This window comes from Lycorma delicatula, chromosome 3, assembly GCF_047948215.1.
Source record: "Lycorma delicatula isolate Av1 chromosome 3, ASM4794821v1, whole genome shotgun sequence".
NCBI lineage: Eukaryota > Metazoa > Arthropoda > Insecta > Hemiptera > Fulgoridae > Lycorma > Lycorma delicatula.
In genome coordinates, this window is record NC_134457.1 from 215070077 (window position 1) to 215214255 (window position 144179).

Genomic DNA, 144179 nt, shown 5'->3' on the forward strand with positions numbered 1-144179 from the left:
TTAGAAAACTAGAAATGCACAGAAAGTTTCCTAAAAATATTTTCTGGAATATAATTTAAGTCACCTCTTCAGGGTATTGGAGATGTGGCACCGCTAATAATAATAGCACTCTTCTTAAAAGTGGTAAGGAAACCAATCTGTACTTTGTCAAAAAGTTGTGTCTGTTAAAAATTAGAATGTTGTTTTATAACATATTATAAATTGTGAACAAAGGTAAGGATCATTATAAGATTTTATGTTACAGTGTTACATCGCTATATATTATAATGGATTCTGTTCCTGTTTCCTGTAATTTAAATAAAAAGGATTCATTTGCATGTCTTTTATGTGAAGATAATTTAAACTTAAATATTCCTACCACAATAACAACAGCAAGAAATAGAGCCAGTTGTATAACAGAAGCAGCTGCTCTAAATCCACTTCAAAAAGGCAAAGTAAAATATTTCTTCAGATCAAAAGGTCATGGTTTTATAACTCCAGAAATTGGTCAAGAGGAAATATTTGTACATGTTTCAGACATCGAAGGTGAATATATCCCAATACCGGGTGATGAAGTTGAGTATAGGTTGTGCCCAATTCCGCCAAAACTAGAAAAAAATCAAGCAGTACAAGTTCAAATTCTTAATTGTACACCAGAAAATCATTTAACATGGGATTCACCACTTGAAGACTTTTCTAATTTGGCCAGTGAACATCGGCAAAGCCGTGGACATAGTAGAGAAATGTGTTTCCCACGATGATAAGTTATATTTTGTATGTAAAAGTTTATATGTATGTTGTATAAAAAAAAATAAATAATAAACAAATAATTTTTTTAAAATTAAATCTCCAGACAGCTGGAAGTTGCTAGTGTTTTATTTGATACGATATTCCTAATTTTTAGGGATTTGTGCCTCATCCTTCATAAAAGCAGGCTGATCTTTTTTCTTTATAAAACATTCTGAATATTTGTACAAAAAAAAACAAAAGTTGTAGTAAAAAATAAAAATAAAGTTTGAATAGAATTTTTATTGTTGTCCTTGTTTTTCTACCTTCTTAGATTATGCAATAATCTAAATCTTATGTTCCAGCACTAATTTCTTCTTTGGTCTTCCAATATCTCTTTTCCCCTGGGTTTTTTTTTCTGGCTAGAATTGGTAAACGTTATGCTATTCCATTAAGATGTTCACTTGCCACAATTCTTTAATTCTTTTGGCGAGAGGAAATATCTATCTGCAACTCTAACCCAAATGTTCTCATTTCTTAATCGATCTTTACCGATCGAAGGAATTTCATTTCTGCTCTCTTTGTTACTCATTCATCTTTCTTTCTATTCATCCAAGCCTCACTGCCAAACACAGAAATAGAAAAAGCCTGTTTTATAAAATCTCAATCTAGTGTCTTCTCTAGTCCTGAATCTCAGCATCCTATAAATCATTCTGCAAATTAAATTAAATTTTCCGATTTTATTTTCAAAATCAATATAATCTTCTAGGAAGCATCACAACCCAAGTAATTAAAATGACTAATTTTTCAAGTAACATTTTTTATTTTCAAAATCAATATAATCTTCTAGGAAACATCACAACCCAAGTAATTAAAATGACTAATTTTTCAAGTAACTTATTTTTTATTATAATTTCAGTCCTTATTGAGTATTTCCCTTTAAAAGCCATGACTTTACTTTTAGCAACAGTCGTTCTTATTCTTGTAAAGACAAATTACAGAAACAATCTTTATTAGTGATTCTTACTCTATGGATTCTGGTGGGAGGTAAGTACTTTATGTTAATAAATCTTTATTAGGGAATGAACTGGCCAGATATCATGTTTGTCCATTTAGTCAAATTTGCGGCATTTACTTGAATGGCAAACTTGAGTTCTATGTGGCAAAAATTGACAGGCTTGTGTTTAAAACAATATACACCCATTAAATCATAAGTACAGCTTTCTAACAATTGTTAGTGTTACCAACAGTTGTTGATAAGTGAAACTTTATTTATACAACTGTATTAATATCAACGGTGCCAAATGCTTAGAAAATTATACCTGAGATAATGTACCTGCAATGGAGATATCTTCTCAAACATTACTCAGGTAATGATTTACATTTACTTCATCAGTAAGAGCTGTCCACTTTGCTTAAAAATTACACTCTGTAGTAACCGATTCTGTAGCTTCCATTAAAACCACTCTATTGCTGTATTTCTTATAATACAGTAAGTGAAGAACAGCTATGACATTATGGCATTTTCTACAACATTATGTGGAATCAGAATATACTTATTAGGTAATTTTTTTTTAAATAGTGGTATAATATGCAACTAAAGCTATATTCTCGGTCCCAGTAGAACCTGCAATTTTTATTATTCTCATTTTGTAGATAATCCGTGCAAGGACTGTAATAATATATTTTATCTTAACTATAATGAATTATGTTCTATAATAAAACATCTTGGAAATTTTACACGTATAAATAATACTCACATGTATGCCAAATATGTTACATACATGAGTACATAGCTGTGCTACACACCCATCATTATAGACACTGCACAAAACAAAGAACAAAATAAAATAAAAAGTAGTGACAGAAAATGCAGAATGATTACAGAAATCAAGCAAGAATTACACAAAAAATTATATAGTAGTATGTCGCTTTTAGTATCAGAAACAAGATAAAGATCATAATGACAAAGAAAACTCACTGAAAGTCACAGCAACCCACAAATTTACAAATTAAATTATGGTCAACTATTCAACTAGATAGACCATGAAAAACACACATTAGCAAATTACAAATTGTTTTGATTTTTTTTGATAATTATTATTTCCAAATATGTTTTAATTATTGGAATTGTTTGAGATCTGCAATTTTAATATTTTATTAAAAATCATTTGATTCACAGATCACATTTATTACTATAGGGAAATATAAAGATGATTGTACATATTTATTACAATACAATAGTAGTAAATATAAAAAGGAGTTTCAAGTTTTTAATTTTTGACAAGACTTTATAATATAAAGTACACGGATATTTTTTCTGATGTTTTACTTTTAATGGATTTAATCAAAATGTAGCACACAGGTAAATGTGATGTTTGGACACTTCAATGCAATTTTGTCAATTATTAGTAGATACGACTCGATAAATAAATTGATATTTCCTAAAATAACTATTTACTTAAAAAAAATATTTATTGTTATTTAATGAAATTGGAGGATGGGTAGGGAATTAGAAAATATTTAAATTTCAAGTATAAAATCTTTGTATGGTGTTTAAAACTCAAATATAAACTAATTGCAATCAAAATATTTTTACCTACAATAATTTGATATAAATAAATATTTCTCTGACTACAAGAAAATACAAATTTATTCTCTTGCATGTGACTGTAATAAAATTGTTATAGAAAAAAAATCAGAATTTCAATTTTTAACCAAACTGGGTGAAGTATTATATATTTTTCAAATTTTACTACATCTTTTTTTTATGGTATTTTAATGGATTTAACAATTTTTGACAAGACTTTATAAACATACACAGATATTTTTTCTGATGTTTTACTTTTAATGGATTTAACCAAAATGTAGCAGATAGGTAAAGATGATGATGGACATTTCAAAAAATCCTCAATTATTAGTATTCAATGGAGCTGAAAGGACTGAAATTATAGCTGAATATTCTGAGGTAATATTCCACATAATTTCATTTCCTTTTATTAAATCAATATATATTTGTTTCCTATTCTGGAGATAAAAATAATCTCTCTGCCAAATATCCAGGTAGAAAATATTTAAGAAGAAATCTCAGAAAATATAAGAACCATGAAATTTTTGAGCTGGAGCAAGTATTGTTAGAAGTCTAAAAAAAGTTAGGTTAGAAATAATTTAAAACAAGAAGCAGGTAAATTAGACTGGTACAGCAGGAAGGTTTGATGATGCAATTGGGACCCTCAAAGTATAGGGGGTGGGCATACTGGTTGGGGGATATGTGTGGGGTGCATACCTGGACCCAAGTAGGGTTAGGAACAAGAAAGGTAGCCCTCCTGGGGAGGGGTTTCTCGCAACCTGGAAGAGGAGGTTGGGATACTCCTATAATCCAGAGGAGACCCTGATGGGGGGGTCTAGATATGGACCTTTGACAGGTTGGGTTGTTAGTCACCGCCATGTCACTTAGGGCCAACTGAGGCAATGTCTTTTCAGGCAGTTACCAGTTGCTCCTACAGTGATTAAAAAAGGTTAAAAAAAAGCAAAGGTACAGCAGGAGGTAAAGTGGAAAAATTAACAATATTTTTGATAAGCAAGTATGTTCAGCAAGTATTTTTGTTTAGTAAGTAACAAAATAAAAGAATGGTAAAGCACGTAAAAATGATAATGAATATGAATTTAAAAAAAGAGTATATTATTGCTAGCAATGAATTGAATGAATTATTTTAGGAACAATAGATTAAAAGTAGTTTTAGTCGCAGGAGTTATAGTCTTACTCCTATAACAGCACAGTTTTATAACCCAATCCTATCAGCAAAGAATAAAGAAATGAAATTAATGATATCAAACATTTAGGAAAAGGAGACAAGAATTTCACAGTAATGAAAGATCAAAATCTCATTTCAGGGTGACAGGAAGGGAAAGTAATGAATATGCTAATATTTATAAATTACTAAATTCAAAAAAGAATTTACATCAAGCGGTTATTGAAATAAATTTGAAAACAATGTAACACTAAAAAAAACAGTAATAAAAATTTATAATTTTTGTGTTCTTTTATTTTGGATTGAATAAAGAAACTACTGACAACATATGAAATTAATGAACAAGAACTATAATGAAACAAACCTACTTCAGAATAATAAAGGAAAAGAAAAATAATGTGAAAAAGTAAAGAAAGTATAGATAAAATTGCATATTTTACAGCATATTTTACTTTATATACAGCATCAAGGTAAAAAAAAAATCACGTTACAGTGGTTAAATCTAATAATGACCCCTGTTCTTGTAAACTGCAAAGGTAAAACTAATACTGCTGAAATAGTGGGCATTTATAAATTTATTTGTAAAAACTATTCAAATTTTTGCATATATAGGACAAACCAAAAGAATGATTAATACATTAATAAATATAAAACAGCTGTAGTAGAACAATACCTCTAAATTCTGAACTACTTCTGATTTTGGTTGCAAAATTAGCTCATTAGAATAAGAGTTTTAAAAAATGTATTAATAAATGAGAATTAAATAGCAGGGGAACTTACTTCATCATTAATGACGTAGGTATTAGTATCTAAGCCTTTTAGAATTTTAAATTTATTAAAAATCTTTTAGTAAAAGTTTTTTATAATTTAATAACAGACCCTTCAATTATTCACCGTCTTATATCCATGGAAAGGGGAATATTTGGGAAGGAATATTTTAAAGTTACTGGTAACTTTAAGAGAGGGTAAGACTGTAAGAGAGGGTATATCTACCCTCTCTGAGATAAATTTTTATTTTGTCCACTCTATAGGGGTATGAATTACGTTGTGATGGAGAATCTATGTGGGTTTTATAGTGGTCGAGAAGTTTTTAGCTAAATTTACACTTTGTATTGTATTCCCTAAAATAATAATAGCCATTTGTATGTTGTTGTTTTGTATTAAAAGCACTTTCAGTATAGCAAATTTTACAAAATTTCACAAATAGTGCTTATTAGTCAATATTTATTATTATTTCTTAATTATCTTTATACATCTTTAACTTAATACCTCCTGATGATGAACTGTTTTAACAATTAAAATGCCATGTAGTATTAGATTTGACAGATTACTTTTGTAAACAGTTTTTGAGTTATCCTCTTGTTTTTCAAATTATTTAAAAATTAATAGAATAAATACCCTCAATTTAAAAAAAAAAGAAGTAATTGTTATAATGCAATAAAACAAAGGGGAAGATAAATAAGAGAACTAACTATTGCACCTATCATTTTAATGTAATATGTGTAGAAAATACTCACTATTATGGTTAGATACTAAACATATTCATCAAGAAAATGGGGACAAGGAAGGCCATACTAGTCCCAGACTAATTCTAGAAGGCAGGCTTATAATAAAAATAAAGCCACCATCATATTTGTAAATTTGGAATATCTAAAATTGCAGAATGAAACAAAATGTTAACATTTTTTTTACAAAAATTTAACTTTAAGAGAAAGAAGTTTTCAAAACCAATGCAAGAATCAGGTGGCAGTGATACAAACAGATAACAAAAACTATGACATGATCTGATTCAAATTTTAATTTTTTAATTTTAAGTTTTTAAGATTTATAAAATTAAATCTAAAGAAAGGGGAAATACTAAATTACATGGATTCAGAGAAAAGATGGATTTATTTTACACGGAAATTAAAAGGTTTAAGGTTAATCCATTTTTTGATGTTAGGTTTTAAAATCATCTCTGTAAAACAGAATCTCACACCACCACACACTAGACTTTCATTAAATAAAAATCACATAAAACTTAAAAATTTAGTTACACAACAATACACAATTTCACAAACTTGCTGAATTGAAAATTAGCAATAATCTCAAAAAAGGGTGTCACACATTATCTAGTAAATATAAAAATTTAGAAATAAAATGCTACAATAACAACACATAATCACCCACTATGTTATGAAATCACATAATGTTAGAAGAATAACATAAATGAACTAAAATTAAATCCTTTATCGTATTTAAAAAAAAAAGTAAAACTTAACTAACATAACCTATAATAAACAGAAAATTTTTCTCAACAAATAAGTACATCCCCTAACACCTATATTAAAATTACAACTAAAATTTATAAACTAGAACTCACACTGCAGACCTCACTCTCAAACTGCTTAGACACTTGACAAGCAAACTATTGTCGCGCATAACATGTAAGAACATCTGATATATAAAGAACACAACAAACGACTTATAATAACAAAACATTTGGTAGAAAATTTGACCCTAGAAGAAAAAGGGTTGAAAGATTAAGTGGAAAACTTTGATCATAAGTGGCTTTTGAAAAAAAGAGAGTGAATAGTGGAATTGAATATTAAAGAAGGGAAAACATTTGGTATTCAATTACTTTTCCATCCCAAGATCCTGTGTACTGGATTTCACCTAAATTAAGGTTACTGACTAAAACACCAGTAAAAATTACCAGTCTACATCAAAATAAAACTACATTTATACAATTTTGCCAAAAGTGAAAAATTTAACTAATATATATATATAATATTTATTAATATAGTTTAAATGTTAAGAAATATGCACAATTATCCTAACTTTTTATTCAGTAATAAATGTAATATGTATGTAAAAATGATTTTTTGTAAAAAAATTAAAACAGCAGTTTGCAGTTACATAAATCCAATACTGAGAAAATATTTTGCATATAACTATTATTGAAAAAGTCAATTTGTGATTTGCAAATATTGATTCTTTTTCTCTGTATAGCTAGAATTTATAGATCAATGTTGATCTCATTTGCCTAGTGTAACAGTTGTTAGAATTTAATTTGTATGCTCTTGCATTGTATTTTTAGTAACTTTCCTCAGTTAGTCATTAAGATCTTTAATATTTTGTCTGTGATTCTAAAAGCAATACTACAAAAATAAAATACTCTACAGTAATCATGCCAACTAATATTTCTTGTTCACATGTTATATTATTATATTTACATGGTGCTGTTTCCCTTCTTTTTAATAGACATCAAAAAATGATAAAACTTAATAAGTTATCATATACTTATTAAAGTTTATGTTTGTTTATTTAGCTAAATATACACCGATCAGTACCAATTTCATATATACTACAAAATTTCATTCTACACTCCTTCAAAACAAAAATGATTTAATAAAGCAAGAAGTTTTAAATGAAACATTTAAGAAAATGTAAACATGGTAAACTACATCAATGTAATAAATACAATGTAGTGATTCATATCTAAGTTACAATATATAAGATAATGAGTTTATTGATAAGTGTGTGAAAGAAAGTGAATATAATATCTAATTAAATACCCACTATTTATATATAATGAATCTATAATGAAAATAGTGAAAAAAAATTTACTACTGAAATTACAAAAATTAATACTGTCAATAATTCACCGACAAGGTCATAACTAGTGATCAAATATATTGTAGCTATAAAGGAGTTACTGGAATCAAAAAAATGGCAAATCCATTTTAAGTTTGTATAATGTTCCATTTTCATTTTAGAAAATCAACTTTGGAATAAAACAGCTGCAAAAACAAATGATAATCATTCACTTAAAATAGTTAGTAAAACAATGTTTTATTTTACTCCCTCATTGGCTTATTCGACTTTAGTGTAGCTACTAATTTCCCCAATATTTTTTTTTGCTTTATTTAACTATAGTTTTTAGAAACAAGAATAACTCAACTAATCTTTGACATGTTCTACTGTCATGTGAAAGCTTATGAAATACGGCACTGACTGAATGCTTGCTCAGCAGTTTGTTTACATTTTTACTTGTATAGAATAATTTTTCTTTTCATTTTTAACATAAAGAAACTGTGTGTTCTTGTTTTAAATGTGATAAATAAAATTAATTCTATGTATTTAAAAGCAGGAAATAGACTTCTTGTTTTTGTTTGCATGCTAAATGGTTTTCCCAAGAATTTTTTTGTCTCCTTTTTAATAAAGAGCTGTTTATGTTGAAATGTTTGCACTGTACAAGAAAGTTTAAAAAAAACTGAAAATACAGTTGTAGGACTTTCCTGTCATGTGGCTTTTTTCTGATGTGCGGGTTGCATACACAACTTAATTAAAAATATTTATAATTTTATTTAAATATATTTTTTGCACAGCTTTATGTCAGTGATACACTCACTAATGCTCATTGTGGTGACAGGGGGTAATATTGACACAGTATACCCACTAAGCCACTAGTTTATAGCATTTTTTGGGGTGGGGGTACAATTTTGAAACTTTTTTTTGCAAATATTATTTTTTAATTAACAAATGTGTTTAAGAAAACTAAGACCTTAATACAGAAAAATCTTGAGATACTGAGGATGATCTTGCTTTACAGCCTCACCCTCTTGACCTTTTAAGTTGAAAATTTAATGGCACCATGCCCCATATACAGAAGTAATCCGACCAAGTTTGGTCAAAATTGGTCTAGTAGTTCTAGAAATATAAGGTGTAAGACTCCCGAACACGCGTGTGCACGCATATATGACTGCTGAGCATTCAGTCAGTGTCATATTTTATAAGCTTTCATATGGCTCAAAATAAGCTTTTCTGAGTCTCATGAAATATGGCCCAAAGAAGCCATATTTCATAAGCTTTAATATACAAAATTATGAAAGCTTATATATGGCAGTACATGTCAAATATTCTTCTTTCTAAAAACTATAGTTAAAGCAAAAAAACAATGGGGAAATTAGTAGCTAAGACAAAGTCGAATAAACCATTGAGAGAGTTAAAAATAAAATGTTTTATTAACTATTTTAAGTGAATGATTATCATTCGTTTTTGCAGCTGTTTTATTCCAAAGTTGATTTTCTAAAATGAAAACATGCGAATCGAATAGAAAATTTCCATCTGGATTTTTTGGTTCCTTAGGTATCAAAACGTCAAAATCCGGCGAAAACCACACACACCCAAACTGGACTGATTGCAATACTTTCCGTTCTTCAGCTATAACACTAAAAGTAAAAAGATAAATAAAAAACAATTAACATTTCATAAAGGTTCAATGAAATTGCATGTTTGTTGATCAATGTAAAGAAAATTTTAGAGGAAATCTCTCATTAAAGATTGTTGTTAAATTTCATTAATTCACTATGTGGGAAAATAAACAATCTGAACAAAAATAATAAAATAGTATACAAAAATAAATTATTTTTTCCAATAATGCAATCAGTATTGGCAGAACCAAAAATTAACAATGAAAGGATTTAAAAACATTTTCATTCATTTTTTAAATTTTGATTTTATTTTTTTGTTTAACCTCCAGGTTCACCATTAGGCACACTTCAGAGGATGAGATGAATGATTTGTAACGTGTGTGAAAATGCCATGCCTGACCTGGATTCGAACCCGGCACCTCTGGATGAGATGCTACCACTCGCACGACAGAGGCCGGCTTAAATTTTTTGACTTGTCGTTTACTAAAAGTGTCAAAATTTTAGAAGTTTTTTAGTACAAGCTACCTAAAATGTCTACATTTCCTGCACTTTAATAAAATACAGCAACTTATAAAAACATCATATACTTTTTAAAAAATCCATTTAAATACTTTACTACATTCATCTGAAGTAACAATTTTTCTGTATGGCTGATATCTGGAGTATAATCGGCAATAATTGTAAAATACTTAGCTTTCTGAATACGTAAAATAATTTCAGAGTCAACCTCTTAAGCCATCAATTCAATAAATTTGATGGCTACATTTTTTCCACAGCAATAAACTTCAATTTCCTCTCTTAAGATACATTCAGATGTTCCATCATAACCAGATAAAATTTTGTAAATTATTCAATAAGTCCTATATACTTTCCATTGTTCAGTGTGAAAAGTTTATCTGAAGATCCACAAAACACCATGTTATTTTTTGTCATATATAAAATTACACTGATAGACAAAAAAACGTTTTTTTTTTTGTTTCTCTAAGTGTGATACCATTTCTTGAATTGCTTTTTTGCACACATTACAGATCTGTAAATACAATTTTTCTATCACCCTTAGTTTTAAATAAATTATGCTTAAAAAAAAATTATGGGAAAATATAGTTAAAATCTGTAAAATGTATAATTTTGCATGGCCATACCCCTGTATTAGAATGATTTCGCTGATGCTTTTCTTTTATAATTAGCCTCAGGCACATCCCGAATTAATGTCCAACATTAATCGGCTAGCATGTTAGTATTCCATTTCCCTTTATAGCGGCTTTCCATCATCGAAATGTCTTGGTGGAAACATTCACAGTGTTCATCACTTATGTCTCCGAGGTTGTCTGGGATAAAATCCAAATGTGAGTGGAGGAAATGTATTTTCCTCACATATATTACATCCCATAGCTCTGTATGAGTAAGAAGTTGATTAACAATAATGTGGTAATTGCTGGATTTTTGTTTGCCGAGAAAATTTTTGTGAATGTCCTAAATAAAACCCAAGCTGCACTTTCTACATTATTTATCACTGAGTTAAATACATCATCTTTGACCAAACTCTCTTATTTGAGAACCAAATATTCCTTCTTTAATTTTTCCTTCATTTACATTCGGAAATTTCTGCCTGATGTACAAAAATTTAGGACTGTCCTTCTACATTGCTATTAAAAATTTTTCATTGGCCCTAGCTTTATATATAGGGGGCAAAATATTTTTTTGGGTTCAACTAAGGGCTCATGAATAATATTTTTTCCATTTGGAGTTAAGTTGTTTCGTTTCTTCCATTCCTTTGGTAACATAATGTTTAACCCTAGCTCGGCTATCCCATTCGCAAAGAAAATGCATGTACTTAGTATAAACTGCGTGTCTAACAAAATAGCTATAACTTTCAGATCACCACATATGTTCCAGCTATGTTTTTTATAATTTATTTTTTCAAGAATGTCTTTAATCATATCGTATGTCTCTTTCAAATTAATACCATAAGCAATTGGTATCAAAGGATATTTGTTACCGTTGTGTAGTAGAACTACACTTCGACAAATCTATGAAAAGGCACCTGTCCTCAAGTTTATGAACTTGTCCTAAGAGCAACATAAGCTCATCAATAAATGTGCAATAAACCAAATTATTTTCGTCAATAAAGTTCTGAGAAAGTTCTTTTTGTCGGCTTCGAAAGCTCAAAATTTTTGTATTTTTTTTAAGTAAATCCCAACCTTGCAGTCTTGATCCTAACAGTTCAGCTTGATTTTTTTGATAAATTTAAATTCCTAACCAAGTCATTTAATTCACCTTGTGATATAAGATGTGGCTTATTGGAACATAATTCAAAATCAAAATCATTGTTGTCTTCTTCAGTACTGCCTGATTCTTCATCACTGCTTTCAAAACATACATTCACAGGTGGCTCATGAACTGGAATCATTTCACTGTGAGGAACAGGCCTGATTGCAGATGCAGTGAAGGATGATATTTTATGCATTTAGATTTTTTAGAAATTCCAGACACCCTTGTTAAACAAAAGTAACAATCAGTTAAATGATCCTTTGGTTCACACCAAACCATAGGTACATCAAATGGCAAAGCCTCCATGTACCTTTCAGCCATCCTCTTAAATATACAAAACAATTAGTGCATACTATATGAGGAGCTCACGTCTTGTCCATATCACCAATTTTATACTGAAAATACAAATGATATGCTTTTTTAATTAAAGATGTAATGTTTTTTCTATTTGATTTTACGGTAAACTCACCACATACATAACAAAAGGCATCCACATCATTCACACAATTTCAAGGCATTATGACACTGTACTGTTAACAAACTTAAGACAGCAATAAGAGTAAACAAAATTAATTCATTCCTAAATCCATTGCTTAATACAAACAACACATCTGTTTTCAGCTACATGTTCTGACCTGCATGTCCATGAAGGCTAACTCTTCATTATTAGATATGATGTCATAACATCTGACTATGATATGATTTAATTCTTTGTCTAGTATTGTTTATTTATAGTTTACAAATTATATTAACAAAGTTAAACAATAAAAAATGCTAACAAAATACAATATAGGAGCTTAAAATGCTAACTAAACCTTGAAAAATGAAAAAATCATTTAATTAAAATTAAAAAATTGTTTGTTACAATCATAAACATTAAATTGCATTGTCTCAAAGAAGTTATCTCAACTTAAAATAACCTTCTTGAGATTAAAATTTTTAACCTTTTAACTAACTGGAAAAATTGCTTGCAAACGTAGTGAAAATACTTTAGATTTTATTCTAAAGAAAAGAGTTTTTAAGGCCATGAAGGTAAATAATTTTTAATTATAAACATCAAAAAAATAAAAGGTAACATTTATGAATAACTGTAAATATAAACATAACTTTTGCACAAAAAAGAAAAAAACACAATATTAATTAACTTTGCAATTACTTGCCTCAGACTTAATGCTGTAATTTATTCAATATTTAATAAAATAGTAGTTTACTTATTAATAACAATACCATTAAAATAAGACAAAATAATACTTTTAAGTTGCAAAAGCATTAAACTCATCCAGGTCTGCTAATAAACTGACAAATGCAATAAGTGGTTGTTGCGTTCACACTTGATTACAAGTCCAAACACACAACTCCAGTGGCCTGGAAAAACTAAGTAAATAGCCCATCTACGGTTTAAGAAATCAGTACTTTGTGGGTTTAATGTCCCATTTCTAGCGAAAAGAGCTTAGAGTATGAGGGTTTAGATGCTCATTTGCTGTATAAAGAACCCAGGTAATGTAAATTTAGAATCCTGTGTATGGTGAGTAAAAATAAAAAAAAACGATTTTGGGGACCCTAAAAGCGACCCCCAAGACATTGCATCCCTGGGTGACTGACCTATCGCCCTACCCTAAAGCCAGCATGGCACAAAGAACAAAACCTAACTGAAAATCCCAGTAAGAAATTCTCTGATAAAATTATACAAAAAGTGCTAAGGCTGAAATTTTTGTAAGTTACTAATTTATCACTACTAAACAAATAAAAATGTAACTCAAAATCAAGTGAAAAGTCAACTAACTACAAATAACACCAGCAAACTTACAGTGTTTTGTGTAACTGTTATTCATGCATACATTCCATCCATCATCATACAAGCTAAGATAACTCCCAATATAATAGTAAAAATGGAAAAGGTTAAAAATTATAAAAAAAAGTATGGCTGATTATTTATATTTTATTTATTATTACAATAGTTTTTTATGAAAAAAATCACAGAAATATTTATTTAGAAAACAGACTACAGTACTTTGTTCTTAAAATTAGAAAGTTTTATCCATATGGTTTAAATAAAAATTAATTAATTATTAAACCATAATAATAAAATAAAACTGCCAGAACTGAATAGAAAATTTTTATTTCTAACAAATCATTTCTTTCCCATAAAAGTTTTCAAGAAAGATGAGTGATAAATTACATATACAGAATATTAAAGATAACAAACTGAATATTGCAATAAATATACTACAGTATCTATGTAAAATAATACTTCACAACAAAACTTTTATTTATTTTTATTAATGAGATATGGAATTAAATTGGTGTGTTTTCTGTTTAATGCGTAAAAATAAAAATAAGGCTTATTCACAGACACATTTAGAGAATAAAAAATTATAATGATAAAAGAAAAATTAAAAAAATAATGATATAGATGTTTTTTAATCTACTCAATATACTTCTCTCTCGGTCTGTGTGTGTGTGTATGTGTCAAATAGCTTTCAAATTGTACAGATTTTTAAATTCTAGAATAGAATGAGTTGTAGAAGAAAAAATATATAAATAAAAATATCGTAACACAGAATTTGATATAAAAAATATAATATTATATAAATAAAATACAATAAGATTTTCTATAAAAAAGTAGTTTTTTAAAGTTTTAAGGGCTTGTGCACTTATGAATTAAAAACTGTGAAAAAATATGAAAATTATAATAGTACCAAAAATTAATGTACATATTCAAAAATTCCCACATATTGCTGCCCCATTAAGTGCTGATCCACCACAGACAGTGCTTTTACATTAAGTTTATGATTACCATTTTATGTAACTACTGAATTTAATTATGAAAAAGATGTATATGATGCTACAATTTAGTCACTTCTCTTTCAGTTTTCTGTAACATCAAGAAAGAAGGGTTAGAAAAATTGGAATCAATCATTCAAAAAATAGTTGCATTCACATGGCAAGGAAAAGTAATTCAAGCTCAAGAAATTGTGAAGCAATGTCTTTTTGTAAGAATCTACTGATTTTTAAGTAGAAGATGAAGGCCTCTGAAGAAAGAGTTGATAACTGAATTAATAACAGAATTAAAATTACTTTTCAGATTATAGATCAGTTTGTAGACAGTAATTTCAATTATATACATTATTAAAAAGTAAAACAGACAGTCCTGGAAATGTTATCTTGTTAGGAATTGCTGACAGAAAAAATAAAAGAAAAGACTGACTGGTTTAAAAAGATTATATTTTTTAAAAATTAAACGTAATACAAGAAACACAGCTCCACCATCCATCATTGTGATATAAATGTTTGTATTTCAACATACATTGTACAACAAAACATAAATAATAACTTATCAATTTTTATTTATGTTTTATGCTTACCAGAATATAAAATACTAACACACATTGTTTTCTAGAATTATACATATCTCAAGATACATGTTTTTTGTCCTTTAACTCAGTTAAATTTATTTCTATCTCATTCTATCTCAGTGCTTCCAATAAGACATGCATAATATTGTACTCAGAAAAAAACAATCACAAACCAATCCCACAGGGATATACCATTTTTGGATGGTGAAACTTATCCTGAGTGTTAAGCGGGGTGTTATTATTTCATGTTCACAATCAAAGAAAGATGAAATACTGAAAGAAACTGTGTTACTATAAAAAAAATGTACAAAAAATAAATAAAAATTTCCTATTAAAAAAAACAACAAAAAAAAACAGAATATCACACAATTCAGTTTCTTTCTTTAACATACAATATAAAATCACCCAGCTTCCAAAATTACAGTAATATTACAATATAAGTAATTATTCTCAGTAAAACTGCAGGTCATACTATAGAGGTAAAAAAAAGGTCCATTAATAATTAAATTAATTAATTATAACAGAATAATACTGAGATCCATTCTAATAATCTATTATTACTAAAAATACAGTATCTTATGGTAAATAATAATATTATTTATTATTTTATTAAAATAACACTTCGTAACTTTGGTAGGAACAATTATTAATTATAATGACAATTTTATTAAAATGCTTTTAAAAAAATATTATCACCTGCTTTATTTATTGTATTTATTTATTTTTGCTATTTAATTTTAAAACTGTATAAAAGATTTAATTAAAAATAACTTTTTTTTAAACTAATTAATTATTTTGTAAAATTTATTATTTTAATATAATTGATTTATACTGATATTTTTTAACAAAATATATAAATATATACATATGTAATAACAAAACAATATTCGAAAACAAATAATACAAAATTTAATTAAAAATTACTAAATAATATTATATAACGATGATAAAAAAAGCTAATTAAATTAACTGCAGAATGCATGAATGTAAGGGCATCCTTATAAGATTAATTTAAGTGCTGTAAACAATTTGTCAAACAATAATTTTATATTTTCTAAAAAAAAAAAGAGTAAAAATTTAATTTTTTGGATAAAAAAGAAAGCAATTTGGGATAATTTCAATTGCTTTAGAAAAATAATTTTCTTTACAAAAAGTATATATCAAACAAGATTTACTATTTTGAAGATCAATAGAATTGTAAATAAAAATAACTTCACAACAGGAAGAACAGCGGCAAATGTTTGAAAACTATGCCAGTTTATGGCTTATTAAGTTTATAAAATAAAACTTACAGTATATTTAAAAAAATTTAATATAATTGAGCTTTCTTGAATTAATGAAGCCAAATTTTCTCAGACAAGTCACAAGAAGTACAATAAAAATCAGTAAAATTACTAAATTACATATAAAATCACTGTAGCAGTGAACAAAGCCCTTTCAAGGTTTTTCTACCAGCATAAAAGATAATCTATCAACAAAATATACGTAAGTAAAATGGTTTCAATACTTCTTTAAAGCCACAGATTGAAATTTTTGAATTTCAATTCAAAAAAGGAAAGAAGGAATTTATAAACCTAAAGATATAATTTTTTAAATATTTCAATTAATTATACTTTAATTTTTAATTTTGAGTTTAATATGTAACACTAAATATTTTACAAAAAAGAAAAAATCTACAACTGAAGATGCAAGTTGCCTCGAAAGCGCTTTTGTAGAGATTGTATAAAAAAATAAGGCGAGTTTCATTTTATTTTATTCAATTCTGTACTTGGGTGTATTAATTTGAATCTATTTTATATATACAATATAAATGAATTATAATAATAGATCACAAAAAAATTGTTTTTTCAGCATTCCACAGCTAGTTAATTCACTAAATTGATTTCATATCAACAAAATCACTAAAAAAAATTATAAATCTGTAAGCTATTATTTAACAATTAAAAAAAACTGGCACTATTTGAAACAAAAAACGTATTTAAATAAAACTGACTATACACAAATAATAGAAAATGATTTATTAAAAAAACGACTAACATAAACTTGTAAAAAAAATTAACAAAGAAAATTAAAGGATGAAACAGTGTAATACAAACAATTACAACAAAAAAATCTCATCACAAATTGAATAATTATGTATGGAAAATATTTTTTATAATTCTAAAGCATGGCGACAAAAATTACAATGAGAAACGTATTGATTCAATTACAGTAACAATAAAAAACAAAAAAAAACAGAAATTACTGACCATAAAAAGGGGGAATAGTTACATAGAGAGAAAGAGAGAGATAATTATAAAGAAACAATAAAAGGGTTTCATTTTTATTATACATATTATGATATAAATTTTTATCAACACAGATAATTAAAAGCAAACAAAATTTTGTAATTTTATACATTATATAATATATTTTAAAAGATCACATTAAATCACCTCACTTAAAATATATAAATATATATTTTATTTTATTTATTTAAATAAAAAGACATGATTAATTCATACATTAATGTTAATATATATGAATTTTTCTTTTAATACAAGTGATAACTTTCGGTTAACATATTTTACTTCTCACAAAAATCTAATACATAAGATCATATTTTTATCTGTATGTATATATATATATATATATATGTATTTATTGTAATATATGATATTATTCAATGTTGATTACCATAATGTTAATAATAATTATGACAATAATTAATAATAATGATACGCAAGAATATTAAATAATAAAAGTCTTTCGATATTTATTATCACTTTGGTCTGTCTGCTATGTCATATAACGCATAATAGCACGGAGAGCATAAAGGAGTTCAGCTTGAGTTCGAGCTTCTAATATCATTAGATTCACATGTACCTACAATAAAAACAAAAAGATACGCATTAAAATTTTGTAAAATAAAGGCAAGTTTTTAAATAGCATAATATCAATTAAATAAATAGAATATTTTTGCATTATACTGATTATTGATGAAATATGACACAATTTTTACTCCAGAATCAGCTACAACTTCCAGCCAATCTCAGTGACAATGTTAGAAATTTAACTTTATTCAAGTTTTACTGTGACTTAAAATCACACTTATCTCACAGACTGTTTTACTATCGTATAGTACCTAACTTCCTTAATATTCTACCAAATTCTAAATCTTATGTTAGCTTCCAATAAAATTTTTACTTACAAAAAAAAAACTTGCGGATAGAGTGAAGTCCAGCTTGATAGTAACACAGTAACCGATGTCAGTCACTAATGTCCTATGTGTTGGAAATAGTGCGCACAGAATGTTACTAATACAGTGAGTGAACGTATTTTTGGCACTGGCTAATCCTCCACAATCAATTATGATCAGTAATTTAATTTTGTACATTAATTTTTACTTTCTTTAGAGAACCTAATTTGTTAAAATCGGTGAAGTTTACTGTTTATAGAACTACCAGTAAATTATCTTCAGCTTTATTAAATTATCTTCAATTTTAGTTTTAATTTATTTTGTTTCTATTTTCACAATTATTTTGACAAAATTACTTTATTGAAGTAAATTTTTGTTACTCCTTCTTATGAAAAATATTGCATTATAATAAGCACTGTATAAATTTAGTATGGGAAGTGTACATTTAAATCTACTTATACTGAATTTACTTATGAAGAAATACATGAATTAAAATGAAGGAACACTATGAAGATATACATGAGTTGAAGAACAATAATTATATCCAAGGAAAGGAAATAAAGTTGTACTGATAATACGAGTATTAATAATCCTTATGGTAAAAACCAAAACTATATCAGATGAGATTATAAATATTACAGATTTATTGTTAAGAGAGAAATTCAGTTTGAAAATAAACTCTCTCTTTTTCCTGTTTAGCCTCCGGTAACTACCGTTTAGATAATTCTTCAGAGGATGAATGAGGATGATATGTATGAGTGTAAATGAAATGTAGTCTTGTACATTCTCAGTTCGACCATTCCTGAGATGTGTGGTTAATTGAAACCCAACCACCAAAGATCCACGATCTAGTATTTAAATCCGTGTAAAAATAACTGGCTTTACTAGGACTTGAACGCTGTAACATGAAAATAAACTAAAATAAAGGTAACGAAAAGTGAAAAAAGGTTTTTAAGAAATTTAATAATTTAGAAGAAAACACAACAAATACCAGAAGTTACAGAATTGTAATTAGGTAATAAAATTATAGAACTTGTAAGAAATAGGAGAAATATCAAAAAAAAAGATTAAAAATTCTTGAAAATGTCTGTGTGAAGGGTAGAACTTTATAGTATCTGAATTATAGACAGGAAAAACAATAGAGGTGTTCGAAATAAGAGAATGTTTGAAAGTATTTAGAGTTGATAAAATTCAAAGCAAAGAGATCTTTATATCATTACAAGAGGATAGAAATTTGAAGCTAATCTTATAAGGAAAATCAAGGTTGCTGGGCATGCATTAAGTCCACCAGTTTTACCTAAAATGATATTAAGAGGAACGTTTAGAAGGTAAAAACTGCAGAAAAGAAAAATACTGCAGTATATAAAATTTGTTTGAATAATTTTTTAGCATTATGAAATGTTTGTTCTGTTTAAAACGGTAATGGTATTTTAATACCATTTTAATTAACGTCAAAATATCTGAAACTTATATTTGTTTTCTATTGACCTTACTAACATTAACTTTCTCAGAATTAAATTCTGTATAAATTTTCATGAAATTATTATTTTTATAGAAATTTTTATTTGTATTTGCAATATAACAGAGATAATTTACAGTAAATATTTTTAAAAAATTCTTTAACTCTAATGTCTTGGGCTTTGTAACATTTTTCAGGACAAAAAACACATACACCAATAAATTTACCTCGTAATCTGTGTCCCAACAATTTCAGTAAGTGTTCATCTTATTTTATTTTGGAGTTTTAAGCTCATAAACTAACTGTTTCTAAACAAATATTTATAGGAACTTTTTTGCTTACATTTAACATCCCAAATCAGGCTTTTAATTTTATAAAACAACTGTACATGTTTGACATATTTTATTTCATATTGCCCAAGATGAGTCCAAAACAATTTTGGTTTATCGGTTTTGAAAAAGTATATCCGTTGATTTTATCAACTCGCATGAAAACTCGCAAACTCATTTTATCAACTCGCAAATGAAAAAACTTATGTTGTGTTTTAAAGTACAACTTGGCAATTTTATTTACATACAAAGATATGATCATACTTACACAAATTTTTTATCAGTATGAAATATACAAAACCACATAGGTTGGACAAATGCAGTTAAAGCCTATGAGATAAAAAAACCATACTTGAGAAAAGTGTCTTATACATTTTATACAATAATTTTATGCTAATATGCAATGTATACTAATAATTTTTGCTAGAATTATATTCAACAACAACAGCGCTGCCAGTTGCTGATAAAAAAAAAGACTTCCATCAAGCTGAAAATGTTTTGTCAAAAATAAAAAAAAGCCTCATTAGGTTTTGTTAAGTAAAAAATTTTCAAAATATAATTCATTTACCTTTTCACTATGTTTAAATTCCCTGAGAACTCGGTCATAGTCACTCTTAGTTACTCGCTCAGGGAAGCAACAAGCTGCTTTAATAAATGCTTTAAGAGATCTTTCTAGTAATTGATTTACTTCACCATAATCATAATCATCATGCCTGAAAATAATTTATAGAAACTGTACAAATAGACAACAACTTTTTTTTTCAACATAAATAACTTAAGATACAATAAAAACTCCAGAAATAAACATCACAAAAAATGACACTCATAAAGAAATTACTCAAAAAAAGTAATTACAAAAAATTACTCATAAAGTTCATGTAGTTATGACTTACTGAATATAGTTCAAGTGAATAATTTTTATGAAAAAATAAAGCAGTTCATATTGTAATAAATTTGTAATATGACTACTCATACGTGTACCTTATATAATATCATCCATTGTTCAAATAAAATTTTAAAAACTTACACATCTAATACAAACATTAATGCGTTAAGTGTAAATTTTAAAGAGTATATTCATAATTTAATTATTAAAAAAAACAAACATTTTGTAAAAAAAATACATAAAAAAGCAAGGCATTATGGAGTTAAAATTTGTAGTGGTCAAATTCAAAGATGAAATATTTTTCATCATGAATTAAAATTTACAAAATATATATCATCTTACTTTTACCTAAGTTTTCATTTAAAATTTGCACATTGGATTACAATCCAATGAACAGGTGTTATCTGCACATTGCTTGTAATAAGCAAGTAAGAGGCTATATACCATATTAACTCTTTAATGCACAGAAGACAATAAATTGGTCAAACAATACATATATAGGACATGATGACTCAGAATATTAATTTTAAATAATCATAACAAAAGCTCATAAAATTATTTTATGAGAACACAGAAGGTATTTTTGCTGTAAAAATAAGCAACAATTCATTTTAAAAAATTCAATTCATCATAAACATTATAATTTTGTAAACATGATTAAAAATAAAATTAATAATTGTGTTTCTTTTATATCAATGATCTCATTTTGTATTAATCGTATTGAAATAGTTATGAAAATTAATCTAATATATTAACTTCTATATCAGCTATATAAAACTACAGATTATAATTTACTGAGCACATGAATATATAAAAGCACAAAATCTAAATGGATTCATCACTTCAAAAAAGTTGAATGAAAGTTCTTGAAATGTATTCATACTTAAGATTTTCTAAGTGATAAGATTTTGATCACAAAATCTTTTAACACAAATTTTTCTAAGTAGTGTCTCAATTTATATTTATATTAGCAGAACCTCCTACATTTAATAAATATAGTTCTGATTTACGTTATACTAGTGGCTCCTTGCTGCTCTGCAGCTATTACAAAGTAGTATTATATTTTCTTAAAAATCAGCTAAAAATCTAGTGGACCCATGCAGCTCCACGGCATTATTATTACAAAATAATGCTATATATTTTTAGAAAATCAGCTAATAATCTGTTCCATTTTCTTAATGTCTCACCCCAACACCCTAGTCTTTCTCTTTCCTTTTCTACAACAGGAAAAATGCACCCTCAAAACCTATTTCCAGTTCGTCCTGACATTCTACTAAATGGAAAGGGGCTTTTTCTTTATTTTAATTGGAATGGCCCACAGATATGTAATCAAGCATGAACAGACCTTAAAAGTGATTTTTCTGGGAATAATATCTCAAAAATTCCTTAATTAAGTAATAGATGAGGGTTTTTTGAGGAATCCTCAGAAAAAAATCAAGTTTGGGACCCAATGACACTTTATGTCATATTAGTGGGTTATTCCAAGCAGAATAAAAAAAAAATCAGCCAAATTCATAAAGTAGAATGCCCACACGAAATGGAAATAAGATTTTTAGACCCATTTTTTAACATATGAGTTGTATATATATTTTTTATATCAAGGAGAAATCTTGCAGCCATTCAGCATTTGGGCTGGTGTAAGGCAAGGAGATGATGGCCTATCCCCGCTTCTTTTCAATGTGGTTTTGGAAAAATTCATTAGGGAATAGAAGAAAATCTGTTAAGAAAAAAAAAATTAGAAAAGTTAGATTAGGATATGCTAAAGAAAATCTACACAGAATGTATTGTTTTTGTAAATGGCTTTGCAATCCTAACAGAAGACCTAAAAACTATAGAGGAAGTATTGAACAACTTGATGGAAATGGCTGAAAAGCAGGTCTGAGAATATCAATCGACAAAACTGAGCATATGACCCAAATTTGGCATTCACCAATTATTTAGTAACAAACCTTGTTAGAATTAAGAAGATGGGGAAATATCAAATATCTTGGTGAAGTAATGCAACCAAATTAATTAGTTAGAGAGGCAAAAAGTAACTCTAGAATAAATGAACTGCAGAAGCCTATGTCTTAACAAAAATTTTTATAATAAAAAGAGGATATAAAGGATGGGAAAGATTTGATATTACGCTACAGTGGTTAAGTCTGTAGCGCTGTATGCTACACAGTGTCTAACTCTAAACTGAGGAGAGATCGATAAATTGGAGTTTGCTGAAAGGAAAATACCAAGAAGGATACTTTGCTCACGGAAAACTGGTGAGGGTTGGAGGCTACAGAAGAACAAACAACTGTACCTCCTGCAGAGAGCCATAGATACTATTTGAAAAAGAAAATTGGCCTTTTTTACATACGCTCAGCTAGAATGAATGAGAAGAAATTGATGAAAACTATTTTCAAGAAGAGCAATACAGGAAAAACAAACTTTAAGTGGTTCACACAATTAGAAGATCTCATGATGGCAGGGATAAATTCAGCAGATATAAGAAAGAGAGAGCGAGAGAGAGAGATATTCAAGAAGAAGATCTGAGTTTTGAAAGTTTTTAGAAAGGAGCCAGAGTGTAGCAGTCACAAAACAGTCGCAAGAAAACAAAAAACAACTAATTTGATAATGAAGGTAAGTTGGGAAAAATAGGAAGTCAACCAGGAATTAACTTTTGGTTCAGATTCATAATTATTATACTAAAATTAATTTTTTTAAATTCATATTATTTCTCTGTACTGTTAAAATTATATTTAAATTCTATTAAGTTAACCTCCTAGTACAGAATTCTGTACTATGCAGTTTATTTAATAGAATTTAAACACACGCACATATATATATATATATATATATATATATATATATATATATGTATATATATATGTTTAAATAAATATATATTTTTATGAAGATACTCTCTCTAAAACTTATGTAAAAATATATATTTGTATAAAACAGTTTACTTGAGTAAAACGCAGATTACTTTGTAGCAGTGGATATCAAAAGTCTGAGTTATTATAAGCACTTCTGCAATCTTGATGCATGTATAGGGCCTCAATTTACATTAAAAAACAATTAAGAACTGGAAAGTTTTTATTTCTCATTAAGTTTATGAGTACTTCAAAGCAAAATTTCCAACAGTTTAATAAAGAAATTTTCAAAATTTACTTCAAAATTACTCTTGTATCCACTTAGTATATACGTTTTACTTCCTTGTACGAAGTAAAGGAAGTGAAGAAAATGTACTTCCTCTATGAAGTAATGGAAATAAATTTCCTATATTATTATCACGAAAAATTTCAGTTTACAGATTTCAATGGAAATATCCATTTTGATTAGTTTTGGGGTGACATCTGTTTGTATGTATCTTGCATAACACAAAAAAGGTTAGCCGCAGAATGTTGAAATTTTGAATTTAGGACTACTGTAACATCTAGTTGTGCACCCCCCTCCTTTTGATTGCAATCGACTGAGCCAAGTCTACAAAAAACCCAAAATCCAAAAAAGTAGGATTTTCTACTTTTTCTTAACTGCAGTAATAAGCCCTCATTGAAAGCGTTTCAATGATTTAAGTGGTACTTATTTTCATTGGTTCCAGAGTTACAGCCAAATAATATTTTAATTAATGAAATATTTGCATCTTAGGGGAAGGCACATCAGTTTGAATCAAGACTTCATCTCCTTTCTTTATTTTTTAATTTAAATATATTGATTTATTAATAATTAATTATTAACCTCTGATTGTAAAAAAAAGTTTTACGATGAATAATAATTAAATAACAAAAAAAATTATCAGAAGTTTTTAATGAAATAAAATTTTATGTACTTTTCAAAAAATGTGTAAATGTCAATAGGCATACAAGAAAGTCCCGTGTTGTCCAGATCAGACCTTTTTTCATCAATGCAGTAAATAAGAAAAATCCAAATCTACATTTTACACATTACTTTCCCAAAAACTTATTCATTACTCATAGGATTACAAAAAAATTGTAATATCATTAACTTGGTTAAGTTCATATCTTTTTTTAGATCAAATAAAAATAGTTAATCTTATTTCTTAATTGTTTTCTTTAATAACAATGAAAATTCTGTTGAAAGAAATAAGCATTATTTAAAAATCAGTCCTTTAGATCCCATAATCAAAAGGTTCCAGACAAGGCTGACAAGAAACATTCCTGAAAATGGCAGAGTCAAACTCATTAATAGAGTATCTCCTAACAACCTTTTGGAAAAAATTGAGTAAAATGACTTTGTGTACTGTCCTTTACTAACTAGACCAAATATACAATCGCAAATAAATATGACACGTATGTATATAAATTAAAGTGTATAAGATGTAAATGTAACATTTCTTACATGGTTTTCATTTCAAAATAGCATACAAATAACAAATCTTTTTTATGAAAAAAATATTGTTAACATTTATAACAATGAATTGGATAAAAGTACCTGATTCCAAACATGCACTGAATATAATTCCATATAGCTCTTCGAAACCGTGATGTATCAACACCCATACGTCCTCCCATGGTATAATACGTCAAATTGTATGCAGTCTTAAATTTCTCATCTAACAGATTTCCTACATCATTATACAACCTATTTACCAGCGAATAGCCATGATCATCCCATGAGTAATCCTGTAACAGAATTAGGAAATAATTGTTAAAAAATAACATAAATAATAGAATAGCTATCACTACATTCTAACCAAAGAAAATTTCACTTTCAGAAACCTTAAGTAATAATGTATAAATCAGAATGTTAATATACTATACATAAATTTCAATGCTCAATCTTGGGAGCAGTATAGAAATTATAAAAATGCAATATCATAATACATACACGATACTATAACACAAACTTGTTGAAGAATTCATGTTCTTGTTTTTTATTAAACATATTCTGAAACTTCAATTGAAGAAAAAATAAAACAGAATCACCTGTTACAGGTACCTGTAAGGCACCTGAAACCATTTGGTCTCATTATAGTCTATGAAAAGAAGATATCTAAAAATTTGTGTCTTCTAAAATTATAATACCTCAAACTGTTTTAATTTTGTAACAAGCCGATAGGAAATAAAATAAAATAATGTATACCAAATTAAAGTCAAATTTTACATTATTTTTATTAAGAATTTATTTGAAAAGAAAGAAAATTACAATTACATTTGCAGAAAATATACTACAGTTTCAATACAATTCCCTAAAATATGAACTTGATTTTACCTTCAATGATAATGATATATTAGTTTTAATATATTTAGTAAAATAATATTGATGATTTTACCTTCATCAAATTTCAGACTGTTGAAGTATTTATTTCAATGATAAGCATTTTAAAAAAATGTTCCAGCAATTGCAAAGAAATGATTTTATCATAAACATTTTGACATCAATAGTTATAATGAAATTAAAAATTGTGGTCATTTATAAAATTAGGTCAATATTTATTATATTTTAAAAAAATTTTCATTGAAATCAAACTATTACTACTATAACACTATTATTCTGTCTGGCAAAAGAATAATGACACTTGACACATACTTCTACATAAATTAATTTACCCTTCAATAACATACAACACTGGGCAATTTCTCATAAATTAAAATGCCACTATTACTTTTCTGGGTCTACTCTGTATATACTTTTCTGAAAATATCCATTCTCAATCATCATTTCATAATTAGTCGGTAGAATTTCTTTAATGACAATTAAAATAATCAGAACATCGCTGCTGGTCTTTCAAGTATACATTTATAAAAAGGTTTGGATATATTAGGAAAAATTAGTAAGTATCAGATAAGCACCTCAACCACAGTCTGAAGTTTTATACAGTTACCAGATTGGAAATAGGAGTCACAGATAAGTCTGCAAGATGAAATATCCCCACTGAACCAAACCAAGAACTACAATGGACACACGTCTACGGAGAGTTTGGCTAAAACCCATGGAAAACCTCTTGAAGTAAGGGATCTAAGATAAGAGAAAGGAATGGTCTACATCACAAAAAAAAAACTTATTCAAGGGTAAAGCTTTGCATTAAGATGAGGCCTTACCAAAAAGAGGTGAGACCTATAAAGAAGCAGGGAACAATTGGCAAAATTACCCTGTAGATTAGAATAATTTTATTCATGATCGCAGCACTACATCACCATTAATGAATTTGCCTGAACCGCAAAAATATAGCCTACAACAAAGTGCTTTTCCAAGTATGCAACAGAGCCGCTTACCTAACATAAACCAAGTAACACAGCGTAATAAAAGTAAACAAATATTCCATTCTAAGTTAGAGTCGTACAGTATACAGAAAAATTCAGTGGAAGTACACAGTAGATAGAATCTACATGTTCAGTATTTAAAATCATTAATAAATTTTTATATCACAAGTAAAATAAATTTTCAGAAATGCAGTAAAACATCAACAATTAAGAATTAAGAAAGACCTGACAGTGCAATTAATTAAGAAGACTTGAAAACTTTTTTAACAAGTGACAGAGATTTATGCATCTCCTTCCCTAATCAAGTTAAAATTAAAACATGAAACATTATACTTAAAAAATAATAAAATATTACATGTACTCTAAATGTTGGAATATCCGAGCTCTCTCCTCGCCTTGCAAAATCTTCATAAACGAAGTCTGGATCCTCAATAAAATGGCCGATACTAGGTTGAACTCTTATACTAGAACTAGTTAATAGTTCAGCGCTTTGGGATTCTACATGCTCAAATCGCTTTGCTTTTTCTTCAGCAGAAAATTCTTCTGTTCTTTCTGATAAGGATTTCATACGTTGCATAAGCGTTTCTACTCCAACGTTGCTATCACCTTCGCTCCATGCATCTTGAATTTTATCTGTGGATTTCGGTGGTGAGCCGGGTTTAGATGATAAACCAGGATCTCTTTCATTCCTTTGGTCTAACTCTTCATTAACACCACACCCAAAAACAAAACTTGATAATGAGTGAAAATGTGTTAAGAGAACTATTGCATGTACCACTTCAGCTAAGGACCAGCTATCAGCTCCTTTTGTTAATTTCTGAAACAGAGAATAAAAAAATTACTACTAAAACTCAATGTTTACAGAATATATAAAAAGATGTTTGTAAAGATCAATTAACAATGATAAAACTCTAGGATTTAAAAAGAGTATTCTAACTAAATTAATAATAATAATAGATTTTATTCAATGTATTTATTTTAATTCTGCTTTCACAATATATGTAATTTATCTTTCATTATGAAATCTAGTTGGATTAACTCTGTGATACGCTGCATATTACAAGTTGTAATACAGACACTAAAAGTAAAATCACACAAATCAGAACTGGTTGGTAGTTCTGTAAACCACAGGCAGACAAGTCATTATGTACTGAATTTATCAAAATGAATTAAAAAAGCAAAAATAAAAATAAATTACAAAACTGAATTGTTGATTTTTGAAGATTTAGCCACTTCCAGAAATAACTTTATTGTATTACCAATACAGTATACACAATTTCCAAGGACACCTCATACCATGGCTACTGGGTAGTACACCAACCAACATCTATATGTCTTTTGTGTTTCTTTTTTTAATTTTTTAAACTTAAGAATATATAATAAATATACCATAAAGTTAATATTTATAAACAAGCATGTGAAATATTAAAAGGGAGAGTTAAAAAAACAGGGCCTTGTTACATTCATTCAATATAAATGGTTGCAGATGCAGTAGATACTTGTGTACCTTTTTTAATCTTTTCATATATTTTCATCACTACATGATTTCAAACATAAATACAGTTAAATTATAGAACTGTGAGAGTATTGAAGGTGAAATTAACGATATGAAATCAAATATCCCAGATATCTTTAATAACTTTCCAATTACGTTTAATTACTATCTCTGTTACTATTACACAAATTACACTAATTTGGAAGATTGGTGTACATGGCTAACTCACAAGTTACACTAACACAGTTCTCCACCTATGACAAGTTATACTAACCAACAGAACTGAACGATCAGAAACATACAACAAACAGAGTTTTTCAAGTCAAATTATAATTATGAATTTTAATTTTTAGAAAGAATAAAACCCATAAAATATCGGTAAAGAATTTATTTTGTAAACATTATCATATCTATTAATAATGTGCAAATAGACTATTAGAAAATAAACGAGTTTAAAAAAATTAAAACTAATCCATACAAATTTTATAACAAAACAAAAAAATTATACAATTTTCAATTCTTCCTTAATTTCTATTTATAAGTCAACACAAAATATGATGTTTGCCAGTTGTTTTTATTTTGTTGTCAAATGATAAACATTAATAAAATTTACAGAACTAAAGAATTATCACTTTTTTTACATTTTTAGGATTTTTTTAAAAATCTGGCTTAATGATTTTTTTTAATTTTATTTTATTTGATTTAAGTTTTATTTTGTTTTATAAAGGAATATTGTAATTTGTATTAACTTTATACAAAGGTTTCAGTAAACACATTTGCATTAAACGGTAGTAATTTTCAACAAATTTAATACTGTAGGTTTTATAAAATATATTATATTTCAACAAACAACGAACAGGAAATACTGAAAGCTTAATTTTAAAGTTATACTTAAATCTTCAACAAAATTTATAAAGCAGAACAATGAGATCATAAACAATGGTGAGTAGCATTTGACTAAATTGTAAAATAAATATTAAACGGAGGATAAAATGTATAGCATGCCTTATGAATTCACTGGTTGCAATGCTGCCTTTTCCCAGGCCGAGATGATTTTTTTTTTAAACATCAACCAACTATTTAAACATTTCCAGACCCTAATCCAATTAATGTAAATTTGCTTCCACTGATATTAAAACAGATACATTGATTTTATGACATTATAATAGCTTGGAAACTATTGCAAAGAAATGCTTTTAAGTGTAGAACTGAATTACTTACTACGGCTGAAAGAGCACAAAATACACTACAGTCTGTGCTTAATGCAAGTCCTATGGCCTTAAAAATATTGTATTATGATTAAAATATTTGTTAATGGACTCACAACTTAATATATTAATATTTATTCTACAGTCCTAATATGTTTGGTTTTGATCTATGTAAAAATCATCTGTGTGAGCAGTTTTTTTTTAAGTATGTTTTATTCACAATTCTGCTTCAATACAGAACTACAAGCCTTTTTAGAATCAGCCTATACACATCTATAAAAAATTTTATAAAGAAGCTTTTAAAAAATACATTTAAAATGTTTATATTCAATAACAAATAAGTTAATATTCAAAAGCAAGATTGCAAAAATTTGTTTTTGTTTTTTTTAATAACAAAATAAGCATAGTAACATAAATTGATTCGAAAAATTTTATGACCTCTAAAAATGCATTTAAAATATGCAGTATCATTAAACAAAAACTGTTAGTTCAATTACATATGATCATTATATTTTGGATATTGTGAATTATTTAGCAATGAATTGAACAACTGACCCACACTAATTAATAATAAAACTTATCTATCTCATTAAAATATATTTTTGTGTGTGGGTATTTGTGAAGATTTATATATCTCAACATATGTATTTACATATACATAAATGAATTACATAATGAATTAAATAAATTCTAGAAAGAATAAACAATACAATTTTTATTCATGACAATTTTAATACAATAGCTTATTGATTTTTTAAAAAAATTATTTGTTTGTTAGTTTAGATAGGAAAGAAGTATTTAATCTTTCAGTAACCTTTATCAAAATAACGAAACATCTATTAATATGCATAATTAAGTTAATGGATTTTAAATTAAAAAAGAAAAATAAGAGTAAAGGAATCGTCCTTCAAGTAAGATTTTACTTTAAAATGTGCAACTTAACAAACAAAAATATTTTTTTTAATTTTAACAAACCCAAGTCCAAATTCAACTAAATATATTTATACATATATATATTAACATCAATATGTTTAACCTTATTTATCTACAGGAACTGTTTTAGTACATCTGGCCTCAGTTGATACAAATATTCTTACTTTACATCCTTTTTATTTTTAGAATTCTGATCGAAGATGTTTAAGGTGGGCTAAAACTATTGGTTGTAAGGAAAGCCATTTATTTGGTATGTAGGGCCCAAAATTATTTAAATATCTCAATAAAGCATACACATAATAAGACTAAATAAAAAACTGTAAATTATGTTGAGGAAAATTTTTACTTAAAATTAAATATTCAACATAATAATTTTTCAATTTGGGTAAAAAAACTAAAATTTTATCAAAAGTTTTTTTTTTTTCTATTGACTTTACGAACTACAGTAATTGCCATTCAGCAGTTGTTTTTCAATTTTCTAAAGGACCCGAAGCAGTCCTGTCAACTGATTAAAAAAAAAGAATAGACAGACAAATACATTAAAAGTAACTACTGGATCTGAACTAAATACTCAGTTTCATGTGACACCTTATCAATTTTTTATTTGGACCAGATGCATTTTGTTTACAATAAAGATGAAAACATAGGAACCTTGCAAAAAATTTAAAAAATCATAAATATTAATAACATGTTACTATTGTTTTTTATACTGTTTATTATTAACCACTAATAAACAACATGTAATAAAACTGGGCGAAGCATTTTATAAACTTTCAATTATACCTGTTTTCAAAACATAACATCAGCCATTAGCACTTAACATCACACACTTCAATTTCCATAAAGCTATTCCTGTGATGTTCTGGCTATTGTGAAACTATTATGTAACAAGAGGTATAGTTTATTATTAAACACCGCACTCTGAATTCTGTTATCAGCCTTTATTGGTTATCACTTGTAACCGAGGTTGACTTGAGTATTGTGACAAAAATAATATATGAACTTATAACGGAAATAAATGTTCAAATTATAATATATATTAACATACCTCTATATGAGATTTGTTCAATAACCAAGGACGGTGTGCCAGAATTTTATTAATTTCATAAAGATTACGTAATTTTTGTGGTATCTTAGATAGACCTTTTAACCATGTTTGGTCACCTCCATTTAAAATAAATTCTTGTTTTTGAAGTTGAATTAGATAACTACATTGGTGTCTACCAGCAGCCTATAACAAAGAGAAATAAATAAAATATAACATTAAAAGCTTTTTTATTAAATAATACAGTAAAACTAATCATCCAGATTGAAGTCATTAGGATAAAAAGAAAAGGTATTGAATAACTGAATTTTCCTTTCTTTTGAATAAATATTACAGTTTGATAGGATCTCAAAGAAATAAAAGAGAGGAAATTTATATCTTCAATACTAAGAAAACTCTTGTGATATATGCTACGATTCTAAAAGATTTTAATATAAATAAATAAAAATGCATTCACTGAAAATAAAAAATAAATTAATTTACTCTATTACATTATAAGTCTCTCTTATGCATGAACAATATTTGAGATATTGAGTCACATTAATAAGAATTACTTTCTCTGAAAGTAATGATGTACAACCAGGAACTTGTTGTATACGTGAAGGTTTTATGTCAAGGGCTGAATATCAACTGGATTTCGATGAGCTTGAATTGGAACATTATATTAGGCTCAGAAAAGAAAGAAATGGGAAACTCACTTTATTTCTTAACTTTCCTTAGTGTGCCTGGGATGAAATATTTTATATTTTTGTGACTAACTATGTCATTTTTATAATGTAATTACGTTTCATCTCATGTTACCTACAATTGTAAAAGTTAATCTAATATAGATTTAAAAAAGAAATACATTAAAAATAAATTATCAAAAAATACCAACCACATCAATGAATTCTTTATTTAGAATATATATATCTTCTTCTTAAGATTGAAAGTCTTGAATTATTTAAATGAAAAAGAAGAAAAAATAAAGGGAGGGTCAACTTGATCAACTTACGATTTGTTATATAAATCTCAGCTATTAATATTATGTGAGTAAAAACCTAACATTCAAATAAAAAAAGTCAACATACAATAAACTAGGGAAAAACAGAATAGTCCAGAAACATCAAAATAAATATTTTTATTTTAATACAAAAATTTAATTGTTTAAATTTTAATCTAATTAAAAAGAATATTTTGAAGTATACACTTTATTCTTTTATTTGTACTTTATACTTTTTATTGTTATTCGTTTAATAACAATAAATTATAGTTTGGAAAACTATTTACTAGTTACTGTCATTTATTTCTTAATAAAAAAATTCAAAGAAATAAACCTTGAACTCCTTACTATACAACATAAAATTGGTATTACTGGATATAACAGGAAGGCACATGTGAAGGAAACAGCACAGAAGAGGGGAACAGCTATTGAAAAAGAAGGAGCAGCAGCAGAAGCAATAGAGGACAGGCATCAGGCAGTCTGTTAAAACTCTTATAATGATGAAATTTTGGGTTATTGCCATTAACTTCCTCACCCGTTCTTACTATTGCTATCATCCCATACCACTACGTAACACCAACCAGGCAGCATCCACATTATCATTGTGCTCACCCACTCTACTACCAAATGATCGCTGCTAAAACTGTACCGGGCTATTATTAAAAAAAATAGCTGGTATCAGGCCAAAAAATTGTTTTCTACATCAACACATTATCTCCTTTAAGACTTCACATTAGTTTAAAACAGAAGTCTAATTATAGATATCATTTTATATATACATAATAAAATAAAAAATACTAAACAAAATTACTGCAGGATAAAAAATTCATATACAAACATTAAAAAATTAATCACAAAAATAATCAACCGATTAATATATGGTTTTACCATTAACAAAATTCCATAAAAACAATAAATTAAAACCATAATTATCAAGTAAAAGAATTACAACACAGTTTGTTAAACAAAATCTACTTGTAAGTAAACCTAAATTGTTTTGATAACATAAAACATAACTTACAGAAAATAAATGCTATATTAATTTTGTAAAACAGAAAAAAAAATATTTTTAGGAAGTAGTGTTACAGATTCAGGTTTTTCATCAGATCATGATCCAAAAAACAGTGCTTTTTTTCTAAAAGATGAATTTAAATTGTAAAAATCACAATAGGTGCATCATCATTAATGGTTTGATTCTCCAATATTAACCTTCAGCTGCCATAAAAATGGGCCTAGAAATTACATTTGGTCAAAGACTGATGGGGTATTCAAAACGGATTCTTTCCTAGCACAAATATTATCCAAGTAGTGCTTACATAGAAAAAAGCAGGAGGTACCTACTCCCAAAGTGATGATTTATGTATAAAAATAACTAAAAAAAAAAAAAAAACATCCACAATAACTAATAAAAGTTAAAGCAATTATAACAAATATTACCATATTACCACCTTTAGATTATAACAGATAGCTAATTCCTGAGATATCCATTGTGTACGCACTCATTCATTCATAGTATTCTGCTTAGGGCAGGTCCTGTTGCAGCTGCTGTTCTCCATCTTGTTCTATCCTTTACTAACCTCTGTTTTCGCATATTTCCCCTTTTCCATAATCCCATCCATCATTTGAAATCTCTTCCTTCCTATTCCTTTCCTTACATTTACCAAGCCTCTTATTACATCCACTAACAAACATCTTCTCATACAATGTCCTAGCCAGTTTCTTTTCCTATATTAATCACATTTAGCATTTTCCTGTTCTCTCCGATTCTCCTTAATACTACGCATTTGTTACATGTTATTGTCATCTGACATTATCATTCTGCACCACAACCACATCTCAAAAGGCTCAATTCATTTTCGGTCTGCCTTTCTCATAAAGTTTACTCAGTGGCCCAGAAAAAAAAAAAAATTAATAAAAGGGCCAATTCCCTAGGCTTTACGGACGATTTAGCCCTACTATCTCAAAATATAGAAGAGGCCAGATACCATCTGTCAACACTGGAAGAGATTGCAGGAAAAATTGGTCTAAAAATTTCATACGAAAAAACCAAAATTATGGCGAGACCCACTATGCATAAGCACAGTAAAAATAAACGAAAATGACATAGAACTAGTAGAAAACTTTAAATATTTGGGGGAAAACATTCACACACAATCTCCAAGAAAATCCAAACTGGAATGAAAGAATAAATAAACTCATCAAAGCCACAATAAAAACACAAAACATCTATAACAAAAAATGCATGTCCATAAAGACAAAAATAAGACATTATAACTCAGTTATCTAGAAATACTTTACGGATGCGAAACAATATTTGGACCGTACCAGACAAGGTTTTTACCGACAAACTGGAAAAGATTGAAAGACAGATTCTACGACGATGCATCGGGAAAAACATTAAAAAAGACAGGATTTGGAGAATTATTCCAAACGAAGAGATTTACAAAACGATCATTCCGATAACTAATAAATTTAGAAAGAAGAGAATTTTCTTTCTAGGACATATTTTCAGAATGGAAGAGACCGGACTTATCAGACGTATAATCAAACTTTTCTGGAACCAGAAAAGCAGACCGAACTGGTTATACAAAGTACAGAAAGACGTGGAGGAATTAGACATAACCCGTGAAAACCTACAAACGAAAACCGGAAACTATGAGAAATTAAAAAATAAAGAAACAAGATTCCTATCAAAACCCAAGAAAACGATAAGCCGTGTGTACTCTGAACAAGAAAGAGCAAGAAGATCTGAAATCCTTAGAAATTACTGGAAAAAAAGAAAAGCTGAAAAACAACAAATCAGCAAAGAAAAGAAAGAATTGCCAAAAAAAAAAAAAATGAACTAAAGTGATCCATTATGGTCTTAAAAGTAAAAAATAAAGGGCCAATTCAAAATTGACTTTTGGCTGGCTGGTAAAAACAAAGCAAATTGGGCAAGAACTTTTTATTGTATTCTAAATACTACAACACCCACACTACTTCATACAATAGTCACCACTCTCATCTGGCACAATTGTACTGCAGAACCCTTGTCAAAGAAAACTTCCATGTTATACACCCAGACTTTTATATATATTCATTTGGTACTAAGACAAACCAGCATAGGTAATAATGGAGAACTTTCCCATTTAAAATATTCAAATAAAAACTTTGTATGATCTATGAAGAAGACTATGCATTGTCATGCAAAGCAACAGCCTTTATGAGAATCCTGCACTGTTTATTTCGGCGTTTAACAATAAACTATAAAATTTATCAAGATCCAATATTTCTTTGCAGTTCCGTTAAGTCAGTAACTGTTACTTAATATTTAAACTGTTTATATGGAATTTTTAACAGCCGATTGTGAATTAAATCAAATAACCCAGCGACTTACATCTTATTACAGTATGGAGATTGTCCTAAATATCAAGACCACTTATTGTCAACAACATTAAAAATACTTGACAGATTTGCATTACATAATCCATAATAAACTAAAATTAAAAATAGCACAAAACTTAATAATTGATATAATTGTCAAATAATCAACTCTTCAGTTAACTAATATTTATTTATTACGTAAAACACGCTACATTTCACAAGACAATGGTGAAATCAATTCTCACAAGTGCGCAAATATATTGAGCAAACTGGGTTATTACACCTCTTTTCAATTTAACTACAATAAGAACGGTTTAATTTATGATTTCTTACCATTTTATAGAAAAGTGAAACCCAATATCTCTGTGCGATACTCATAACGCGAAATGGTTAAATCAATTTTAATAAAATTAGAAGATAGCTTAGCTTAACTGTAACCGAATTATTAAATTAAAAATATTTACACCATTTTTCTTTAATGAAATTTTTTATAGGCTCATGCAGGAAACATTTAACACCACTCCCTAGAAAAAGTAAACAAATTTAATAAAAATCAATAAGAAAAGGGATATTTACTATACATTTTGAAAAGAAAAATGTAATTCTCTTACATGGAATAAATTTTTTAGATTTACTTGCCGAGAATACATTTTAGAAAAATTTTGGAAAGAGATGGAAGTTAAACAGAATAAAATTTAAAATAATTTTCCTCCAAAGGTGGTTGAAATATCTCAAATTGGAGGTTATGATAACGTCTGATACTTGGTAGAAGCTATTAAAATGCAATGAAATAATGTTAAATATTGTTATTATAACGCTTTTAAACTCTCAACATCTTTCCTGGAAACTGAAATAATTCAGGTGGGAATTAGAATACATCTCTAGAAGGGTCTAAGAATAGAATTCACACATTAAGCAAACTGTCTTAAGCCAATATTTAAATGAAAATACTCTTTACTCATAAATAAAAATAATATTAACTTGTTCATCTTCTCAATCATAAACAGACTTACTCTATTACATAGATTATTACTATAGAAATAAATTTTTTTTAATATAATTCATTAGCTTACCATTATAGCGATAAAATGTCTATAATCGTAAGGGAGCGGTCCATCCCCACGAAGAATGAAATTTTGCGTTCGCAAAAATATGTCAAGATACATCGGATGATATCCCATTACCTGAGTAACATGATCTAACCTACTGTTCTGAAGGAAAGCATCAATGTACAGCATGTGCGACTGAAAAATAAAACAAATAAAAAATTAATTATCAGAAAAAAAAAATAAATAAATTTTATTGAAAAGTAAATATATGTCATATTAATGAGAAAATATTTTGTTTTTCAATTTAAATGAGTAATTATAATTTTCTAATAAATTAAGTATATTTAAATAGTACTCATAAATCTACCTTTATAGTGTCAATTAATAATTCACTTGTCAATAAAACCAGTTGCTTCAATCAAAATAAAAATAAAAATGTGAATGATAATCAGTCAAATTCCTAACCAAACAAAACAATTTCAAAAGAGATAAAAACAAATAAATAATATATATTTTTTAATTTCATAGAGCTGAACATATTCTAATTAAAAGCACAATTAAAAATTAACTACCTTAATAATTTAAAATGAAAACAACTTAGAAGAATCAATTTTCTTTTACTTCACAAAATAATAAGTTACTTCCTTTCAAACAAGAATAAATAGTTTATTTTTAACAATGATCTATTAATAAACAACTAACAATTATATTTTTGTTTTTAAGTCGGTTTGTTTGTTAGGACAAAAAACATCAGCTGTTTAATAGAAAAATTCTTAAGCCAGCTCTGGTAATCATAGGCCAATTGATGTACTGCCAAAATTCCCATCTGTTGCTGAATTTTTATCTTTTTTTAGGTACAACAAAAATTTCTTTTAATATCTGCCAAAATTTTTACTTTTTTCTAACTATTTAAATTTTTAAACATTTTTTATTTTTCTCATTTATTTTATTTTAAAACCGCTATCCTAACTTCCTGAAATTATAATTAAAGTTTTATTTGAGACCATTTTTTTCTTTTTGAATAATAAAATTGTCGTTAAAGTTTGAAATTATTATTATTTAACTACTGAATCAGATTTATTGTAAATAAACATTAAAAATCAATAATTCTTTTTAGATAATTATGTAAACAACAATCAATCTCTTTGTAAAATATAATGATTTAGAAAATATAATTTTTGTAATTTATAGTATTTCTTATGACAGGACAATATAAATTTTAATAACGTTCAACTGATTCCTGAAGATAATTGGATGAATTGTGACGTAAATAATTCACTGTCATAGTATAAATATATATATATATATATATATATATATATATATATATATGTCTGTCTATCTTTCCTTTCTTTTTCCTGTTTAGCCTTCGGTAATTACCGTTCAGGTATTACATCAGAGTATGATACATATGAGTGTAAGTGAAATGTTGTAGTCTTGTACAGTCTCGGTTCGACCATTCCTGATATGTGTGGTTAATTGAAACCCAACCACCAAGGTATACCAGTATCCACGATCTAGTATTCAAATCCGTGTAAAAGTAACTGCCTTTACTAGGACTTGAACGCTGGAACTCTCAACTTCCAAATCAGCTGATTTGGGAAGACCACTAAACCAACCCGGTGGGTTTGTCTGTTTATCTATCTACCATTAAAGTAACATTACAAAGTAATGCTTTGCGTAAAAATAAAACTAAGTTAAACTTGTAATTTTTACTTACAATTTTAATGATTTGTAATCTAACAACAAAAAAAAAGAATGTATATAGAAATATTCATCAGAAGAAAAAACTAACTTTGGTCAAGAAAAATAAATAAATATTTTATTTAGGTCTGAACAACTTTCAATGCATTTTCAATACAGACCACACCATGAACACGGTAGGTTTATTATCCCATGGATAACAAAAAAACAAAATTCCTAGCAGCATTTGTCTAGAAAGATCAACAAAGAACAGGATAAAACAATTTTGAAAGTAAAACTGATAAAACAAATTTGATTCGATAATTCAGTTAGTACATGTTCACTGAAGTACGCAAAAATTCAATTAATTTAATATTATTTAAAAACTTATCAACAGATAATAATGAAAAATAATTAAAATTCATTGATGGATTAATCATCCATTAATTAATATATTAATTTGCTATTTGTTAAGTAATTTATTAAAAATAATAACATCTTTTCTTGCAGGCTGATAATTTACGCTTTGCGACTATAAAGAATATTTAAGTGGTTTCAATTTGAAACAAGTGATATTTGATGATGGGTGGTGAATTTTCTCAACATTTAATTGATAAAATACAACAATAAAAATATCAAAATTTTGTAATACATAAGATTAATGATTATCATTTAATACCATTAAATAGTTGTTTTATGATTGTTACAGTAGTTTTTTTTTTAGTAACTAATCCAGAAATTATTTTAAATAAGATCTTTTTTGTTATAATTTTTAATAAAACAAACTTTTTTTGGGGCTTTCACATGTGCGAAATAATATGTATATATATACATTAGTAAAATATATATATATATATATATATACATAAAAAGTTACCAGAAAGTGATTAGGGAATAAAATACGACCATCGTCGAATTTTTATCTTATATTATGAAGCAAGTTATTAAACTTTCACTCATTAGCAAAGATACAGCAAAAGCCAGATATATTAATTACATTAAATAATTCATTTTTTTTTTAACAATGCATGTTGATCTATGTAGACAAAAAAATGACTATACAAAATTACAATTACAAAGATAAATTTCGTTATACAAAAGCCCAGTAGCCTTCACTGTACATACCGCTTATAAAACATATTATAAGAAATAATTCATAATAAAATTAATAACTTAAAATAAAAAAAAAGAAAGAGAAAAGAGTATATAACCTTCAAATATTTTAAACTAATTTTAAATAACTATAAAACAGGCTGAAGCGCAGACGTTTATAATACTCGTACTTCAACTGCAATGTTGACGATCAACAAAACAACATAGACTTCCGTTCTATTTTCCGTTTACAACCAGCCTTAACACTTCAACAAAGAAATCGGATCTTAAATCTAGTCAAGTGTTATGTTATTTTGACACTGACACACTTAAAAGTAATTGATAATCGAACAAATTGATACTAACGTATAAACAGTATACGCAACAAGCTCAAATGCAAAAAGAAAGAAAAAAAGACCCTGATAATTTTATTACATCGGCGTATTGCAGTAAATAACAGTAATTAAAATAGTTACAGTACTACGGTAATTTCTAGTCGTATAACCCGACGGTTGTTAAGTTAACATTATCATCGATCGGTCCTTGTATAACAGATGTTCTGTGACTTTGCAGGTCTCCTGTTCAAAACAAATTCAAGGTTTTAATTTGACACCTTCCCGCGTTTTAATTCCAAGTGATACTTAAATTTCATACTTTAAACCGATAACCGATCCCGACGATGAAATAGATGTAATTTGACGGTCGAACCCGTTCGATACAATAACATCGATAAATCATTTTATAAAAAAAAAATGTAAAATTCAGTTTTTATATTACACGAAAATTATAGCGATAAATTCTCATTACACATTTTATCGTAACAGTTTCGGGGAAAATTGTTTTATACTGCGGTAGCGTCAGAAGTAGGCAAGATAAACAGAACCTGATAACGTATGTACTGGTGTAAGAATAATTGGTTACAAATCTGCCTAAAACCATAATCTGAAAACTTTGAGCCGTATCGGCGTGTCTACTAAAGAAACAGTTGCCGTAAATCAACATGTTTAAAAATATCGGGACCGCAAACTTCTATTCTTGTTTTTTCGTGATATTAAAAAAATGGATATATTCGATGTTCTACATATTTCAGAATTTTTTTTTCTTACTGCTATATTCAGAAAAAAGTGAAAATCATAAAAAAAATCTATTTTCTACAATAATAACTATAATGGGAAAAAACTTAATCCAGAAATTTGAAACTGAATCCCTGCACTAATATAACCGCATCTAGGATACACCGTCTTTCCATTCATCCATTAAAATTTTCTGGATTAAAATTAAATAATAATTTAAGTATCGTTAACCTTTATTCACAATCAAATTCACATAGAGTACGATGATTATTTTATTTAGGAAATTTCTGAAATGATACCGTAAAAGTTGTTTCCAAGTAACAAAGCAGAATTTTTTTTTAATCTGTTTGTAATCATCATTGCTAAATATATGATTGTTAGAGAGTACCAAAGTCATTTTTATATTCACGCGAGAGTTAACAAAAAATTAGTTAAAAAACACGAGGTTAAAAAAAAAAGAAATAAAACGGAGGACATATTCCGCCCGCTTTCTAGACAGCCTTACTTTACGTTCGGCATTGATTTTTTTTAAGCGTTAATCTCTATATTCCTATTCTTATTTTTTATTAAGACGACGATTTCCATTTCCGTTTTTTCATTCGAGCGTTGGAAATTTTTTTACACTTCCTACATTTTAAATACAAGAACCACTACTATTCAAAATTCAACCCCTCTTTCGATTTTTAAAAATCGAAACCAAATTATTAAATGATTATTAGGTTTTTTGATTCGTTTTTTATGTTAAGAACATAGTAAATTAAATAACCTTTTTTACTTTCTAGTGAATTTTTAAAAGTTGAATGATTTTTTCAAGACATTTTTATAAATAAAACAAACAGAAGGTCGATTAATAATCAAAATGAAAGCAATACGCATTAAAACAATTAGAATAATTTTTACGTTAAATATTATAATATATTCTTAAATTATGTTAAAAATTGTAAACAACAGAAAAATCAACACAAACAAATGTAAAAAAGACCATTACATAATGATGTAATAGTTTTGAATATTACTAAATAACAAGTTATTTAGTAATAGTACATATTTAAATAGTTTTAAATATTAAAAAAACAACCGATTCGATCGATATTTTAAACGCAATGTTTTAATTAATGAGTATATTAATCGTCATTTCAAGTTTGTTATCAGTATAACGCATAAAATCTATACAGGCTATCTTACAACGCAATGAAATAACTTTTATAACTAGAATGTGTCGGTATACTACATACACGGTCAAACTCAAGGTACGAATGCGATCCGAAAATATTTCCTGTTTTTAAAACTTCCTACATTAACTTATAAACTTTGCTATTTTAAAAGAAAAATATAACTGAACAGTAATTATATTCTCCACTCTTTTCAATTTCCTTCCCCCACTATTTCGATCTTAGTATAAGCCTACGTGAGTGAAAATACGTATTCACATCGTTATTATTTACATATCTTTATTTTTAAGGCACTAAAAATACATAAATATTGATCGCATAAAGATTTACAACGTGTAAATTAACAAATTACATAAAAAGAAAGAGCTATGATGCAATAAGAATATTAAAATAAATTAAAATTAATAAAAAAATATCTGATTTGGACACCACATGACTTCCTTGATGCCTATTGTTTTATTGTTTATTAATAATTATTAATAAATCAATATATTTAAATTTAAAAAAAGGAACAGGAAGTCGGATTCGAACCGATCTGCCTTCCCCCTCGTACGATCCAAATATTTCATTAATTAAAATTTTATTTGACTACAACTCTAGAATTAATGAAAATAAGAACCACTTACGATATATCGTTGAAAAGCTCTCAATGAGGACTTATTACTGCAGTGAGGAAAAAGTCCAAAATCCATTTTTTTAATTTTTATTTTGGACTTTTTTGGATACTTTTGGTCTAGTCAATTGCAATCAAAAGGGGAGGTGCACAACTAGATGTTACAACAGTCCTAAATCCAAAATTTCAATATTCTACGGCTAAACGTTTTTGAGTTATGCGAGATAGAGACGTCATGCCGAAACTAGTCAAAATGGATTCACGGGTGTCAATATGCATATTTCCGTTGAAATCTGAAAACCGATATTTTCGCGATCACAATACTTTCTTTACTTCGTACAAGGAAGTAAAATTACAAAATTCTTACGAAACATTACGAAAAAGGAATTCTAAGTGAATTTATTAAATCAGAAGAAAAAACTCACAAAAATAATTTTTTAGTTAAAAATTACTGTTTTTACACGTACATAAACATAAAGAGTTAGTTTTTCTTGTAGTAGTCTCTATATATTAACCCACCGGGTTGGTCTAGTGATGAACGCGTCTTCCCAAATCAGCTGATTTGGAAGTCGAGAGTTCCAGCGTTCAAGTTCTAGTAAAGGCAGTTACTTTTATACGGATTTGAATACTAGATCGTGGATACCGGTGTTTTTTGGTGGTTGGGTTCCAATTAAACACATATCTCAGGAATGGTCGAACTGAGACTTACAAGACTACAATTCACTTATACTCATACATATCATCCTCATCCATCCTCTGAAGTAATACCTGAACGGTAATTCCCGGAAGCTAAACAGGAAAAAGAAAGAAAGTCTGTATATATTGCTTACTTATACTTTAGTCGAGCTTTCTTTTATTTTAACCTAACGTTTTTATCAATATTAACTACTTATGCATATACTGTCGATAAATGCTTAACAATCGAAATGCGCACTTAATTTTGGATTCTGATTTTTATTTATAACCAATATTTTTTTTTTTTTAAAGAGTTTTGAAAGTTTCTATTTACAATTTTGAAGAAAATTATTACGATAAACACTTTTACTTGTGAACAGCCTATTGTAGAATCTGCCGGCATCATTTATGAAATATACAGTTTAATACTTAAACCACGTTAAATATTTTTTTATTATCAAAAAAAAATTATTTAATGCAACCTAGTTATTGTATTAAATGATATAATACAACATTTAGTCCTATCAGTATATTTTAAAACCATTTAAAACTGATAATTAATAAAGAATATCATCTCTCGATACGATAAAGCTTAAGATTACGTACAAAAACAAAGAAAACAAAATATGTATTTATTTATTGAATGTTCTAGTAATAACAGGGCACATTAAATTACAATCACTTCTTTACACACATATATATATATATATATATATATATATATATATATATACACAATGATGATGATAAAATTAATTTTTTCGCGAGAAGATCCTAAGCTTTTCCGGGATTTGAATATGGAACCTTCCAGATGAGAGATCACGTGTCTGTGCAAGACACTTTTCTTGGCAAAGTAGTAAATATATATAAAAATGATGGTAATATATAGGTAAAATAATAATACTGACCGATCCTGTTCAGTTTGAGCCTATACTTAAAAATAAAAATATACATATACCTAATTTAGATCTTTTATACTTGAAATGGATATACACGTACACTGAAAATTACAAAAGCAACTGAACAGTAACGTGGTAAAATAATAAAACGTAATTTTTAGAAAACTTCATGTAAATTTATAAATACTCAAGAGGGTTTTGAATATTTTGATACAGTAATAAAATAAAAAGAACGTTCCGTATTTAGACACGTAGAAAAAGTATGTTGCCTGTATGTATTCTGGGGATATTTAAAATTGAAATTTAACTACGAATTAATATAATTAAGAATAAAAAAACTAATTTGTAATAATACCAATCTGCAAAGTAAGTAGCATACATTTACGTACCGTACATATATATATATATATCGAACGAGTTCAGCCCAATAATGCAGAGACACGTCGCATCGGTATGTCTTTGGATAAAAGCCAGGACAAAACGCATCGGACATTTGCAATTTTTAGTGCCTACTTCACTACTGCAATAGTAGTACACGATACGATAATATCGAGTTAATAATTACACAGATTACGCCACGTAGTATTTAGTAGGACTATAATGATAATTAACTGCAGGTACAAATATAATAGTAAACTTGTGATAATTTTTCATTACCGCTGTTTGATATATTATACTACAACGTAATTAAAGGTATTTCGTCTATTATTACACGTAAACAAAACGCTACTTCATTACAAACACTGGTGTGTCGTTACAAACAATTTGTATTTAACCGACATAAAAATCGATCACTGCATATAACATACAAAAATATAAACAGTTCCTCTCTTTTCCTGTTTAGCCTCCGGAAATACCGTAAGATATTAGTTCAGAGAATGATATGTATGAGTGTAGTCTTGTACAACCTTAGTTCAATCATTTCTAAGATGTGTCGTTAATTGAAACCCAACCACTAAAGAACAACTGTAATCACGATCTAGTATTCAAATCCGCATAAAAGTAACTAACTGCCTTTACTAGGTTTTAAACGCTGGGACTCTCGACTTCCAAATCAGCTGATTTGGGAAGACGCGTTCATCACTACACCAACCCGGTGGGTGTGCCGTACATCCTTTTTTCTTTTCTTTTTCCTGTCTAGCCTCCGGTAACTACCGTTTAGATAATTCTTTAGAGGATGAATGAGGATGATATGTATGAGTATAAATGAAGTGTAGTCTTGTACATTCTCAGTTCGACCATTACTGAGATATGTGGTTAATTGAAACCCAAACACCAAAGAACACCGGTATCCGTGATCTAGTATTCAACTCCGTATAAAAGTAACTGCCTTTACTAGGACTTGAACGCTAAAACTATCGACTTGCAAATCAGCTGATTTGGGAAGACGCGTTCACCACTAGACCAACCCGGTGGGTTGTGCCATACATCCTTTTCTTTCTTTTTCCTGTTTAGCCTCCGGTAATTACCGTTTAGATAATTCTTCATAGGATGAAAGAGGATGATATGTATGGGTGTAAATGAAGTGTAGTCTTGTACATTCTCAGTTCGACCATTCCTGAGATGTGTGGTTAATTGAAACCCAACCACCAAAGAACACCGGTATCCACGATCTAGTATTCAAATCCGTGTAAAAATAACTGGCTTTACTAGGACTTGAACGCTGGAACTCTCGACTTCCAAATCAGTTGATTTGGGAAGACGCGTTCACCACTAGACCAACCCGGTGGGTTGTGTGCCATACATCCTGATTATACAAAACCCAAAACCCAACTCCCAATACCTGCCTTTCGGTGGGCTTGTCGTATTGATATGTAGCCGTACATTTGGTTAAATGTACGGCTAAAAGAAGGCAACGGTAAACAACTTCATTCGTTACAATCTTTAATAAATCTCACATCCTGGCATTTGATAAAATTGCCGTTTTCGAAAATTACTTAAAAATAACTATTGCACGGTTATAACACCAAGCGCACAGTTATATACATAAATCGCACAGTAAATTTAAAATTATGTAATTAAAAAGTTTTTAAAATATTTTTAAAAAATACATCCTAAAAAGAAACAGTTGTTATGAAACAATCCCGGGGTTTAGAGAAGTGGGGTTATTAAACTCGCTCATCTAAACGTTTTTAAACTTTTTATAATGGTTTGAACAGTGTTGATGATCATTTGATAAAAGAAATAGAATAAAACATGTTCTGTCTCTTCATAAAAACTCATAAACACTGATTGATCATCGTGGAAAAAAATATAAAAATTTAAAAAATGATTCCCTTATAAAGACGTATCGGAGGAGTATTTATGTCTCCTACACCTTCTTTACATAATTTCTATAAATAATGTCAACAAATTTTAAACTCGAACATTTAGACTGCTTAGTTTAACTGAAAGAGCAGAGAGTACGGGATGTTTGTTAAAACATTATTTTTTCTACTTGTAATAATCTTTTAAACAAAAACTATGTGAATTTTCCAGCAAAGTCCATTCGAGTCAAGATAATATCCATAGTTCCCAATCTGCTCTTACGTCCAATTTAAAAAAAAAACCAAACACCAACCACTGCAATAATCTTTTATTTAATTACTCCCTCCTTCCTGTGGAAAGGAGGGTATATTATACCCTTCAGTTTTCTATAATAGTCTTCACATTACTTTTAATTTAAAATGTTAAATTTAAATTCCATATGTAAATAAATTTGGAATTTAGATAAAACTAAATTTTTCTGGATATTTCCTTCTTTACGTATTTGTGGTATGAAATGTGTGCGTGTAGTGGTCTGGTATGGATGATGTTTGCTTGTGGAGACCGAATGTGTGTGTGGTCGCTTACCCCCCTTATGAATTAATGCTTTATTAGTGGTTTCCTAGGAGGTGGGGTCACCAGGGGTAGAGGTTTAGTCGGTAGTGCGCAGGAATACATACGCATTTTGTGTAACAAGCTTGCGGAACCTGTTAGGGAGTCCGACACTACTTCGGCGCCCGTAAATGGGGTTCCTCAAACTCAAAAAAAAATAAAAAAATTATTGGAGGAGGGACGGTCATTTTTTTAAATTTATAATACTATTACTACTATTTTGTCCGAGTAAAATTTTCAACAATTGCACTTTCTTACCTACAGATACAAATATACAAGTATATTTAATGTTATTCCTGTGAAATTTTCACAAATCCTCCATCTCTAGAAAATACTTAAGTGTAAGAAAGGGGGAAAATTAGCTCACCTTCTGATCCATTTTCATAAATATTTAACGCCCCATTTACACGATTCAGGGTATAAGATTTCATGATTTTACGGTCATCCGTTCCGCATACGTTAAATAAAATAAGACACGAACAAAACACCGAACTGAGCAAAATTTTTTTAAGACAGAAAATAAACATTGAGAAATGATTAAAAAAGAAAGAAACCCAAAAATTTATTCATTAAAATTCTTTTCAACCGAAAAAGTAAAGAGTGAGAAGTAGAATTTATACTGAAATGTCATTATGACAAATACTAGAAATTTAATATTATAATAATTAATTAATTAATAGAGATTAGAAATGTTAAACTAGTGTAATTATAACGCTTATCTGAAAGATAAATTCTGAAGGTTTTTTCAGCCGTAAAAGTGTTATTGTTAGAACAATACGATGCATAATTTCACGTAAAAAGAATCTTAAATAGAAAAAATCTTATTTTACAGAATTTTTTTTTTAAGACTAACAAACATTAATGGACACCAAAATTTTAAAAATAAAAACATTTACGAACAATAATAATAACTAATCGATTTAAAAAGTTAAAACTTTGTTATGTAGTACAATATTTAAAACTGAAGTTACAGAAATATCATTAATCTATAATGAAACTAATAAGCCTACAACCTTGGCATAAGATCCAATCAACTGCAATGACAAAACTATTTTTATAATATTTTTTTGAGGGGTAGGGTGGGGGAATATCGTACAAATAGCCCAAATGATAGTACACGAACTGTAAAATATATTGATTTTATATAATTTTTTTTCATATTAATTTTTTCATAATTTAATAAATAAAAATAAATCAATTATTTACGATAGCTCTATCAATGAAAATAGCAGGACTAAGTACAAGGTTAAGTTATGAAACCATAATAATTTTTATAATGAATACTGAATTAGAATCACAGATACAACCGCAACCTTTCTTATCCAAAAATCTAAAATAATCTTAAATATGAACCTAACATAAATGGAAAAACGAGATATAAGTTACTAAGATATTATCTTACATTTATTTTATTCACGAGAGAATTAAAAATAATTTTCATTACATCTAACCTACTATACAGGCTTTAAAATGCATTTCAATTTATCACATCTACCTCACCGTAGTGGCCTGCCTAAAACGCTACAAACGTGTGTGAATTTTTCGATAAGCAAGAAATTAAAGAATAACAATTCTTTATTTTCATGAAAAATAAAAATGTTAAATATTCTGACCAAAATAGAAACATAGTAAAAAAAAGAAATGTAACAAAACTAGTACAACAATAATAAATTACATCCATCTAATCGGATAATAAATAATTATTGTAATGGTTTGCATAACGGCTTCTAGACCATTTGGTCTAGAGAGGAGGATGGTAAGCTAAGTTAATGATAAATAGGCTTTATGGAAACCGCTGTCCAACGTTAGTGCTTAGATGTGAAAAGTTTGATTAATTTCTATCAAGAAAAAAATTTGTATCAGAATTTATCATTGACGTACGAGATATTTAAGTATCAATTACTTGTCTTAATAGGTTCGATTAAAAGGTCAATTTTCGAACAACAGATGCTTTTGAAGAATAATAAATTTAGCTACACCGTATACCAGAATTGTTGTTAAGAGAGATTTATAAATTTTGAGTATCTAGTATTCAAACAGTAGAGCCGTTTACGAGTAAAGTTTTACTTACCGTAGGAACATATCGATTCAAATTCAGTTGTTTATAGAGACCATTTTTTAACAACTCTGAAAATATCTGTCCAATTTTCTTTTCTTACAATCGGAATTTAGGTTCTCCCTTTCTGAGAAAGAGAGAATGACGAGAGAAAACAAAGAAAGAGTGGGTTACAACAGACTGAAAGAGTTTAGCGTGTAACTTATTAAAACAGAGGGGTCGATTTATTAAAATTTAATATATTTTATATTTATTAAAAGGTCAAATTACCTAACCCTAAAACTGTAATCTTTGTCCAGTTATTATTAATTCCCTTCCCTCAAAATCATAAATTACAGGGTGATTTTTTAGTCCTGTTACCCAATTGTTAATTAATTTAAGAAAGGGAAATTTAGGTGGAATAGAAAATGTATTTGTTACTTAAAAAAGATATTTAATAAAAATCTATTACTTATAATTGTTAAATACGCTCAAAATGCCCACCCCTTGCGGTTATACATGCACGGACTCTTTTCAGCATATTAGCAGAAACCTTTTTAAGAGTTGCATTGGAAATATTCATGATTAAGTCTGTAATAGTGTGAGGATTGTTTGTTCTATGGTAAAAGACTATGGTTCGTAACACGACCGGAAACGGCACAAAAGTTTACACAACTCAAGGAGAATCAACTCACACTGCCGTATCTATACCGGTTGAGTAGCGCTACTAACTTCGTGTCACAAAACAAAATTTCCCTTTCTTAGAAAAAAATTATCAGACATTAACAATTGGATAACAGGACTAAAAAATCACCCTGTATAAAAATATTCAGTAACTACATATCTACGCAAACTTTATCATAGATATATAAGACACGAATTCAAAATCCACAAAAAATTACTGATGAAGGATTAAGGAAAACCCCCAATAAAAACAATAATTAAAGAAACAATTTTTTGTGAGGAAGAGATAATCTACTTCAGAAAAATAGTTAAACGATTTATAAAACGGAACCATTAATTGAAGAAGTTCTTCGAGGACTCTTCCACACAGTAGGAATCCATTCTGATTACAATACCTCGTAATATGGCTACTTCTAATAAAGACAGTTACTCATCGTCAACTTTGCTCGGAGCGGCTCAAATGTACGGTGGAACAAAAATCTCTTATTCTTCCATGTACAAACTAGTGAAGTGTATCGTCTAGTAAAAAGGTTAAAATTCTTTCAGATAAGTCCTTAACCAACAACAGAACTGTTACGGTTCCAAAAAAAACGGTTGCGGTTTTTTTAATAATTGAACAACAGGGGTACAAGACCACTACACTACGAGGTTTAGTAGAAACCACGTATAATAAAGAAAAATTAATCGCATATGTGCGTGTATGTAAATTAAATAAAATTATTTTTTAAAAATCTATTACAATTAAAATTATCATATAATGAAATGTTATGACAAAAAACGAATAAAAAAAGAAAAACTAGATTAAAAAATGTAATATTAAATTTAAAAAAAAAAACAAACATCAACCCTAATTCGTGATATAGTTAAACACAATATTCATATTTGAATAAGATACAATGACGTTAGACATTAGACTCATTAAAAAGGTTATCAATTCATTAAAAATAGGGAAATAAAACCATGTCTGGTGAAAGATTGATAAAAGAATCAATAAAGCACCAGATACTTCTGAATAATATTTAAAAACATATCTGCAATAACCCAAATTTAGTAATGATATAAAACCGTTTTATTATTGTTTTTTACAATAACTGATAAAATCTTCAGATACAAATAATAAACAAGTAGAAATAAAATATTTAACAAACAAAATACAATTTTAATAAAAATAAATATTAATAAATAATTAATAAAAATAATTGGAAGAAAATTTTGTGAAAAAAGGGAAGTAAAATAAATTTATTTCTCAAAAGTAAACATACATAATAAAGGCAAACTTTAAGGAAATAAAGGGCTGAATAAAATTGAACTGAAATATAGGGGAAAATACTTAGGTGAAATTTATAAAAGAATCGATATCGATTAGAATAAAAGGTGATAAAAGGAAAGATGTAATCGAGAAAAAGTGACGCAAGGATAACAACTGTCACCTTTTTTTTTCAATTTGTATACAGAAAAGGCAAAACGAGGAATTGGAAGAGTAAATTTTGGACGATTTTTTTTTAATGTTGGTAAAAACAAAAAATGAGTTCGAAGAAATACAGAATGGCGTGAATTTACGGCTAGAAGAAAGGTTAAATTGAAAAGTAAATAAAATCTGAAATAAGGGTAAATGAAACTTGACAGAAAGGAGGATAAGAGCGATTAAATATTAACAGGAAATATTAAATACATTAAGGGGAGCAATTAAATATTATTTTACAGGATCGTGATACACCAGAGGATACAGAATTTTCTTATTCAGGGAGTAAATTCATAAAGGATAGATAAGTAAATAAAATACCACATCGGCACAAACAAAAACGTTCAAGTAAAAAATATGTATAAGAATTAGAAAGGGATTATCGATTGCAATATAGGGATTTAGGATAATGAAACATGCACAATGAGAAAAAAAATGCAAAGGATAAAAAAATAGGACTTTGAAATTGTTTTAATACGGTTATACTGAAATTAGGTGGGTTGATAAAATTTTAAATAAAGATGATTAAAGACAAACAAAAGAGGACAAAAAATGTGGCAAAATCTGGTAATTAGAAAAATCATGATTAGAAAATAATTAGAAAGATCATATTACGACGATCAAATTTTTAGCTAATCTTTAGTTAATTTGGAAATAGAGGATGGTGAAGAAAATAAATTTTAGAATGTACAAAACAAATGATCGAGTATTTTATGTTACAGTAATTACAATTAGGGTAAAAGATAAGCACAAAACATAAAGGAACGAAGAACAACATATACCGGTCAAATGGTTCTATATAAATTACGTATAATACAACATAGTAAATAAGCAGGCTATTTATTATAAAGAGAGAGACTGAGATTTGAAAGTAGCAAATTTTTTACGCGTTACATCAAACAAAAAAAATTTCGATTTAATAAATTAGTCAAACGAGGAGGCAATACCGAAAAGTTAATAAATGAATATCCTCTTGAAATTACCTTGAAAATGAATGAACAAAATATATAATTTACAAGAAATTTTTTACAATATTTTAGTTTTTTGTCAAACTGAAAAGAGAAGAGTTAAGAATCAATTTTATTATGTTCAAACTCGTATTAAATAAAATACCTTCCAACACTGCAACCCCTGTTATTCGTTTTTTATTTCCTTGTACGTGATAACGAAAAATTACGGTTTTCAGATTTCAACGGAAATATCCATCTTGACTTGTTTAGGCGTGACGTCTCTACGTCCGTTTGTATTTCGCATAACTCAAAAACTATTAGTCGTAGGATGTTGAAATTTTGGATTTAGGACTGTTATAACATCTAGTTGTGCACCTCCCCTTTTGATTGCAATTGACTGGACCAAAGATATCCAAAAATAAAAAAAAAATAGGATTTTGGACTTTTTCTTAACTGCAGTAATAATAAGTCCTCATCGAATGATTTTCAACGATAGTTTGATCGTACAAGGGGAAGGAATATCGGTTCGAATTCGATTTCATTTCTTTTTTTTAACTTTTTTTTTCTGTCTTCAGTCATTTGACTGGTTTGATGCAGCTCTCCAAGATTTCCTATCTAGTGTTAGTCGTTTCATTTCAGTATACCCTCTACATCCTACATCCCTAACAATTTGTTTTACATATTCCAAACGTGGCCTGCCTACACAATGTTTTCCTTCTACCTGTCCTTCCAATATTAAAGCGACTATTCCAGGATGCCTTAGTATGTGGCCTATAAGTCTGTCTCTTCTTTTAACTATATTTTTCCAAATACTTCTTTCATCATCTATTTGCCGCAATACCTCTTCATTTGTCACTTTATCCACTCATCTGATTTTTAACATTCTCCTATAGCACCGCATTTCAAAAGCTTCTAATCTTTTCTTCTCAGATGCTCCGATCGTCCAAGTTTCACTTCCATATAAATCGACACTCCAAACATACACTTTCAAAAAATTTTTTTTCTTAATTTAAATAAATTGATTTATTAATAATTATTAACCTGTGATTATAAAAAAAATTATAATAAATAATTCAATAACAATAAAAAAATGAAAAATTATCAAAGTTATTAATGAAATAGGATTTTATGGAGTTCTCATTTTAAAAAAAAAATGTGTATATGTAATTTAATAGGCGTACAAAAAAGTAATGTGTCCAAATCAGATTTTTTCCCTGAAATTTTAATAATATCAATTAAACTTAATGTCAGTATAGCCGTTTCAAATGTAAATAAATTTAAGTTAACGTTGGTATATTTAAAGGTGCAAATTTTATATCAAGATTTCAGTATATTTTTGAATCGGAATGTTAAAACGTAAAGAAATACGAAAACCAGAAGAGGAGCTTATTTTTCATACAAATAATATACACCTTTAATTTCTTAAACGGTATTCTTAATTTAATCAAAAAACAAAATAAAAAGGTAGAATAAATAAAATTAATAAACAAAATTAATTAGATGGAAAGAATCTTGTTTCATTTTGAATAACAAAAACCTGGTCCCTACACACACACACACACACACACACACACACACACACACACACACACACACACATATATATATATATAGACATACAACACAACAGCAAAAAAAAATCATCTACAATATGTAGTAACCTACATGAAAAATAAATTATTTAACATATACTGAATAAAAAATGTAATTGGTAAACACGGTTAACCCATATGAAGAAAGAAAACTACTACTGTAAAATGCATCTAACTTGTTGGGAACAGCAGAAATTATTTGTCTAACAAGAAAAGATGGGAAAAATACCAAGAGAACAATGAACAACAAGCCACAACAGAATATAAATGAGTTTAATTGAGGGAGTTTTAGGCCTAAATTACATTATTCTGTTACCATATCCATTTAACAAATGATGAACCGTGTAAAAAGACAAAAAAAAATATATATATATATATACAGATATATATAGAACATAACACCATTAAAACAAAGAAGTAAACAAAATAAGGAAGTCACGGCATTACGACCTCATTTGCTATTCAGCAGCACACAAAAAAAATAGAAGCCTGTGTATGTATGCGTGTATATAATATATACATATTATACATTATATATATATATAATTTCAATCCAGCTGTACATAATTTTAATAAAAATTAAATTATATTATGAATAAGAATAATATAATCATCAGATTTTATAAACCGTGAAATATATAATAAATTATGAACAAGGTTATTAATATTATTATTACTGCTATTTCTATTATATAGGAAAACTACAGTTTTAGAGATCGTTCAATGCGATGGACGAAACAACTATTTAGAATATTATTACTTTAAAAAAAAAATAAACAATACTATTATTATTTTTGAATTATTAATGCATTATATTTAATATATTTTTAATAAATATAATTAGTTCAGTTATCGTACAGGTACAAAAAAATAAATAAGATAAATTGTATATTATACATAAATAAATATTACGTAACATGTAAACTGTTTTATAACTGTAAATTTCATTGATTTAAATAACAACGTTCGAGCGAACTGAGAAAAAGGGTAATTTATAATTAAAAAATAAAAACAATTTTTTCTTAAATAGTTTTACGCTCACCAAATAAAAAAAATGAGAAAATTCAGAAATAGCAGTTAGAATATTTTGAAAACTAATAAAATAACAATATAAAACAAATTAGAATATTAACATAAAAAATATAACTCTTTCTTTGGCAAAAAGATATTTTTTCCCTGTTTCTCCTGGAATTACCGTTCAGGTATTACTTCAGAGGATGATTGTAAATGAAGTGTAGTCTTGTACAGTCTCAGTTCGACCATTCCTGAGATGTGTGGTTAATTGAAACCCAACCATCAAAGAACACCGGCAATAGAATTCTTTATTCTACCTTAACATCAAGGACACCAAAGAATACTCTGCTTCATAAACTTGAACCCTTTTATAAAGAAAAAATTACAATTTATTTTTTATACTGAAAAATTTTATAAATAATATAAAGTAATATTTATGTATTTTAGGTGTTATAACCAAATTTTACGAGAAAGAAAAATATAATAAAAAGGGAATTTAAGCATAACATACCAGGCTTATAAACTAATGATTAGTGAAGTATTTTCGGTTGTTGTTTTTTCTTCAATACTACCGTACTGTTAAACCTTTTTTTTCTTTTTCCTGTTTAGCCTCCGGGAATTACCGTTCAGATATTACTTATGAGGATAAATCAGGATGATATGTATGAGTGTAAACGAAGTGTAGTTTTGAACAATTTCAGTTCGTCCATTCCTGAGATGTGTGGTTAATTGAAACCCAACCACCAACGAACACCGATATACACGACTTAGTATTCAAATCCGTATAAAAGTAGTAACTGCCCTTACTAGGACTTGAACTCTGGAACTCTCGACTTCCAAATCAACTGATTTGTGAAGACGCGTTCACAACTAGACCAACCCGGTGGGTCTGTACTGTTAAACCTAGACCAGTGAAATCTATCGTAATATGGTAATACGAATCCTAACACATGACATATTCACTCTATTAACTACATGAACTGGCTGTATTGTACGGAGAGAGGAACATTTAGTCATACTGAAACAACTACAAATATTGCCGCTTGCAATATGTTACATACAACATATTGTTTTTATATCAATAGTATGAAAAATTAAGACTACACTGTAAAACGACAAATTAATGGGTATTTTTCTGTCAAGAAACAATGCGTTACACTTTTTGTCATCGTATACGATAGGGGAACAATTAAATAAAAGATTAACTAAAACTTTCATAATACAAATTTATTAAAGTAACAAATATTTGATTAAACAAAGCGCACACCTGAATAATTTATTCCACAACTTTTATTTACTTATAAAATAAGCCGATCTCCGTGGCGGAGAAGTGGTAGCGTCTGGGTCTTTTATAGGGAAGTCCCGGTTTCGAATCCCGGTCAGTCGTGGCATTTTTCATAACCTACAAAATTTCATTTTCATATTCCACGTACAACCTTCTTTCTAAGTTTCTGTGTAATTTTATCAACAAAAAAATTAATAATAAAAAGTTAAATCATAGAGGTAAACATTTTATTTACGTCCTTAAAAATTCAGTTAATTTAATAAATTAATTCAATTAATTTAAAATTAAAATAAAACCGGATTTAAACTGGTTTACAGGAATAAAAATATATATATACTAAACAACGATACTCGATAAAAAGTCTACAAAAAAATAAATATTTTAAGAAAATATGTATCTATATTTAAAAAATCTTTGATCAAAGATTAATCCAAGGTTGAAATAATCATAAATATTGTATATTATGCTTTCGCCCAATCCTGCAAGCACACATCACAGACAGGCATAAAAAACCAACTTGAACCTACTACTATATAGGAATATTATTTTAATACGTAAGAATGGTTTTTTAAAAAAATTTAAAAAAAAATTTAATTCAAAAAAATTTAATAATGCCAATATATTTTGTTAATGAAAATTTAAGTTTCCTAATAAAAAAAAGTGAATAAATAAAGGGCTATTCTGATCTTCACCATATTCTTAAAAAATATGTGGTATAATTACATAATTCATAGAAATAATTGATGCGCTAATTATAACTAGGCAACAAAGATATTCTAACTGAAGATACTGTTTTTTTTTCATTGCATATTGGAAGATGATGCCTTATCCCCTAGGGTCGCCGCATAAATAATATAACGAAAAGATTGACTTCATTTGCGTTACCTTTACATATCCTGAATCTACGTGAAATGAAAATAATTTAATGGATATTTACAGAGTTTATATGGAGAGTCTAATTCGATGTGGCATTGCATAATGTAGAGTAGTTAAAATCTGTTACGAACGATATTTTTTTAGAACGCAAAAAAGTTATCTAACAAATAATCATGGATAGCCCGTTCAAATCTTCATGGATTTATTAACACAACTAGCTATTACTATACAACCAGATTTAGAAATGATTTAATTTCCAATTCACAGAATGGTTTTTGCACTTACAGAAAAAAAAGGTTTAGGTTTTTGATGAAAGAATTTATTTAAAAGGCCATATTTTTCAATCCAGGAATAACTGGAACTGCAGAATGAGAATGGTTTTTACGTTGAAATAAATTAATTAAATCTAATATTAGCACAGGCTAATATTACTAATTTTCAAATTATTTATGTATATTGTGACAAAAAAATCATATTGTTTTGAGGGGGGGGGGGAGAAACACGAACGCATTTATTTACAGCGATTGTAATAGATGATGTTGGTTATTATAGATTAGTAGTAAAATTATATTTAAAAAAATGTACACTATTTTTCAGACGGAAAGTGTTTTTTAACTACTGAATGTTTTAATGTAGTTTCAAGTGCACTATTACTTGTACTTTCATAATATCGATCGAAATTAAATTTTAATTAAGAATTGATTTATTTAGCCCAATTTAGGAGACATCGATAAAATTACATCACCAAAATAATTTTATGTTTGTATTAAGTATATAATTTATTTTTTTCTGTAGGGTAATAGTAAAAATTTATCGATAAATTTATTTTAAAAATACAATATTAAAGATTCTGTTTTCTTTATTATTATTATAATTTTTTTTTTTTGACGTGACGTCAGCTTTTTAACGCAATAAATAAAACGAAACCTGGCAAAGTAAGTATCGGATCATTTAGAGGTACCTATGCGTATTTATAGTTTAATTCATTATAAAGTAATGCGATGCAGTAATAGTATAGTTTATTAACATCCAGTACTGGCTGAACATCACTGAAATATATTCACACAGTGTATCTTAAATGAAGTGTGCCGGCTTTTAAAATTATAAATAAAGCGTGCAAAAACTTATCGGATCGGTACCTTGCAGTCTATTATTCGACGTATACACGAACTACTTCAAGAGAAATCTAATTTAAATTTGTACGTAACAAATATTACAAAAAAAAAAAAATTTGTACAATGAACAATAAATAAAATTTAAGTTGGTTTTATATAATTTGTTACGACATAAACATTTTTTTGCAAGCCAAAATACGGCATTGTGCAAGTATGCGGCAGTCTACATGCTAGATTTAACCGATGTGTATGTCGATTGATATCAAGCAGCGTTAGAAAAAGATATTCTAAAATGTTTGTGTATACTGTAACAGTTTATTATAAAGAAACAAGGATAGTACGAAAGAAAGAAGAAAAAGAATTGAGACTTTAAAAGTACGGCGTTACAAGGAATCGCTGAAAGTTAATTGGACTGAAATGATAACGTTTTTTAGGAGGAATATGAGAATAGAGAAGTTTGTAGAAGATTCTGTACGCGTTAAGATGGTAATAGCAGAAAATAAAAGCAGTAAATGAAGACAAAAGTTACAATATATTAAAAATACATTTAATTTAGGGTTTTGGATGTAGTCGGCCTCCGTAGCGAGAGTGGTAGCGTCTCGGCCTTTCACCCGGAGGTCCTGGATTCGAATTCCGATCAGGCATGGCATTTTTCACACACGCTACAAAACACTCATCTCATCCTCTGCGGAATGAATTGCTTGACTGCGGACCCGGAGGTAAAACAAACCCCCCCCCCCAAAAAAAAGTATGGATGTAAGAAGTATGTCGATGATAAAAGAAAGGAGAGAAGTGCTCAAACTCTTTTTTTTTTACCCGAAATAAATATTCATAATAAGATGAGTTCATCTTTTCTCTCAGGGCGTTATGAGTTAAAAACTTCCTAATAAAGAAAAGGCATGTATAATGACATAAATATTAAAGTCTCGTCCAAAAAATGAAAGTGTTAAATTTAATAGCAGTATTTCATCAATGAACGTGTTATAAAAAATAATTTCACGCCAGATAGCAAACGTCATTCAATATTGAACAGAAAAATTCCATTATATGCAAAACAATAGTGTATACCATTATTAAAAATTATGCATATTAATGACGAATTTATTTTGGGTAAGACAAACAAAATAACCTTGAACTTGTTTTTGAAATTAAAATGTTAGTTAATAAAAATAGATCTGAATTAACGTTAAAAATGTACATAGTAACATAGTTTTAATTATATAGTGTTAGAAAATCTTTACAAGAAACTAATTGTGAAAGTTTTTCATAAAAAGTAATATATATATATATATATATATATATATATATATATATATTACTTTTATATATATATATATATATATATATAAACTCTACGTATATAAATCTTGGCGTAAATTAAATTTTAGAAAATTTACTATGTCAATAAAATGAAGGTTGAAATGTCGTTTCCTTAACACTGACCATAGACTATATATTTCCCCAATCCTTTTACAACGTTACAAGCAAATTAACAAAATATCTATGTAATAATCACAATTTAATGTTACTAAACTGCAATGATCCATTAGTATAATGTAGTACCACGCAGGTTTATTCAAAAGTTACGCTTTCCAACAACTAAAATCAAGGTTTTGCAATAAACCCAGGTTTTTTTAGACTGTTTTGTTAAATTTATACTTACACTAGTCGTTATGTAACGCGAGGATTATACTACATATATATATATTTACAGGAGGGCAAACCAAGTATTTAACAAAAAAATCTGACAACAAAGTTGTAATACTTTCCTGGCATTGTTTATTTATTTATATATATTGGAAAAATAATTATGCATGAAAAAAGTTACATAACATTTTTTTATGGGAGGGGAGGGTGGTAATTTATGAGGTTTTATTGTAAAATTATCATTATATGTTTAAATAAACCACAAAAAAGTATAAAAAAATAGGTTTTTTTTATTTTTTCTGCTACCCATTTGCAAAAGTACATTCCAAGAATGTTTTTGACTTTTCCACGTTTATTACATTCAATGAAAGAAACTAAAAAAAAAAAAAAAAAAAAAACAATAAAAATGTACAATCTATTAAAATATTCAACCAATAAATGTAAACCTATAAAAAGATACCTAAGATGTCTTTTTTTGGGAATAGGGGTGAATTATAACAAAATGTTATTGTAATATTACTAAAGGTTTGTTATTTAAACTTTTTATTTTATTAAAGATTTAAATATAACAAAAAAAAAAACTTTTGAAAGACCAAAAAACGATATTTTTGAACTTTCATGTGCTCCCCAACCACAACGAATTTTTTTGGGTCGCTTGTACTACTATTATCCTGGGAAGACATAAAACAAACACGGATAAAAATTAACCATAAAAAGACACTTTTTTATATTTTGGGAAGATAGAAATTTAAGGTAACTTTTTTTAAAAATGTTAAGAAAAGTAGTCACACATGTATTGAACTTAATTTAAAGTAGGGTTACGTTTGCAAAATTTTGAAAAAATTTACCTCCAAAAACCTCCTATCCCGAGAGATATTATTGACTTCATGTACATGAGTCGCTGTACAAAATTTTTGTATTTACCCAGTCAAAAGTTATTAAGCTTTAAACACGCCAACTTACGAACGTACGTACGAAAATAATACCCCCCCCACGACTTTTTTTTGGATTCGTGGGTCATGTAACGTCAAGAAATGAAAAAAAAAACCATATCCCATTTTTTGACCATCATACTTTCCCTCATGCAGCATAGCTCTTGAGCTACGAGTATGATGCCAAGAATTAGTAATTTCTGAGAATTTCTTTATTCGTTAATATATACTTTCTATATATTAGAAATTTTTAAAAATTATCTTTTAAAATAACAAAATAATAGAAACCTAACACAATACAATACAAGAAAATATTTAATTTATAATAAAAACAATAAAGTATAGAATTATTCAATAAATAAAAAAAATGTATTTAATATGTTTAAATTCCTACATCTAATTAAATAAGATGAATATTTAATGATGTAATCATTAGTTCAAAATTTTAAGGAAAATTGTATTAATATATATAAATATGTTTTAATATAAAAACAATCTCTCTCTCTCTCTCTCTCTCTCTATATATATATATATATATATATATCCATAACGTTAAAAAACAAGATAAAATAAATTGGTGAATTAAATTAATTTTCATTAATCAGTAATCTATGCATTAAAAAAAACTTGCAGTAATGAATAAATAAATATTTTTAAGAATAAAGGACAACAGTTAGATATGGCAATGCTGAGAAAGGGGATGAGAAGTACACCTGGCAACATCGCATTCACAACGACGACTACATTAACGAGCAAGCTGAATCTTTTAAAATGAGTGCAAGCTTTTGATATATAATTTAATAGGCCGTAATAAATTACTTTAAAATACGTTCTATTTCAAAAGAAAAAATTATGTATGAATTAAACATAAGATTCAACATATCATTTTTGATTATCGTTGAACATTATTTTTACTTGCCCCTCTAAAAAAATTTGCCTAATTTCATATCCTAAATTAATTATTCTATTAAATATACAAGTGTAATTATATCATAAACCCACCGGGTTAGTCTAGCGGTTAAACTCATCACAAAATCAGCTGATTTTCGAAGTCGAAAGTTCTAAAAGGTTCGAGTCCTTGTAGAGTTAACTGCTTTAATTTGGATTTAAATGCTAGAATGTGGATACCGGTGTCCTATGGCGGTTGAGTTTAAAGTAACTACACAGGAGTGGTCTCAGGAGTGGTCAAGCTGAGTCTGTTCCAGACTAAATGATTACCAGTACATTTACACTTACTACTTACATATGTAGGTACGTAAGACCGCAACCGGTAGCGGTAACTGCATTTGTTTATACACACACGCACACGCACCCAGATCCGGAGTAGTTGGAAAATGGGTTGGGAAAAAACAAACAAAATGGATAATAATAAATTTTTAATTACTTATCCAAAAAATAATAAAGAAGATTGTGAATCTTCATATACAGACTACCGCGGTTGAATTTATTAAGAAAATATATTACTCAAATGTAATGAATATGGTATGCGGAAGTAGTGAATATCCTAAACTACTTTACCCACAAAATAAGAAAATGTAGGAAGTGTTAAAATATCTGATAGTAACATAATTTTACGTAACCCACCAGGTTGGTCAAGTGGTGAACGCGTCTTCCCAAATCAGCTGATTTGGAAGTGGAGAATTCCAGCATTTAAGTTCTAGTAAAGGCAGATACTTTTATACGGATTTGAATACTAGATCGTGGATAAAGGTGTTCTTTGGTGGTTGGGTTTCAATTAACCACACATCTCAGGAACGGTCGAACTAAGACTACATTTCATTTACACTCATACATATCATCCTCTGATGTAACATCATTTTACGTAGGTGTGACCCCCCCCCCCCATTAAGAAGTACGGTGACGTAAAGAAAAAAATGTATCCTTTCCACAATAAGGATACATTTATCATTTTATTCCTGGTACTCTTCCTATGTGTCATGAAAAGTTAATTATTAATTTAGTTGAAATCGTATACTACATAATTACTGAAGTTATTAATTTATCTAATTGTTTTTTTTTTACTAATGCTTCTTATTTTATTTATATATCAACCTAGTGAGTCAGTGAACATACTACTCATGTTCGTACACGTCCTTACTGCGCGCGTTCATATAGGTCCATATTTACTCGGTTATTAATCATCAATTAAACAAGACGATCCAGACTTGTTTTTCCTTTACGTCGTCTATCGTGAATTTTATGCGTTTAGTTGAACGTGTTACAAATGAAAATGATGCAGTTATTCTTCCAGGAAGACGGCAGTCAACACGATCCAAGTAAACGTGAAACGGCATAATTTTACGAACGGGACTGATAGACGTGCTCCAAGGAAAGAGTGTACGAAACCTAAACGGTTACGCCGAAATACATTTCAGAAAATAGTAATCTTCGTTTACGCTCGAGCGAAGGGACTAACGCCAGTCAAGTTTTGTGAACACGAGTAAGAAATACACCACAACACTTTTGCGGACGAGTGACTATGTACGCGAGGTTTGTGTTCACTACATCATTAACAATCCGATGGTAATTAAAGGGATCCGATATAACAGTTCAAACGACGAGAATATGTTCACGCAATGAGAATACAATGATTGGCTATACAGCCTCTTTTCGGAGGTTATTACTGAAAAAGTAAGGCGTGTTTTTTTGGTCATGGTGCCCGACAGAACCCCGTAATCTTTAACGCCTTTGAAAACAAATCACATAAGAGAGGGAGCGATAATTAATTCGAACGGCAGGCATTCGGGGAATTCCAATCGTTCCGGGAAACTATGTCCACCAAAACGGTTAATCATTCGCAAAATTTTTTAGATCCACAAACGGGAGAGCCAGTACACAAACAATAGAAAATGCATGGAAATTAGCAAAAGCACGTAAGAAATGCGGTGTGGTGCCGATAAAGGAATGATAGATCGGTATCTAACAGAGTTCATATGGCGTCACCGTCATACTGATCGCGATTTATTTCAGAAAATCTTCGCTGTCATTGCCACTTACTGGCCTCCTGAATAAAAGGTAAGTCAATATTTAAAATAACACAAAAAGAAAAACCGTTATTACAAATAATATAATAATTTTTTTTTTAACTTAATTAAAAAAAATAAATCTAATTTTCAAAATCTTCAATTACTTTCAGTACATTGTTCTATGGGCCGTGATTTAATAACGTAAACCGGTTGAAAATTGAAATTAGTTTTTCTTCACGCATGACGGAAGAGTACCTTATTCCTTACCTAAAATAAATACAGACAGGTAAAATACTAAATAAAAATACAATTCAAGAAATTTTACTTCTTTACTCCATTTATACAACCACAAAAAAACATGTAATATAATTTAAAATGCTCGGAGATTCAAAAACTGCGTTTGAAATTAGTATGTTTTTATAAACTTACTACATTCGTGACTACAACCTTCTATCATAAATAATAGGCACAAACAAACAACAGGACGACAAAAACCTGCTCTAGACTTGACCCAGGCTGTTATAGTACGGCCTATTGGGACGTGTACGCACGCATTATCATATACATATACAATAATCACTCCCCGAAGTTATACTCCTCACATAAATTACCACAACATAAAAAAAAAAAAATTAACGAGTATGTTAATTTATTATACTTCCCACTAACATTCAAATAATGTATTATGATGATAAAAGTATTTGTAAATGTTTAATATATATATATATATTACTTTCTATTATTAAAAATTTAATAATTTTTTATATGAAAAGAAAGTTTATCAAGTTGAACTCAAAAAAAATATATATATATATATATATATATATGAACAGATCTTCAGCCTGAAAACAATAATCAAAATTAAAAACAACAGAAGCAAACCCATGATCTGCACATTTGCAGATTTCAAAAAAGCCTACGACTCCGTAGACAGACAATTTCTTTTCTAGTCTAACGTTATCAAGCGTCATAATTCTCTACGTTCATCACAAGTACTGGTTCTACTTGTACATCATTACTTCCAAAGAAAGCATTTTTTAAGTGGTATCACTTATATTTCATATAGTTAACATACGTTACAATGTAAGCACGACCTGGACAGATACTTTAATACATTCGGTGTTATAGGAAAAAATGAATTACATACACATAATCTCAGTATGGAATTATAGCGTTGGAAATTCGACGAGAAAATTAAATAAAAATCTGGTTTCACTCGTTTACTGTCTGAAAATAAATATTTCTAACTACAATGTATAAGTATTACAGTACATAGTCTACAAAAGCACAAGTTTTAACTCTTGCATATTCATAACATTCCAGAAGGATGACTCACATAAAAAGTAAAAAACAAGAACAATAAAACGTGAGCTTAACAATTAAATAAATATGTACATTAATTATAATCGAGCTATTATGATTCGTCAAAGCATCATACGACAATTTAAGTAAATAAATCAAGTAGATATATTTTCTTTGTCTTTATTGTTACTGTTAATACAAATAAGATTAATTTTATATAAATACATTATAGGTTGCACCGAACAAAAGTACACCTTTTCTACAGGATTATCTCATCTATTCTGTGTTATTACATAATTTATACGATGAAATAAAAATTAAAATTACACAAACGAACATTTGTCTATTTATAGCTTAAAAGATTATGTTCTCCGCTGTTCAAATTGCATATGTCTCAGGTACTTTTTAAATATAAGGTAAACAATTTCTTCCCGGCACGGAAAAAAATCATTAACGATATTTTAAGGTAAAATTATTACGATGTTCAATATGTAAATATTATACCTTCCAGTACGAAAATGGTAGACCCATTTCCAAAAATAATGAACATTTTCACGCTACGCTTACTTCAAAAGTAAGATACAGCTGAACGGGTTACGGTTCGGTTTGGAAAATTAAGATATTCCACGAAATTCTGAGAACGGGCGACAAATTTCTTAAAAGAGATAAATAATAAATAGATAAATAAAGAGTTGTGAATAGCTTTTATATAACCTAATTAAAAATATCTGTTATTAAACATATTTTATGTTGATTAATTTGAAAAAACCGTTGACCAATACTACAGTGCTGGTCCATCCAACAGGATGGACGATTTCTCGAACTACCGAATAACTATAGACGGAATGATACAAAATTGCAGGAGAAAACCTGGAGCAAAAAAAGGAGAACTTTTTTTACACGGAGACGTTTGTCTCCCTTCGCGGCCCCTCTAGAAGATATATCGACCCTCTATAACTATCCTTGTTCCTCTTCAAAAGGAATGCTTTGTGTGGTTTTAGAAAAATAACTAGATAAACTGTGAGAACATAAAAAAACTGTTTTTGAGTCGTTATCTGTACGATTTGATTACGAGAATTCTGCCGTTGGATCTAACAAGAGACATTATTTCCTAACCGGTGTTGTAAAAAAAAAGCCCCAGACCAGGGTCTAAGGTGCTTATCTGGTAAAGAATGCCCTAAACCTTCCTGCATACAATTCATATTTATTGCAGCAAAAAATTGGTATTCCTAATTTAAATAAAAATCGCTTACAATTAGGCTGGAAACTTCTGTTAATAAGATTGTATCGCCTAAATAAGATCATACTCCGTATTATTCAGCAGTTATTTTCAAATCGGGATTGCTAAGATTACGCCATTAACTGAACCGTAACACCAAATCACTGCCACCCGCGCTATTAATAGAAAATTCTACAGTAATACGATTCGTGGTAATTAGGTATCTGAAAAAAAAAGTACCACTGTTGGAGGCTAAGCTACAAAATAATAGCAGATTAACAGATTATAATAAAGAAATTTCCAGAATTTCTCGACCAGTTTCCTGGTCGAGATACTGGAAAATGTCCAAAACGCCGACCTGGATAATCGAAATTAAACAAGATATGCAAGAACCAGAAATCACAATAGAAGATTTACGAAACAAAACTGACAATATAAAAATACTAAAAGAGGCAAACTCCTGATTTAAAATTAAAGAAAAGGAAACAACGAGGGCTTGTTCACAACTCAGAAAAAGCAAGATCTGACAAAATGAAGAAGTATGAAGAAGTAACCTCAAAAAGGTAAAAAATCGACCTATTTTTTGTATTATATTTTTGTAAAATAATCCGCTTTATTAATATAAGTTTTATTTTCAAAATAAAAGGTAACGGAAATAACACCAAATTATATAATAAAAATACAAATTACTCCATCTCCTAATATTTTTATTAAAGAAGCATAAAGAAATAACAGAATTTAACTGAAAAAAGAAAAAACAGATTTCCACTAATTTATATTTGAAAAATAATATCAAGAAATATAAACAAACACAGTTAAATTCATAATCTGTATTTAACCCAACAGCGATGCATAAGTAATTTATATTTAAATTTAATACAAGATACAAAAACATCATTCAAGGTTCATGCGGCACGATCAGTAGATGTCAAGAAAGCCGGGTGACAGCAAGATAATGCGATTTTAGAAGGATTTTTTAAGGCTTACAGGCATTATTCGCCCGCCCTAATTAAGACTTCGATTCATTCTATTCAGCAGTACATAAAACGTGTCCTACATAAAAGTAAACTATAATAACTTATTTAGGAAAAAAAAATTAATCTGTATTACACAACTAAACCGTACGATCACAGTTCCCTAACCGGGAAGAATAAAGACCTTTTTAATCAAAACATTTTCGACTTATATAACAAACCTGAAAATCGATAACTCCCGTTTCCTTAGCTTTTAACATATAAAAAATAAATCCAATATAAACCTCACATTCGAATTTTAAGTTATATCATCAAAATAAAAAAGGGATCAGATATATAAAAAGTAGGGTTGAAGGGTAGAAATCACCATCACATTTATTTTTATCTTTATCCTGCTCTCTCTGTCGAATGTTTGGTGTTCCAAGTCATAAAGTACAAAACCGGTTTTAGTCAGGACCGGGCTACGAGTCGACCTCCAAACACATGCACTCATACGGGCGCGCTCAGATAAATAAATAAGACACACACCAAACCGCGCAATCAACTATCCCTTTTTTCTTCGGATATAACCTACCGGTACAAGACCTGACAACAGATTACGCAAGCGTATTCGTATTTATTCCTATACAAATTTCACCCTTTATTCGTAATAATTTTCCCGCAGGAAAAATTGGGCTCCATCCATTATTAAATACTCGTGTAGATAATCTAAAGTTTTATAATATTTAAATGTCGAACTGCTTATTTGAAATTCATATAGGTATTTTAAATTAGAAGGTTATTGCAAGCAGTTTTAGTAATAGGATTTACTGTGTATTGTTCATAATTTTCTTTCTGTTGCAATAAATTTTAAAACATTTTAAATTTTAAAACGCGTAATCATAATACAACGTAAAAAAATACTACGTATGAATAAAGCATTAACATAACCGTACACATTAGCTGTTACTATTAGACCTTAAGATGTCAACGGATTATAACGTACAATAAAAAATAAATAAATTATTACGATATCACTGCGCCAAAAGTAGCCTTACAGTTGTTATTTCCTCAAACGTGGGTTCTGATTATTATTATCTTTCTTATTTTTTACAGGTAATTAACAATAATGGCAAACAATTTAAATCTAAAACAGTATCTTAAAGCGGTATAGAACTATGAAATGCGAACAGCACGGCAATTTATTTCGTAAGAAATAAATTTTAAAGCACAGATTGACAGTTTAATTTACCGAAATCTGGTCGTCCTAAGACTTCTATGATCCAAGAAAATCAGATGAAACTTGCTCTAATATTTGTGAATAGACCAAAGAGGTCTACAATACACGTTTCTATCGAACTATCTGTACAAATTACTCAAGTACTATAACCGTACTCTTTCGACAAATTTCAAAATGGCGGTCGTTTCAATTTTTTAATCTTAAATATCTTAGTTATTATTAGATTTATCAAATTGGGTTGCATTATAAAAATTATGAAGTATTTTTTGTGTGAACAAAACGACACCTTAGTCGTAAAAATCCGACGACAAACAACAGAGTAATTGCAAAAAGTAGGCCTCAACCGGCGGCTATCTTGTTTTTTTTTATTATCATGACTCATTTGATAACCAAATCAAATTTTCTGATCAAAATTACTAAAAATTCAACATTGTGAATATTTAATAACAATTATTGTAAGAGCTAGCCTAAAAACAATTAATTCTCAGCAATAAAAAAATGTGAAAATCAAATACATAGGTTATCCAAACAAATCTTGTAAATGAAATAAAAAAAATATGTAAAATACATATTCAAACAAATTTTATTAATCAAAAAGGCTATAAATAAGTACTCTGTGACAACCACTGAAATATAGAAATACTGGAATGGGCACTAGCGTTAGAAATCCGTGCCAACAAAGATAGCTGATTTAGAGGTATACCTACCTCTCTTTGTCTACAGTCAGTTCAAAAATGTTTGTGACGATCTCTCTCGTCACAAATCACAAGTTATCTTTCATAATTCAAGTTATTGTAGAAAGTTTTTATAAAAACCTTTATACGATACAATGATTAACTCAACATTTATTTAATATTCATAAGCATTGAAATTTTTCTATTAATTAAATAGAATTATGAGATTTTATCACTTAATATTAACTACAATTAAGTTTTATGGAATCACTTTCTGAAGGGACGGTACGTTAGGTACAATGCGCATGCGCTGCACTGTGCGACAATGAAAACTATACCTCTAAATCTATCTGTCTCACGTTCGTTTTCCGCTCATGTTGGACATAGGCAGTGCCCATTCCAGTATTTCTATATTTCAGTGGTGATAACTGCAACTGAAACAGCTGTTTTTTTTATACTTACATTGTGTTTCTTTCACTAGTGAACAAAACAGTTTCATGTTTTATTACTTTTCTACCAAGTGATAACCAAAGAGTTGGTGGGTAATTAACAGGTGCGTCCATAACCCGGAGTGGATATCTGACATTCCTTTTACAGACCAGGAGTCTTTCACAAAGGATGGTATAAACAACTTCCACAACCGACATGTTTGGTGTGAGGAAAATCCTCATACAATATTTCAAGCAGACATGTTTGGTGTGAGGAAAATCCTCATACAATATTTCAAGCAGGAAGTCAACACAGATTTTTTCTGGGTATTTTGGGGAGCAATTTACAAGAAAAAGCTAATGGGGCCTTTCTTTTTGCCACACAGATTGACAGGTGAGTCGTATTTGGAATACATAACAAATGATCTACCTCAAATTCTAGAGGACGTTTCTTTGAAAAGCACAATGAACATGTGTGGTTCATTCATGAAGGTGCGCCTGCTCACTTTGCAATCGGCGTCAAAGAAAAATTAACTGATCGTTTTCAAGGAAGGTGGATTGATCGGGGAGGGGTTCCATTCGTTGGCATGCAAGCTCCCCAGATCTGAACCCATTAGACTAGACTATTATCTACGGGGACATGTAAGGTCTCTTTTTTATTCAATACCAATTGTAAATGTTCATCAGTTGGATGATAGAATTGTCTGTTCTTTTCAAACAATCAGGGAACAGCCAGGAATTTTTGAGCGTGTACGGCAATCACTAAACGTGTAGATTGCTATGATAAAATGAATGGAGGTCACATTGAATATTTGTTGTGATTCTCATCAGAAAACAAACAAAATTTCACTAGCTCTTACAATAATAATTATTAAATATCCATAATGCCATATCGGTTGAGATCTACTTTTTGCAATAACTCTGTTGTTTGTCGTCGATTAACGTATCGTTTTGTTCACAAGAAAATGCTTCATAATTTTAAAAATACAACACGGTTTGATAAATCTAATATTTCCTAAGATATTTAAGATTGAAAAATTGAAACGACCGCAATTTTGAAATTTGTCAACGAAGAATATGGTTATTTTTTCCTATTAAAAATTAGTTTAAATAAAGTACAGAACTGTACTGCGTTATCTCCAACCGTTGAAAAATAATATTTTTCTTAAAGAACACAAAATAGTGGACAGACAGAAAAATATGCGTTTTCGAACCTATGTTACTGGACATTTTTTCTTCATTAAGTAGAATCAGTTCAAAGAAATTGGCCTCATCTTTAAGGACACCTATATATCTATATATTATTATTACACACACCAAAATACATAATTTTTAAATAAATATGATTTTTACATACGTAGTTAAATAAAATTTGAAGAAGTATTTTAAAATTATGATTTATTAAGATCAAAGTTTCAGAATGTTATCTGGAGTGTAATTAAAAAAATAAGTACAAGTTACTAAAAAACTAGGCGATAATCAGTAAGTAAAGTTTTTCGTAACAGTTAGTTAAGCGTTAAGCCAATGCACGGATACTTCAATAGTTTTTCACAGAAAATAAATACATACATTAAAAAAAAACCACTGTTTATCAGCTTATTTAAATAGTTCAGTTGTTATCATTTAAAATAAAACAACAAGGAGATCAGTAAGGATATTTTCGAAATATTGTCTTTCAATGAATAAAATATATTTTTAATACTTTACTTCCCTAGTATATGTTAACAGACTTCCCAAACGTTTCTTCGAAGAAAGCTGTAGGCCGGTTAACATAATTTTTGTTTTTACCTAACACACGTCGATTGTATTACTATTACATACTACCCGTATAATAGCGTTTCGATTTTATGTTATTTTAAATTTCAGGAGGTTTTATAACTAAAAATAACAAATTTATTTGTTCCAGCATTTCGTGCTAATAAACATACATAATGTCCATATATATATATATATATTAGCCTAGATTACTTTGAAAATAAAATTAGAATTAATCTACAAGTTTTACTAAAGCCACTGCTTTGAAAAGCTGTCTGAGAAAAGAATAGTTTTATGAGATGTAATTAGGTTGCAGCCTGTTATGAAGCTGTTCAATTTCGAAATTAAAAAGTAAACATGTTATTGAAACGCAATGGGATTCCTTTTATTACAATACAATATTTTGATTCCTTTTTTATTACAATATTTTTTACTACATAAAAGCATTATACGGTTTAAAAATGTAAACTTTTTACTCTAATTATTATACTAAACTGTTAACTTTATACGTGATAAATATAATCAAATTTTATGTTTAATTTCTTTTTAGTAAAGTAGTACATTTGAAATTCAAAAACTGTCGGCAGAAACTTTACTGTAATGATAAAACAGCGGCATTTGTTTAGCCGAAGTAAATTATAAAAATTATTGAAAGTATTCAGACGTAATTAAATCCATAAAAATAGTTAAATTTGTAGCACAACAAAACAAAACAAAAAATAATATATTAAAAAAAAAAGAAAAGAATAATAAGATGTATAACGCAGATAATGCAAGTTCAAAACCCTTTTCGTATTTGTTCAGTACTGTATGATTGTACAACAATAGATTTGGTCATAATTAATACTATTCGTACAAGGCGTGATTTTCTGCCCAAAGTCCATTTCTAATGAGTTCATGAATCTCTCAATTTATTTAAATGTATTATTTGTTTATTTTAATTTTATACCCTTTACCGATGAATTAGTTTCAAAGATAAATTAAATTTTTTTTTTAATGCTTTTTATCAGTTAAATTTTTTTTATTCAACTTTTCTTTCAAAATTGTTCTTACACAAAAAAACACTTTTTAAGAATTTTTTTGCAGATAATTTTAATTATGAGCAGATGCCTATTACCACCACACGTTTTCTTTAAAAAAAATTGGTTGTTAATTCTTAATAAGCTTACTTTTTCTTTTGAATTTCATTCTTTCATTTCCAAAAACCACGACAACCAGTAAGACGGGAACCCTAGAGTTCCATGTAGGCCTGACTACAGAAATTTTATGTATCTGAAAAACCATATTTGTGTATAAATAAGCTGTAAAATAATGAGAATTAACGTTTCAATATTAACTTGTTTTCGGCTTATGCTCGACTAGAAACGAACTTATTGATTCTTGTTAACAAATTAGTTGATGGAAAATTTATTTTTTTCAAACCGTATTTCGATTTTTTTTCTTTGTAGTAATTCTTCTCTAGTGAATAAGATATTCGAAAGGTATGCTCAGTGGTATTCCACAATAAAGGTTAGGAATTCACTAGTAAAGCGTACATTTATTAATGAAGTATTTTTGTTATAAATCTACTGTATAAAAATATTGCTTTGAAAATTTTCAAAATTTTTACTACAATTTATTAATGACCTATTTTGAACAAAAGAATAATTCGTTATTGAATTCAATATGTATACAAGCGTGTATTTGCGTGAATACTTTTTGTCTCGGATTTTGATTTTTGGATTCTGATTTTGTTACAGGATTATAAAAATACACGAATTGCCAGAATCGACCGTCGGGTTCACCTCAAAATGGCCGCCAAAATTAGAATTTTGTAATAAATATTCCCCAATAACTGTGTAAGCTCTCATTTTATTTATTTATTTATTTTTAAGACAAGGCAGCTTTGTTTATTTAGATGAAAAAAATGTTACATCGTCTTATTTTTATTTTCTCAGCAGTACTGTAAAATAAATAAATATATATTTTCTTTTTAAAACATCCAACTGAATTTCTTAAAATTCTTGTTTATTTTATAATCAGTATTATCTTCTTAAAATCTAGTCTACCCTACTCAAAAGGAAACTTAGAAAAAACATTGCGTACGTTTAAACGTTCTCATTTTTAGAATAATTTCATCCGTTATCATATAAATATCTAAATATATTATCACCACAACTACTTCGTATAATTTCAATTTTAACTTCATAAAACATCTATTGTGAAAACGGAAAATAATAATAATATAAAAGATATATTAGCATGATTACCAATCTACACCCGGTCTTTTGAAATACTATATATAAAGATGGTGAGATCGATCGTCGGCGTAGAAAATATTATAATACTAACATAGCACGATTATTTAGTTGTGAATCAGAATAGCTCGGTTGTACAGGCATTCTGATCAGAGGGTCGGCGGTTTGAATCCGGTTCAGACCGGTTAAAATTCTAGTCTAATAGACCCTTCTTTCTTTTCCTGTTTAGCCTCCGGTAACTAACGTTTAGATAATACTTCAGAGGATGAATGAGGATGATATGTATGAGTGTAAATGAAGTGTAGTCTTGTACATTCTCAGTTCGACCATTACTGAGATGTGTGGTTAATTGATACCGAACCACCAAAGAACACCGGTATCCACGATCTAGTATTCAAATCCGTGTAAAAATAACTGGCTTTACTAGGTCTTGAACGCTGGAACTCTCGCCTTCCAAATCAGCTGATCTGGGAAGACGCGTTCACCACTAGACCAACCCGGTGGGTTCGTCTAATAGACCCTCTCTCTCTCTCTCTCTTTTTTTCTGTTTAGCCTCCGGTAACTACCGTTTAGATAATTTTTCAGAGGATGATATGTATGAATGTAAATGAAGTGTAGTCTTGTACATTCTCAGTTCGACCATTCCTGAGATGTGTGGTTAATTGAAACCCAACCACCAAAGAACACCGGTATCCACGATCTAGTATTCAAATCCATGTAAAAATAACTGGCTTTACTAGGACTTGAAAGCTGTAACTCAAGTCTAATAGACCCTTTTCCTTTTTTTTCTTTCTTTTCCTGTTTAGCCTCCCGTAACTACCGTTTAGATAATACTTCAGAGGATAATATGTATGAGTGTGAATGAAGTGTAGTCTTGTACATTCTCAGTTCGACCATACCTGAGATGTGTGGTTAATTGAAACCCAACCACCAAAGAACACCGGTATCCACCGATCTAGTATTCAAATCCGTGTAAAAAGTCTAATAGACCCTATCTAAACCGAACGTCACGGTTACTTAAAATTACCGGGGGAAAAAAAATTAAATCAAACTGTTGAATGTGGATTAGCCACATAACATCTTTTGTACCACTGGCTATGAAATTTCAACACATTTGATTATTATAGTTTTCCTGCGATGTCTTTTTTTATAGAAAAATACTAAGTATATTGTAAAATACTCGTAATTGATAATCACAAAAAGTAAAGTAACAAGTCGTTTTATCTAATAATTTGTTTATTTGCAAATTTTAGTGATAAAGAGCGTAATGACTATATTAAAGTTTACTATTATAATTAATTTTAGTAAATATGTTATTTACACGTTAATACATTTTTTATATCGCCTAACGTATGTTGTTCATTAATAAATTATCTATAAAAATACATTTGTTATTGTAAACAAGAATTAATGTTTACAATGGTTTTTTTATGAATTAAGTTAATCTGTTAAAAAATACAATATGCATTTGAATGATACGTCATACATGAAAATTTATATGCCAGGTTATCAAATTCAATAGAAAATTATTTATTTTGTTATTTAAAATTATGACACTTATATTTATATTTTTCTTTTTTATAATCGATTGATTATAAGAGTTACAAAATTGTTACGTATAGGTTTTTACTACGTAAAGACGTTTGTCAGTTTATAATTATTATGAAGAAAGTCTAATCATTATTTTTGTTGTATTTTAGATAGATTAAAAACAAAGTACTTTCGTATATTTGATGTAATACCAGTATCTGTACACGTTTTATTGCTGATAGTGAGCTAATTAATTTGTTTTTAAAGATTTACCAATTACATGCGTAAAAACATGTATAAAGGTTTTTATCAAGCGGAATTAGTTTTTGAAAACTAATATTTTGTACGGATTTGGTATCAAATTATCAAAACAAATTCTAGCTTGTGTTCGAGTAATAATTCCTTAACGATTCTTATTATTAACCAAAAGCTAATTTTTTTTTACAGGTGAATTTTGTCATACAGAGTCTTTAAAAACATATAATTAAAACGGTTATATGTATATATATAAACTGAGAACCAAGCGACAACTATTTCTATATGTTGACTGTGATAGTGATCAACAAACACAGAAATTATAGCCCCCAACTCTTCTCAAGCATAAAATGCATACATTATTATGATAGAAAAAATGAACTGTTCATATCGCGTTTTGTTTTGTAGTTACGCCTTTTTAACAGTTGCATTTGTGGTACCACTCACTTAAACCTGGGATATTTCGCTAGCTATACCAGCCAGTAGGAACACTTCTTCCTTACTACAGGATATATTTTCATATTTTTGATGTACCACAGCAGATATATTGTGAAGTTTTATAATTGCCACATTCTGATTATATTATCGTAATGGTACTACAACGGTTAATACAAAAAAACCGGTAAAGCTAGTACTCACTTTTAAGAAAACAATGCTTCACACCGTAATTTACTTTTAACTGACATTTATTTTATAATTAAGCTAAGCATACTCGTCACCAGTGGTGGCTCGTAGCTAAAATTAGTGGGGGTTCTGCTCCAGAAATTTTTTTTTCTGGGCCTTTTCAAGGCCAAGGTTAAAGTTTTCTGTTAAATAAAAGAACCGAAAATAATATGAATCAAATAGAATAGCTGGAAGTAGGATAATAATCGAATTCTACACTTTATCACATTCAAGAATATGGTACACGGTTTTTAAGCACATTGTGGTTAAAAACCGTATTCGGTATAACCGAATAAATAATAAAATGTCAATGCGGATAATATTTTTTAGTATTATTAGATAATTTAATAAAATGTCCGCTTAAAAATATTATATTCCAGTGGTACTTTAAATTTCTATGTACACAGCAACAAATACATAATTAGTTTTTACTAATTACCTTCTCTTTCGCCCTTCCAGCGTGTTTTTGGACAGATTTGGCAATCAAAGAGCCCTTGCTTTCCGTCATCTTCTGATCGCTTCTGAAAAAACAACTAAATCGCTTTCGTATTCCTCCCATCGACTAAACCAGAAAAGGGAACGAAAGGAACATTCCGTACACACGTGGAGTAAAAAAAAGGATACCTTCTACCAGCATGCCATAGTTGGCACTGCGGGAGTGACAGTGCTCTCTTCCTCGCAGCCTCGCGTGCAGCTTCCTATAAGCGCATGCGCACAACAGCTGAACACCATGTTGGTGGAACTGTGAAGCGCATAGTTCCAAACAAAGAGTTCTGTATATTTTTCATAAACTGCAGGATAGCTACTGACATTAAGATTAAGGAATACATATTGTACAAGTATAAAAAAAGGATTAAAGAAAAAAGACCTCATTATATTAAATGATATCGATAATATGAAGTGCAAATAGGGGGTGCTGCAGTTACAGTGCCTGTACGTGAGCCGCCATGCTCGTCACACCAAGCTCTTTTAAGCTAACTTTTGTAAGAAAGTAAGTTACTTTTAGAAACTTACTTTCTTCAGTAGGCTTGAAATTGAGTCTTTCTATGTAATTTTTCAGTATGAATAGAACCTCGGCTAAATAATTCAATACATCCACTCCGATTGCGGTACTAACAAACGGTTAAAAAATAAGAAAAAAATTGCACGTATCATTTTATTACGGGCTTTACTTCTTATAGAAGTAGACTTAACATGAAAGAGTTGTAATTTTACATCTCTGTAAGTGTAATAATTTTAGAGTATGTAATTTTATCTCTTTAGCTCCCATTATAACATAATAAACAAAAATCAAAAAATTGAATGGCCTGTTTTAGTACACTATTACACTAGGTAAGCTGAAGGTTTTTCCCTGTCTTTCCCAACCGAACTGTCGGCTAGCTTTAGCGGGAAGGGTAAGCGGGATTCAGTTGTACTACCTAACCAGATTACATCATGCGATTAGTAATAACAAGCCACATTTGTATAGAAAATGCAACAGACTAGCACGATACAATGACACAGCAGTTGGCGAGTGGCAAACCTTTAGCTCACATATTGTACTAGTTTACTAAATAAGTTTAAAATATTATTATTATAAGTTTTAGGGAATATTATTACGATCAAAGGGTCTTGTATTTCTTTTCTCCATTGTTTAAAAATTGTTTAAACTCTTTTATCTAAAAAAAAAAAAAAAATAACTAATCGCCAAAATATTAATAAAAAATTTAATTTAATCAAAATAAACAGTACTTAAGTATTTTCTGTGTAATACATTTCATTTCAGGTTTATTATTTTTACTGCCGCGAAATTAATCTGAATACAGTTTTGCAATTGAAATCTTTTTCAATATATTGTTAGTTTATTAGCATAAATATGAAGTTACTTCATGTAAAGCAACAAACTGTCACATATTAATCTTAAGAGGAGGGAAAAAAGTAATATAGTGTAAAATAAGCATAATTATTCTTTAAGAACGCATAATATAGAAAAAAAATATCACGATAAAGAAAAAAATTGAAAGAATAAAAATAATTCAACCGATTAAAAAACCTTAAGTAAATCTTAAAAACCAGTTTGTTAAAGTTAATTGTACTATTTTGTTTGTAAAAATAGGTGAATAATATAATATAAAACTCCCTCACAACTTGGCCTTGGTTTTTATACGGATTCAATTAAGATTAAATAAACCTCATTTACATAACCAGTATATATAATAAATATACATATAGAGTCCCATACATATTAATAATGAAGCGATACAATTTACTTAAATTTTAAAAGCTGTCATTTATATAGAAAAATGAAGAAAATATAAATACATAAAACTAACGCTTATACGACAGAAATCTTACTGTGATGCAGATTAGTTATATACTTTTATAAAAGCACAAGATACACTGTCATTATATTAAAATTTTAAATATTAATTTGCGAAACATTAACTTGTTACTGTTTTTTTTCGTTCGGATCACGTTTACATAGTATTGACTACTTTTTCTTTTCCCAAAAGATTTTCATCCTTTGCTCTGTTTCGCTTTTCTTCTGTCCATCTATTCAGGTTTATACTTTTTTTTTGTCTTCAGTCTTTTGACTGGTTTGATGCAGCTCTCCAAGATTCCCTATCTAGTGCTAGTCGTTTCATTTCAGTATACCCTCTACATCCTACATACCTAACAATTTGTTTCATTGTTATATGAAAATGCAGAGAGCCCCATTTTCTTGAAAAAAAAAAGCAGCTGTAGTTTTCCATTGCTTTCAGCTGCGCAGTACTCAGAGGACTGAGTGATGTTGATATGGCCGTTTAAGTCATTGTAACTCACGCCCCTAACAACTACTGAAAGAGCTGCTGCCCTCTTTCAGGAATCATTCCTTAGTCTGGCTCTCAACAGATACCTCTCCGATATGGTTGCACCTTCGGTCCAGCTACTCTGTATTCCTGAGCACTCAAGCCCCCTCACCAACGGCAAGGTCTCATGATTCATAGAGGTTTGTAACCTTACATTCTCGAATCACTTTTCTAAATTTATGTCTTTATACTGATCCTTAGAAATGTTTAATGTTTTTAGATCTGTTTCTATCTTATTAAACCGGTTGGTCTTTGCGGCTCTGCTTACGCAGAAATTAAATATTTGTTCTGACAATCTTTGGTCGTTTATTCTGCATAAATGTTCGTAAAACTGTAATCATCTTTTCCGGACTGAGTTCTCTATTTTTTCTGTATGTTTATAAATTTTTTTTCACTTTTCAATTTATAAACTCCATCTACATATTTTGGTCCATAAATTTTTCTTAAAATTCTTTTTTCTACTTTTGCTATTTCTTGTACTGAAAAAAAAACCGCAGAAATTCTGCCCCATACAGTGTTTCTGGTATGACTACAGCTTTATAGTGCCTCAACTTGGAATTACATGACTGGGATTTTTTATTGCAAATGTTCTTCGTAAGATGAGAAAAAGTTTCCATTTTTTGTACTTTATTCTTCATCCCGTTTTTTTCATTTACATTCGGAATTATAATTTCTCCCAAATATTTACATTTTTGAACTCTACTTACTTGTTTGTTGTCGGAAATTTTACGGATTTGACTTTTGTTCTCTTTGTCATTAAAAAACCAGTTAGTTTTTTCATAAAAAATTTGTAGACAAATTTTGCTTGCGCATTCGCTTGGTTTTTGAATTTTGATTTTGGCGTCGTCTACATGTCTTGCGAAAGTTGCAATGTCGTCTGTGAATGCTAGAATGGTTGTATTTATGTTATTATGTATTATGAATGTTTCTTTGTATTTATGAATTTAGTTTTAGTGCCCATTTTTACGTTTTCATGTACGTTTTACTACAAATTTACTACTGTAACTTGCTAAAAAAAAAAAAAAAAAAAAATAGTTAGGTAATAATAAATATAATTCGATATAATTTTTTGAATTAAATTGAAAAAAAACGATATATCAATGGTAAATTCTTTATAATCTGCTGTATTCTTATTCTCAAGTAATCACAATTTAGGACTTGCCTCATCAATCATAAGCATTATTTATATAAAGAATGACTTCTCTCACCCACCCACCAAGTATCGTTAAATTTAAACACAAATTGTCATTATTATAATCGTAAATTACTAATAAATATATTTATAATATATAAATCCTACCACTAATTCATTACGAAAATTATATTTATGTTCTATACATATCTACTTATTCGCGGTGATTAGAGACCGTAAAAATGCTGCGAATACACAAGACCGCGAATATAGAACTAATTCTCATTTAAGGAAGAACGGTTAGGTTCTATCTAAAATGAAAAAAAAAATCATGCATACATAGGGCGATATTATTGATAAAATGCAGATGGCAACACTAATTATAACCACTAGTTTGCTAAAGTACACAGGTACACTACCCAAAAGTATAAAGTATATTTCCTAATTTACCCGTAAACACTTACCGAACTGTTTGATTTAAAAACTCACTACAATACGTACAATATTAGAAAACGATATTGTATGTTCAAAAAAGTCAAAAACAAATTACTACGTATATATAAAAATAAAATTACTGTAAAGGAAATTTACAAAACAGTATTTTCGATTGCATTTACAAAAATTTGTAATTTTTCCTTGTTTCGCTCTTGTTTTTAAATCCGTGTGAAGTTCTGTGTATTCTTGCATGGAATCTTCAATTTTGCGCTTAAAAACTAAGCTTCTATTCAAAGATGGATCAACCTCTATAAAAAAAAACTGGATAAGATCACGGGATAGTTTAAGCCTTCGGTAACCGTTATGACATTTAACTGTTTTCCAGGGATCGTATCTTTTATCTCTTTACGTTCATACTCCACCTGCACCATTATTAAATCTTTTAATATTTTAAAGTCATTACATAATGTAATGTACGCGAATACGGAAAATTTTAGCCGCTAAAATAGAAAAGACATCGCAAAATATTGCATAGAGAATAACGAAATCGCGAATAAGGTTTTTTCACTGTATGAAAATTTCATATTTATTAAAATAATTTTAATTTTAATTACAAAATATTATAGCGAATAATATTTATTAAAATAAGTTGTTTCATACCCCATTATTTTCTATTGAATATTACGTATAACAGGAAAAAGTAAAGAATGAAGGTCTTAGGTACTGGGCTTGTTTTTCAATTTCTCGATAATTCAACATTTTCGGGGAAAAAAAGGAACTATTCTGTATAAATACATACAGATATATATGTGTGTGCGTGAGCGTTCGGTCTGTCTGTCTCTCTCTCTTTCTCTCTCCTGGAAGTGAAAGAGCCCTTCTTGAGTCACGGGAAGAAGGGGTACGCTTTTTAAATTAAAACTATTTGTTTAAAATATTATTCAACACTGATAAGGAAATTATTAATTAAAGCGTTAATAATGATTTTCAGATTTATCAGTGGGTTATCTATTCAAATAGGAAAGTTCAACACCATCCTTATCGGTTTTATAAATAATCTTTTATTTTAATTAACAATTTAAATAGAAAAGAATATTTTTTAACGATTAAAATCTATTTTATCAATTTCCTACCCAACATCTTGCTTACATTTCCTTAAATACGTACTTAGCTGAAAAATTCCAAATTCCTTTTGCCCTTCTAATATTGAGTACTGCAAATCATTATAATTCATGAGAAGGGACATACGTGTAATTATTATTAATCTTAAAATACTTCAAATAGCAAATATGAAATATTGGTGTTAATTTAGAATCGTAGATGGTTTCGTCTTGACAAGCAAAACCAAATTAATAATAAAAACGCATTATTTATCAATTTTACGGCTTAATTCATAATAATAAAATACTTAAGTTATAAGATAGGATAGTATCAATTTAAATATTGTTAATTATTATAAGGTAAGTTTTTAAAATAAATCCTATGTTACGGTACAACCCCAAATACCGGCAAATATTAAATTTTACCGGTAAATTCTAACATTTACCAAGTCGCTTGATAAAAGTCAGAAAAAATCTTGAAAACACATTTATTTTGGGCTTTTACCAAATAGGTTTGATCATCACTGACATTTACCGTAGACTGTTGGTAAAATTTGACAATTCTGTAATGAAATCACTCAAAAGTATGAACTTTTTACAAATGCTCTTCCCAATTTCGGAATTTCAGTGCACTGCGGGTGAAAAATGAAACAGGTTTTTTTCAGAAGATTACAAAAAACTTTATTTTGCTATATAATACTAAGACATTTCAAAAACTTTACAAGTAATTAATTCATATACACTAATATTCAGGAATGAATAACTTTCAGCAAACTTCTACAACGGTAAATAGCAATATGTTCTTTGTTATAATTAAATGAATCCTTTTGAGACTACAAATTAAAAAAAAACTCTACAACTAAAAATAATGTCCATCTCAAATATTAGTTAATAACTCGTATGCAAGAAACATTTGCTCATCATATTAATTACTTTTTGAATGAAAAATTTTGTTAAACTTAGTGTTCCAATTGTACGAAATTTTGAAATTCACACGTTATTATATATTGCAGCAAAGTTGAATATTATGGCATTTAGAATTACAAAGTAATTTTGGAGATTTGCACAAACATCTGTTCGTCGTAAAGCCTGTAGAATACAATTACCATTAAGAATAATCGATTAAATTTTTTGTGTAAAAATGATTCTTAATAAAATTCAATCACATTTTTTTAACAGCATGTTTTTTTAATCATGGTGTTTTGTAAACGGAAAGACGAATTTTACGATAAACAGAAAACTGGAAGGCTATATTTTAAAAAACAGAATTTTTAGTTATATTTTTTTAGGTTTTTTATATCTTTCCTTAAGTTTTAGAACGGTTTGAACGAACAAAATGACTGTATTTAATGAAAAAACGTTCAGTTGTGGGATTCAAAACTTTTTTCCCGCAGCAAAAATTGAAAATAAATTGGTTAAAAAACAATCCGGGTGTTAGACCCAGACTGTGTATTTAAGAGTTAACTATTAATTTATTATTCTCACGTTTGATTAATTTTAATGCAATTTTTGAACTGAAATCCCGAAATTGAAAAGAGCATTTTTAAATTTATGTTCTTTCCTATTTAAAAGTGATTCGTTACAGAATTGTCATTTTACCAACAGAATATGGTAATCGTCAACAATAACCAAAACGATTTGGTAAAAGTCCGAATTAAATGCGTTTTGAAGATTTTTTCGGACTTTCACCAAGTAACTTGGTAAATGTTAGAATTTACCGGTAAAACTTAAGATTTACCGGTATTCGGGGTTTTACCGTAACATATATATACTAAAAATAAATACATATAGATATCATATTTCCCTATTATATTGCAACATTCATTTTGAGTAAATTTATTTTTATTACTTATTTTCCTCGTAAACAATACATAGACTAATCAATGAAATAAAATATATATATATATAATTATCATAAAGTAATCAATTAATCATTCTAAAAAAAATAGACGTAAAATATAATAATAAAATGATTATTTTAACTTTTTTTAGAACTGTAAAAATGAAATACGAATGAATCTCATAACTTAGAATGACGTTACCGACATACGGATGAGGAAGATTTGTTCAATTTTATACTTCTAACATATTAGTAAGTTTCATCCTGTAGTATAATTATCGATTAGTAAAATCAGTATTGTATTATGTTTATAAAAGTAATTGTGATTATGATTTATAATAAATGTTATAATTAAAAATATATTATATAAATTTTTAATTATACCTTCGTTTTTACAAAATAATTTTATTTAATCATAAAAGACATGTATTTTTAATGAATAGTGCACTATATTACAAGTATATATACTTTTAAAAAAATGAACAATTTAAAAGAAAAAACATTCCGAAATTGTACCGAGTCGCCCCGTACTTTAAACCAACAGCAATTTACTTAATACTGGAAAACTTTTCTAGAGATTAAACGGAAAAAACCGGGCTGTTTTACGTCACAATTGTCAAGGAGAGTTCTTTTCAATATATTTATTTATTAAAATACAATTCGGTTATAACTCTTTACTTTTACAGACGACATTACATCCTTTAAATACAAAAAAAAAACTGAATATTCTAATTTATATATTATTTATAAATTAATTTATATATTTTTTCTAAACAAATTAAGGAAAATCCAGGGGTTAGTACCTTTGGCCAATTAAATTAAACGTTAGCGTATCGCAGCTAAGAATTAACGAAATTAAGCTAATTTAAAAAAGGAGAATAAGAAAAAATAAATATTTTTTTACAAAGCAAATCTTACTTCGAAATTTTTCGTTAAAGCACTGTCCATCTTACATCAATTAATCTTTTACTGTGTACAAGAGAATACGCCTCTTTCTCAGATATTTTTCTTTATGTTTAATTTAGCCCAACGATTTGTATGAATTTGAACGCGTAACATTACGAGTGAAGTATAGGGAAAATTTTATCAATTTCCTTGTAATAATACATCTGTGATAGCATAATTGTTGTGACAAGTTCTAACATGTTTCAACTTGAAAATTCTATTTCCTCTTATACGAGTCAGTCACAAGCCAAGTTAACCGAGCAAGAAATTAAAAAGTAAATCATTAAATCAAAGGAAGGAAAACCGGGAAGGCTAATAAGCAATACAAGAAAAGATAAAGTAATTAAGAGATTTTTTAGCGTTTCAAACGGGCATAAATTTGAATAAGGTTAAAAATTATCTAATAAACGGTATATTTCTTTTTTTTGATCCCTTTAGGATTCTTTAGAAAAATTTCAACAGTAAAATGAAATTGGTTAGATAACAGTAAACTAATTGGGAAATTAAATAAGATAGCGCTCTACTTTTTTTACAATTATTATAGAACGAGTTATCAAGCTTCAAACTCATCGGTAAAGATAATGATATTATTATAATAATTATAGAACAAGAAATTTCCATATTCCTGGCATTAATAATAACAATAATTATTTATTTTTGGTGTACTAAATTAAAAACAAAAAACCTCTAAGCAAATATAACAAATATTCTTGACATATTACTGAATAAATCATTAAAAAATATTATTATTATTATTATTAAAAATACACGATGATAATTACCAGATAAGATTTTAATTAGATAAAAATATTCTCAAGTAACTATTGTATAATCATATTAAATTAATTCAAAACTACCAACATATATCCGTGCCTAGATATTTCTTAAAAGGGGGTTAATTATACATTGTAACACCCAGCGTACTTAAATATAAACTGTAATAAATTACGTTAATTTTAATTAGTTAAACCGATCATACATTATTTACGGATGTAGTGTTATGAAATGACCTTGTTTTGTTTACTACACAGTACTTACACTATCTGTCTATCTGTTTCGCTTTATCTCACTGACACGGTCGTTCTATCTCGCTCACAATATACTTGTTTACTACTTTTGTTCCCCGACCGCCACACAACACACCACCACAGTACTTACGCGATACTATCAATTTCCTTTAAATAACCTTCATTATACGAACACAACAACGCGTCTCTTTTGGAATATAATGTAAATAAACGTATTTATTTTAATAGTTTAGATTAATTATACAAATTTAAATCTATTATACTAATTGCCAAGTTACAGCAACAAATTAATCGGTTTAATATACTTCAATAATACAAATAAAAATTTACATTAACAGATACACACATAGAAAAACAGGGTAATTATGAGCCTGAACGTCCTCAACCTTAATCTTTTTCAAATTGAAGTATGTTGAAAAATATGTTACATAATTATTAAAAATACAAGTTTCAAAAGTCGGAAGAATGAAATTACCTCATTATTCTTCCTCAGAATCTGTATTGGCAGTAGCGTTGTCGGGCAACTCCATCATATAATCAGGGTACAGTGAAGCAAGACTGGACCATAAATGATGTCTTGAACGGGTCTTATAGTCCCTGTATTTTCTTTTGAAAAAGAATTGTGCGAGATGTCCGTGCAACTGGTGCTTACAATTACCTACCGAGGAACTTTTTGAACGCACTTCTCGCCACGCACGCTCCATTGTTTGTGTATGAGCACCCGCGTCCGGATGCATGAAATTATATTTGTGGTTCATCTCTAAATGTTGGTAGCCCTCGTGTCGCAAACAATTATATATCTTCCAGCAATCGCTAACAATTACTGTACCGGGAATAATATACTTTTGTGTGATAGGCAGTAAATTGGCGTGTGTGATAGTCGGTGTAGCTAACTCTACAAGGTATTATATTGTTAAATGTAAAAATTGTTTTGGGAAAAAAGATCTGAAACAGTAATTTGGATTTACAGGGTGTACAAAAAAAGAATATCGGTATTTATCGGTTATACTGGACCCCTACTGAAATCCAATTGTTTGCCAATATTAAAATAAATCACCTATACGTATTATTTATTGCATATAAATTTTATTTTTAACGTCAATCAGACGACGTTAGCGAGCAAAGCGAGCCTACGTTGTTTGATTAATATTATGTTGATTCCGTGTGTTAACGTATCGCGCAATATATCAATATAACGTTAAAAAACTTGACCTACGCTCGCCTTCGTCTAAATTAAGATAAAGACTACTTTCCGACGACTATTGTATGTGTTTCTGTTTTGTACTGGTTCGATTGTCCATCATATTCCAATATAACAGATATTTAAGTTGAGGACGTTCAGGCTCACAATTACCAAAGAAAGTGTTTCAATAGACCGGGCGGGCCTTCGTTAGCCCGATAAATCTACCGTTCGGGGTTGTTAAATGATCCCAAATCGACCTACAAATTGAAATTTGTGGTATAGTTACTTGAAATGCATTTAACCGAATTATCACACTATTATGTATTCCTATTTTTAGCAGAAGTAAAACGTAAAAATTGCAAGAAAAACGAAAATATTATTTTCTGAAATACAATTAAGGAAAAACATTGTATAGTAAATACTGGGATTTAACATTAACAAAAAAAGTGCGTTGAAAAGCACGATCACGAAACGAGATCATGATCTTAAATTATTATAATATATTGGAATGTTTTTCAAAACGACCTTTCGCAGTTAATATACAATAAATAATTTCGCATTTAATATACAATAAATAATAAGTAAAATACAGAAATCGCAATTGTAAAAGAATGATATACTACGCGCATTCTTCAAAACGTAAATCTTTTCTAAAGACCGGTTTGAATCACAAAAAAAAGTGACAGACAGAAAAAAGTCACCTTCAATGTACAATTTATGAATACAAAAAAAAAGAAAACGTGACCTAATTTACAATTCAAACATCTACCACCTTCCAAATCGGGTTCAAAAATATTAAAAATCAGAACTTGCACAATAAATCAAATTAAACTTCATATAATCGTGATGGACCTAAAAGAAACAAATTCCTCGTATCGGCATACATACCGGGGGAAAAAGTAATAGTTCTCTTGGAATGTAAACGAGTCCGGAGTGAATCGCATTATACTAGCAATAATTAAAAAGGTTTAATAAATAGTCTCATAGTAACGGTAAAAAAAATGCGGGGTTTCTTATCTTAACAGTTTGATGTTAATAGGTAAGCGATTTCATTTCACGTATTTGTCTTCAAAATACCAGAAAAAATAAATTATGCCTTATTTGATAATCTTTTAACGCTGGTTGATCAATAATAACACGAGCGAAAACATTCTAGAAATATCCCCATTAATCTGACAACCTAACCCTTTTTTCATAGTCCTCACACATTTAAATACGTTTTTGGGGCATTTTAAATTACTGGCCAATTTTTTAAAATAATATTTACTTCAGTCAAGGATAATTTAAAAAAAAATTATTTGCGGCATGAAAACTCACTAACGATATGAAATTCTTAAGTAAAAATATTTTCCACTATAGCGGCAATGTACATTATTAACCTTCATAAGAAAATAATTAGCAAGTATCTTGTCTTACGAACAACAGTTACAAAACTTACGGTATAAACTGACTGTTGAAAGTACTTTCTTTTCAGCAGATACCTAAAATTTTTTTCTTCAAATATAATTTCTGTCCTATCGTATCAATGATTGCTTTAAATTAATGAACAAATGTGTTTAATCAGCTAATTAAAGAACAAACCGGTCTAAACCATTACTTATTAAAACGGTTTAAAATCACCTATAACTGGAAAACCCTTTATTTTAAACCTGGGCGGGGAGAAATTAGAAAACATCTATTTTTATATAGGTGTTTTTGAATAAGTCAATGCTATAGACAGAAATTTCTGAATGAGTAAATGGTGACCACCCATCATGAAAAATATTTTTTTTGTTTAAAAAATATTCCGATTAGTAATTAAAAGCCAATCTTTAAGAGCATTGCTAACGCATAAGATAATACACAAGCTTTACTCTGCAATAGCGGTTGGAAGGTAGTGAATAAAGGATGCGCTTCAGAATAAAATCACAAATACACCATTGAGCGCGCACACTGGCAACAAAATTATGTCGAAAAGAAAAATCGGCTAATATAAGAAAAAAATATTTTTAACGCAATCTTACGAAATAATTATATATCTACAAATTATAATATTATTGAAAATATAATAATAGTAGTAATACAATTATTATGCATCAATTACGGACGTAATATGACTGATAAAAACTTAGCGAATCAGCTTTACAATCATTAAACGGTCAAAACGTGAAACAATCCACGTAAAAAATTTAATGAGTTACTATTTCTAAAAGTGACGTTGTTAATAAGAATTTCTTTTAATAAAAAAATAATAAATAAATAGATAAAATACTCAAAATAACAAAGATAAGAAAATTACAGTAAAAATATAAGCTATATGACGTTAATACAGCCCACAAAATTAAAATATAAATTATTAATAATATTATTATGTTGTTAAGAATTCGTGGATATTAAAACAATAATCTAAATAAATTCGCAACAAAGTATAAATAGATATGAATACAAAAGCCGTGCACGCTAATTAACCACACAAAAAGATTAAATCTTTTAACATAATAACACAATTTCACAACAACGTGTAGTATTATTACAACACAACTATTTCCACACGCAAGAGAAAATACACAAAATTTCTTATAAAATTACTATTACTGGAAAAAAAAATTAAATTTAAATCTGAATAAGATTTGGCACATGCTGAAAGCAGGATTAACTGAATAATATGTTTATTAATTTCCCTTACGTATTAATGTAAATAACAACATTAAGTAAACAACAATATTGTAAAAAATATTGTTTTCAGCAAGAAATAAAAAACTTATGTTACGATTACTTATGGAAAAAATTCAGTTTAATGCAATATTAAAAAAAAACCTATAACAATAACTGTAAATCACCAATAAAAAGTACCCCTTCCTTTTCACCTGTTCTTTCTTATAAGAAAAAAGTTATTGTTTTTGAGAAAAAGTGATAAAAGTAAAAATTGAGCATTTTGGAGCGTAGTTTTATCTTTGGATTAGTTTTTCCGATGGTCGGTTTGGATACGAAGATCGTTAGTTAAAAAAGAAATTCTACTTCGACTCTCACGAGTAAAGATAGGAATATTTTTTATTTACTTTTTTTAACTATACGTTTTAGTAATACATATAACACGTACAGTGTATACGTAATTTGATAATCTTAATTATTAACGGATTGGTAAAAGGAGAATAAACTAAAGAAAATTTCCATTTAAACCGATGGGAATCTCAACCGTTAATTTTTAAACGGTAAACCGATACGTTACGTCACACTATTGATATATACGATAAAGCACAAAATTATTAAGAGATTATTCCAATATTATAATGCATTACGTTAGAATACGGAATGAAATTTAACGCTAGAAAAATAAAATTAACTAAGATTACAGAAAAAAATGCTAATGAATATCTGTACAATAGAAGGAACGACTGAACAAGTAACATAACGCAGATACTTAGGTACGATGTAAACAAACGATTACAAAAGTGAAAACGAAATAAAAACAGAAATAGCGATGGCTAAATAAGGAAGCATTTAAGAGAAAAAAAACGGTTATTTAAAAAAATAAAGACGGAAACGCTAAAAATGTACGCATAGAAAAGCCTGGAGCCGATTAAAAGGTAAGAAAAACAGATTGAAAAATTAAAAACCGGTAAAGAAAGTGAAAGAGAATAGAAGCTAAATCTGATCATTTATTAAAAATAAGAAATCTTACTGGTTGCAAAAAATCATGAAAAAAAATTTAAAAAAACAAGCCGGAAAAACTAAAAATGATGGATTTATATAAAGGGAAAAAATCCACCAGGATTAAAATTTAACTGGGAATAGAGAATGGAGACCAGGCATCATAGTACAAGGAACCTGCCTAAAATCAGATACCGTTTAACGATGATGATGCAAAACATTAAAATACGTTTATGAAAAGAATAACATTCCCGAATTCCGTGGAATAAGATCAACTTACATAGGATTTGAATATATATCTGCGTAAAAACTGTAGATATCGATTTTTAATCTCGTTTACATTTAATAACTTATCGAGCAATTTAATTTCTACATCGTAAAATAATAAATTAATTAAATATCCATTCAAACCGATCTAATCATTGAACAACGGACAAGTAAAGCTTATTAAGATTTCTGGTGTAATAATGAATGGCTATTGTAGAATAATAAATGGTCTAATAGTAAGTACAAGACTAATAAAAATGAACTGCAACAGGTTGAAAAATGTTCACGTCCTAATGTCAACTTGATCATATATAAATCTAATATCATAAGAGGCATATTCATAAAGTACGGGCCGTATGGTCATTAAAAAAAAAATTAACAAAAGGTTTTCACTTACAGTTTTAGTTTACTACGTATCGACTTCACTTTTCTACATAATCGCCATTAAGTTCTAAGCACTTTTCCTAACGCTGAATTTGTTTCTTTAACCCGCCTGTGTAGTAGTTCGCCGCCTGGAAATTGAAGTTGACAACGGCAGTCACGAGTTGCTCGTCGTTTTTAAACCGTTGTCCACCAAGCCCCTTTTTCAAACGCAAGAAGAGGAAGTAGTCGCTAGGTGCAAGGTGGAGACTATATAGAGGGTGGTCAAAAAATTACCAACGAAACTCTTGAATCTTTTTCTTGGTTAAGGCAGCGGTGTGAGGACGCGCGTTGTCGTAAAGGAGGATTACGCCGGGCGACAGTTTGTCGTCGATTTTGGATTACACGTCTCAGTTTGGTGAGCGTCACGTAGTAAAGGTCAGCTGTAAATTTTGATCCACATTCCATGAAATCAACCAAAATGACGCACTTTTCGTCCCAAAAAAACTGTAACCAACATTTTTCGACTCGAGTACGAAGATTATTTAAACGTTTTCGGTTTAGGGGAACTTGAATGGCGCCACTGCATCGTTTCGATTCTGCGTTGGTGTAGGATATCCATATCTCGTCGCCCGTAACAAAGTGGGAAAACAAATCATCTCTATCTTTGTCGATAGCGGTCCAAATACGTTCGTCCACTAAACATTCTTTGCGCTTTGTGTCGGCCGGTGAGCAGTTTCGGAATCCACCTTGCACACAATTTGATATCTGAGCTTTTCTGTGACAATCATGTAAATAGAGATGCGTCCAACACGCGGAAAATCATCAACCAGAGCGCTGATCGCCGATCACATCGCAGGTTTCGGTTCACTTGTTTCGATTTCATTCGTCTGAATACCGGGCCTGCCACTCTGCTCTTCGTCATGACATTTGTGCGGCGATTTTTGAAGTCTCGACACCTCTGTCTAATCTTTCCTTTACTCATTACTGTAGGTCCCGACCTACATTACACTAGGCACGTGAATTTCAGCAGCTGAACATCCTTTTACACACAAAAATCGAATCAATTCACAATTGACGGGAGAAACGATCGTCGCGTACATTACGATATGCATTCACCGGCATGAATACAACTAATAAATCAAAGCACCTGCAGTGGTTTCGTAAATAACCGATAGATGGCCTTGCATGCGTGAAACTGTGTTCAAACCCGCTAATATTTAAATATTAGCCGACGACCGTTACTTTACGAATATATCTCGTATTTAATATCATTATTTCAGAATTGCGAACAGCTTTTACAACGAAAGATACGAATATCATAATTAAAATTATATATTAATTAACCAAATTTAAAAAAAAATTATCTACTGGTCACCGGTTTAATTACGACTTGATAGAAACCAGTTAATGAAGACATAATCAAACACAAATGGAGGAAAATTAATTAAACGTGAAATAATTCGATATAAATACACAAATCAAATGTAATCGATTGAAAGAAGTCACAGGATAAACATTAACCAACGAGATTTACTTTCTTAGAAAAATAATAAGTAATTCTAGACGTTTTGGGATATTCCATTAACTTAGATAACGACAAACTTTCACCGTAACAAAAAAAAACTGAATTATGATATGGCCGAAAGCAGCGACTTAATTTGAAATAAATGTAACATAATAACACTCAATAATTCTTTAAATTATTCGGAAGGTAAGAAAATTAACTATTTAATCCGCCACTTAGACTGTATAACTCACCCGACATATTACCGATCCGATGTACGCAATTTGATTCATTATAGCTTCGAGCGATTCTAAAATTACAGTTCAATATTCTTACACAGCATACAGAAATAAAAAAACCGTTCAAGCTCACTTATACGTGTAGGCTTGTGCTTTTCTATCAAAGTAATCGCTAAACAATAAGCAAGACTATATATAATTTATATTTAATAAAAAGACTGTATCATAACAATCTGGAAGCCGATAAATATATGCGGCAACTTTATTTAGTTCAGACCAAATTAGCTTATTAGGTAAACTGAGAATGCACGTTTACAATAGTTGTACCGATATTTACACTTTCATATGATATCGCATCTTCTTTCTCAGCTATTTTATAACTTTTTTAAAAACAATTAAAAGAAAGTGACGGTGAACATGTAAAAACTATTAATAATTTTAGTGCTAATAAATATAACTTAATCTCATTTAGTCTAGAAAAAGATAATTTTTAAAATTTGTTTTTTACATTTTGAGATTTTACTCTGTAAACTATAACAAAATCTAAGTTTTATAAATAAATAAATTGATCTCGACAGGTTTTTTGTCATTATGTTAAGAACTAAAAATTAAGTGTTAATGTACTGTATTAGATAATTTTTACATGAAAAAAGTAAAAATTATTTCAACGTATTTACACTTAGAAAGAAATATAATTTGTTTACATCAAAAATGTCAGGAAAAGATTTTTGAAAGTGTATGTTTGGAGTGTCGCTTCATATGGAAGTGAAACTTGGACAATCGGAATATCTGAGAAGAAAAGATTAGAAGCTTTTGAAATGTGGTGCTATAGGAGAATGTTAAAAATCAGATGGGTGGATAAACTGACAAATGAGGAGGTATTGCGGCAAATAGATGAAGAAAGAAGCATTTGGAAAAATATAGTTAAAAGAAGAGACAGACTTATAGGCCACATACTAAGGCATCCTGGAATAGTCGCTTTAATATTGGAAGGACAGGTAGAAGGGAAAAATTGTGTAGGCAGGCCACGTTTGGAGTATGTAAAACAAATTGTTGGGGATGTAGGATGTAGAGGGTATACTGAAATGAAACGACTAGCACTAGATAGGGAATCTTGGAGAGCTGCATCAAACCAGTCAAATGACTGAAGACAAAAAAAAAAAAATTTACACTTAAAAATAATCAACGTTAATTCTAAACAAATGAGGTAAAAAAAAGGTTATTATTAATCCGTTACATCAGTCAATTTTTATTTCACGTAAATTCCTTATTGCATAATAAAATAGAAACGATGCATAACTGTATAACTTAAAGAAATACATTTAAGTATTACAATTAAAGGTGTGTTTTGTAAAAATAAAAGACTAATAAAACAGTTACTTTTATGTTTTTTCATTTATTTTTCAACATACACTGTTTTTATTAATAGTGAATAAAATATTAGTCATTTTGTTAAGAGGAAGAAATTAAATGAAATAATACACGCAATAGGAATGACTTTCCGGAATTAGTAACACTCAAAATTTGATTCGTAAATATATAAACTTATTTTCTTAAAACTGTTCCCAACTAATTTTTTTGTTAAACCGGAAAAAATTTTAATAAATTCAACCGTTTGGTAAAACAATCAGTTCTAGATATAAAAACAAGTTTAAAAAAAAAACAGATGATAATTTTGGCCATCTAGGAAAGAACACGTTACAAAATTACACCGACTCCTGTAAGACGTATGGTGATAATTAATAAAATAATAACACCGATAGATAAAAAAAAATGTTAATGTTTCTCTAAGCGCGATACCATTTCTTGAATTGCTTTTTTGCGTACATACAGATCTATAAATACAATTTTTCACTATTTTTTTAAAATAGTGTATTTTTAAAATGTATTTCAATTTTTTTTACACGTTTTGACCTGCACAGAAATGATTAATCTTGTTCATGAAGGCGCACTCTTCATTATTAGATATCATGTCATAATATGTGACTATGATATGATTTAATTCTTTGTCTAGTATTGTTTATTTAAAGCTTACAAATTAAGTTAATAACATAACAAAATTGAACGATAAAAAAGAGCTAACAAAATACAATATAGGAGCTTAAAATGCTAACTATACGTTGAAAAATGAAAAAATCCTTTAATTTAATTTTTTTTCAAAAATGATAGGTGATAGAAAGATTCTAAGTTCATATTCGTTTTCAGCATTAAAAAAACAGATTAAAATAATGTATCGCATGTTAGGAAAAAAAAATTAGATTTGATAAAACAACAAATAAAAAGAAAATTGTAAAAATTTTAGTTGTTGGAAATACTTTTGGAAAGGTTTATATTTTATTTTTTTAATGTAATTATTATTATAATAATTAAATAAACGCGACGATAAAATCTGTAATACGGTGTAATTTCGTTAAAAATATTTTACCCACTCGACCAAATTTACCAGAAAATTAATAAAATAAGCAGTTTCTCATAGAAAATGAATTAAGTTGTGCGTCAAACCGACATTCATGGTGGAGCGATGATAACATCTCATCCTTCCATCCTCAATATTCCAGATTCAAATCTCAGTCAGGGTCGGTATTTTATTTTTCAGTACTCTTTAAAATTATTTACGAACAAATTTCCAGCTTAAGACATGAATAAACATATTTTTAAATAAAAAGAAAGAAAGAAAAACAAACCGTTCCTGATATATAAAGCCAATATATTAAAGCATAGAAGTAACCGGACCGAAATTTATAAAAATAATTTTTGAACCAATTTTCAATATAAAAACAAAGCAACTGTGCGCATTAATACTACTTCTATTACTAAAGGCACGATTAAATATATTCAAAATGTTTTTATTAAAAAAAAATAAATAATTTTTTTTAAAATGATAATAAATAATAACTTACGACAGAATACGTTAGTAAAATAAAACTAACTAGTAAATCAGACTTCGAAATGATTCAGAGAGCAGTGATAAAATAACCGATCGACACTTACCTATCGACGAAACTGTTCTGTAACAGAGTAGGACTCCCAATTTAATGTAGATTAAGGTGTCATTTCTTTTAAACGGCTTGAATGTTCCTATTACCGATATAATGGATGTTGTTTTAAAATTAACGGCACTGTCTCATGATTATTTGATTAGAGCCGAACAAGAACAAGAGCTGAACTACTCGGTGTCTCAGACACGATTCCGAAATATCTTGGGTTCGCGACTTGGCCTGGCTGAATAGATTTTAAATACAATTACTATTTTAAAAAAAACATTAGTACTGAATAAAAAATAAATAAAAGAATTATATTAATAAAAAGAATTAAAGCAATAATAAAATGTATTGGTTTCCTAAAAAAGGTGAATAAAGCTTTACGGCGATCTCTAAGAAATAATAAAAAAAAACTGACCGGAAATGAATGCGTAATGTAAAACTCATGTCGAGGAAATAAAATATTAATCACACACTTGTCACGATTATTTCGTTCGACACGATAATATTATGCGTTAATAAAAAGCACACATAACATGACATGCATGTCATTCAAGATAAAAAAGATTCATACACTTATACACACACGCATACACCTGCATTCAAGGATACGAAATACGAGGAAATGGGCATTACTGCAAACAAAGAAAAGACAATGTGGTATACACTCACAGTACAGCCGAGGATACATTGATCACGTCTGCGTTCGACTAATTAAAATGACTTTATCCTCGGTTTAAATATAAGTTATAATTTGAAACAAAACACGTTTAGTTTCAATTTCAGTAATAAATGTGAAATGTACGTAAAACGATCGTACTAAAGTAGACATATATATCTGATGATTCAGTTATATCTTAAGTAGCAGCCGGGAGTCTTTACATGTTACTGACCTATCGTAACGTAACACTTTTATTAGTAATCCTTTACACTGTACTTTAATCATTAATAATTATTATTACTCATAAATTGAACGAAAAGATAAATGATAAATTATCAGCAAAAATAAACGATACAATCAGCATAAAAAAAAACATATCAAGGTGATTAATTACTATTAAAAAAATGTAGTAATAATTTTACTTAACTAACAATTGCATTATCTTGATTAATAAACAAGTGAAAGGTTTAAAAAAACTTAATTTAAAAATAATAATAAATGAAATATTAAAAATAGCAATAATAACGAATTTTTTTAATAAATAATAAAAATATACTTTTTAATATATTTAATTTTCATATTGGTAACTAAAAAGAATGAACAATTTAAAAAAATAAATAATTTAAGAAGTGAAAAATTATTTCGTTTAACTTTGAACTTTATTTTCAAAATGATAATATATACGCTTTTTAATTAAAAAAAAAATTAAAAATAATAATAATAATAAAGCATGCTCAAATAAAGTTTTATTAATTCTAACAACTTTCTTCAAAATACTGTTACAAAATATACGGTTGGAGTCTTTTTAAGTTGAATTTTCATATTCAGTAATTTTCATTCAAAAATAATTTGTTTATTTATTAAGTGTATAACTGTACGTTATAAAATTTACACAGTCAGAAAGAAATACCTATCGAGTAATAATGTATAAGTTTGTAAAACAAATACATTGTCATAAAATTGATTATTTTATTTAAATATCAGGCTAACTCAAACGTAAAAGTTATACTTTTCACGTAACAGACACTACGTAACGTTTAAAATAAAAAATTATTTTAAAAACACTTAATTTCAATTTTTTTTATTAAAAACAAAGTCAAAAGATTATTTGATATAAACAAATAAATAATTTCAGTACAAAAAAATTCTTCAAGTGTAATCTATTTAAAAAATATTTTTATATGCATTTCGCTTTCCAAGAAGCAATCTTCAATTAACAAAAAATGCTTAAAAAAAGTGTAAAATAAATTAGATATTTTCACTATCATCTTTTTTCTTCATATTTACAGTAAAAATATTTTCTCAATATTTCTTAAAAAATTTAATTTCATACGCTGATATCAAGTTGATAAAAAAAATATATTACTGTATGGAATATCGAATCTTATGTAGATAGTTTTTTAACACTACTTTTTGTAACTTTATAATCTGAAAAAAAAATTGTGTAAACAGATAATCAATAAACTTAAACAAGCCGTTTAAAAAATTAAAAAACCATTACCGTCATAATATTTAAGACCTCTGTGAAGATTATTCTTTCCAGTTAAAGGTCATAAACTATTATGAAGTACTGAGACTTAGTTTCACAACGAAGTGGACAAAAGGAGATACGCGGCACGCCTATCGCACCGTACCAGTATATAGATAACAGGGTTTATTTATTTAAGTAAATAAACTATTAGCCGATTCCTTTGAAGACGACTGTGATTTCTCATGCGACTGCGGTTTTCCGTCGCGAGTTTTGTTTTTTTATAGGCAGTAAGCTCAGGAGAGTGTAATATTCTTAGAAAATAGTGATACATACAAAAAGGAAATGAAAAAGTTTTTTTTTTATTTAATGATAAAATGCAACTAAATGCGCTCGGGGAAATTTAATAATTTTGTAAAAACCAGAAAAAACCGAATGAATCAAAATAATATTTAAAATTATTACAATATTAATAAAAAAAAGATTTAATTTCATTAATTCAAATTTATCAACAGAATCAATTCAGCCCGATCTCAATAAAATCCGTTAAGACGACAATTCGTAAATTTAAATGAACAGTCGATAAAATTTGTACTACTTAAATACTACTTTTAAAACTACGTAAAGTTAGTCATAGCAACAGCCGAGCATGCGCAACTAGTTACAAACAGTAATTTTATATGCCGGTAGTATGCTGCCGCACCACCGGCATTTTACCGGCACGGCGTGGTCGACAGTTACCGGTATTTACAAATAGCGAATTAACAAACGAACGAACTTTTAATCTTAATACAATATTAGATATAAAAATTAAAAAACTTATATTCAACAAAATATATATTTGGTTAACTATACAACAACAAAGAGTTTAAAAATTTAATTAATCATTTAATAAAAATCTAGCATTACATAGTTATAAAAATACATTTTAATAAATATTTAAATCTGTAAACAACAAAAGAATCTGTAATAACTATTCTGAACATAATGAAAATAAATTATTAACAACTACTAAGAAATACAGACCTATACAACAATAAGAAAAAAACAACTACTTTAAACTGCAGCAAAATGTTAATCGGTAAACAAATATATTAATTAAAAATAATTTACAACATTAAAATTAAAAATAAGAAGAGAATTATACATCAATTAATGTAACTATCATTTTGGTGTTTTTAGTCTTAACATAAAAAAACGTACTAGCTCCTACATTATAAAAAAAAGGCCATTAATTTTGTGAAAAAACATTATAAAAGCAAATAAATTTTTTAAAAATCTCAAAATAAATAAAAATATTTATTTTAATTAGACATTAATTTCGTGTGCTCATACTTACATCATGACCAATTTGGCCCATATCTTCAGGAGTCGCCGCTTCAGCAGTTCTCCCAGAGATGTCAGTTTTTCCGTTAGCGATCGGAATTTTGAAGCCGGTTATTAAAAAAACTAGTCACAATTAAATAAAAAAGATCAAAAATCACAGCAACAACCACTACAAAAACTTAAATATGAACAATTGTAATCCGTGAAAGCACGACTGTAACTTAATGTTCTATAAACTTTTGAAGTTCTCATTGAATAGGATAAAGTACTACTTTGAATTTAGTCCCTTTTTTTCTTCTTTTTTTGTAAAAAAAAGGTTTAGTACTCAACGAAAAAGAACACTAGATTTCTTATAACAAATGTTAAAAATAAAAATATATAATAAAGATCGAATTAAAATATCACTTCAAAATCTTGGCACTATATCACATTAATAAACCGGTAAGTATTCTATTGTTAATCAAACAATAAAATAATGTAAAACGTTCATAGATACTAATTACACTGCCAAGCTATGATGTGACTAAAACGAAGAACAGTGAACGACTGATTCGGAAAACAAAGAATAGCTTAGATCAGATGTTGTGAGGAATCGATGGCTAGAGAAAGCGGAGTGGTGGGGAGGTCGACAGCGCTGCTGCGGTAAATGAGGCAACTTAACCGTTTATTGCATCAGCTGATCCCCAGTACAATAAACATAAACTAAGCAGTAGCAATAGTTGGAGGCAGAAAGGTTCAGTCAGCTAGTTTCGAATGCTGTATTAACGTCGGTGCGTTGTAACTATGAAAACACGTTTCCTTTCTTAAAACAGTCTATAATATTTCATTTAAATCCAGTAATAAAACCATATTTACTTGATTATCCGACCATGTTTAGTCAGAAAATTACTTCATTTATTTATTATTAATACTAGACTATACATATATCCCCATCGCCCGAGTTTTACGGTTATGTACGCAGACCATCGCGATCAAGGGATGTTGAGACTAGCCCATGGGTTCTGCCCCCTGAACCCATGTATTTATTAAACTCGTGCTTGTAAGAATAATAATGATAAATAAAATTAAAGCCTGTTCAATTTACAAAAAATTATCAGTCCTTCGCACGGATAAAAAATGTATTTTGAACGGTTCTTAGCGGTACCTGACAAACACCACTAGGAGGTGACCGTACTTTGTGTTTCATTTTTTATTTGATGTTTTTTGTTCAAGTAACCGGAGGCACATGCAGCCAGTCACGTCGCACATACAGTATAGTAACAATAGTAGTGACTGTGTTAGTTGAGCCACCGCGCCGCGCCGTCCACCGACGCACCACTTAAAAACTCAAAATTCAAAAAACACTCGTAAGTGGTTTTTAGATATTTATCTGACGAGTATTTGCAAGCCCAAATCTATGGATAACTTGATTAACTTAGTCGAAAACGGAGAAAATTTGCAATCATTCTGCAAAATTGTTTTACCTTCTTCAAACCTTTCGAAGTCGAATTTCGAGAAATCAAGAAATTGGTTTTTAGATATTCACATGAAGATTACACATATAATAATATTAAAATTGATATTTTCATTTATTACCGAGAAATTAAAAAAAAAAATAAATTTCATAGTTACTCCATTTTATCCTTTTAAACTCGAAATTTCAAAAAATCCTTTTTTTAGTGTACACTTACACCGTAAGGAGAACTTTTATGCAAACTTTCATCAATTTATCTTCAGTAATCTTTGATGGGAGTTGATTATGAATCGCTTACGACGTGTTTTTTATACATGTAGATATGTATTGGTAATTTAACAAGGTTAATAACGGCAAACCAAAAAAATATTTTTTTTTATTCGATTCCAAATTTCTGTGCAAAAGTTTCTTGGAAATTATCAGAGATGCAGTTCTGGAACTTGTTTCAATAAATTTGTAAGATTAAAAAATATATATACTCCCCCCATCACCAGGTTACTAGTTAATTCGGGTTCAAAGAATTTCAGTCGGCTTAAATTTATTCTTGGAGCAGAAATCAAAGCAAAATATTTCGCTACTGGTAAATCGAAAATAAATCGTTTCCGAACTATTGTTACTTATAATAATGTGTTATTGTTTACTTATAATAATGTCCCATATTAGCTCCCGAAGTATTGCCGTGCAATTCTGTTGCACACGTGCAATAATTTTTTACACGGGCGCGCGCGCACACGCACGTATATATACGAAGACTCAAAATTTATTTTTTTTATCTACTAACTAATAATTTTATTTATCCTGTTATTAAAGTGTAAGGAAAAGCTATGAGTAAAAAGAAATTCTGGACGTTTTGAAGTCCCTGAATTCACAAATGCAAAATCTATGGGGTTATTCAATATCCATTGTTTGTGTATGTATTCGCTTCTACTCGAACATTTATTATTTTAAATCATGAAATTTGGTACTATTATATTAATAAGCGTGTATATTACATATATATGTTTGGGAATGTATGGATTTTTACCAAATTCGATCACGGAACGGATTATTTTCCGTTTTATTCTGACTATTATTTAATTAAAGTAAGTGACCTTCATGGGAAAGCTCTTAGTTGTAACGGTTAACAATTTACTAAACCAACCTCTCCTTCATATCTATTCTCACTACTAAAAACTATTCCTGGAAGATCCAGGAACAGAGGTCTAATACTGTTATGTTTTCATTCTTTTCACAGTTGTTAGGACTTGATGAGTCTTTTGATAATTAGAAAAATGTGTTAGGTAACCCGTTTGGGACCCGTAAATACTAAACTGAATCGGGTGCAATTTGATGAAAAGCTTACCGAGACGCTTTTAAAATGCCATTAACAGTAGAAAGAAAATATAAAACAACTTTCCTTAAATGGACTAAATGTTCAGAATTTAACATTTTTCGACATTTTATAAGGTAAATTTTAAAGGGAGATGGGGAATCGATATGTATAGGAAGACGCCTCTTAGGATCACGTGGAAGGGGTAAAATTATTACGTTATCACGAGGAGTAAGTTCAATTTTAACGCTCTACCAAAATGCCGGGAAATGCCAGGAATATAAATGTCAACATTTTTTTTTACATGATATTTCAATATTTGATAGTCTTTTTAAATTGGACAAGAGAGCGGGGGAATTCAATCGGAATACATGTCTACTTTGAGTCATACTTTGCAAGAGGAGACGGGAGTTTCGCAACCACGTCGTTAGAGTTTTGAAAATAATTTTATTATTAAAACATTTATTTTCATTTTTTTATCGTGAACAGAATTTTATTATATTTTAATACATTGTATTGAACACATTACTGACCTTTGGACGACTGGAGTGACATATTTCAAGGCCGTAACACATTATTTCTTATTTTATTAGGATATAAAAGATAAATAATATATTATTATTGTAATTAAAGTTTCATTATTATTATGACAACAAAAAAAACTTTATATATTCAGTTTTTCATGTTTAAATATTTGTTTTTAGTCACCGTACAGATAAAATAACTAAACAATTGGTTAGATTTATTATTTATCAAACAATTTATCATAATACATTTTTATTAAATCTATCTAATTTGTTTTTTTCTTTTTAGATCATTAAATATTTGATTAAAACATCAATGACTAACGATTAAGTTATCTGTCCAGTGGAAAATACCTAAAAAAAGGTAAACTTCAAACAATAAAATCCCGTTTTTGTTAAACGAAAAATATTTCTATTAAAAATAAATATCTTTAGAAATAATGTCAATACATAAAATTTAGTCGCACAATAAAATAATATATATAGGTCAGTAAGAGGGTAATCAATTTTTTCACTCGTCCTTAAATTAAATCAGACAATCATAATGGAAAAGAATTAAAACCTGGATTTCTTTTTGATAGCGTAATCATCTCGAAATTTTTCACATTTAATAGAATAAATTAATTCCACAACGACAACAGATATAAATCTGTTTTTAGCGTCGCTATCATTGACTCCCATAAATACTCAGATTACAACAAAATTGTTACATGTTACAATTCTTTTTTTTATATACGAGGTCTGTAAATAAAGTAATGAGACTCGTTTGTTTTTGGCAGCCAAAGTGGCAACACTGTAGAGTTACTAGTAAACATATGGTTATATGAACAGCTGATTTATATTACGTATTAATATTTTTAGTCTATTGTTGCCACATAAGACGTGAACAGACTTTTCGTGTACCTAGTTTTTGTTGTGCGTTACAAAAATGAGCGATACTAATTATGAACGACATTGTGCAATCAAGTTTTGTGTTAAACTCTGTGAGAATGCTACTAAACCTTTTTCAAAATTGAAAAGGGCGAATGGAGGTGACACTGTCACGAGTCCAGGTTTTTAGATGGTTTAAAGCATTTTCAGATGGTCGGGAATCACGCTTGTTGTAGACGATTCACGCTCTACAAGATTGTTAAAGTCAAAAAGTGAAGACAACATTAAGCGAATCAGAGACTTGATACGGAAAGAACGGCGATTAACTGTCAGAATGATTGCAAAAAAATGGAATTTTAACCGTACCGGGGTCCATCAAATTTTGACAAACGAAAAAATTTGTGCAAAATTGGTACCAAAAAGCCTCACTGTTGAACAGAAAAACAACAGGGTGGAAGTGTGCCGCGACTTCTAGGGCGAATTGAAACTGATCCTGATTTTCTAAAAAATGTTATTACTGGTGATGAATCTTGGATATTCGAGTACGACCCACAAACAAAACGTCAGAGCAAGGGAGTGGCACATCTCAAACTCACTACTTCCCAAAAAAGCAAAAATGAGCAATCCGAAATCAAAACCATGCTAATTCGTTTTTTCGATAGTAATGGCATTGTCCATAAGGAATTTTTGTCTACAGGACAAACTGTAAATCAATATGTTTACCGAGATTCTTGAAAGACTGCGGAAAAGAGTTGTCTGCGTAAGACCAGCCATCAAAGACAACTGAATGCTGCATCATGACAATGCACTCTCAATGAATGAGTTTTTGGCAAAGAAAAACATTTCTGTAGTTTCTCAACCACCTTATTAATCTGACATGAGTCCCTCCGACGTTTTCCTGTTCCCGACTTTAAACAAAACCTCGAAGGACACCACTTTGGAACAGTGGGAAAACCGTTTGAAGCGTTCCATGGCTTCCCAAGGGAACTATTTCGAAGGTGACAGAGTTCATGTATAATTGGATTGTAAATAAAATTTTTTTGTTGAACTTTATATACAGACTGAGTATACCTTAATTTATGAACAAAAAAATATATATATATATAAATATATCCTTAAGCTTAACTATTAACGTATTCTTTCAACATTATAATTTGTATCACATAATTATTTATATAAAATATTTAACCACAGTCGAAATCATGTACGGTTGTTTAATTGAAATAAAAAAAGATTGTAAACTAAAAAAAAATGCACAGAACAAGAAACCTTTCATGATATTATTTGTTTATACAAAAATATTTCTGTTTTGGTTAAATAACTGAAAAAATTTCTATTAAAGATATAACTTTTTATACGGCTATCTGTCTTTAGATAATTTACCATAAATTGCAGTTTGTCATAATCTCCACACTCTCTCAATTAATGGTACACTGTCATCCGATTACGAAGTTATATGGATAGATTTATGCCCAAAACCTTTCTAAATGCTCAATAAATTTACGGGTAAAAAAAACATTCAGATTGAACCGGCTGTTTCTGAGATATAGGAGAAAATCGGCACGAAAAAATCTGGAGTAACCTGATAGAAAACAGATTATAAAGATTCTATGTTGCGAATACAGTAGCAATATAATTAGCATAAGTAGGTTACCGTATACATTTTTATACCCAGTTTGTTACCCTAAGGTTAACTTCCAGGATATATTTTAATAAATTAAAATCACGATAATGACTTCAATCATGACTGTAGAATATAATAATTATTATTATAACGACAATATATTAATAAATATATACATAATAAATGGAATTCAATATATTTATTTGTTTCGGCAATTAATATCATTTTATCATGCTTATTAAGTATTTTAATGCCCGGAAGGAATAAATAATACGACCGTACATGAGTTACAACTCTCAAAAAGGGGTTAATTTCTCTTCCTAACTCTAACATAATTCCTGTCGATCGATTAAACGAAGGATTACTATTGCATCTTATCTGGGATGACCACTGCCTTCGGCTTTCCCTTCACTTTCTCTATTTACAACAACCAGGTACAAGTAATACGTAAGTAATACTAGGTGGACAGAATATTTATTGTACGTTGTATAAATGTATGTGTGAAAATATCTTTAATTTTAACTCGTGAAAAGAAGTGAAATTTTTTCATAAAGTGACTTTTAAATGAACTAACTCTGTCGTCATTATATTTCACAGTCGAGAACCGTTTAGAAATTATAAAGTAGTCATATAAGGGTGAAAAGAGGGTATGAACAATGAAATACAATTTTTTACAAAGGCGGGCACTGGATATTATTCTCCTTGTTCGTACTGCGGTACGAACAAGGAGAATAATGTATCGTAATATAATGACGAGTTTGTAGAAGTCGGTTTTTAAAATTTAAACATTAATTTTAAACAGATTTACTCCTCACAGATGAAAAATCATATAAAAAAATCATATAAAAAATCATATAAAAATATCATATAAAAAAATATAAAAATTCCAATCAAGAAAATCAACCGGCCTCCATGGTGCGAAGGGTAGCGTCTCGGTCTTACACCCGAAGGTCCCACGTTCGAATCCCGGTCAGGCATGGCATTTTCACACGCTACAAATCATTCAACTTATCCTCTGAAGCAATACCTATCGGTGGTCCCAGAGGTTAAAAAAAAAAGTTTTGTCGACGAGTAAAAAAAAGGATTTACTCCTTGAGATAAATTGTATCGTATACCTACCTTCTTTCCAAGAAGATTACAAAGAATTTTTATACATTTTTTTTATGAATTGTATTTTTTGGTAATCCTTTTATCTTTTTTGGAACGTTAAGCGGCTGGAGCAAACCGTTTAAGTAATTACACAAATTGTTCGTAAAATCATAAGCTATCTAGTCTATGTCAGTTACTAAGAGGAAAAGCTAAGTCAAAAAAAAAAACAGGCAGCTCAGTGAACTTGCTTACGTGAATATCACAACACTACTGTTTATGATTAAGCTATGCGGTACATCTACACAGTATATCTGAGAAGTTCCCGAAATAAATGAAATAAAAATACAAATTTAAAGGCAAAGAAATTTACTAACATCAGCCCTCTACATAGAACCCTTCTCTAGTTATACACTTGTTCCAACGCCGGGAGCCCATCAAAAGCTCTGGAGAAATCAATTTATGGGATCGCCTTCAACTGCGCGGCGCAAGCCCTTTGGATGGTCGGAATGTCGACCAAAAAGCGGCCTTTCATCTTCAACTTGAGTTTCGGGAACAAAAGATAGTCTGCTGAAGCCAAGTCGGGTGAATAGAACAGGTGGGATAAGACGGTAATTTGCTTTGCGGCGTAATAACGTGTTAAAATTGTTGCCATTTGTGCCAGGGCATTGTCGTGCAAGAGAATCCAACGCCTGGATTTCGGTACTCGGACCGGATTCGACGAATGGGACGCATCATGCATTTCATTATTTCCAATTATAATTTAAAATTCACGGTTTGACGAGTTGGGACAGTTTGACCAGTTGCGCGCGCACTTTCGGAACGTTTTTTCGTGAACAGCTGTTGCCGGCCTCCTGCTTCGTTAGTGATCATCCAACGACTCTCTACCGTCTTTAAACCGCTTCTACCACGCATATGGTGTAGTAGGAGATGCGGCTTCATCACCGAATGCTTGCTGTTTCACAGAATAAGTTTCAACGAAAGATTTTTGAAGTCGAACACAAAATTTCATCTCGCTTCTCTGGCTCGCAGAAGGTCACATAGACACAACGTATGCGGCCGAATATAAATCGAGATTGGAGTGACGAAACGTGATGAAATTTTGAACACACACACTCGTCAGACATCGTACTACATAGTTCCTTGGTTGTCCGAGAGATGGCGCTACTTGTATCGATTACAGAAATTTAATCCGGGAACTTTTCAGACATACTCTGTATACGTGTAGTAACACAGAAGATCGGTATTTAATTTACACGCATAATAAACTACTGCCGAGACGCAATGAATCATAAGAGTGAAAACATAACTTTAAAAAAAAAAATTTACGATAGATCGAAATAAGACATTTAAAATTGTTTTTATTAATTAGAAGTAAGAGTAATTGTTTTGATGCGCCGCATATAGGTAATCAGGTGGTGGTACATATCTAATCTCATAATGCATTAATCACTGTAAAATAACTTCTATAGATCTTTTATTTTTTGTAATTTTTTAATTTAATTATTTATTACGTATTATTTATTGTTAATTTTAGAACACAAAACATTAATTATATTAGTTGTAATCTGATTTTTTTTTAATGTTCTAATGCTTTTTCAATCGTTCTAATTTGCACAAAATGTGTATTGTTATTATAAAATCATAGTAAATTACAATTTATTCTTCATGAATTAAACTAAATAAAATTAACGCGTCAATATAACAAACGATTTAATATAACAAATGAAGATTTCATTTACCGAAATAATTTTGGTAGTCCGAATACTAACGTTTAAAACGTAATCTAATTACACGCGTGTTATAAAATGGACTGTACCATTTTGTAAGACAATTTCTCTCTAGCGAAACTAAACAGTATACTACTATATTGCGACTCGACTGAATAAACACTTAACTTAACCGAATTATACATCAATATTATATCAGTATGAGAGAAGATGTTTTACGTAAAACAAGACGTAAAAAAATTGATTGGATTAGCGATTTAAAAAATAAATAAATAATGCGCTAAACAATTTTCAAGATAACGGTTTGACAGAAGTAGTTTAGATAATTCTTCAATGGTTCCAATATAAAGACTTTATTTTACTGAAATTTGTAGAAGTAAAACTGTTCCGCATTAATTTAATCGGACTCAAGCAGTAAACACACTCGTAAAAAATTAAATTATGTAAATCAAAATTTAAAACTCAATACATAATTATATGAGGTCGTAAATAAAATCTAAAGCAGATTTCATTTTACGATTACATTCAACGTCAAATTCATAACGATTGAATTCTAAAACAAATATCTTTGAAGAACAGTAACGATTGTTGACGTTTGTGAAAAGAAATAATAATTTAGTACGCATAATTGCGTTCAAGTAATGTACTGTACATACTTATTCGAGTATTTCAAATCCGATACAAGAGTGTAAAAATGTATATTTATTTTACGTGAAAAATTTCTAGAACATTGTTGTTTAAACCGCATTAAAAGGAAGGGCACGTTCTAAATTGGCTTGATGATTTGTGCTCGTACGTACGCACGCACGCACGCACGCATAACACAAGTTGTTACAGAGTTTAACCTTGGAATAGAACACCACTTTAATTTTATTGCTTTGTTATGTTTTTCTCTTTTCTTTTTTAATAATACGGAATAGAACAATGTATGATCATAACAAGAAGCATCAGCTCTTTCTAACTCACTCAGTCGCATTCTGGACAACACCTGTTTGTCGTTGATTCACCCACTGAGTAATACTTAGTAATCCGTTCCATCAATGACTCGATCTCTTATTTCACGTATTTCCGCAATTAAATTAATATAACGGGTAGCTATCTCAAGAACCGGTGTACCGATCTAAATTATTCTTCTACGATTGATTTTACAGGACTTTATTAATATTACCTGTCACAATTTCTTTAACTAACTCGATTACCGGTTGATCAGTAAAGCTTATAAAGATCACATTCTATTTTACATCATTATTTTTCGTACAGTAAACTTCGAATGATCGATTAAATCACGTTTTTATTAAAGACAGTGAATTAAATTTAGAAAATACATTAATTTTATTCTAGTATTTAAAAAAATTAAAAATCGAGCAAGTTTTCTAGAAATTTCAAGGATTTAATAAAAACTTTTCGTAGGGAGAATGATGTAATTCTTTAGCGATTGCTATCTACATATTGTATAAACGAAGTTATATCTAGAAATTTCTACGATTTGTTCTATTTTCATGTTATCTTCGCGTTTCATGTAACATCAAAATAAGAGGACTTTACTCAACGGCTTTTTTGATTTCAATTTAAGTTCATTATTTCGATTTGTGTATATTCTAATGTATCTTTGTTTGTACGATATTACAAACAAACGGCATAAACTGTAAATCAAATATTTCATAATAAACATATTTCAATCAGTCGTAGCAATTTAAGCGATTGAAATTTTAACAATGCCTGCAAATTCTTCAATTAAAATACTTAAACGATTGAACACTCTTTCTAGATGAAAAATATATTTTTGGTATTTAAATATTCGCAATTCAATTTGGAGAGTATATAAATTTAACTAAATCAAATACCCTTTCGGTAAAAATTGTTTTATTAACGTACACGTTTGGGATGTATTTAGAAAAAAAAAATTAATGGAGGGGGGGAAATCTGAAACAAGTTTTCTTTTTCATTTCAAATAGGGAACGGAAGTTCCACGGTCCTGTAACATAAATGGGTTTTGCGGTTCACACGTTGAGGAGTATATTAGCAAAAAAAAAAAAAAAAAAACACCAACCAATGAAATTTAAAGAAAATGGAACGGTAAAGAAATCTTAAAATTTCAAACGGGGATTGTTTCTTCCACTTCCGGGGTAAAGTTTTATGTAACTTACTTGATATAGATAAAATTTAATAAAAAAAATTCAGAGATTTCTTTAGAATTTTAACTAAAGGTTTTCTCCTAACTATTAAATAACACCTAGAATTCGCAGGGCCATTAGTAATTTGGTCTATACGTAGATAAGTAAACTAATAAATGAAATAAAAACTAATAAAGATAATAAAAAAAGCGCGCGCGCACACACACACACACACACACACACACACAGAGAGAGAGAGAGAGATACTCTCGCATTTAAGGTTGAAGTTAATAAAAAAAGTTTATCCAATTACATTGAATTCATATTATATCAACAAAAAAATTAATTATGAACCAAAGAAGGAACTCACGTGTCTGGCAATGTTTTAATACCAAACGAACTTTTTTATTCAGTATGAAAACTACATAGCGACCAAAGAATGTTTAGAAAGTTTAAGTTTTATACTTCTAATATCAAATTAGTACGCTTAAATATTACCATTTAGCTGTTTGCAGCTTCCGCTTTATAAAAAGTATAGAAAATATATGTTTGTTGCCAGATACTGATTGCAAGGTATAAATCATTCCAGAAAATAGTACAGTCCCTGTAAACAACATAACCGTTCATTAGGATAAAAATATGTCGCTCCAGGCTAACTAGAGAAAGAGAAAAGTGAGGTGTTTTTTTTTTTGTCTTCTTCACTACGTAAATAAACGTAGTTTAGCGAATTGCATCCTATCAGCAGAATATCATTATTTATAAAATTAACTTTTTCCACTTAATTTAATATATAAAAATTGTAAAGAGGTACCTTTAGCATCTCGGCCAACGACATAAAATGGATTATTATGTTGTTATAACAACCTAAACTTAGGTAGATAATAAAACTATTGATTTTGGTACCACAATTTGAATAAGTATTTTTTAATTTTTGAATATAAATTTGAATAATTTATATGTATTATTTCCTTGAACCAGTCATTATATTTAAATTGAAAACATATATTTATTTTCTCTCTCACTTCATCAGTAGAAGAAGATTTTCGTTACTTTATATATATATATATATATATATATATATATATATATACTTCGCCCAGCCATAAAAATTACTTACGTTTCCCGTCGCGGTTAGGGGATACTTAGCCGGTCAGGGCTTGCTTTCCTTCTCCTTTCTGTCAAGCCAGCTGGACCCGCTTTTGTGTGAAATGCTTGTGAGAATAATAGATAAATAAAAATTAATAAAGCCTGTTCAATCTATAAAAACTATCAATGTATTGTAATTTCTTCACAGCAACAATTCGGTCAGCACAGGACTGACTATTGGTTTGTAGATTTACCGTCGCGGCTTCGCGCTCGAAATACATAACCAGAATTACAAACGTAAATTACTATCGGAGTGTTAATTAAACTCATAAAGATGATTCTATAGCAGTTCCATAAAACGAAAAAAAAAACAGTTAATGTTTTTTACCGCTTAAAATATCAAAAATTAAAATATACAAAAATGATTTTTAAATATTTATCTGAATAATATTTTCAAGCCTAAATCGAGTGAATATCTCGTTTATTTTAGTGAAAAATGGGAAAATTTGAATCGTTGAATTTTTTTTACCTACTTCACTCCTTTCACGGTCAAATTTCTAAAAAAAAAAAATAGAAATTGGTTTTTAGATATTCACATGAAGAATATACATACCAAACGTGAAGTTGTTATCGTCATTTGTTAAGAGAAATTAAAAAAATAAAAGTAAATTTCATCGTTCTTCCATTTTAACCCTTTAAACTCGAAATTTCAAAAATCCTTTCTTAGTGTGCACTTACTTACACAGTAAAAAAAAGCACGTATAGAAAGAAATTTTCATCGATTTATTACCGGTAATTTTGCTGGGCGTTGAATCACTCACGACGTGTTCATTTATATATGTACTAGCGTTCTCGTCGCGGCTTCACTCGGCATATATGATTACTTGCGTTTCTCGACGCAGTCAGGAATATCTAGCCGATCATGGCTGGCTTCGCTCTCCCTTACCATCTAGCCAGAGCTTTGGCTAGACCAAGGCTCTAACCTCGCTTTGTTCGTTAAACTCTTGCTTTTGTGAATAATAATGAAAAATAGAAATTAAAGCCTGTTCAATTTATACAAAAATATCAGTTTATTGTTATTTCTTCAAAGTAAAACTTTGATCGGTACAGGACCCAAAACTTTGAGTGATCTGAAGAATGCGGATTACAAAATAGGCCGCCTCGATCTTAAAAATAGTAGATATAACTGGTTACCCTTACGAAGGACGGATAAAAATCCATTTTGCCCGGTTCTTATCGTTACTCGAAAAACACCACTAGGAGGTAACCGAAATTCGTTTCTCATTTTTTTTAAAATGTTTCAATTACTTTTATTTTAATATGTTTTTTTTAATCAAGTAACCGGAGGTGCAGCAGTCACGCCTCACATATAATAAAAGTTGGTGTGTAGGTTGAGCCACCGTAAGCCGTCGCACCCCTTAAAAAATCGAAGTTCAAAAAAACCGGAACATATTTTCTTAGGTATTTACCTGCAACCCCCATTATAATAAATTCGGAAATGGAGAAAATTTGCAACATTGTGAAAATTTTTTTTAACTTTCTTCACCCCTTTCAAAGTCGAATTTCTAAAAATCCAGAAATATGTTTTTAGATATTGTGTGTAACACCGTAAGAAGAGCATGAATACAAATTTTCATCAATTTACCTTCAGAAGTATTTGCTGGGCGTTGATGAGTCAATCAGGACAAGTCGCTTTATAGTATATAAGGTTGTGCGCGCGCGCGTTAACAGTTATAAATATTACCCTTAATAATGTTTATAATATAGTAATAATAATTATACTGTACTAACAGTAAAGTTTAATATTGGTACTATAATTGTAAAGATTACGCTAACAAATAACTGTTTGTCATTAGTATGAGGAATATTGAAATATTGAAATTAGCCCGTACCCTATCAGTCCACTGAAATGGCAGTGATATAGTCGTGCAATAATTATTATCGCTCTGTCCATCACAAAGACACGCTGTATTGTGTTGTAAATATCATTTCTTTTAAAGAAAGCAACTATGATTACTGCCTACCACCAAGTGAATGATTAGGTCCCTGAGATAAACTCTAAAGTGAGATGACTATATTGGTACGATATGATATGAGGAATAACAGAATAATATTAAAAAAAAGCAATTAATGATATTGGAAACGGAGGGAAGAGGCGAGAAGGTAAAACAAAACGGAAATGGAGAATTTAAAAAAAAATCTGATGAAGGAAATACTCATAAAGGAAAGACTATAATAAAATACAGCAAATGCAGAAATAAGTATAGAAAAATTGGAAGAGATTTATTTTTTAATAGATAGCAAAGTATTAAATCCCTATACAAAATACAATTCATGAAGTTACTAACGAATGTAAAAAACATAAATTAGAGATAGCAGAAATTTGACGAGTATTATTTTAGTTATCTAGGAACTCACTATGATATTTTGTTATCGATTATTGTTAGAATGTTTTCAAATACTGTATATATCCGTGTACCACCAGCACCATTTTATCCAGAATGACGGTTGAAAAATAGGCAGAAGGTCGATTCTTAAGACTTCACATTAATGATGATGTAATCATTAAACTTATGTAAATTAATACATACAAAATTTTAATACAATCGGCTTTCTTTTGACAACGAACCGACATCCGGTGAAATTTACAATTTAGATAAAACAAAAAACTTGGCTATAATTATCTTTCTTTCTTTTTCTTGTTTAGCCTCCGGTAATTACCGTTCAGATAATACTTCAGAGGATGAATGAGGTTTAAATGTATGAGTGTAAATGAAGTGCAGTCTAGTACAGTCTCAGTTCGACCGTTCCTGAGAGGTGTGGTTAACTGAAACCCAACCACCAAAGAACACCGGTATCCACGATCTCGTATTCAAATCCGTGTAAAAATAACTGACTTTACTAGGACTTGAACGCTGGAACTCTCGACTTCAAAATCAGCTGATTTGTGGGCTATGAGTAACTACCAGTAATAGAAAATTAAACGCTTATCTACAACTTGGCGCCACACTTGTTGGATGCTGTCTTTTGCATTTTTGTTTTTTTACACTAAGGTCTTCTTATTTAATACGAATGCAATTTTTTCGACCATTTTATGATCAATTTCCATTGCGACAATGACCGTTTTTACCTAACACTTTCGTGTACAACAGAACAAGCGAAAACAAGGACTGCGCTCGTTCACTGTTACTATCTGCAACAAAAAATAAACAGAAAATGTTACGTAGCACAGTCTAGCATTAGTGAAAGAAAGAAAATGAATTTCTTGTAGCCAAGAGAAATTTTGGCGGAAAAGCGCGAAATATTCATAAATAGAAAAAAGAACTTGTAGCGTATATAAGGAATACGTCAGGTTTGGATACGCGAATTCTACAGAAATGTATCAGATAAAAGCCTTGGAAATTGCCGATGAATTAAAAATCGGAAGGGATAAATTTCAAGTGTCTTAACCGGATACGTGGATTTTTTGCCGACATAGTTTTTCTATTCCAAAAAGGATGACAGTAGAACAGCTGCTACCATATGTGCGTACGAAGATAAGACAGACAAAATTTCAAGAATATGGTATAGATTTACAAAATGGAACAATTATTCAACGCATATCATTATCGTTATTACGCTTATCATATCGGGAATGCGAACCAGATGCCGTTGACTTTCAAAATCCCATCGACAACAGCGATTGAAAGGATAGGTTCAAAGCGTGTTAAAATATAAACGCACATTACGAAAAAAAATTAACTGACATTAATTCGGAGAGAAAAAAATAACTACTGTCTGTAATTTGTACACGAAAGAAGCTACAGAAAGATGAAAATTTTCACCCGATATTGCAGTACAACCACAACAAAAGAAATGGGAGAATAATGAATTTGTATTAGAGTAGGCATCAACCAGACGCTTTTGTTACGAAAACCTTCCATATTTGTGACGGACAGCTGTAGGGGTTATACGATCGATGATGTAAAGCGTAGACTGATTCACGGATAATGTGATCGGGTTATTATTTCTGATAAAATGACATCTTTATCTTCAACTTCTAGATATCTGCAAAAACCCACCATTTAAAAGCAAATTTTGAAAAGCTACACAAAGTGGATGACCAATATGATCAAGAATCTACATTATCTGGTAAAATTATGAAACCGTCTTTTATACACATTTCTGAGTGGATTATTGCGGCTACGCCAGAAACACCAAATGATTTGACTAACAAATCTTTCAAGAAATTTGTATTTCGAACGCTCTCGATGGAAATGGATTATTTGTGGTTAAACGATTCGGAAAATGTTTGTAATTCTATGAATGGCGGAAACTTGAGCACTGATGTCAGTAAATAAGGTATTTACTGTAATTTTTATACTTTTAATTAAATATTACAAGAATGAACTGATTTAATGACGTTGAGCAAATAACAAATAGTTATACGTTCGTAAACCCACCGGGTTTGTCTAGTGGTCAACGCGACTTCCCAAATCAGCTGATTTGGAAGTCGAGAGTTTCAGCGTTCAAGTCCTAGTAAAGCCAGTTATTTTTATACGGATTTGAATACTATATTGTGGATACCGGTGTTCTTTGATGGTTGTGTTCCAATTAACCACACATCTCAGGAACGGTCGAACTGAGACTGTACAAGACTACACCTTTATTTACACTCATACATATCATCCTCATTCATCCTCTGAAGAATTAACTAAACGGTAATTTCCGGAGGCTAAACAGGAAAAAGAAAAGAAGGAAAGTCATACGTTCGTAACAAATGAAGTCGTATGTTCATTCAATCTTCTATTGTGATCTGTTAATAAAATGCAAAAAAGTAACAATTTTTTCTTACTTTTCTATAAATTTCTGAAACCTGGGTACGCGTGGTATAAAGGTGTAGCTTTGTTATTAAAGTTTCATTAAAACCAGGTCTTATTTAATAATTTAATTTAGGAAACTATATTAACTATAACAAAGGTCCTTAAAACCATTACCAGTTATCATAAGTAGCGCCTAACAACATAAATATCATTCAATGCCCGGAGACTAATGACAACCATTTTTTCAGTAGTAAAAAAAAACTTTCTTTTAACATCTACCCGAACTATTTTATACGTAAGGCGTTCAATCTTTATTGAATTGGAAAATAAGGAAACTTTCAAAATCAAATTACAATTCAACTACGATGATTAGTCAATAAAGAAAGGAAAATTCACTTATGAAACCGAAAGTAAAACAGATTTTACTATTTGTGGATTTTTGGCTTCTCAACAGAGAAGCAGGATAGGAGAAAGCATAGGCTGCAAAATTTCCGTAGTACCTTCCTACAGCATCAAAGAAAAATTGTTTAAAAACATTAACTTAACCGTACTTTTAGGGAATTGTTTTCTATCTTGTGAATGCTAATGAAATAAAGCCCGTCAAAAGAGCAAGTATTTGTAAATTGATTTGTAAGTCAGTAATTACAATTCAGGATAATTAAGAAGAAAAAAAAAGATGAAAATAAAACTCACTACTAAAGAAGTATCTATCTCATTATAAATAAAAAGATTTTGAGCTTTTACTTTTAAAGTTCATTTAATAACCGTTTAGCTTAAATTTTTTTTTTTATATAACTTTTTTATTTATTTTAGCTTAATTGTTTCTGATATCAATCACCTTTCAATGTGTACATTTTTGAAAAATATGTCGTAACAGGTCTCAACTGGTATTTTACTACTGTTAACGAAATAATTCTTTCTATAATAATGAACGCAATCGAAAATTTACCCCAATATACTCGTAATTTAACTGCAGATAAATTATCTCGTGCTCGTAAAAATAAATAAATAAAACGGTAAGTAGCGTTGATTTATTGGTACAATAATGCTATTTATAACCGATCACTCAAAGATTTATGCTATCCTTATTTTAAAAAAAAGAGTAACAATTGAAAAAAATTCAACAAGTACAGCAATTCATTAAATAAGATCTAACAAATAAAGTGTACTGACAAAACTACCCATAATCTTTTTTTTTTGGAGGAAAAAAATACAAAGAAATGTAGAAAAAACCTTACTTGTTATAGGGTTCCCTTTTTGTTACTCTCGTCAGGATGGACAACAGACTGTTGCCTACTTAACAGAGGTCATTCACACCATAATAGTGTAGACAACAAACATACCAATAAAAGACGAAACTTTCTACGTCATTGTTCCTAACACAAAACAACTGGTATAGCGGTGCCGCGGCGTCGGATTCGGTAATAATGTAAAGGGATAAATTGTTGTAGGCCTATTCAACCCATTAATAATAACCATAGGCTGCTATAAATTAACTTAGGAAATTATCATTACGTCCTAGTATCTCCTAGAATTTAAGATTCATTTCTCTCCCGTGGAGAATAAATTTTAAGTAATTTTTAAATATACGTACTTTAATACACGACAAAAATATTAATTAAATATATATATGACATTCTGACACCTATAAGCAAATGTCAGAATGTCTGTGTTTTATGAATCGTCCCCTTACGATTGAAGTATCGCCAAGTAGATCTTAATAATATTTTTATTATTGTATTAAACATTCCCAACATTTTACAATTAAATTTATCCAGATGAATTCCATAATTAACAATACGACGATTGAATTTAAAATGATTAAATGAATAAGTCATTTAAGAAAGTGTCCGTTGGCGTCATTTCTAATTTTTCAGGTGACACAACACTTTTTTGAAAAGAAATTAGTAATCCATAGTTACGTTTAATGCTGCAGTTATAGAGGTTCTAGTGTAACATAAATATTTTGGGTACGTTAAATATTAATTTTATCATTTATGCTAATTTAAAATAATTGATTCGAGCCCGATCTTAAATGAATGGTTAAGCAAAATGAAAAAAAAACCTGATGTGAACACCACATGACTTCCTTCTACGCCCATTAAATTACGTATACACATTTTTAAAAGTACATAAAATTTGATTTCCTTCATAACTTCTGGTATTTTTCTTTTTGATTGTTATTATTGAACTATTATTTATTGAAAGATTTTTTACAATCAGAGGTTAATAATTAATTATTAATAAATCAATAAATTTAAATTAAAAAAAAAAGCTAAAAAAAGAGATGAAGTTTGTCTGATTCGAACCGATGTGCCAAGTGGACCTTGTAAGATCCAAATATTTCATTAATTAAAATTTTATTTGGCTATAACTCTGGGACCGATGAAAATAAGTACCACTTACGATATATCGTTAAAAAGCTCTCGATGAGGGCTTATTACTGCAGTTAAGAAAATGTCCAAAATCAAACGTTTTGGATTTTGGGATTTTTACGACACTTTTGGTCAAATCGACTACAATCAATAGGGGAGGTCCACAACTAGATGTTACAAAAGTCCTGAACCCAAAATTTCAACATCCTACAGCTAATCATTTTTTAGTTATGCGAGATACATATATACGTACGTATAGACATATAGTCATGCCGAAACTAGTCAAAATGGATGTTTCCGTAGAAATCTGGAAACCGAAATTTTTCGCGATCACAATACTTCCTTTACTTTGTACAAGGAAGTATTGTGATTTGTACCATTTTTAAACTTTTTAACCTAAATCAGATTTATTTTCGTTTGGATGGCGGAAATGATAAAAATATGCTTTATTAAATGCAATCTTTCTCATTTCCTTGCCTAAATTGGTCATTTTTGTGCCCGGTTATAGACCAAGTTTTCGAGCATTAATTATTAAAATCGACAATGGTTAAACTGGTAAACATAATTTTTGTTTCCTAACATGCGATACATGATTTTAATCTGTTTTTTGATGCTGAAACGAATATTAACTCAGAATCTTTCTATCAGCCACCATTTTTTGTGCGCATTTTGGGTTGTGCGAAATCCGTACATACGTACGTACAGACGTCTAGCCGAAACTAGTCAAAATGGATTCAGGGATGGACAAAATGGATATTTCCGTTAAAATCTGAAATGGTCGCACTCATTTTCCCACAGAAACATTCACTGCAAAATATTACGATGGTTGTAGCAAAATGTCACACCTCCGATTCGATTATGGAGTAACTCCATTCGATTATGGAATAACGCGATTAGATTATGGAGTTATTTCGCGGTTCCCGGACTCTCACCATCATATTTTTATTTATGGGGTCAAAAGTTACTGTTTTCAAGAATCAGGGCACATTTTGGAAGATTAAAGGAAATATCGAAGACAGTAGAAGGAAAGTTGAAAAATTGCAGTGAACAAGAAGAAATGAGTTGATGTCTGCATCAACACTCAAAGTGGAATTTTGAACATTATATTATGACATGGAAGTGGGAAGTGGAAACAATTACAAATATAATCTACTTAGTTTCCTGTATCATATAATTAAATTACGCGCCATTAAATAAATAAACTTCGTTTTACTCGTAGATTCCATAACTTTACGAATATTCTACATTATAAGCAGTAGGTCTTTCATCGGAAGTATATTTTACTTAGCGTCAGCCATTGTGTAACAATATTTTAAATCGACGAATAAATCACATTGTGTGAGAAAATTCTCGCACATGAAATAAGAAAAAAGAATGAATTTTTATTTTGGTAACTTCATTTATTGAAATCGGGAGAATTCTAAAGATAACAAGGATTTAATAAAAAATTTAATTAAACAATTTTGGTACAAAGACGCCGTCGTAAGTTTTAAAAGTAATCAACATTTACACACTGTGCTTATACAAAAATGCGTATTATTTTCATTTTTTCTTTGAATTTCGTAGAAAACTGAAGCAAAAGCCTAATATGTTGGATATTTTTGCATCTGTTTTGCTATTAGTCTAAAGTTAATCTAAGTTTTCTCTTACGGAAATTTATCGATAAATTAAAACAATTGGAAAATAGAAAAACGTTCAAAAAAAATTAAAAAAAGTACCTTACGTAAAACTGGGCATTTCGACTGTTAAACAATCATTAGATAAAGATATTGAGGGAACAGATATATATATATATATACATATATAAAGAGTGTATCACGAAGTTCTCCCGGAACTTTCGTATATAATGGAAAAAGTTCATACACGAGTAAACATATGTCCTAAAATGCTTCGTTTGTTTAGCTAGTGAAAGGTTTAGCTCGGATTTCAGCTACCCCCGGTGGAATGAGTTCGTGCTAAAAAATTTTAGGACGTTAATTGAGGAGCAGAATTAACGATTTCGTACGGTTTTTGATCTGAGAAAAATCGAATAAAATAAATCTCAGCACCGAATCTGCAGTAGCTTGAAAAATCTAGAGTGAAAACCAATAAATTGGGATAAAATCTCGAATAAAATCTCAGAACCGTATCTGCAGTAGTTTTTGAGAAATCTGAAGTGAAAACCAATAATTGGTGTAAAAAACTCTGTTTTTTATGTTTGACTACAGTAACTTTGGTAAATGGGTAATAAACACGTAAAACTTTTAAACAAAAGTCGTAGAGAATTACATTTTGAATAAAATGGTGTAAGACAAGGACACAAGGCAGTCGTTAGTAACTTTTACTTTTACTCTATAAATACTTCTTTTTTTTTGCGGACCATTTTTAACCACTTAGGGGCAATCGGTAATCGCTTAAAAGACGCTGCCTCGGTCGGTCCTGAGTGACGTAGCTGTAGATTAGCCCACTCTGTGCGCATGCAGCTAACATCGCTGTCCTGTTCGTCCGGGTCTCTTCTGGTTCATTGAAACAACATGACCACCGCTTCTGACTGCCACAACGTCCCTTCCCAGAAAGGCTACCCTTCCCGTCACTATGCCCTAATCAGGGTCCGGGTATGCAAGACCAACCCGGTGGGTTGGTTTAGTAGTGAACGCGTCTTCCCAAATCAACTGATTTGGAAGTCAAGAGTTCCAGCGTTCAAGTCCTAGTAAAGCCAGTTATTTTTACACGGATTTGAATATTAGATTGTGGATACCGATGTTCTCTGGTGGTTGGGTTTCAATTAACCACACGTCTCAGGAATGGTCGAACTGAGAATGTACAAGACTACACTTCATTTACACTCATACATATCATCCTCATTCATCCTCTGAAGAATTATCTGAACGGTAGTTACCGGAGGCTAAACATGAAAAAATAAGAAGGGTCCGGGTATGCACCCCACACATACCCCCTCCGAATCGGGCGCCCACCTCACATTCCTTGAGGGTCCTCAATACTTCATCGAAGCGCCTCAATTCAACCACTCTTGCGTGTGGATGGACTAGAAATGTCCTCAACATTGAGGCTACCCCCCTTGACCCTAAAAGTGTCCACGATTCGACTCCTACTCTATAAATTCTGTTAGAATTATATTTTACAATTTTTTTTTTTTGTAAAAGGTTTATAAGTTTTTCCAATTTAATTGAACTAATAAAATATTATTGGTTTTAAAAAATACGAGTAAATAAGAAAAAATAAATATTTCATTATCCAAAGGTTAATATTAATTTCAAATTTATTTTCACTGAAGAAGGTTAAAATTTAACCCTTATCCATTTACCGGGAAATTAGGCAACATTGCTGCCAGCTTTTTCAAGTTTCAAAAGGAGTTTAATTCGTCGTATTGTAGAAGTTTTTAATTTACAACCAGATTTTTTTTCATTTTAGAATTTTTTTAATATAATACAACATTTTACAAATTTTTGATCTAGATAAAAATTAAGTAGTAACACATGAAAAACCGAATATTTCACGTAATAAATCGTATTTATTATATCATTATAGCAAATAGAAATATTTTAGGATAAAAATTTGCCTTTAACTCCTTTTTGAAACGATATCGTTTATGAAATAGAACGCACAGCTAGTTAAGTCGTATAAAGAATGTATGCAACTACGGGCGCGTGTATACACACACACACAGAGACAGACAGAGAGAGAGAGAGAGAGTGAGAGGCTCTTTCAGATTTACATTTCATGTATGTAGGTTCACATACGTAAACAGAAGGTAAATGCTGATGTAAACTAATTTGAGAATAGGGAACAAGTAATGTACGAAAGCCTGTCGGTGTCACATAAAGTTCAATTATCTTAACTTTAGACTAGAGGTTTACAGGTTTTTAATTAGCGAGTTAAAAGCAAGCTCAGCTACCGTGCTCTTAAATAAGCCACTAATGGAGTAATTTGGACGAACTAGTGGCGTTACTTGTATTTTAAAAGCTTCTTCTAGGCGGACGGACACTTTGGTCACTGTTGCGATGTACTTTTGATGCTATTACGCTACATTTGACTTCATATCCGATTTCGGTGACTACAAGCGACACTAACAGGTAAAACCTAATTTATCTCTTGTCTCGTACTGTTCTATGTTTATGTACTTAGAATAAGCTCATCCAAATACCCTAGCTTTTATATCGTTATATACACACAAACAGCGCCTCGTTAACTATTTCAGCACGTACATGCTACAACAACATCGGAAAAAGTAAATGCATCGTGTGTTAACCGATACAGTACGATGTATAAATAAATAGAAAGTATTACTTCACGAACGGAATGGAATCTGTTAACAAAACAAGTGAGATACATTAGAATTATTGTTCTAATCAGAAGTAAGCGTATTATTGTAATTATGTATGCATTTTGAGGTAAATTTTAACGAAAACAGAAGAGAACAACAAAATCATTTTGTTTTAAATCACGTTTCACCCAGATTGAAAATATCACAAAAGTTATCCTGTTATTTTTTTTAAGTCAAGAGTTTTTTTATAGTCGTAAAGTGTTAAAATTTTGGATTTAAGACTCCTGTAACATCTAGTTGTGCACCTCCCCTTTTGATTGCAATCCACTTGACCAAAAAATGTAAAAAAAAACCAATATTAAAAAAATTGGGATTTTGGACTTTTTCTTAACTACAGTAATAAGCCCTCATTGAAAGCTTTTCAACGATATATCATAAGTGGTACTTATTTTCATTGGTTCCAGAGGTATGCGAAATAAAATTTTAATTAATGAGATATTTGGAACTTACAAGGGGAAAGCACATCTGTTCGAATCCGACTTCATTTACTTTTATTTTTTTAACTTTATTTTAATTTAAATATATTGATTTATTAATAATTATTAGTAATAAATTTAAATATTTATTAAAAATTATTATTTAAATTATTAAATCGGCTTGGCGTCCGGAGGTTTTTAATTTTTTTTTTGCAAAAAAAAAAATTTTTTACAATAAAAAATCTCTGTCGATCGCAAAAATCCCCGCACGGCGCATTTTTATTTTTCATCTGTTTTGTCTTTTTTTTAGTCAGACTTTGAAATAATTTTTAACTTTTTTTTTTAACTTTGAAACTACTTAAAAATACATATATTTACTTTTTTTTAAATTTTAATTGCTTTTACGGTATTCTGAATAATTTTGAAAATTTAGCTCATAAAAAAAATCGCCATTACTTTTTATTACGATCTATTCTAAATGTGTTTGAGCAAAACGCACCCTTCCAGTGACGGCTCGTAGCTAAAATTAGTGGGCGTGCTGCTCCAGAAAGTTTTTTCTGGGCTTTTTCAAGGCTATGGTTAAAGTTTTCTGTAACATAAAAGAACCGAAAAAATGAATCAAATTGAATAGCTGGAAGCAGGATAATAATCTAATTCTACACGTTATCACATTCAAGAAAATGGTACACGGTTTTTAACCTAATAAATAATAAAATGTCATTACAGATAATATTTTTTAGTATTATTAGATAATAACTTAACAAAATGTCCGCTTAAAAACAGTATAGTCCAGTGGTGCTTAATTTAAATTTCTATGAATACAGAAAGAAATACATAATTAGTTTTAACTAATTACCTTCTCTTTCGCCCTTCCAGCGTTTTTGGACAGATTTGGCAATCAAAGAGCCCTTGCTTTCCGTCATCTTTTGATCGCTTCTGAAAAAGCAACTAAATCGCTTTCGTATTTTTTCCACCGACTAAACCAGAAACGGGAACGAACTAGGAACGTTCCGTACACACGCAGAGTAAAAAAAGGCTACCTTCCACCAGCACGCCATGGTCGGCACTGCGAGAGCGACAATGCTCTTTCTCTCTTCCTCGCAGCCTCGCGTGCAGCTTCCTATGTGCGCATGCGCACAACAGCCAAACACCACACCGCTGTAACTGTGAAGCGCACAGTTCCGTACAAAGATTTTTGTATCTTTTTCATAAACTGGGAGATGGCTATTGACATTGTGCTTAAGGATTATATATTGTACAACTATAAAGAAAGAATTAAAGAAAAAAGGACTCATTATATTAAACGGTATCGATAATATCACGTGGAAATAAGGGGGTGCTGCAGTACCACGGTGCCTATACGCGAGCCGCCACTGCACACCCTTTCTACTTTACATCAAGTGTTTCGTAATAAAATTACTTCTAATTAATTAAATTAAATTTTTGTTTTTTTGTTTTTGGAACCTGAAAATTGAATTAATTCGTCATCATCCTTCTTTCTATTTTGTGTCATTATTTTTGGTTTAGATAAATTTATTTTCTCTGTTAGCATTAAATGCTTCTACATCTTTCAAATCGTTTTCAAAAAACATGTTATTAATAGATACGTCTATTCTAGCGTTTGATTATTATTCCGTAATTAGAATTTTTCTTCAATTAATCTTATATCGTTCCTTTTATTTTTCATGTAGAAAAATCTGATCTATAATCAAGTAAAAAATCCGATCTATATCGTTTCAAAATAATTATATCTTCTACTAATTTTTCCGCGACGAAAAAACCATTAAAAATCAGGAAACAGTAATAAGAGAAAAATAAAAAAGGGATATAATCGTTATATAGAAAGGGAACGATGTACGCAGAGTCTGCTCTCGTTGATTTTCAATTTATAAGTAAAACAAACAAGATAAGAATCGAAATATCAAACGATAATATAATAGAATATATACGAATAGTCGTAATATATCTGCTAATACTTTGATGTCTTTTGCAGAAATTGAAAACAAGTTGGAAGTTCTAGATACATGGATTTATTGCTAACAGAAAAAATTCAGTTTGCAAATAAATATATCAAAAATAAAAGTTGGAGGATGATGACGAATTAAATATTAAGTTTAAGGAAGACGAAAGTAGGTAGATCTTGAAATTTATTTAGGCAGTATCATTGAAAACGATGAAACATACAACAAAAACATTCTAGCAAAAAAAATTACAAAAATATATTTGATTACATATAAAAAATTGTTTTTTAAAAACAAATTAGAAAAACCCTCTAAAAAGTAAAAAATAAGAATTAAATCAAATTGAGAATTTTAAACAAAAAAATATAATATATTAACAAATGTAAAAATGCACTGTAAAGTAAAAAAATAAATTATATAAATATCTAATAAATAACCAATAAATAAATAATAAATAAATGTAATAATTATTACATTTTAAAATTAAAGTAATGAAAATATTTAGTTAAATAAAAACGTGGCGCAGTTTTTATAATTTATTTAAAACAACATAACATTTATTTTTACAACAATTAATCTTCATTTTATTTTCAATAACGACGCGAGGAGTCGGAAAGGTCTGCTGGAACCTCTTCAGTTGAGACTGACTAGCTACAGGTAACAATCTGGGAAAATGCACCCACTCGCTTTCTTTGTACGTGTTTTCACATATTTGAAGTTCATCTTCGAATTCTGCTTGTAATCTAAGCCAAATTGAACGCAGTCTTTCCGCTAAAAGTTTCATTTTAATTAATTATGAATTTTTATTTAACGAATTCATAATTACGATTACAATTATAATAATGATAATAATTATTAATTTTTCAGATTGCCGTCAAAATGTAATATCTTTGTGCAAGATTTCTAAATTTAATTTTTATTTTTAAATCTTATTAACCCTTAAAGGTCATCTCGGTGCAAATTTGAACCATCAAAGAATTAAAACTTGAGTTATTTTATTACAGATAAATAAAGTATATACATATACTAAACAACATCATTAAACAAAAAATATATTTAAATAATATATTAAATATATATAATATACTTATTAATATATTTATTTAATATATTAAAATACACCAAATGTCTATAAATACTTATTCGAAAACATTGTCATAACATCTGCGACACGCTTTTATTTAACTAAATATTTTCATTACTTTTAATTTTAAAATTTAATAATTATTACATTTATTTCTTTTTTATTTATTGATTATTTATTAGATATTTATATAATTTATTTTTTACTTTTCAGTGCATTTTTATATTTGTTAATATATTATATTTTTTTGTTTAAAATTCTCAATTTGATTTAATTCTTATTTTTTACTTTTTAGAGGGTTTTTCTAATTTGTTTTTAAAAAAACAATTTTTTATATGTAATCAAATATATTTTTGTAATATTTTTTGCTTTATTGTATTTTCCTAAAGACTAAAAGAAAAAGTAAAAATATTTATTTTTACACATCGAAGTTACGTGTACCAAATTTCAATCATTTTCATACGATAGTTCGTGAGAAATGAAAATTTTCAAGTAAATGCATGAATTTAGCGTAGGGGTATCGCGTTGTTGCGTGGGGGTGGGTCATATCAAATTCCAACACCGTAGTGCTGTATTGTCATCGAAGTTACATACGTGTACCGAATTTCATTGATTTTCATACGATAGATCAAAAGATATAGCAGTAGCAAGATTTGATTATTTCTAAAGCGAGTTAAATAAAAGCTTTTAACAAAGAAAAAAAAAGAATTTCTTTCATACAAAAAAAGAATCTATTAATATCAAATGGGCAGATCTAAAAATTAAAAATAAATTTAAGAAAATATTTGTATGAGTGATGATGAAACGTGTAATCGGAAAAATATGAAGGAAAGTAATAAAAAAAAACATTGAAATTAGTATTACAAGAGGATTTTAAAACTCATAAAGGTGGATTAAAATTCAAAATGAAAACGTCTTAAGATAAATTTAAGAGGAGAGAAATTCGGGCGTAGTAATTTAGCCCGTTAAATTGGTAGACCGTTTGTTATCACACCAGATTCAGTTAAGTAAGTAAAAGTGCTACATAAAAAGCAAACACTGCAGAGAAACAAATATTGTTAACTTGTTAATAGATAATTGGGTATACAGAAGGTACTAAGTGTATTGAGATTAAAGGATTATCAGAGAATACATTAGAAAGAAATGGAAAAATAAAACCGGTCGAATTACTGATGAATACAATAAAAAAAACCCAACGAATAACGACTTACAAAGATAAAAATAATGTGTAGTCATGATTACAAAATGGTCACCGACCGATTTTGCAAATTTAAACGGCAGCTGCTTGAATAAACCAATAAAATTACATAATACGATGTAATTTTCTTCCCTTGGTCTGATTTTTATCGTTCTGTTTTCATATGGCACCAGAGTCGTGACGGCTATTTGTAACAGTTGCAGCAGGTCAACCTATTTCATGAATATGTCTGCATAGAACGCTACAACCGTAATATATGGATACAACCGGATGTGGAGATAATTCACTCCTAAGAATGACGTAATCATATTCAGAACTACAAACATCCTACCTAAGGTGTACTAAAAGAAAATGGAGAGTAAAGCGGTTTCCCAATACTTTTAACGAGCCAAGCATGCGTTGCGTATATCAATAAGCCAAATCCTCCTAAATGGAGAGCTGATAATAAATTCTACAATTTACACCATCATTTTGTTCACCGAAGAGAGGAACGCTACGTATTGAACCTTACTGTTTTCGGATAAAGGAAACCTGATTAGCGGCACTTGTACCTCAGGTACTTTATACAACGCGTAAGAAAGACTTGTATAGAAAGTGTGAAGTAACAACCCGTTTTTGTGTAAATCATTTCCCCTCTATTCTAATTATTATAAAACTGTAGACGTTTAACTAATTAAATAAATAATTTACAATTTAATAATTCTCAAAATAAATTCTGATTAAAACATCATAAAATTATTAATACTATTCGACTGAAACTGAAAAAATGTCATCGATTAAATTTTATAATTGCCGAGTCGAGATGATGAATAAACGTTTTACCGTCTGGCAGATCTCACCGTTCAGCCAGCCCGATCGATGTTCCGCCAACCTTTTTCTGCCCGTACTTCTTTTCCAATTTTATATCAACAACCAAAGAGATGATAACCACGGTTATCTTCTTCTTCCTTCCGCTATTCCATCTTTCTTTTTCCTGTTTAGCCTCTGGTAACTACCGTTTAGATAATTCTTCAGAGGATGAATGAGGATGATATGTATGAGTGTAAATGAAGTGTAGTCTTGTTACATTCTCAGTTCGACCATTCCTGAGATGTGTGGTTAATTGAAACCCAACCACCAAAGAACACCGGTATCCACGATCTAGTATTCAAATCCTAGATCCATCTATTCGATCTCTCCTAAATCCGCTATTCCATCTAGAGCCTCGATTAGTACATATTTCCTACCTTCCCGGTTTTATAATAAAATCTAATAAAATACCCGGTTTCTTTTCCTGTTCTTCATTCTTTTATAGTTTTTCTATGTTCTCAGTCTTTATTTTTATTTCTATTTTTCATTTTGTCCATTTTAACCACTCTATAATTCTCCGCGTTAGAGGTTTTGGTCATTTTCTACCTTCATTCTTCATATTACATTTTTCTACTCCATGTAGTGCCACAGGAAAATGTCGGTTTTGCCAACATTTTCCTAAAGAATGTGAATAAAAGATTTTTATCCATACGTTTATAAAACAGTTCTGTTTTCATATTAAGTTGAGAAAAGTGTAAATAATACATCGTTTTTCAAATGAAGAAGAAGACCTCTATTATTTGTCAATTTTCTTTACGATCTCTAATCTCCTTTTTCCAATCGATGATTTTTCAGAATTTACAAACATCCCGTGTAAGATTTACTAAAGAAAAATGGGGAGTAAAGTGGTCTCCCATTACTTAAATGAGCCGACCATGCGGTATATATCGATACGTCAATCCTCGTAAATGGAGTGCTGATAATAAATCCTACAATTTACACCATCATTTTGTTCACCATTTTTATCTGGTTGAGATCGGTTTCCAAATCGATCTCTATTCGCTTTACGATCCCTAGTTTTTTTTTCGCATTACGCATATTAATTACCTGAAATGGATCTCGATGAATATAAATGTTTATATCGGCATCTTATACCGTGTGAACAGAATGTCTAGAAGCCTGAATATCATATCTCTATTTCAATAAGCGAGTACGCTGATATGCAATAATAATTCAGATTAGTGAAATTCTAATTCGTTTTTCTACCCCCGGAGAACCGAGAATAGAAAAAAGGCAATGGGAACATCACACTTTCCCTAGAAAGGTTGAAATACCGGTTATTTTTGAAAATGTCTATGGCATTTGTTCACAAATGATTGATTTGTGTCTAACGGTAACACGCTTGCAAAAATCTAGTCACCTGAAGATCATGTTTGCAATGATAATTGTAGCTGTATTTTTCGATATGTAAGAACGTAAAACTTAGTCAGGCTAAAATTGAATAATACTTCTAAAACTTATGGATATAAAAGAAAAAGTAATTTAATTTTACAATTGTTCTCGTCAACCACTTTAAAGATTACATATTATTAAAAACCTAAGTTTTAATGTTTTTTAAAACAAAATCGTTTTTTTAGATAAAAAATTAAATAACAATAAAAATAATTTTGCTACGCCACAATCATTGCGATGTTTTTTTTTTAATATTTCATCAAAAAATCTATTAATTTATTCATATAACTTATAAATCCTAATTTATCGTTAAGGTTTACGTACAAATTTAATCTTCATAATAATAATAAAATATCTCAACCGATGAAAAGTAACATTTTAAAATAATTTTATGTGATTTAATGTATTGAAACGACAATTTATATAAATAACTCAACGGGTGTAGGTAGGTATTACTAAATAGATAATCTGAAATTAAAACCTACAGTTACGTTCTTGTTACGAATAATTTATAAGTTTAAATAATATAAATTATCTTAATAGAATAATATATAGTAAAATTCTATAAGTCAGTTTATAATTATTATTATTCTTTTTCTATCGTTTGTAGTTGTTAAAAAATAAAAAGGATAAATCAAAGGATAATTTTATTTATATTCTATAAGAAAATGCTTAATTTTTAACGTTATATTGACCAATCTAAATTTGGTAAATTAAGCACAGTTTTGAAAATAGAAAATAATTTCATCGTTTAATTTTACACGCAGAACATAACATGAGTAAACTGTAGTAACTCAGGACTTAAAAATAAGGAAACAAAATCATAATTTTTCCATAAATGAAGACTATTTCATTTATACGTCAAATCAAATATTATTAAAAAAATTACAAGAAAGAAATGTAGAAAGCGGGGAAAATTTCAATCTCGGCTATATACAGAATATATTTCGTTACCTTGTAATTCCAAAAATACAACAAAAATAAAATTATAAAAACATATTTGGTTACATATAAAAAATTATTTTTTAAAAAAGCTTTTATTTAACTAATATTAATATTAACATTAATAAAAAAAGGAAACAAATTAGAAAACCCCTCTAAAAAGTAAAATATAAGAATTAAATCAAATTGAGAATTTTAAACAAAAAAATATAATATATTAATAAATATAAAAATGCACTGAAAAGTATAAAATAAATTATATAAATATCTAATAAATAACCAATAAATAGAAAATAAATAAATGTAATAATTATTAAATTTTAAAATTAAAAGGAATGAAAATATTTAGTTAAATAAAAGCGTGGCGCAGTTTTTATAATTTATTTAAAACAACAAAACATTTATTTTTACAATTAATTTTCATTTTCAATAACGACGCGAGGAGGTGGAAAGATCTGCTGGAACCTCTCCAGTTGAGACTGATCAGCTACAAGTAACAATCTGGGAAAATGCACCCACTTGCTTTCTTTGTACGTTTTCTCACATAGTTGAAGTTTATCTTCGAAATCTTCTTGTAATCTATGCCAAATTGAACCCACTCTTTCCGCTAAAAGTTTCATTTTCATTAATTATGAATTTTTATTTAACGAATTCATAATTACGATTACAATTATACTAGTTAATAATTTTTCAGATTGCCGTCAAAATGTAATAATAACTTTGGGCAAGATTTCTAAATTTAATTTTTAATTTTAATCTTATTAACCCTTAAAGGTCATCTCGGTGCAAATTTGAACCGTCAAAGAATTAAAACTTGAGATATTTTATTACAGATAAATAAAGTATATACATATACTAAACAACATTATTAAAAAAAAAATATATTTTAAAATACACCAAATGTCTATAAATACTTATTCGAAAACATTGTTATAAAAACTGCGCCACGCTTTTATTTAACTAAATATTTTCATTACTTTTAATTTTAAAATTTAATAATTATTACATTTATTTCTTTTTTATTTATTGATTATTTATTAGATATTTATATAATTTATTTTTTACTTTTTAGTGCATTTTTATATTTGTTAATATATTATATTTTTTTGTTTAAAATTCTCAATTTGATTTAATTCTTATTTTTTACTTTTTAGAGGGTTTTTCTAATTTGTTTCCTTTTTTATATTAATGTTAATATTAATATTAGTTAAATAAAAGCTTTTTAAAAAACAATTTTTTATATGTAATCAAATATATTTTTGTAATTTTTTTTTGCTTTTTTGTATTTTCTTTAAGACTAAAAGAAAAAGTAAAAATATTTATTTTTACACATCGAAGTTACATACAAACGTGTACCAAATTTCAATCATTTTCATAGGATAGTTCATGAGAAATGATAATTTTCAACTAAATTCATGAATTTAGCGTAGGGTAGGACGTGGGGGCGTAGGGATGGGTCATATCAAATTCCGACACCGGAATGCTGTATTGTCATCGAAGTTACATACTTGTACCAAATTTCATTGATTTTCATAGGATAGATCAAAAGATATAACAGTTGCAAAATTTGATTATTTCTAAAGCGAGTAAAATAAAAGCTTTTAATAAAAGGTGAGCGATTGTGTATCCCGTCAGATTTTTTCGTACTTATATCTACCTTAATTCCATGTCCAATAACAAAATTTAGTCGATTTTTTGCGCTTCTTCTATCTATTTATTCAGACAATTCAATAATACGAATCTCAAACTACCCTGTAAATAATTACTGAATTATTTATATATCTTGTTCTTTCTATTTTACTACTCTACACTAGACTACAAAATTACTCATTGATTTTTAATACTATCAAAATTTCGGCACTTTTAACCGTTAAAAAAAGTCTATAGTGTTAATTACATTGTATTTTGTAAGGTAGAAACGTCCGAAATCATATGGTTAGATAAACAAACTATGTGTACTCGAGTGCACGATAAAATATTGTTAATAAATAAGGTTTAGAACAAGATGTAATATAATATAAACATTTAATTAATATGTTTTTTGATCTCATTAATTGATTTATTAAACAATAAACTATAGAATTACTTAAAATATATTGTTATGAGATTCGTAAATCTGCGTTACTAATTTCTAATCCTATTAATTTAAATTAATTTCTAAAAATCTTTTTTGCAACACCTAGTGTTAGCGTAGATTAGGATAGGGCAATCTATCGACGTAAACAGGTAATTTACAGACATGAAGAAAAAATAGAATAAATGTGGTTCACTATCGAAAAATAATTTGAAGTTATCGAAATGCCGGAAATCTATAAATGGAACAAAATTTAATACGATTACTAGCGGTTTATAGACAATAGTCATGCCAGAAAAGGAAACGTAATGTGGAAATATGCTTTTATCGGCCTTGGAAAATGTTCTTAAATGTGGTTTGCGGTTATTCAATAAGATAGCAGTTGAATTTAGGTGCAAATATTTCAAAACGTGTTGTAATATGTAACAAGTGTAACAGTGGAAATATGAGTACCAGATGGTATGAATTTTAATTCGATTATTTCGAGTTTAACGTAAGACCAAATGTAACAAATGTGTTACTTAGTATGAAAATAAGTTATTTTGTTAGCCTGAAAAAATACGAGACTGATACCATACTTTAAATATAATTCCCAGAATTAGTTGAATTTAAAAATTAGTTAAGTCGTAAAAATACGGTCATACGGATTAACAGCGAATTGAATCGTTGTAAAATAACAAATAAATAATCGAAGTATATTATGAAAACGTTTAATTTTTCATTTCAAAGCACCTATTTAAATAAAAAGTAAATTAATTATGTTATTTGAATTTTTTTACAATAACATATGAAGAAGGAGGTGGAATGTAGATATGAAGAGATAAGAATTCGGGTAAAATTTATTGAATTGTTATGCACAAAAATAACTACTTTTCGAATGCACCTACATAAACACGATTTTTTGTTGAGGTATTGTATTTCGTGGAGCGAGAGTAATGTTTCTTCAAAGGTTGGTAAGATTCTGCGTCTGGTGCAGTTTGTTTTCGTGAGCCAGTGAGGCTGGTGACCTTGAAACGAGAGGGTGTGTTTGTTTCTTTGTCGTTCATCGTGTATTAGTTGTCTTTCCACGTGCACTAAGAACGGTGTTAATTTTAGAATAGCGAATATTTTTTGCTTAATACGTCTTCCGTTAGCACGTTGAGTACACGCAGACAGTGAAGACATTAGATTTCCAGGTATAGCGGTTCACCCACCGGGTTGGTCTAGTGGTGAACGCGTCTTCCCAAATCAGCTGATTTGGAAGTCGAGAGTTCCAACGTTCAAGTCCTAGTAAAGCCAGCTATTTTTACACGGACTTGAATACTAGATCGTGGATACCGGTGTTCTTTGGTGGTTGGGTTTCAATTAACCACACGTCTCAGGTATGGTCGAACTGAGAATGTACAAGACTACACTTCATTCACACTCATACATATCATCCTCATTCATTCTCTGAAGTATTATCTAAACGGTAGTTACCGGAGGCTAAACAGGAAAAAGAAAGGTATAGCGTTCATAATCGACATAGTGAAATTTAGGGAATCTTTGTCAAAATTTAATGAAATCTAGGGAAATTTAGGAAAAATTTTAGCTAATCGAGAAATTTAGGGAGACGGGAACGGTAAAGGACTACGAGCGAAGCGGGTTGACCATCAGTAGTCGATGAAAAATTTTAGGACATATCAGAGATGATACGCAATATAGTCCCGATGTGAAGTTCGGCCCGAAGAAAAGCACACAAGGCAGTTCGTAAGTCTGATTTTATCTAAAACGGAAGCGATTGAAAGCTATTGGCCAGTCTATGGAAAGCGATTTCAATACTGTGAATCATTTCATTAGAAAATTAGTCGAAAAACATTCAAATCTGGCGAGGGAAATTGGAAAAACACTTAGGATACATTTATGGAAATTTTTTTGGACGATTCATGTAGCGTTAAGTTCGAATTATGTTACAAAGTTACGGTTAGTAAAAAAAGTGTAGTTTTTCCCAATAAATAAATCTTTGTGTACAAATTTCAGAATGATATAACACAATAGTAGAAAAATGTTGGCGCCCTTATTTTGGTTATAATAAAACCACATTAAGGTTTAAAATCACAGGGAAATATATAACGCGGGACTGTAAATGTACGTTGAAGAGAGGGCTCAGACACATCGAAATCCCCCGTATTTAAAAAAAAATATATAAATGTATTATGTAAACGTTTAAAGTATAAATGAAGTGTATATTTTTATAAAAGAATACCATAAAGAAATTGTTTCAGTAATTAGTATTCTACAGGAAATATTTATGTAGAATAATCTTTGACAAAATACAATGAACCGGTAGTGACAATGAAAGTAAAATAAGCAAACGGTATTATAAACAGAGGACAAGGAAATACGAATAATTGTTATACGGAAGAGTGTAAGACAATGATGTATAGCTAAAATAAAGTTTCAATTCAAGGTAAAAAATAAACTTGCAAAATAAATCCACATGTAAAATACTAAAATATGCAGCAATAAATATTCCTATTTTCTACGAGAATTAAAACCTTGTACAGAATCATTTATCTCGATTTTTCTAATGTAGACGCAAATGGTTCTTAAAAACATCTAAAATTATTAAAACACAATTTACTACTAGTAATTTCTGAAAAGGAAACCTTGGTCATTTTAAGCTACATTTAACAAACTATACAATGAAATTAATAAATAAAAAGAAAATTAAGATAAGTACAAAACGGAATTGTCCATTACCATTAATGAAGTGTAAAAATTAGCTTGTTCAAAAAATAATAACCTTACTAGTCTTAGTAGTATATAATAAAAGCACTGTTTCCAGGATCACCGACTTACAACTTATGAGAAGGAACTTTAATCACAATTTTTTACTTTTTTTTTTTTGTAAATAACATGTTTATGGATAAAACGATAAAAAATAAATTTATCGAATACAAACGTAAGATGAAAAAAGTTTAATAATGTTCTGAGAAAAGTAGGAAGTAAAAGTTGGGCTTAAAGATAGAGTAAAATGAAAAGGAATTAAGAGTCTAACGCCGCTGACAGGCAGACTGTAAATAGTGTGTGACGTTATCTGTCAGTGGTTACAGGAACGTAACCCACCGGATTGGTCCAGTGGTGAACGCGTCTTCGCAAATCAGCTGATTTCAAAGTCGAGTTGTAAAGTTCAAATCCTAGTAAAGGCTAGATCGTGGATACCGGTGTTCTTTGGTGGTTGGGTTTCAATTAACGACACATCTCAGTAATGGTCGAACTGAGGCTGTACAAGACTACACTTCATTTACACTCACACATATCATCCTCATTCATCCTCTGAAGTAATACCTGACGGTGATTTCCGGAGGCTAAATAGGAAAAAGGAAGGAAGATATCAGGAACGAAGAAGAGGGTTGTCGACGGAGTCGACTTCACTGCATTTCACCGTCATCCGTTTCTAAGAGAATTAGATGCCGCCATTTTATAAACGAAAAATTTAATGAAAAGTTTTGATACTTTCATTGTTTCGCCCAACAGGAAGAAAACTTATCACAAAAATCGGGCGACAAGTTTGGCCATAAACGGGTCGGTAACACACAAACAGACAAAATGCCCAAAAAAATAAGTTAAAGCAGGAGGTCGCTTTGCTCATCAATTAGGATAAAAAATTCAATTATACAAAAGAATTGCCTATAACTGTATATGCAATATTACTCGCATAATTATTAAATCGATTTACATTTAATAATAATTTCGTTCGTCAAATACGCCCTCGGATTGCGGTAATTGTGGATAAGATTTTATTCACAACTAAGATAGATGGATCACTGGTAGAATACGAATGGTCGCTAATTCGAATCCAGTTTTTCCCAACAATTTCTTTTCAATTTCACTTTTTTTTTCAAGTTCTTCAATGTCTCATCATATATAATAAACGTTTAGTTGTGAAGTTGGTAGTTTATATTGTAAATATTTTAAGTAACTAACTAATCTTGTAAGTTAACTAGAATTATAATTTTTTTCACATTAATAAACTATTATTAATAAATCATTTTTTTCACATTAAATTATCAGTGTAGTTTGAAAAATTACACTGATAAACATAATTTTTGTTGCCTAACATGCGATACAAGATTTTAATCCGTTTCTTGATGCTGAAAATAAATATGAACTCAGAATCTTTCTATTACCCATCATTTTAGAAAATTTTTTAAAATTTTAATTAATGAATTTTTTAAATATTTTAACATATAGTTAGCGTATTAGGCTCCTATATTATACTTTGTTAACTCATTTTTTATTGTTTAACTATGTTAACAGTAAGCTATAAATAAATAATACTACACAAAGACTTAAATCATATCACAGTCACATATTATGACATCATATCTAATACTGAAGAGTGAGACTTCAAGGACAAGATTAATTTAATCACGTCTGTGCAGGTCGAAACATGTAGCTGAAAACACAGCTGTGTTGTTTGTATTAAGCACTAGATTTAGGAATGAATTAATTTTGTTGCATCGTATTACTGTCTTAAGTTTGTTAGCAGTGCAGTGTTATAATACCTCGAAATTGTATAAATGATGAGGGTGCCTTTTGTTATATATATGGAGAGTTTACCGTAAAATCAAATAGAAAAAACGTACAACTTTAATTAAGCATATCATTCGTACTTTCAGTATAAAATTGGTGATCAGGATAAGACGTGGGCTCCTCATGTAGTATGCACTAATTGTTCTATGTATTTAAAAGAATGACTGAAAGGTACATGGAGGCTTTGCCATTTGGTGTACCTATGATTTGGCGTGAACCAAAGGATCATGTAACCGATTGTTTCTTTTGTTTAACAAGTGTGTCTGGAATTTCTAAAAAATCTAAACATACTGTAAAATATCCTTCAATGCAATCTGCAGTCAGGCCTGTACCTCATAGTGAAATTATTCCTGAGCCATCTGTGAATGTATGTTTCAAAACCAGCGATGAAGAATTAGGCAGTACTGAAGAAGATAACAATGATTTTGATTTTGAATTATCTTCCAATAAGACACATTTTATATCACAAGCTGAATTAAATGACGGTTAAAAATTTAAATTTATTAAAAAAAAATCAAACTGAACTGTTAGGATCAAGGCTGGAAGGTTGGAATTTACTTTAAAAAAATACAAAAATTTCGGGCTTTCGAAGCCGACAAAAAGAACTTTCTTAGTACTTTATTTATAAAAGTAATTTGGTTTATTGCACAAATATTTATGAACTTATGTTGCGTGTAGGACAAGTTCATAAACCTGAGGACTGGCGCCTTTCCATAGATTCGTCCAAGTATAGTATAAAAGTGGTTCTACTACAGAACAGTAACAAATATCCTTCGATGCCGATCGCTTATGGTATTAATTTGAAAGAGACATACGATGTGATGAAAGACGTCTTGAAAAAATAAATTATAAAAAACATAGCTGGAACATATGTGGTAATTTGAAAGTTATTTTTTTAGGCATTCAGTTAGGCTATACTAAGTACAGTTTGTTCTTTACAGCCTAGATAGAGATGAACATTATGTTACCAAAGAATGGAAGAAACGAAACAACTTAACTCCAAATGGAAAAAATATTCTTCATGAGCCCTTAGTTGAACCAAAAATATATTATTACCCTTTCTCCATATTAAGCAAGGACTAATGAATATTTTTATAAAAACAATTAAGAAGGATAGTCCCGGATTTTTGTACATCGGGCAGAAATTTCCGAATGTAAGTGAAGGAAAAATTAAAGAAGGAATATTTGTTAGTCCTCAAATAAGAGAATTGATCAAAGATGATGTATTCAACTCGATGTTAAATAATGTAGAAAGTGCAGCTTGGACATCATTTGAAGGCGTTTACAAAACCTTTCTCGGCAAACAAAAATCTGATAATTACCACGATATTATTAATTAACTTCTTACTTTATACAGAGCTACGGGATGTAAATATGTCTTTGAAAATACATTTCCTTCACTCACATCTGGATTTCCCGGACAACCTCGGAGACGTAAGTGACGAACACGGTGAACGTTTTCACCAAGACATTTCGGTGATGGAAAGCCGCTATAAAGGGAAATGGAATATTAACATGCTAGCCGATTAATGTTGGACATTAATTCGGGATATGTCTGAGGCAATTTATTAAAGAAAGGCATCAGCGAAATCATTCTAACACTGGTATGGCCATGCAAAATTATAGTTTTACAGATTTTAATTATATTTTCCCTTAATTTTTTTTGAAGCGTAATTTATTTAAAACTAATGGTGATAGAAAATTTGTATTTACAGATCTGTAATGTACGCAGTAAAGCAATTCAGGAAATGGTGTTACGCTTAGAGAAACATTAAAATGTTTCTTTTCTATCAGTGTTATTATTAAATATAAAACAAGATGTCGTAAAACGATTTAAAAAATTTACAAAAAAGTAAGAGTTAATTTTTCAAAAGTAACTGATTTTTAAAAGATGACACCACATTTAAAAATCCACTTCTTAGTTTTTTGATAAATATAACCTTACCAATAATTAATTTGGTGTGAAGATTAATTCATTAAAGATGATTAAAAAAAATACTTTTAGTGGGGGAGGGTGTGGTGAGTTTTATTTTATCTTTGTTTATTTGAATAAAAAAAAATTCTCCTACTTAGTAGAGGCTTTATATATATATATATATATTATACAATGCAATTGTTTCTTGACAGAATGGTACATTTATTTCTGACTTTACTCTCTTTTTGTCTTTCTTATCGTTACAACACATGTCTAAAGCATTTGAAACATATAACAAGAGGCAATAGCCGTAGCTGCTTTCTCTGTAAGTGATGCTGTTCTCTATACAACCAGTTCCTATGGTGAACAGAGTGAAGGTGTTACTCGTCGTCTACTTAGATAGGCTTGACATGCCGATATGCGAAAGGTTGTTTAGCTCGGTGAAGAAACCACTACACTCTTCATTTCGTTAGTAAGCTTATCCCGAGATGTTTGTGTTAGCTTGAGAACAGCTACCTCAATTTAGGGAATGATTTGTATCATAGATCTGGTTGCCTACAACCTTAATGGATGCGGCGATCATAATAAACAGAGTATCCCCGGGAGGGGTAGGCCAAACTTAAAGGGCACCAAAATAACGAAAACGTTTATTTGGAAAAATGCTATGCCTCACTTCATTTTCCTTCTTCCCTCGTTTTGAAAATGAACGGATAAATATAATTTTAATTAAATTTAATACATGTCATCATCATGTGGTATTCTGCCTGTTGATAAGGGGCCCTGGCACCACTGTTGTCTCCATCTGTTTCTATCCCGGACTTTTCTTTTCGTCTCATCATAATCTTCACTACCCTTTATGTCATTTATTAACTTCAGCTTCCTCCTTCCTCTTCTTTTTTTTATGTACCCGGCATCTTTTACAAAATAAAAAAATTTGAACATTTTACATTTAAAAATTCCACAATGGCGGCCATTTAAATATTTTAATCATTAATAGCTCCAAAAATATTAATTATGTTTTTATTAAATAATATTAAATAATGTTTTTATTAAATAAAATTTGAGCCTTTTATTGTAAAAATAAATAATACTCGTATATATCATTTATTCAAATCTATTGATAAAAAGCTAAGATGATTAAAACTTTTATAAAAAATGAATCGTAAAAATTATGCAGTCTGACAATTTTGTACTTGTTTTTAGGTATAATTAGGGGACAGAGATAAAATGAAGCGAAATTAGGTATGTGCTCATATAAAAAGTTTTGTTATTTTGATGTCCTGAATCAGTCTTAAAGTTTACCCAACATCTACCGGGACACCTGTATATGCAGATTTTTTTTCATTTTAAATATGGATAGGATTAAAAAAAACGTTGTCTATATGAAAACTGGCCGTTTCGTAATAAACCCAACATTGATACAAAAAAAAAAATTTCTATAATTTTTTTTAAACTAATTTCTCAATTTTTTGTATATCAGAGTAATATAACAGCTACATATCCCTATATTATAATATTCGAACAAGAAAAATGAAAAATAAATTCAAAACGTATCATTTTTCTTTAAAAAAATGTTCATTAGTTACGGTAATATTATTTAAAACGGAAAACAATAAAGGAACTTTTTCGATTAAAAAAAAATAATCATGGGAATCTGTTTAATTGGTGAGAAACGCATAAAAAATAAATTACGGGACTATGTTTATTAAAGAATAATTCCTCAAAATTAAAATTATCCAACCATCTTCGCGGCGGAGTGGTAGTGTCTCGGCCTTTCATCCGGTTATCCCGGGTTCAAATCCTCTGTCAGGTGTGGCATTTTTCATACGCTACAAAATTCCATTTCCATATTCCCACGTACAAGCTTCAAAGCTTCTGCGGTGAAGAAAAAAAAAAAAAAAAAAAATTTAATTACTTGGATTTTAACATTTAAATAATATAAACGAAAAGTTTTTCCATCGAACGATTTTTATTTAATTAGTAAGGCTAATTATTTATTCATTCACCTCGTAATCTATCTTGACTGATGAGTTGATTTTTAACGGTTACATAACCCAAGAAAACGGTAAAAGTAATTCGCAAGAAATAATTTTTCACACTTACACTACAACACAAACGATTATTTTTTTCTACATCACCATAAATAATGAAGAACTCGCTCGAGCCTGTAAACTTATAACAATATAATTTTTATAATCATGATGACGTAATTACCACATAACAGTAAGTATACTGCATACTATGACAGCGAGGAGCGATTAAATATTCCATGACCCGTTTACATGAATTTTTATTATTTTTCAAACTAGAAAAATCATTAAATTTTATTACGCATTTATAAATAATTATTATATTAACAATAAGGAAATTCATTTGTTTTGTATAATTATTATCAACATCATCACATCAGACTACTACAGCAAATAAAAGCTATTTCTGCATCCTAGTTGTAGTGGGAATTTATTCCAGTTCTTTTTAATATAATGATACCAAGTACAAAATTAATGTAATTAATAATTACCCAAACAAACAAATTTAACAGATACGGATGATTTTTGGAGAGAAAAAACCCTTTCGGCACGCCGGAAGGCGGAGGTAAATTTTACCGGCGCCAAGTAGGGCATAAAAACGATTTCCACCTTACAGTTAAGAAAAACTTCAAATTTACTCGATACAACAATGGTTGCATGTGAAAAAAATTTCAAATGTTTATCATACGACAAGCCCCATCTTATTACAATTCCAATAACATTTTGGTCGTCCCTTACCGTAACGGTTGGTCATATCAAAAATTGTTTCACACATAAATTTTAGGTAATGTTTAGAGGACTAACGACCACTTTAAACCGATTCGATAGTTGTTCCACCCTGTGGACCAATGGTTGATGATATCAAAAAACTTTACTTAGATAAGTTTTAGGCCCTTATCCAAAGAACAGTAGGAACTTTAAACGAGTTCGATATTTTACTTAATAAGAAAGTTTTAGCGATATTTTGTTTTTTTTTCGAAAAAGCGCCCCTTTTTAACCCCTGGTCCGATTTTGGCGGTTAACGAACTCGACCAAGATTTTGGTACGATATTTTTAAGGAATATATATAAATGTATACATAAACTTTTAAGCTGAAGGTGGTTTTGGGGTCTGGAGGATGTGAAACCCGAAGATATGTCGAAATTTTCCGGAAGTCGAATCATGGTACCCATTACCATAGGTAATAGCTTTCTTATATGTAGCTTTCTTATGATAGCTACCTAAAAATTCATAATATCGATGCATCTTAGAAGTTATCACTCTTTTTCTTTACTCTTAATCCTTTTATTTTCCATTTTCAGTTCATGGATGTTCTACGGTACTATTTTGTGAACGTAATTAATTATAATTAGGAACCATAAAGACCGTAGATAAACCTACATCTGTGGGTACAATCGGAGGAAGGGACTGCTGCCTGATGACCAACCAGAGCACTCATTTTTCTGAATAACAGCTATTTACGAACACATTCTTAATATCTAATAAAATATTAAAATATTTATTACTACTAAAATTTATTTTCAGCTGTTGTATTAAATTTCAGAAAGTATTGGAGTCTGTAAATAACTCTCCCCCCCCCCGCGTACATTTGTTATTTTCAATGTTTTTAGTTTCCGAATCCAAAATATTTAACAATTAGTTATTGGTGTATTAATATGAAATTTAATCAAATTTTTGTAAAATTCAAATTTTATGAGGTAGCAAGCTATTGAAGGAGGGTCCTTCTTATATTTTTATAAGGATTTTTTTTCCTTTTCTGTTTAGCCTCCGGAACCACCGTAAGGTAATACTTCAGAGATTGAATGAGGAGGATATGTATGAATGTAAATGAAATGTAGTCTTGTACGGTCTCATGTCGACCGTTCCTGAAATGTGTGGTTAATTGAAACCCAACCGACAAAGAACAGCGGTATCCACGATCTAGTATTCAAATGTGTAAAAAAGTAACTGTCTTTACTAGGATTTGAACCTTAGAACTCTCGACTTCGAAATCAACTGATTTGCGCTTAGAGTTCAATAATAGACCGACCCGGTGGGTTGTTTTATAACGGTTGGCTTGAAAAAGTCCAGATAGCAGACTGAACTACAAACCGTTCGACCACATCCTTACTGAAGGGATATGAATCATGTATAACTGAACCTTTAAAAGTAATACTATTTCGGTATACCTATAAAGTTAATCTTCATTTTAAAAAAATTTCTAAAAATTATAACTTTTTAAATTAAACATTCTCCAAATAAGAAAATGAACTCTGCCTCTACCTTATCTCTGATTAATTACAATAAATGTCTACAGATCTTATTTAAATGCCAAATTTATACATTTTAATATAACATGTTGAAAACGGATAAACAAATATACATATATATTTAGAAAATTACCAACTACCGGTAAAAATTTATTAATAAATAGTGTATACAGACAGAAAACTAATTACAGTAATAAAAATGATTTGAAATAATTTTAAGTTAATAGGTAGAGACCGGATTATATGCATTTGCATATTACGCCCACTTTCAACGGTTATTGCATATTTTCCTTAAAATCTAGTGATGATGCATATTTTCGCTATATTTACAATATTTTTCGGTAGTGTACCTTGTTAATAAATGAAATCTTAAGTTGTACCCTTCGCACGGCTCTTAGAGCGCACTTAGTAGCCGCGGAACAGTACACCTGATTGTTTATGTTTAAAAAAGTAACAAAATATTAAATAATTGTTAATTATCGATAAATTCGATACGTTATTCAACTGCTTACTAATTGTATGCTGATTTTGAAATAAAAAAACTAAAAATTACTATTTTTTTATTATTTAAATTTGCATATTTTGATACTTTTTATGCATATCTTAAGCATTTTTCATGCATATTTGCAGCTTTTTATGTTGCATATAATGCGGTCTCTATTAATAAGTAAGAGGCAATTTCAAAAATAAATAATAATTTTTCCAGTTAACGTTTGACAACAATAATTTAATATTTGAACACTTTGCTGGAGAAATTCAATTCGCCGTTTGATTTTTATTACAAGATAAGTATAATTTATATAATTGAAAGAAAAACAAAAGTACGCCTTTATTAAATTTAATTACAGTCTGTGGCAAATAATTGTTATTTAAACGCATAACTATAAAATTAATTGCAATTCAATAAACTAATTTCATAAAGATATTTATTATATTGAAGTAATGCAATATTTATAATCTTATAGTGCACATTAGTCGAGATATAATTTATTCGATCAGTTTCAA

General features: G+C 29.2%; 2 protein-coding genes across 6 annotated transcripts; one reads left to right on the plus strand and one right to left on the minus strand.

Annotated features, from left to right (window-relative positions):
• The first annotated feature begins 266 nt into the window (after positions 1-266).
• LOC142321307 (cold shock domain-containing protein CG9705-like) lies at positions 267-740 on the plus strand. Its single transcript, XM_075359302.1, has one exon. It carries the CDS (start codon positions 267-269, stop codon positions 738-740), a length of 474 nt encoding a protein of 157 aa, XP_075215417.1.
• A 15526-nt stretch (positions 741-16266) lies between these two features.
• On the minus strand, positions 16267-99753 carry Sesn (Sestrin). 5 transcript variants are annotated; one of them, XM_075361490.1, is made up of 7 exons: positions 99224-99753; positions 37431-37601; positions 32016-32198; positions 27693-28148; positions 25560-25750; positions 20814-20958; positions 16267-18144 (listed from the first exon to the last, which is right to left on the minus strand). In XM_075361490.1, exons 1-7 carry the CDS (start codon positions 99242-99244, stop codon positions 18058-18060), a joined length of 1254 nt encoding a protein of 417 aa, XP_075217605.1. In that variant the 5' UTR covers positions 99245-99753; the 3' UTR covers positions 16267-18057. The 5 variants fall into 5 exon arrangements, with proteins under 5 accessions (XP_075217605.1, XP_075217606.1, XP_075217607.1 ...); XM_075361491.1 differs by lacking the exon at positions 99224-99753 and adding an exon at positions 97918-97938 and having other exon boundaries at positions 16268-18144; positions 27687-28148; XM_075361492.1 differs by lacking the exon at positions 99224-99753 and adding an exon at positions 95766-95925 and having other exon boundaries at positions 16268-18144; positions 27687-28148.
• Between the last annotated feature and the right edge of the window lie 44426 nt (positions 99754-144179).

What these genes read in the sequence shown, in the direction of transcription:
- LOC142321307 (XM_075359302.1), top strand. Translation starts at nt 267, where the DNA reads ATGGATTCTGTTCCTGTTTCCTGTAATTTAAATAAAAAGGATTCATTT.
- Sesn (XM_075361489.1), bottom strand. Translation starts at nt 99,244, where the DNA reads ATGGGCCAAATTGGTCATGAT. An exon ending in TTCCAACATTTAGAGTACAT is followed by an intron (nt 25,751 to 27,686) that starts GTAATATTTTAT and finishes ATTCTGTTACAG; the next exon opens with GATTACTCATGGGATGATCA. An exon ending in CAGTGCATGTTTGGAATCAG is followed by an intron (nt 20,959 to 25,559) that starts GTACTTTTATCC and finishes AATTATTTTCAG; the next exon opens with GCATGATGATTATGATTATG.